Source organism: Heptranchias perlo, unplaced genomic scaffold, assembly GCF_035084215.1.
Source record: "Heptranchias perlo isolate sHepPer1 unplaced genomic scaffold, sHepPer1.hap1 HAP1_SCAFFOLD_53, whole genome shotgun sequence".
Lineage (NCBI taxonomy): Eukaryota > Metazoa > Chordata > Chondrichthyes > Hexanchiformes > Hexanchidae > Heptranchias > Heptranchias perlo.
The window spans coordinates 1,917,622-2,061,800 of record NW_027139548.1 but is presented as its reverse complement, the minus strand read 5'-3'; the positions used below and the strand labels follow the sequence as shown (position 1 = coordinate 2,061,800).

Here is a 144,179-nt window from a genome sequence, read left to right as displayed (position 1 = left end):
AGCGAAAGTTCTTTGCAGCTGAGGGGAGAGGAGCAGCTCCCTGAGCGGCAATTAATTCTCATCATTTTTATTCATTCAAGGAATGTGGGCATCGCTGGATAGGCCAGCATTTATTGCCCATTCCTAATTGCCCTTGAAAAGGTGATGATGAGGCGCCTTCTTGAACCGCTGCATTCCGTGTGGTGAAGGTTCTCCCACAGTCCTGTTAGGTTGGGAGTTCCCGGGTTTTGACACAGCGACGATGAAGGAACGGTGATATATTTCAAAGTCTGGATGGTATGTGACTTGGAAGGGAACGTGCAGGTGGTGTTGTCCTCATGTGCCTGCTGCCCTTGTCCTTCTAGGTGGTAGAGGTTGAGGGTTTGGGAGGTGCTGTCGACGAAGCCTTGGCGAGTTGATGCATTGCACCCTATAGATGGTACACACTGCAGCCACGGTGCGCCATTGGTGATGGAAGTGAATGTAGTTTTGTCCTGGATGATGTAGAGCTTCTTGAGTGTTGTTGGAGCAGTTTTCATCCAGGCAAGTGGAGAGTATTCCATCACACTCCTGACTTGTGCATTGTCGATGGTGGAAAGGCTTTGGAGGGTCAGGAGTTGAATAATTCACTGCAGAATACCTAGCCTCTGACATGCCCTGATAGCCACAGTATTTATTTAGCTGGTCCAGTTAAGTGTCTGGTCAATATTGCCCCCAGGATGTTGATCGTTGGGGATACGGCGATGGCAATGCCGTGAATATCAATGGGAGGTAGTGAGACTCTCTCTTGTTGGAGATGGTCATTTCTTGACACTTGTCTCGGGCGAATTGTTACCTGCCACTTATGTGCCCAAGCTTGGATGTTGTCCAGGTCTTGCTGCATGGGGGCACGGACTGCTTCATTATCTGAGGGTTGTGAATGGAACTGAACACTGTGCAATCTTCAGCGAACATGCCCATTTCTGACCCTATGATGGAGAGAACGTCTTTGATGAAGCAGCTTCAGGCCTATCTCGGTCGAGGACACTGCCCTGAGGAACTCCTGCAGCAATGTCCTGGGGCTGAGATGATTGACTTCCAACAACCACAATCATCTTCCTTTTGTTAGGTGCGACTCCTGCCACGAGAGTGAATTACCCCTGATTCCCATTGACTTCAATTTTACTTGGTCTCCTTGATGCCACAGTCGGTCAAATGCTGCATTGATGGCAATGGCAATCACTCTCACCTCACCTCTGCAATTCAGCATATTTGACCATGTTTGGACCAAGGCTGTAATGAGGTCTGGAGCCGAGTGGTCATGGCGGAATCCAAACTAAACGTCGGTGAGCAGGTTATTGGTTAGTAAGTGCCGCTTGATTGCACTGTCGACGACACCGTCCATCACTTTGCTGATGATTGAGACGAGACTGAAGGGGCGTTAATTGGCCGGACTCGATTTGTGTCCTGTTGGGTGGAGGTGGCTGCAGATCGAGGAGTTATAAACTGAAAGTGGACAGGTACAACGGTGCAAGTAAAATGATTACCAGGGGGAATGATGACCAGGGGCAACAGGCAACACATCCTTTACTGATCTATTATTGTTGGAGGGACCGGGGGATCAGCCTCGTCCTCCCTCCTATTGGGACGAAAGTTGATCGCCCGGTCCCCACGATCTACCGATCAGAGCATCGCCTCACCGGCAGCGCGGACTGCGAGGATTCCCGCTGATATTCCCTACTTTCTCCCTGTGGAGAAGTGACTCTGAAATGAGGACATTCTCGGAATTTCTCACATAATCATTTACAGTGAGATAGTGAATAGCTGTGAAACAACAGGTTATATTGACTTACCGGGAAAACCAAAGGCTGCGAGAACAGGGAAGTAAATCTCCTTCATGTGATGAATTGTTGGCTTTTCCATTTTTTAGAAGAATGTGTGAATTCTCTCACACTTTACGGTCCCGATTGGAGTGTAACTGAGATTTGTAAATACTCCCCTTTTATAGAACAATCGGTGTCCCGGTGAGAAAATCAGGTTACACAATAATTGGCGTTAGTTACAGTCACTTAACAAACAAGGCGCGATTTTCCTCTTCAGTGGGCAGGGGTTGCCAATGGGGAAATTGTACAGCTCAGTCCACGAAACTCCGTCCATTCACATCAATGAACGGAAAGTAATCGCTGAGGGAATGTGCTCTGTGCACGCCTCGTGAACCGGGAAGGGAACATCCATCCTGGACACGGCGTTAGGTTCTTGATGCCTCATGAATTCAGTAAAGACTTCACACATCCTTTACATAATTAAAATGTGTTTTATACTTTGATGGTCACTGGTGATGACTCGGCTCTGACATTTGGTGTCTCGACTCAAACATTACTGGTGGTGACCCTACTCTGACACTACTCTAACTTCTGGTGCAGCAATTTTATTTTAAATTCACAAGCTTTCGGAGGCTTCCTCCTTCGATCACCTGACGAAGGAGGAAGCCTCCGAAAGCTTGTGAATTTAAAATAAAATTGCTGGACTATAACTTGGTGTTGTAAAATTGTTTACAACTTCTGGTGGTGATCCATTTCTAACATGACTGGTGGTGATTCTGCTATAACATTACTGGTGGCGATTCTACTGTAACATTATTGTTGGTGATCCTACTGTAACATTACTGCTGGAGACCCTACTGTAACATTAATGGTGTTGACTCGACGCTAACATTCATGGTGGTGACACTACGCTAACATTATCGGCGGTGATTCTACTCTAACGTTACAGGCGTGACCCTGCACTAACATTAATGGTGGAGGCCCTACTCTAACATCCATTAACTCTCCCAATCCTTTATTGGTGTCCATCCACTCACTTTCCAATCCGATGAGGATTCTCGTCCATTGACTTACACAATCCATTGATGGTATCCGTCCATTCACTTTCCCAATCCATTAAAGGTATGCGTCCATTCACTTTCCCAATCCATTAATTGTTCCTGTCCATTCTTGTGTTGAAGCGGCCCATACACGGCAACAGACGCACAGAATCTTCTGTGCTGTGATTTCATTTATTTTCCAAAGTCTTGGAGGTCCTGTTCTAGGAAAGCTGGATTTGATACCCTGACAGATGTATATCGAGGAACCAGGCAAGTCCTTGGTTTCCTCCTTTAACCGCTCACGAAGGAATTGTCTGGGGTTTTCCATCCCAGTTATCTGAAGGGGTGAATGTTGCCTGATTCGGTTCCCGATCTGTCTTACATTCAACCCAGTTCGGATCAAAACGAATTTAATTTATTCACCCTCGATTAGGTTGTCCTAAAACTGTTTCTTCCAAACAGTCGAGGAAGAAACCAAGTCAAAGTCATGCACTAAATATTGTTTAACAGTTATAACCTGGTGATGCTACAGCTCACGACTACATGCATGATAAACAGCGGAAGCAATATGCAAAAGACAGACCTAAGCGATTCCACAACCAACGGATCAGATCAAAGCTCCGCAGGCCTGCCACATCCAATCGTGAATGGTGGTGGACAATTAAACAACCAACGGGAGGAGGTGGCTCTGCAAACATCCCCATCCACAATGATGGCCAGCACGTGAGTGCAAATGAAAGGCTGAAGCGTTTGCAACCATTTTCATCCAGAAGTGCCGAATGGATGATCAATCTCGGCCTCCTCCCGATATGCCCACCATCACAGAAGCCAGTCTTCAACTAATTCGATTCACTCCACGTGATATCAAGAAAGGACTGAGTGCACTGGAGACAGCAAAGGTTGTGGGCCCCGACAACATCCCGGCTGTAGTGCTGAAGTATTGTGCTCCAGAACAAGCTCTGCCTCCAGCCAAACTGTTCCATTACAGCTGCAACACTGGCATTTACCCGACAATGTGGAAAATTGCCCAGGTATGCCCTGTCCAGAAAAAGCAGGCCAAATCCAATCCGGCCAATTACCGCCCCATCAGTCTCGTCCCAATCATCAGCAAAGTAACATTCGCGTCAGACAAGTGCCAGGCAATGACCATCTCCAAAAACAAAGAGTCCAATCACCTCCCATTGACATTCAACTATATTACCATCGACGAAGCCCCCACAATCAACATCCTGGTGGTCTCCATTGACCAGAAACTTAACTGGACCAACCACATAAATACTGTGTCTGCAAGAGCATGTCAGAGGCCAGCTATTTAGCGGCGACTGACTCACCAGCTGACTCCCCAAAGACTTTCCATCATCTACAAGGCACAATTCAGGAGTGTGATTGAATATTCTCCACTTGCCTGGAATAGTGCAGTTCCAACAACACTCAAGAAGCTCGACACAATACATAACAAAGCAACCCGCTTTATTGGCACCCCATCCACCATCCTCAACATTCACTCCCTTCACCACAGGCGCATTGTGGCTTCAGTGTGTACCATCCACAGGATGCAATGCAGCAACTCGCCAAGGCTTCTTCCACAGCATCGCCCAAACCCGCAACCTCTACCACGTGGAAGGACAAGTGCAGCAGGCACATTGGAACAACACCACCTGCACGTTCCCCTCCAAGTCATACGCTATCTGTACTTGGGAAAATATTGCCGTTCCTTCATCGTTGCTTGCTCAAAAGCCTGGAACTCCTTTCCGACCAGCAATGTGGGAGAACCTTCACCACACGGACTGCAGCGGTTCAAGAAGGCGGCTCACTTCCATCTCCTCAATGCAATTCGGGATGGGTCATAACATAGGAACATAGGAAAATAGGAATAGGAGTAGGCCATTCAGCCCCTCGTGCCTGCTCCACCATTTGATAAGATCATGGCTGATCTGTGATCTAACTCCTTGCACCTGCCTTTGGCAATTATCCCTTAATACCTTTGGTTGCCAAAAAGCGATCTATCTCAGATTTAAATTTATCAATTGAGCTAGTATCAATTGTCCAGGCTTGGGCTGATAAGTGTCACTTAACATTCGCCCCAGACAAGTGTCATGCAATGAAAATCTCCAAATCGAGAGAGTCCAAACACATCCCCTTGACAGAGAACGGCATTACCATTGCCGAATCCCCCACTATCAAAATCCTGGTGGTCAACAATGACCAGAAATGTAACTGTGCCAGCCACATAAATATTTGTCAACAAGAGCAGCTCAGAGGCTGGGTATTCTGCGGCGAGCGACTCACCTCCTGACTCCGCAGAGCCTTTCCACCATCTGCAAAGGCACCAGTCAGGAGTTAGATGGAACTCTCTCCACTTGACTGGGTGAGTGCAGCTCCAACAACACTCAAGAAGATCGACAGTATCCAGGACAAAGCAGACGGATGTTTGGCACCCCATCCAACACCCTAATCATTCACTCCCTTCAGCACCGCCGCACTGTGGCTGCAGTGTGTACCATCCACAGGATGCACTGCAGAAACTTGCCAAGGCTTCTTCCACAGAACAGCCAAAAACCTGCGAGCTCTACCACCGAGAAGGACAAGAGCATCAGGCTAATGGGAACAACACCACCTGTCACTCCAAGTCGCACACCATCCCGACTTGGAAATATATCGCCGTTCCTTCATCGTCGCTGGTTAAAAATCCTTGAATTCCCTTCCTCACAGCACTGTGGGAGATCCTTCACCACACGCGGTTCCAGAAGGTGGCTCACCGCCACCTTCTCAGGGGCAATTAGGCATGGGCAATAAATTCTGGCCTCACCAGCGACGCCCACATCCCATGAACGAAAAGATAGAAATAAATCACAATTAATGGTAACATTTGGGCACTCGAACGCTTAATAGACCGATTGGGTAATTCCGAGTCATGGAGCCGTTCGCATACCAGCATCTCATAATCAACCCACACTCTTTTGATAACACAAGCATCGAGTTACACCACAGATATTCTCGTAAGAGAGACGATTTCAGGGATTTATGCTAATTGCACATGGCTACACCACAGATATTCTACTAAGAGAGATGATTTCACGTTGTTATAATAAAGCTCCGTCTTGTTATCTGGGAAGCAGAGGGAAGATTTTTACGAATACTAAGTGTATTTTCCGGGTGGACTGGAATCAAACATCGGTAGTAAAACAATAACTGAACAATGGGAGGTTTTCATGTAGGAGATGGCTCGGATACAGAGTAGACACATTCCCACGAGGGGGAAAGGAAGGACAACCAAAGTTATAGCTCTCTGGATGATTAAAGATATAGAGATTACAAAGTAACAGAAAATGTACCCTTATGACAAATTTTAGGTACATAATGCAGGAGAAAACGAGCCTAAATATAAGAGTTCAGAGGACATTTATAAAAGGGAGGAAGAGGGGCAAAGAGATTGCATGAGAATAGATTTGTGGCAAACATAAAAGGGAACACCAAAGTCTTTTATAAATATATAAATACTAAAGGGGTAGTCAAAGGAAGGGTGTGACCAATTGGGTACAAAAGAAGAGATCTTCTTGTGAAGGCAGAGTGAATGACTGAGGTCCGAAATGAATAATTCACATTGGTCTTGACTGGAGAAGAGGATGCTGCCATTGCAGCAGTAAGGGAGGATGTAGTAGCGTGATTGGATTGGATAAAAATAGATAAATAGGAGGTACTTAAAAGAGTGGCAGTTCTTAAAGTATAAAAGTCACGCGGTCCAGATGGGATGCATCTTGGTTTACTGAGGGAACTAAAGATGGAAAATGCAGAGGCTCTGGCCACAATCCTCCAATTCTCCTAGATATGGGACTTGTACCAGAGGACTGGGGGGTTGCAAATATCACAAATCTGTTCAAAAAAGTTCTGAGTGATGAACCTGGCAAGTACAGTCCAGTTGGTCATTACATTGTTGGTGGGGTAACTTTTAGAGACAATAATCAAGGACAAAATCAATTGGCACTTGGAAAAATATGGGATAATAAATGAAAGCACGGATATGTTGAAGGAAAATCATATTTGACTAACCTGATTGAGTTCTTTGATGAAGTAATGGAGAGTGTTAATGAGGGTAGTGCGATTGATGTTGTGCACATGGACTTTCAAAAGGCATTTGATAAAGTACCACATAGTAAACTTCTCAGCAAAATTATAGCCCAGTGGATTAAATGGACAGTCGCAGCGTGGATCCAAAATACAATCAGAGACAAAAAGTGTAGGGTAGTGGTGAACGGTTATTTTTTCAGACTGGAGGGAAGTAAACAGTGGTGTTCCCAAGTGGACAATATTAGGACGACTGCTCTTTTTGATCTTTATTAATGACCTAGATTTGGGTCTGCAAAGTACAATTTCAAATTTTACTTTAATAATAGTGGCACAAGGTACAAAAGCAAGGAAGTAATGCAAAACCTTTATAAACGACTGGTTAGGACTCAGCTGGAGTATTGTGTCCAATTCTGTGCACCGCAGTTTAGGAACGATGTCAAGGTCTTTGAGGCTGCCCAGAAGAGATTAACTAGAATGTTCCCAGGGATGAGTGTTATGTGGAGAGAGTGGAGAAGCAGGAGTTGCTCTCTGTAGAACAGAGAAGATTCAGTGGAGATTTGATCGATGCGTTCAAAATCATGAACGGTTTTGACAGAGTAAATAAAGATGAGGCCCGTTTAATTCGACGGGTTACACCGGGAGATCTAAGGGTGAGGACCTTTTCACTGGACGGGTCACACCGGGAGATCACAGGGTGAGGCCCCTTTAACTGGACGGGTCACACCGGGAGATCACAGTTCGAGGCTCCTTTAACAAGACACGTCACTTCGTGAGATGGCACTGGGCACAAGTGAACAATCCAAAGTTTCTCCTGTGCTACAATTGAGCAGCAGTAGATGGGGATTGGGCTGGAATGGACAGCGGGCTACAGTTATCATTTGGCCGAGCGGTTAAATAGAGCGGATTCCACCGTGTGAACATTTGAACAGATCCCGGAACACTGAGGGCACAGCAGGGTCGAGTGGTTCATTTGTTGTCACTGCGAGATCTCTTGTGACATAACGCACAGGTAGGCCGAGGCCTGGAGCGCAGTTATTGATATTCATGGTGCCCCCAAGTGGAAACTTGGGGCTGGTGTTCCTACTTGGCAGTAATCCCCCTGGAGCTGCGTTGACGGAGCTTGGGACCTGCCCCACCGCACCTGACACTTGCCCAGGTGGTAACTTTCAGAAAGGAATTGGATGTATACTTGTAAAGGAGAATTTCCAGACCTGTGGGGAATGAGCGGGGGGAGTGGACTAATTGGAGAGCTCTTTCAAAGAGCCGGCACAGGCTCGATGGGCCGAATGGCCTCCTTCTCTGCTTCATGATTTTATGATTCCATGTGGGGTTTCCTCACTCGGTTAATTTAAATATGTGAGGTGGCGAGAGAGTTGGTGAAATGAAGGCTTGACATGGCAGAAGCACACGTTAGGTTCTCAGCAGCACTGGCAACTCCATTTCCTGTGTACCTAAGTGTCATCTTCCAGTGATTATAAATACTTCAGTATATTTCACTCCTTGTCCAACACTGTGAGGTCTCCCCTGATGTTTCAGCTTTCTGCTTTTAAAAATACTTCTATATATTTTACTCTGTGTCCAACATTGTGAGGTCTCCCCTGCTGACAGCTTTCTGTGTTTATAAACACTTCAGTGTATTTCACTCCATGTCCAACAAGGTGAGGTCTCCCCTCGCGTGTCGGCTTTCAGGTCTTTAAACACTTCAGTGTATTTCACTGCGTGTCTAACACTGTGATGTGTCCCCTAATGTGTCAGCTTTCAGTGTCTTTAAACACTTCAGTGTATTTCACTCCGTTTCCAACACTGTGACGTCTCCGCTGATGTGTCAGCTTTCTGTGTTTATAAACAATTCAGTATGTTTTACTCCGTATCCAACACTGTGAGGTCTCCCATGGTGTATTTTTAAAAATTCATTCATGGGATGTGGGCTTCGCTGGCAAGGCCAACATTTATTGTCGATTCGTAATGGCCGCTGCGGTCCGTGTGATGAAGGTTCTCCCACAGTGCTGTTAGGTAGGGAGTTCCAGGATTTTGACCCTGCGACGATATATTTCCATGTCAGGATAGTGTGTGACTTGAAGAGGAACGTGCAGGTGGTGTTGTTCCCAAGTGCCTGATGTCCTTGTCCTTCTAGGTGGTGGAGATCGCGGGTTAGGGAGGTGCTGTCGAAGAAGCCTTGTCCAGTTGCTGCAGTGCGTCTTGTAGATGGTACACATTGCAGCCACGGTGCGCTGATGGTGGAGGGAGAGAATGTTTAAGTTAGTGGATGGGGCGCCAATCAAGCAGGATTCTTTTCCTGAATGGTGTCGAGCTTCTTGAGTGTTGTTGGAGCTGCACTTATCCAGGCAAATGGAGAGTATTGCATCACAATCCTGAATTGTGCCTTATAGATGGTGGAAAGGCTTCGGGGAGTCAGATGGTGAATCACACGGCGCAGAATACACAGTCTCTAACCTGCTCTTGTAGCCACAGTATTATGCATCTGGTCAATGGTGACTCTCAAGATGATGATGGTGGGGGATTCGGCGATGGTAATGCCGTTGAATGTGAAGGGGGGTTGGTTAGACTCTCTCTTGTTAGAGATGGTCATTTTCTGGCACTTGTTTTGCGCGAATGTTACTTGCCACTTATCGGCCCAAGCCTGGATCTTGTCCAGGTCTTGCTGCATATGGGCACGGACTGCTTCATTAACTGAAGGGTTGCGAATGGAACTGAACACTGTGCAATCATTGGCGAACATCCCCATTTCTGACGTTATGATGGAGGGAAGGTCATCGATGAATCAACTGAAGACGGTTGGGCCTCGGACACTGCCCTGAGAAACTACTGCAGCAATGTTCTGGGGTTGAGATTATTGGTCTCCAACAAGCTCTACCATCTTTCTTTGTGCTAGGTATGACTCCAGCTAATTTAGAGTTTTCCCCCTGATTCTCATTGACTTCAATTTTACCAGGGCTCCTTCGTGCCACACTCGGTCAAATGTTGCCTTGATGTGAAGGGCAGTCACTCTCACCTCACCTCAGCTCTTTTATGCAGGTTTGGACTAAGGCTGTAATGCGTCCTGGAGCCGAGTGGTCCTGGCGGAACACAAACTGAACGTCAGTGAGCAGGTTCTTGGTGAGTAAGTGCCACTTGATCGCACTGTCGACGACGCCTTCCATCACTTTGCACATGATTGAGAGTAGACTGATGGGGCGGTAATTGTCTGGATTTGATTTTGTCCTGCTTTTTGTCTGTGACGGCCGCGAAAGAGCTATCGAGCCTAATCCCAATTTCCAGCACTTGGTCCATTACCCTGTCGGTTATGGCACTTCAAGTGCATATCCAAGTACTTTTTAAATGAGTTCAGGTTTTCTACCTCGACCACCCTTTTAGGCAGTGAGTTCCACATCCCGACCACCCACTGGGTGATAAAATTTCTCCTTAGCTCCCATCTAATCCTTTTACCAATTACGTTGAATCTATGCCCTCTCATCCCTGGCAACCCTGCTAAAGGAAATACCTCCTCCTTATCCACTCTATCTCGGCCCTTCATAATTTTACACACCTCACTTAAATCACCCCTCAGCCTCCACTGATGCAAAGTGAACAACCCCAGCCTATCCAATCATTCCTCATAGCTAAAACTCTTCAGTCCTGGCAACATCCTGGGAAATCCCCTCTGTACGCTCTCTAGTAGATCTTTCCTGTTGTGTGGTGACCAGAACTGTAAGCAGTACTGAAGCTGTGACCTAACTACTGCTTTATACAGTGCTAGCACAACCTCCCTGCTGTTATATTCTATGCCTCGGCTAATAAAATAACGTATTCAGTATGCCTTCTTAACCACTTCACCTAACTGTCCTGCTACCTTCAGTGATCTGTAGGCATGCGCTCCAAGGCCCCTCTGTTCCTCTGCACCTCTCAGTGTTCTCCCGTTTATTGTGTACTCTGTTGCCTTGATTGCCCTGCCCAAATGCATGACCTCACACTTCTCCAGATAAAATTCTATTTGCCACTTTTCTGCCCACCTGACTAGTCCTTTGATATCTTCCTGCAGCCTACAGCTTTCCTCCTCACTAGAATCATAGAAACGTTACAGCATGGAAGGAGGCCATTCAACCCATCGAGTCAGCGCCGGCTCTATGCAAGTGTAATCCAGTTTGTCACACTCGCCCGCTCTATCCCCATAGCCCTGCATTTTATTTTCCTTTCATGTACTTACCCAGTTCCCTCTTGAAGGCCCTCATTGAATCTGCCTCCACCACCCCCGCGGGCAATGAATTCCAGATCCTAACCACTCACTGTGTAAAAAGTTATTCCTCATGTCACCTTTGGTTCTTTTGCCAATCACCTTAAATTTATCTCATCTGGTCGTTGACCCTTCCGTCATTGGGAAGAGTTTCAGTCTCCCAAGACTGTCTACACCCTTCATGATTTCGAATACCTCTATCAAATCTCGTCGCAAGGAGAACAACCCGAGGTTCTCCAGTCTATCCCCATGACAAAAGTCCCACTTCCCTTGAAACATTCTAGTCAATCTCTTCTGCCTTAATATCATTTCATCTCTTAGGCCTTCACGTCTTTCATAAAGTGTCGTGCCCAGAACTGGACACAATATTCCAGTTGTGGCAGACCCAGTGTTTAATAAAGGTTCATCATGACTTCCATACTTTTGCCCTATATGCCTCTATTTATAAAGCCCAAGATCCCGTATGCTTTTTATCCTCTTTCTCAACCTGCCCTGCCACCTTCAACAATTTGTCTACATATACACCTCGATCTCGATGTTCCGATACCCCTTTTTAGAGTTGTGCCCTCTAGTTTATACTGCCTCTCCTCGTTCTTCCTACTGAAATGCATCACTTCGCATTTTTCTGCATTAAATTTCACCAACCACGTGTCTGCCTATGCCAACAGCCTGTTTATGTCCTCTTGAAATCTATCACTGTCCTCCTCACTGTTTATACCCTTCCAAGTTTTGTGTCATCTGCACATTTTGAGTTTATGCCATGTACTCGCAAAGTCCAACTCATTTATTTTTATCAAGATAAGCTGTGGTCCCAGCACCGACCCCTGGTGAACACCACAGTACACTTCCCTCCGATCCGAAAAACAACCGTTCACCACTACTCTGTTTCCTGTCACTTCGCCAATACTGTATCCATGTTGCTACTGCCCCCTTTATTCGATGGGCCGCAATCTTGATGCTAAGCTTACCATGCGACACTTTATCAAAATCCTTTTGGAAGTCCATATACACCACATCAACTGCATTGCCCTCCTCTACCTCTCTTGTAAATCATCAAAAAACTCTGTCACGTTAGCTAAACACGATTTTTTTTTACAATCCGTGCTGGCTTTCCCTAATCAATCCACCTCGTCCAAGTGACTGTTAATTCTGCACCGGATTATCGTTTCTAAAAGTTTCCCTTGCCACTGAGATTGAACTGACTGGCCTACATTTGCTGGGTGCATCCTTGTGCACTTTTTTGAAGATGGGCGTAGCATTTGCAATTCTCCGATCCTCTGACACCATTCCCATATCTATGGATGTTTGGGAGATTATGGCCTGCAGCTCCGCAATTTCCACCCTTATTTCCATCAGCAATCTAGGATGCATCCCATCCGGACCGGGTGAATTATCCACTTTAAGTACAATCAGCCATTCAAATAACACTTCTTTATCATTTTAAGCCAACCTGTATGTCAACTCTATCTTCCTTTACTGAGAGTCTGGCACTATCAACCACATGGGCAACTTTTGTGTCATCTGCAAATTTCTTAATCATACCCCTTACATTTCAGTCTAAATCTTTAATACATAACACAAAAAGCAAGGGTCCTGGTACAGAGCCCCGTGGAACCCCACTGGAAACAGCCTTCTGGTCACAAAAAACACCCGTCGATCATTGGCCTTTGCTTCCTGCCACTGAACTTATTTTGGATCCAACTGGCCACTTTCGCTTGCATCCCATGGGCTTGCACTTTTTTGACCATTCTGCCTTGTGCCTCAGGGATGAGTTCCTGCAAGATGAATTGAAGGAGTTAAGAGATAAATTAAAAAGCAGGACCTCAAAGGTAGTGATCTCAGGATTACTACCAGTGTCACGTGCTAGTGAACATCGGAACAGGAGAACAGATCGGATGAATGCGTGGCTGTGGGAATGGTGCAGGAGGGAGGGATTTAGATTCCTGCAACATTGGGACTGGTTCTGGGGAAGGTGGGACCTGTATAAGCGGGACGGGTTACACCCGAGCAGGACCGGGACCAATGTCCTCGCGGGGGTATTTGCTCGTGTTGTTGGGGAAGGTTTAAACTAGAGTGGCAGGGGGTTGGGCAACTGAGCGGGTGTCAGAAGCGAGTCAAGTTGAGAGCAACAAGAGAGGGGAAGACCCAGTGGAAATTACAATACAAATTGTAGAAACAGTTGTTCAAGAACAAGTGAAAGGGAAAAGCGTAGAGCAGGAGAAAGAAAGTATACTTTAGACACGACAGATAATGTGAAAACTAGAAGGCGGAAAGCGATTAATCCAGCATCAAAGCTGCAGGTCAGGCTAGGGTGTGTGGTTCAACTAAGAGTTCTATATACAAATGCACGGAGTATAAGGAATAAATTAAATGAACTGCAGGTTCAAATTCAAATTGGAGGGTGTGACATGATAGCTATTACTGAGACATGGCTGCAGGATGGTCAGGATTGGGAACAATATATACCGCGTTATAAGGTCTACAGGAGAGATAGGGAAAATGGAAGAGGGGGATGAGTAACCTTAGTGATAAAGGAGGATATACCGAGAGATAAGCAGCCAGCAGAGACATTATAGGTTGACTTGAGAAATAGGAAAGGATCTCAGACGAAAGTGGGTATTGTGCATAGGACCTCTGGCAGCAGCTCTGAAGAGCTAGATTGTATAAATGCAGAGATTAGGCAAGCGTGTAACAAAAGCAGCGTGGTGTTAATGGGGGACTTTAACCTTCACATCGATTGGTAAAAGCAGACTCGCAACTCTCAGAAAGGTAGTGATTTTCTTGAGTGTGTCCGGGAAAGTTTTCCACAGCAGGCTATCCTACAGGCAACAAGGGGGCAAGCCATACTAGATTTCGTAATGAGTAATGAACCAGATTTAGTTAACGGCTGAACTGTGCATGAATATCAAACCAATAGCGATCATAAAATGATCGAGTTCAAGGCAGTGTTTGAATGGGAAAAAATTGAATCAGCTGCTAAGATCCTAGACTTTGGTGAGGCCGACTTCAAAGAGACTGTCCACAGTGAACTGGGCAAATCTGTTAATTTGTAAAACGACTGATGATCAGTGGGGAATGTTTAAAGAAACATTCAACGAGATACAGAACCGGTTTATGCCCTTGAGGGGCAAGAACTCGACTTGTCAAAAAAAAACAGCCATGGACAACTAAAGACAGTACAAGACATAAGGAAAGGGCATAGAAAAAGGCAAAAAATGGCACAGGTCCTGGTGAATGGCAAGATACAAAGATTTTAAAAGGGTCACAAAACAGATAGTAAGAGCAAAAAAAGAGAGTATGAAAAGAAACTTGCAAGGGATATCAAAACCAATACGAAGGTTATCTAGGATTGCAACGGGATCTTGATAAATTGGGCCAGTGGGCCGATGAATGGCAGATGGAGTTTAATTTAGATAAATGTGAGGTGATGCATTTTGGTAGATCGAATCGGGCCAGGACCTACTCCGTTAATGGTAGGGCGTTGGGGAGAGTTATAGAACAAAGAGATCTGGGAGTACAGATTCATAGCTCCTTGAAAGTGGAGTCACAGGTGGATAGGGTGGTGAAGAAGGCATTCAGCATGCTTGCTTTCATTGGTCAGAACATTGAATGCAGGAGTTGGGATGTCTTGTTGAAGTTGTACAGGGCATTGGTGAGGCCACACTTGGAGTACTGTGTACAGTTCTGGTCACCCTATTATAGAAAGGATATTATTAAACTAGAAAGAGTGCAGAAAAGATTTACTAGGATGCTACCGGGACTTGATGGTTTGACTTACAGGGAGAGGTTAGACAGACTGGGACTTTATTCCCTGGAGAGTAGGAGGTTAAGGGGTGATCTTATAGAAGTCTATAAAATAATGAGGGGCATAGATAAGGTCGATAGTCAAAATCTTTTCCCAAAGGTAGGGGAGTCTATAACGAGGGGGCACAGATTTAAGGTGAGAGGGGAGAGATACAAAAGGATCCAGAGGGGCAATTTTTTCACTCAAAGGGTGGTGAGTGTCTGGAACGAGCTGCCAGAGGCAGTAGTAGAGGCGGGTACAATTTTGTCTTTTAAAAAGCATTTGGACAGTTACATGGGGAAGATGGGTATCGAGGGATATGGGCCAAGTGCAGGCAATTGGGACTAGCTTAGTGGTATAAACTGGGCGACATGGACATGTTGGGCCGAAGGGCCGGTTCCATGTTGTAACTTCTATGATTCTATGATTCTATGAAGAACTTTTATAGTTATATTGGAAAAAGAGGATGGTCAGGAGCAGTGTTGGCCCCTTAAAAACTGAAATGGTGAAATGGCGAACATGTTGAATAATTACTTTGCGTCAGCATTTACTGTAGATAAAGAGGATAGCATACCGGAAATCCCAAGGAAACTAATATTGAATCGGGGAAAGGGACTCAATATAATTAACATGAGTAAAACAATATTAATGAAGAAAATAATAGCACTAAACAGTAACAAATCCCTAAGACAAGATAATTTCCATCCCAGGATTTTAAAGGAACCGTCTCTCGAGATTGGAAAATTGCACGTGTCACTCCGCTTTTTAAGAAAGGAGAGAGAGGGAATTCAGTGAATAACAGTTCAGTTAGCCTAACATCTGTTGTGGGGAAAATGCTGGCATCTATAATTAAGGATGGGATGACTGAACACCTCCAGAATTTTCAGTTAATCAGAGAGAGCCAGGTCGTGCTTGATAAATCTGATTGAATTTTTTGAAGAGATGACTAAAGTAGTGGACAAGGGAATGTCAATGGATATTATTTATATGGACTTCCAGAAGGCATTTGATAAAGTCTCACATAAGAGACTGTTATCGAAGATACAAGCCTGTGGAATCGAGGGAATAGCACAGACTTGGTTAGGAAGTTGGCTCAGCGAAAGGTGACAGTGAGTAGGGATAATGGGTAGGTACTCAAATTGGCAGGATGTGACTAGTGGAGTCCCGCAGGGATCTGTATTGGGGCCTCAATTATTCACAATATTTATTAACGACTTAGATGAAGGCATAGCAAATCTAATAACTGAGTTTGCTGATGAAACAAAGATTGGCGGTATTGTAAGCAGTGTAGATGAAAACATAAAATTAAAAAAAGGATATTGATAGATTAGGTGAATGGGCAAAACTGTGGCAAATGGAATTCAATGTACACAAATGTGAGGTCATCCACTTTGGACCAAAATAAAAAGATAGAACAGAGTACTTTGTAAATGGTAAAAAGTTAAAAACAGTGGGTGCCCAAAGGGACTTCGGGGTTCAGGTACATAGATCATTGAAGTGTCATGAACAGGTGCAGAAAATAATTAATAAGGCTAATGGAATGCTGGTCTTTATATCTAGAGGACTGGAGTGCAAGGGGGCAGAAGTTATGGACTCGGCAAAGGTCCCGGCAGATTGGAAAACTGCTAATGTAACACCCTTATTTAAAAAGGGTAGTAGGCAGAAGGCTGGAAATTAAAGACCAGTTAGCCTAACATCTGTGGTGGGTAAAATTTTGTAATCTATTATTAAGGAGACAGTAGCGGATCATTTGGATAAACATAATTTAATAGGACATAGTCAGCATGGCTTTACGAAGGGGAAGTCATGTCTGACAAATTTGCTTGAGTTCTTTGAGGACATAACGTACAGCGTGGATAAAGGGGAACCAGTGGACGGAGTGTATTTAGACTTCCAGAAGGCATTCGACAAGGTGCCACATAAAAGATAATTGCTCAAGATAAATAATCACTGGATTGGGGGTAATATTCTGGCATGGGTGGAGGATTGGTTATCTGACAGGAAGCAGAAAGTTGGGATAAATGGTTCATTCTCGGACTGGCAACCAGTAGCCAGTGGTGTTCCGCACGGGTCGGTGCTGGGTCCCCAAATCTTTACAATCTATATTAACGATTTGAAAGAGGGGACCGAGTGCAACATATCAACGTTTGCAGATGATACAAAGATGGGAGGGAAAGTGGAGAGTGAGGAGGAAATAAAAAACCTACAGGCGGATATAGACAGGCTGGGTCAGTGGGCGGAGATTTGGCAGATGCAATACAATATTGGAAAATATGAGGTTATCCAATTTAGCAGGAACAATCAGAGAGCAGGTTATTATCTTAATGGCGAGAAACTGGAAAGTACTGCAGTACAAAGGGATCTGGGGGTCCTAGTGCAAGAAGATCAAAAAGTTAGTATGCAGGTGCAGCAGGTGATCAAGACGGCCAACGGAATGTTGGCTTTTATTGCTAGGGGATAGAATATAAAAACAGGGAGGTATTGCTGCAGTTGTATCAGGTATTGGTGAGACCGGACCTGGAATACTGCACACAGTTTTGGTCTCCATACTTAAGAAAAGACATACTTGTTCTCGAGTCAGTGCAAAGAAGGTTCACTCGGTTAATCCCGGGGATGAGGGGGCGGACATAAGAGGAGAGGTTGAGTCGATTGTGACTCTACTCGTTGGAGTTCAGAAGAATGAGAGGCGATCTTATTGAAATATATAAGATTGTGAAGGGGCTTGATCGGGTGGATGCGGTAAGGATGTTCCCAAGAATGGGTGAAACTAGAACTCGGGGGCATAATCTTAGAATAAGGGGCTGCTCATTCAAAACTGAGATGAGGAGAAACTTCTTCACTCAGAGGGGCCGATTGGCCTACTCCTGCTCCTATTTCTTATGTTCTTATATTACTATGCTGCAGCTATGCAAAACCCTGGTTCGACCGCACCTGGAGTACCGTGAGCAGTTCTGGGCAACGCACCTTCGGAAAGACACATTGGCCTTTGAGGGAATGCAGCGTAGGTTCACTAGAATGATACCTGTTCTTCAAGGGTTAATTTACGAGGAGAGATTATACAAATTGGGGTTGTATTCTCTGGAGTTTAGAAGGTTAATGGTTAATATGATCGAAGTTTATAAGATATTAAGTCGAACAAATAAGGTGGATAGAGAGAAACTATTTCCGCTGGTTGGGGATTCATAGACTCAGGGGCACTGTCTAAAAATTGATACTCGCTCAATTGCTAATTTTAAATCTGATAGATAGCTTTTTGCCAACCATAATTATTAAGAGACATGGGCCAAAGGCAGGCAGATGGAGTTCGATCACAGATCAACCATGATCTTAAAAAATGTTGGAGCGGCTCGAGCAGCTGATTGTCCCACTCCTGTTCCTGTGTTCCTCTGTTCCAATAATTCGAGTCGTTACTTTTTATATAACGATTCGTGATGTCCCTCCTACCAGGTTAAAATTCGAGTAGTTATATTAAAAATAAAGATTAGTGATGGGCCCTCCTACCTGTTGGTAATTCGAGTAGTTACTTTTTTTCGAAAGATTAGTGATCGACCCTCCTACCAGCTAATAATTCGAGTAGTTACATTTTATATAAAGCTTAGCAATGGGCCCTCGTACCTGTTTATAATTTAAGTGGTTACTTTTTTATGTATGGATTAGAGATGTGCAATCCAAACTTGACATTTTGAGCAGTTTCTTATATATAGATTAGTGATGGACCCTCCTACCTGTTGGTAATTTGAGTACTAACGTTTTGTTTTCAGAATGTTTCCCTTTTTTCCCATTTTTCTCTTCGGAATAAATATTTTTCTGTAATGATTAGTGATGGGCCCTCCTACCCGTAAGTAATTGAAATAGTTACTGTTTATATAAAGATTAGTGATGGTCCGTCTTACCTGAAATTCATTCAAACACTTGCATTTTGTCTAAAGATTCGTGATGGACCCTCTTACTTGGAGGTAATTCAAACGCTTACATTTTATATAAGGATTAGTGATGGACCCTCCTAAGTGGAAGTAATTCGAACACTTACATTTTGTATAGATATTAGTGATGGGCCCTCCAAACCGTAGGTAACTCGAATGCTTAATTTTATATAAATATTCGTGATGGACTCTCCCACCTGTTTGTAATTTGAATCGATACTTTATATCTAAAGATTAATGATAGAGCCTCCCACCAATTTATAATTCGAGTAGTTACTTTTTATGTAAAGCTTAGCAATGGACCATCCGACCAGTTGATTATTTCAGAGGTAACTTTTTATACAAAGATCAGTGATGGGCCCTTCTACCTTTTGCTAATTTAAGAATTACTTTTGATATAAAGATTAGTGATGGGCCCTCCTACCTTCTGCTAAATTAAGAATTACTTTTTTTATATAACGATTAGTGATGGGCCCTCCTAAACTTTGCTAATTTAATTATTACTTTTACTTTTTAATATAAAGATTAATGATGGGCCCTTCTACCTGTTACAAATTTAAATAGTTAATTACATAAGACCTGTGACCAGGATCCTCTTATCTGTGAAGGAGATCGCTTCTATCCGGTGGTCGGTTTGCAACTAACACCTTTCTGAGGTCAATTTATCTCTAAAGGCAACGACCACTCCTTGTTTTATGAGTTGAGTGATTTTGATAGATAAACGCCTCATTAACATGAACTTATTTCACCAAAAACAGAAGCTCCTGCTCGATTCTCCCAGCTAATTGACATCCTTTTCCAACTGACTGAAACTGACATTGTGGTGTAAATCAGGAATTAATTATTTTAATTAATCGGGGTGAACATTTTTGTCGGATCTTTCTCCGATCCTGTGACTGGATCGCGTTCGGGCGGGCCTCATGTCACCAGAGGCTGATTGTCCAGGTGCTCGGCAGAGAGCGATGATCCACCAGTGCGAATGTATTAACCCTTTACTAGCTGAGCTACGTGTTCAGTGTGAACTGCTGGTCCCGCCTTTGATTAGTTCAATCAAAAAAACACTGGGCACAAAATGGTTGATTGAGTGTTACAGTAAAAATCCGCAAGAAGTTACAAGGACAGATTGCAATCCCTGTCTTTCTGAACTGCAATTTCTAAAGTAGGAAGAGGCGAAAATGGGGCAGGATGGGGAAAAACCCCAAAGACCGTGTTCCTGCTTTCTTTCCCACAGCCGCTCTTAAAATGTGTCCGTGTGGAGACTGGTGGGGACCAGGAGTGGGTTTATCCCTGAAATGTCCGTTGTAAAATGGACTCCCCCTGAGATCGCACACTCACAGAATAGTCGCATCCCCGGCGCTGGGGAACACATCAGACCGCGGGAAATAGGCTTCAGAGAGGGAGGTGAACGTGAGGAATTAAAGAATACAACATGGAACTGAAGCTGAGAATCTACATGAACTTACCTTCACCCCACCATGATTTGCTGCCTCTTTATTTCCGTGTAGATTTTGAAGGTTATATCCTTGTTATTTCATCACAACCAATCACAACCGTTCCTTTTCTTCAATTTGGCAAGTCACAAATTAGGAATTTGATCTGATCCTTGTTGTGAGATTCAGAGCGATATTTGACCTGCTCCTTGTTGTGAGATTCAGAGCGATATTTGATCTGACCCTTGTTGTGAGATTCAGAGCGATATTTGATCTGATCCTTGTTGTGAGATTCAGAGCGATATTTGATCTCATCCTTGTTGTGAGATTCAGAGCGATGTTTGATCTGACCCTTGTTGTGAGATTCAGAGCGATATTTGATCTGATCATTGTTGTGAGATTCAGAGCGATATTTGATCTGATCATTGTTATTTGAGATTCAGAGCGATATTTGACCTGACTCTTGTTGTGAGATTCAGAGCGATATTTGATCTGATCATTGTTATTTGAGATTCAGAGCGATATTTGATCTGACCCTTGTTGTGATATTCAGAGCGATATTTGATCTGACTCTTGTTGTGAGATTCAGAGCGATATTTGATCTGATCATTGTTGTGAGATTCAGAGCGATATTTGATCTGATCCTTATTGTGAGATTCAGAGCGATATTTGATCTGACCCTTGTTGTGAGATTCAGAACGATATTTGATCTGACCCTAGTTGTGAGATTCAGAGCGATATTTGATCTGATCCTTGTTGTGAGATTCAGAGCGATATTTGATCTGATCATTGTTATTTGAGATTCAGAGCGATATTTGATCTGACCCTTGTTATTTGAGATTCAGAGCGATATTTGATCTGATCCTTGTTGTGAGATTCAGAGCGATATTTGATCTGACCCTTGTTATTTCAGATTCAGAGCGATAATTGATCTGATCCTTGTTATTTGAGATTCAGAGCGATATTTGATCTGATCCTTGTTCTGAGATTCAGAGCGATATTTGATCTGACCCTTGTTATTTGAGATTCAGAGCGATATTTGATCTGACCATTGTTATTTGAGATTCAGAGCGATATTTCCTTTTTCTCTCTTATTTCCCCTTTTTTTTGTGACCAGGATTAAGGATTTACTCGCTCCGCAGACAGAGCCTCATGCGGCGGCGCCAAACTTCCCCCAGTATTTATTTTGAAGTGAACTCTCCTGCCACAGACCTTCCCTTTTGTTCTTTACTCTCCTCCCCAATCTTTCCCTGGCACTGGACTTGCTGAAAATCTTGAACTCTTTTCACATCTTCTTGTTCTGACGAAAGGTCTTCGATCTGAAACGTTAACCACAGACACTGCCTGAATTGCTGAGCTTCTCCAGCATTTTCTGGTTATATTTCAGATTTCCAGCATCCACAATATTTTGTATGGATGGGGGGCATGGGGAGCACGGTGATATATATTGGCATGAGTTGGCACGGGGCACAGGTTGGCATGGGTTGGCACGGGGCATAGGTAGTCCCGGGGCATATGTTGGTACGGGGGTCGTCAGTAATGGGGGGAGGGATCTGGCGTCAAACAAGCGGCGGGGGTGGGGGTCTGGATCGGGGAATTTCGCGGGTTTCCGCGATCGTTGTGGGGGCCGGGGACGAAATGGTGGATCAGTGTCGGGGTCCGCGATTGGGGTCGGGGGTCCGCGAACGTTGCAGGCGGGGGGAGATTGGGTTCGGGGGTCCGCGATCGGCGATCGGCTTGTTGGGTTGAATAGAAAACTCTCAGCTTAAATCATCGCTCGATGAAAACAAGCAAGAAGAAGAAGGTCTGTGGCGGGAGAGCTCTGGTAGGAAAGAGCAGGTCTGTGGCGGGAGAGCTCTGGTAGGAAAGAGAAGAACAGGGTACTTTCTAAATGGCAAAAAAGTTTAAAACAGTAGCTGTTCAAAGGGACTTCGGGGTTCAGGTACATCGATCATTAATTGTCATGAACATGTGCAGAAAATAGTTGATAAGGCTAATGGAATGCTGCCCTTTATAACTAGAGGACTGGAGTACAAGCGGGCAGAAGTTATGCTGCAGCTATACAAAACCCTGGTTAGACCGCATCTGGAGCACTGTGAGCAGTTCTGGGCACCGCACTTTCGTAAGGACATATTGGCCTTGGAGGGAGTGCTGTGTAGGTTTACTAGAATGATCCCCGGACTTCAAGGGTTAAGTTACGAGGAGAGATTACACAAATTGGGGTTGTATTCTCTGGAGTTTCGAAGGTTAAGGGGTAATCTGATCGAAGTTTATAAGATATTGAGGGGAACAGATAGGCTGGATAGAGAGAAACTATTTCTGCTGGTTGGGGATTCTAGTAATAGGGTGCGCAGTCTAAAAATTAAAGCTTTCAGGAGTGAGATTAGAAAACACTTCTACACACAAAGGGTGGTCGAAGTTTGGAACTCTCTTCCGCAAACGTCAATTGATACTAGCTCAATTGCCAAATTTAAATCTGAGATAGATAGCTTTTGGCAAGCAAAGATATTAAGGGATATGGGCCAAAGGCAGGTATATGGAGTTAGATCACGGAACAGCCATGATCTTATCAAATGACGGAGTGGGCTCGAGGGGCTGAATGGCCAACTTATGTTCCTATGTCTGTGACGGGAGTGTTAGAGCAGGAAAGAGAAGGTCTGTGGCGGGAGAGTTTGGGGCCGACGCTTGAACCTGTGTCTCCGGCCCGAGTAAATCCTTAATCCGGGTAAAAAAAAACAGAACAGAAATGAGAGAGTGAAATGAAATATTGCAATACATCCCTCGGAATTACCACCACAATCTGTCCTCAAACATTGTCTCTTTTCGGGCACTTCCATCCTGTGGAGGGGATTTTGATTACTGTCTGATAACCAAGCTGAAAAAGAGGAAAATTCAATCTTTATACCGACTATGGAACAGGAATGAGCTTTTCTGTATTTAACAATGTGACGGGTGTATCTAATGCAGATTTACAGTGATAAATGTAACTATGGAATGTCAGTAATCTTTCCCCCAGTGGCTGAGGCGATTGATGCTCAGGGATAGTTTAATTCACCGGTTAAATGGTTAATGTCCTCACCGACAGAAACAGCTCAGCTCACTGACAAGACACCGACTCTTGTGCCCTGTATTGAAAATGCAATCATCAGGAAATCGCTTGGAATTATAGTGAACAATGTCCCAGATGGAAATGTAACAATTTCATGTGTCTGTTTTACTGAACTTCCCTGGAACAAGAAGAGCGAAAGTAAAATTTTGAATAAACTTTGTTCACAGCAGAAGCAGCAGCGAATTGTCAAATCGGTTCGATGTGATTTCGTCAGAGAGGCCGCTCCCTGTCCTGAAACAACTGAGGAATGTTTTAGTTGAAATCCATCCTGAGGTGCGGCAGCTGCTTTCACACAGACAGGGAGCTCTGAATCTCATAAAACAAGGCTCAGGTCAAATTCCAACCTTGGGACTTGCCAAAATAAACAAGGAAATTCTGCCTGACTGGTTGTAACGAAATAAAATGAAATAACCTGCAAAATCCACAGGGTAATAAAGAAACTGACAATCATTGCCGAATCGAGACAAGGTTGATGTAGTTTCGAAGCTTCAGTTCCGTGTTTTATTCTTTCATTCCTCCCGTTCATCTTTCTCTCTGTAGCCTATTTCCCGCTGTTTGATCTGTTCTCCAGCGCCGGGGACGCGACTATTCTGTGAGTGTGCGATCTCAGGGGGGAGTCCATTCTACAGCGGACATTTCAGGGATAAACCCAATACTGGTCCCCACCAGTCTCCCCACGGACACATTTTAAGAGCGGCAGAGGGACAGAAAGCAGGAACATGGAGCTTTGGGATTTACCCAGTTCTGGTCCAGTGACGCCTCCTCCCGACTTTAGATTTTGCAGTTCAAACAGACAGGCATTGGAACCCTGTCCTTATAACTCCGTACGGTACTGATGTCGCCCTGCACTGTCGGACGGGCAATGCTGAGGGAGCGCTGCACGATGCGTGATGCCGTCTTTCAAATGAGAGTCTTCCCTCTCAGGTCGAAGTTTGTTATTCCGCTGCCCCGGTGTACGGGCCAATATTTGTGCATCAATCAACATCACTGAAACAAGTTATCCGGTCATTATCATATTGGTGTTCGTGGGATCTTGCTGCACACAAATCAACTGCCGCGTTTCCAACATGACAACTGTGGCCACACTTCAAAATACGTCATTGGCCGTAAAGCCTCTTGGGACATCCTGAGTTGATGAAAGGCGCTGTGTGAATGTTCGTCTTTCTTTTCTTTTCTCGTCCATGTTTGACGCTATGCTCTCTTGTTCTGGACTGTGTTGTTGCTTTCCTCGTCCTTTTCGTTTAGGGTCTTGAATCTTTCATGAGACCCGCCCGAGCCTTCAACTCCATTCTTTAAGTAAAAGTTTATGGAAAAGCATAATTTCTGCGACAAGAAACTGAGACACTAAGTGCCACCAAAGCGCAAAGAGCGCAGAGAGTGAACGAATGACTGATTGAGAGAGTGAGGGAAGGTGCAAGGTCTGACCGATCACAAAGGCACACTGGAAGGGGGACAAGACACCAGGAGCAGGTGCGACCTGTCCAACAGAGCTGACAGCTGAAACCCAATGAAGCCACAATAGCTGTTGTCATCCCCGAGCATCCGATTTGAATTCATTGGTGCCTGAAAATTCGGTGCCAAATTTATCCAAATTCCTGGAACAAAGTGCCTACTTGTCAAGAGCACAATTCCTCAATGTGTACATTTGCATAAGAATTATATCTGGAAATCGGATCACAGATTTACATTTTAAATACTCGTGAAAGGGCAATGATGATATTAGCATGGGGTTCTTACAGGCGGGCGGTACTGATGTCAACCCTGTGCGGACTCGCTGTGACTTTTCTTGGTGGATATTTTTCCCGGAGAGGAAATCTGTTGGTGAACTATTGGAAACCAGTTAAACTAAAACCAGGTTATGATGAGCGAAATGCATCTCTCGATCTGTCAGAAATGAACTCCAGTTGCTAGAAGATAATTAGCCGTGACCCGGAATCCGTTGAAAAAGCTCTTATCAATTCGATTACAATCGCAAACAAACACAAAGTCTTCACTGAAATCGATTACTAAACAATGACCCGAGACTGCGATTCTTTTGTTCAAAACCGCAAATACAACACTTTCTCCTCAAGCACCGAGGAACGCGATTTCCCTCTGGCCTATTCTATGGTGATCTATGATAAGATCGAGATGTTTGAGAGGCTCCGAAGAAGCAGTTACGCTCCTCAGAATGTGTACTGCGTCCATGTGGACAGGAAGTCCCCAAAGCAGTTTCACTCGGCCGTCCAGGCCATCGCCTCTTCTTTCAGTAATGTCTTCGTTGTCAGTAAATTAGAGACGGTGACGTACGCCTCATGGTCCAGGGTTCAGGCTGATCTGAATATATGGAAGAGCTGCTGAGGCGCTCAGTCCCGTGTAGATATCTCATCAATGTGTGTGGACAAGACTTTCCAACGAAAACCAACCGAGAGATGGTCAACAGTCTCATGGCCATGAACGGCTCAAATGTGATAGATTCGGACACTCCACCGGGAAATAAACAGGTAAATGCGCCAGCTTCATGCCTGCCCAGCCGCCAAAGGGGTGCAGTGGAAGCGGTTATATGCAATCAAAAGGAACTGAATGGATATTTGAAGGAGTGGATGATTGGAACGTGCTCATCATCAGACTGCAGTGACACCACATGTCACCTGAAGCACAAGGGGTGTTACATTACCTGGTCTCACATCTCCCGCTTCACTGTATTGCAGAGTCAAGTGCTGACTTGAACCTCGAGTTCGGCGGCCTCATGCCCCACATCGTATGTTTGAAATCACTCAGTTTGGGCACGAGAATCGAAGGATAACTTCAAAGGAACAGAACAACATAGGAAGATGTAGAACAATAGAAGAATAACTTCCTATTTACCATATTGGGCCTTCTTTCCAGGCAACTGGCATATGATCATTTGCTGTTTAATACATTGTTTTCAAAGCCTTGACACACTTTTCGTTCAGATGCGATTGTTGATTGGCTTATTTTATTTCACCTGTCTAAATTCCATACTTGTGGGTGACCAGAGCAATTCTAAATAACCAATCTGACCTAATCTGCTGACATTTCCCGTATCATTTCCCTTAAATCGGCCATTAGTAGCTGTGCAGTGAGCCTCCACCTTATCATTTCTGCTAGATTTCCTCTTTTGAGCTTCTCTATGCATCAGAATTTTATAGGCAAAATTTAAACAAGCAAAAATACATTAGCTAAAGTCTAAATTTATTATTAATCGATACTGCTGTTAGTTGTGGTGCAGTCGAAAAAAATAGAATGACGTTGGAAAATGAGAAACGATTGGTCTTTTCTTGTCTGTCCGAGACGATGGAAGTTTCATTATGATATCCGTGGAACTGTGGTCTTAACAGATCGAGAGAAGAGCCCCCCTCCCATACGGAGCCCCATGTTTGTGGGGGCCGCATACATTATGGTCACCAGAGAATTTGTGAATAATTTATTTGTGAACTCGGAAATCCAGGCGTTTTTCAAGTGGTCGGAGGACACCTACAGCCCCGATGAACGCATCTGGGCGACCCTGCAGAGAATGCCCGAGGTACCCGGCTCCATTCCAGACACTCCCAGGCACCGTAGGGGTGACCCACCAATCCTTACTCGAGCAGTGAAGTGGTCTTTTGAGGCTGGTGATGTTGAGAAAGGTGCCTTATATCCGCCTTGTACAGGAAGGTACCGCCATCAAATCTGTGTTTATGCTTCTGCAGATCTGCACTGGATCTTCCAACAGAAACCCTTGTTCGCCAACAAGTTTGATCCTGAAGTGAACAACACAGCTGTGCAATGTATGGAGGAATATGTCCGACATCGAGCGATTCACGGAACAGGAAGTTATCAGTGAATGGGGAGATATCGGCCCCAGGCAGAAGGCAGGGCTTTAACAGCGAATCGATAAGTATTTCTGATGAAGCAATGTGCTGAATAATAATGGGGGTATCTGTCACACATAAACAAAAATAAATAACAGATGAGCTGTCGTTTGCTCAAAGAGGATCATTGTAATCAATATGACCATGACAGCGAATGCATAATTAATTCGAACTGGAGCATAGTGAGAAATAGGACTGTAATAATGGCTGCATCAATCGTTCAAACTGAGACATTGCCATGAATAGGACTGTAATATGGGGCTGCGTGGATGTAGCTTTGCCTGTGTGTTGAAGCAGCTGTGGAGGTGAATCACTTGTTGCAGTGAAAGTCTGCACTATAGAGATTAATTAATTGAAAAATCACAGACTTTTACTGCCCAGAAGGAAGACATTCGGCCCATCGTACCTCTGAAGGACATTTCCCCATTATTGGAAACAGTTTCTCTCTACCCGCCCTATCCATTCCCTTTAACCTTTCGAACACCTCGATTTGATCTCCCCTCAAACTTCTATACTGAAGGGAATAAAAGCCAAATTATGCAACCGACCGCCTGAACAATTTCCAACCTAAGTCCAAAGGATGCCTCCAATTCCATGCACTCTAATTTTTGCCAATTAATTTTGTTCGGAACCTTATCAAATGTTTTCTGCATCTCCACATTCACAACTTCAATGGATATCATTTTGTCTATCTTATAAGTGAGCTCCTCAAACAATTCAATTATATTAGTCCGACCTGGGTTACCTTTAAAAAAGTCATGCTGGTTCTCTCTGTTCAGTTCATATCTGCTCAAGTGCTCCGTTTTTAGTTTCCCTCATCTCATTGGTATTTTGTCCTCTTCCTCTACTGCGAAAATTGATGCAATGTGTTCGTTGAATAAATCCGCTATTGCCTTGTAAGCTTTTACCGAATCACGTGTGTCTGCTTTTAATGGACCCACCTCTTTTTCAGCTACTTTCTTGCTCCTAATAATTTTTTACGACCAGCCGTTAGATTACTTGCATGTTAGATTACTTTCGTATTTCCTTTCTGCGGCTCTTAATATTTTCTTTGTGCCCCTTGGTTTTTTTCTATATTTTTCCCAGTCCCCTAAATTACCGCTTTTTGACATTTGTGTAAATTACTTCCCTTAGCGTTATATTGAGTCTTACCTCACGTGTTGACTATGGTTGCTTGACAGTACACTTGGAATTTTTGCTCTCCAGGGACATGTTTTTGTTATGATCAGCTATGTCCTGGCCACAATATTATGGACGGACTGAATCCAACAAATTACCGCCCCACCAGTCACCTCACAAAGTGATTAGCAAAGTGATGGATGGACTCATCAATAGCGCCATCAAGCAACATTCACTCAGCAATAACTTCCTCACCCACACTCAGTTCGGGTGGTGTTTCAATCCTCGTCCGACTTTACACAATTACAAGAGTTAAATGCCAAAGTGATAGCGGTTACCCCTCTAGGCAAAACGTAGGCATTTGCCTCGGTTTGGTACCAAGTCGCCCTCGCATCCTGAGGTCACTGCGGGTCAAAGGGTAAACCTCCCGGAGCTGGAAACGTTGGATTTCGGTGATGATGACGGGCTCTGCATTATGTTGAAAAGTCTCGACCTCTAGCTTTTTGTTCACAACCGTGTCACAAACAAGAATTACATTTGAATACGATGTACAACAGTAGAATTTTAGCGTTTGAGTTTGCATTTGGAAGTTTTATTCTGTGAAATGGCGCTGCTTCCAGGAAGTTATTTTGTTTAAAAAGCAATCCTTTCTTACCTGATCCAACTTGGACACAACAACTTTTCAATAACATCGAATTACTGCACAAATAAACGGCGATGCGTCCATTCCGGTAAAATAAAAGATAATAATAGAGCTTTCTATATTCCAGGTCCTTACCTTGTGCTGTGGATCTTGATACCAGTTCAAGTTCCAGGGTAAGTTAGTGTTGTGAATTGTGCACATCAATGAACTCACCTTGGGTAAACATCATTTACTCATCACAGGCATAAACACGATTGATGTGAATAATCCCTCACTGCCCTGTTCTCCAGAGCAGACCTCGATCTGAATCACACACAGTCGCATTTAATCCGAATTGTTCTGATGAATTATTGATCTTTTAACAAAGGTCATTAATTCGCTGTGTGGTAACAGTCATTACATTTCCCCCAGCTCTTCCATCTCTGGTTCAGAAGACCACGGAGAGAACCTGCGTTCTGTTGACGATATCAGTTCCGTGTACTCATTTTGATTTTATTGATCACCATAATATTTTTTTATTATCGGAACGTAAAAGATAGCAAGGGGCATAGATAGCTGTATGTTTATTTGGATCAAAAAGCAAAGGGAAGGGCACAGTGAAATTCCACTGATTGCTGTGAGTTTATTGGGACCAAACAGCAGCGGGAAGGAAACAGTGAACTCTCACAGATTGATGAGAGTTTCTTTGCATCAAACAGCAAAGGGAAGGACACAGTGAACGCTCATAGATTGTTGTGAGTTTATTGGGATCAAACAGCAGAAGGAAGGACACAGTGAACTCTCATAGATTGCTGTGAGTTTATTGGGATCAAAGAGCAGACGGAAGGACACAGTGAACTCACTGAGTTGAAATTTTAAATGTTTGGAATTATCTTCCCTTTCGAACATTGGCTGTTTGTTTATCCCGATTCTAACTCCGTATAAATTAACTGCATTCTGATCCCGGCTCTAATAACCTCAGTATCAGGCCTTTTGTTACGCCAATCTATTCCTTATTGCCCTGAATTTATACAATTGCAACAGAGGAATGATTGTAATATCCGTCAGACAGTCTCCAGTTAATGAGTCACAGTTTCGGCCTTTTGGTCAGAATGTTCACACAAATTGGTATCTGGCTCCAGGATTCACTTCCAGGAAATGAAACAACAAATGTTTGTGGCAAACAAGTGGTATTTCTGCTTCATTGGCCTTTTTGAATTCAAGTTGTTGTCCTGTAAACTCACCTTTTCATTTAATCTTTAGATTCTAGTAGTTGTCCTGTAAATTCATCTTTTCAATTAATCTTTAAATTCTATCTGTTGTCCTGTAAATTCACCTTTTCATTTAATCTTTAGATTCTAACTGTTGTCCTGCAAATTCAGCTTTTCATTTAAACTTTAGATTCAAGTTCTACTGCAAATTAACCTTTTAATCCAAACGTTAAATTCTGGTTGTTGTGCTGTGAATTCACCTTTTCATTTAATCTTTCAATTCTAGTCCTTGTCCTGTAAATTCACTTGTTCAATTAATCCTTAAATTCTTGATGTTGTCCTGTAAATATACCTTTTCACTGGATCTTTCAATTCTGAATGTTCTCCTGTATATTCAACTTTTCATTCAATCTTTAAATTCTAGTTGTTGGCCTGTCATTCAACTTTTCGTTTACTTTTTAAACTCTAGATGTTGTCCTGTAAATTCTCCTTTTCATTTAATCATTAATCTTTAGATGTTGTCCTGTAAATTCACCTTTTGATTAAATCATTAATCTTTAGATGTTGTCCTGTAAATTCACCTTTTGATTTAATCATTAATTTTTAGATGTTGTCCTGTAAATTCACCTTTTGATTTAATCATTAATCTTTAGATGTTGTCCTGTAAATTCATCTTTTCATTTAATCATTAATCTTCAGATGTTGTCCTGTAAATTCACCTTTTCATTTAATCTTTAAATTCCAGTTGTTGTCCTGTAAATTCTCCTTTTCATTTAATCTTTAAATTCTAGTTGTTGTCCTGTAAATTCACCTTTTTGCCTGGCCAGTTTTAACATCATCTGTTTGATCTCCAGCAGAAATAATCATGAATCGCTGATAGAATGTGAAATGCAGAGAATGAAAGCCGAATGAACAGGGGTCAGGTTTAGGGTTCGGGTAATATTTCCAGCATTTTGAAACTGGTAAAGAAGCTTTGTTTGGGCCAGTGTGGTTCTTTTGACTCATCCCTGACTCCCTTAAGCAGCTGCTGTTCAATGAATGATTATGCAGCTGAGTGATATTTATATTCTTAGGCGGTAGACTTTAGCTGCCTGGCGTTTAATGATGCTTTAATGTGTAAATTGAGTGGCAGTTTAATCATACAATCATAGAAAGAGACTGCAGAGAAGGAAGCCATTCTGCCCATCGCGTCTGTGCCGGCCGCAAAAGAGTGATCCAGCTTCATCCCACTCTCCAGCACTTGCTCTGTCCCCCTGTCGGTTCCGGCACGTCAAGTGCACATCCAAGGACTTTTTTAATGAGTTGAGAGTTTCTGCCTCTCCCATCCTTTCAGGCAGTGAGTTCCAGACTCCCACCACGCTCTGAGTGAAAAGATTCTCCTCAACTCCCGTCAAATCCTTCTACCATTTATTTTAAATCTTTGCCCACTGGTCACTGACCCGTCTACTATGGGAAAAAGGTCCTTCCGATCCACTCTATCCAGACCCATCATTATTTTATATCCCTCAAATAAATCTCCCATTAGCCTCATTTGTTCCAAATAAAACAACCCAGCCTATCCAATCTTTTCCCATAGCTAAAATTCTCCAGCCCTGGCAACATCCTCGTCAATCTCCTCTGTACCCTCTCTATTGCAAACACATATTTCCTGTATTGTGGTGACCAGAACTGTACGCAGGACTCATTTGCCTAAGCATTATTTAATACAGTTCTAGCGTAACCTCCCTCATCTTATATTCTACGCCTCGTCTAATAAAGGAAAGTTTCCCCTATGCCTTTTAAATCACTTTATCGACGTATCCTGCTACCTTCAGGGATCTGTGGACATGCACTCTAAGCTCCCTTTGCACCTCTATACCTCATCAGTATCCCTCCATTTATTGTGTACTCCCTTGCCTTGTTTACCCTCCCCAATTACATTCCCTCACACTGCTCTGGGTGAATTCCATTTGCCGCTTTTCTGCCCACCTGACCAGTCCATTGATATCTTCCTGCAGTCTACAGCTTCCCTCTTCACTATCACCCACACGGCCATTTTTTGAAGCTAAAGAATCACAGCGACCCTGAATTGCTGTGATAGGGAATTACATTCCGTTAACTTCACGCTCACAGCTTACAGTCCCCTCTCTTTATCCTTACAGCTGCCCTGTCAACACACGTCACGTCACAAAATTGCCTCATCTCCAACGCCACTTCTCAGGCCATTCCATCATAAACATACGACACTCCAACCGTCAACAACCTGCAACGAGCCTCTTCCAACCTCAATCTGTCCCTTCTCCTCAATCTGATCCCTACTCCTCAATCGAGCCCCTTCTCCCCAATCTGACACCTTCACCTCAATCTGACACATTCTCCCCAATCTGACACCTTCTCCCCACTCTGATCACTTCTCAGGAATCTGATCTATTTTCCTCAAGCTGACCCGTTCTTCCCAATCTGTCCCCTTCTCCTCAATCTGATACCTTCACCTAAATCAGACCGCTTCTCCACAATCTGACCCCTTCTCCGCAATCTGATCTCGTTTCTTCAATCTGTCCAATCCTTCACAATCTGCCCCCTTCTCCTCAATCTGATCCCTTCCCCTCAATCTGACACCTTCTCCTCAATCTGGCCCCTTCTCCTCTATCTGAACCCTTCTCCTCTATCTGCCCACTTCTCCCCAATCTGCCCACTTCTCCCCAATCTGAACTCTTCTCCTCAATCTGGCACCTTCTCCTCTATCTGACGCCTTCTCCCCAATCTGACCACTTCTCCGCAATCTGATCTCTTTTCCTCAATCTGACCCGTTCTTCCCAATCTGTCCCCGTCTCCTCAATCTGATCCCTTCACCTCAATCTGACCACTTCTCCTCAATCTGGCACCTTCTCCTCTATCTGATCCCTTCTCCCCAATCTGACCACTTCTCCGCAGTCTGATCTCTTTTCCTCAATCTGACCCGTTCTTCACAATCTGTCACCTTAGAGTCATAGAGTCATAGAGTTATACAGCACGGATAGAGGCCCTTCGGCCCATCGTGTCCGCGCCGGCCATCAGCCCTGTCTACTCTAATCCCATATTCCAGCATTTATAGAGTCATCGAGCCTTCTTCTCTATCTGACCCCTTATCCACAATCTGATCTCTACCTGACCCAGATCAGGTTGCTCCGCACTTCTCTTATTGTTTCTGGCTGAGAGCCATTTGCCTCTTCAGGCTGGCGGTAGGTAGGAGTGGGGCGTGTTGTCAGGTTTAGCAAGCTGGCGAGGTTACTCGCTTTCTTCCATCTTTGAACATCCAAGGCGGCGTTTCTGAGGTCCAGACCTGACCAATACTGGGGAAGTTGCAGGGCATATAAAAGAGTAGCCAGAGTGTCTATTCACACCATCGTTTCAGCCAATGAGTTGGAGGCATGCGGGATTTCCGGCAGGACTCACGGCAAAGTGTGTATTTTACAGCAAACAATATCTATTTACTGAGCAAACAAAGCCTGTTTAAATAGTGCACGACAGCAAACAGTCTACAGAGTCTATTTTAAAAGAATCACTACAAACTTTAGCAAACAGAACTCATGACCGAAAGTAGAATCTCCCGATAAAAGCAACGTCATTTCTCCATCAAATTAGCAGCGAGTGGAGTTTAGTTACATAATACAAATGGATTATTTCTCCATCAAAATGCATTGAGTGGGTAATAGTTACAAATTAGTGGCCGTAAATAGAAGATGGTCACAAATAAATGCAATAAAATAATCAGGAGAAACTACTTCACCCAGAGAGTGGTGAGAATGTGGAATTCGCCAGCATATGGGATGGTTGGGGCGATTATCAGAGATGCATTCAAGAGGAAGCTGTGTAAAAACACGAGGGAGAAAGGAAGAGAACGATATGCCGATAGAGTTTGATGAAGAGCGGTGGGAGAAGGCTGGTGTGGAGCATGAACACCAACACAGACCTGTTAGACCGAATGGCCGGTTGCTGTGCTGTATATTCTATGTTAAAATAAACTGGAACAGGTGCTGATGGAGTTTTTTTCCGGATTTGCATCTGTTAGTCATGTATTAAGATTTCAATTCTGTGCTTCCAGCCACAGTAATGGGACAAGAATCGCAGACACCTCAAGAAGGGCAGAGAATGTGTGTGCTCCAATTCCCGCAATGAATGGAAAGCAGGATCAGATTGGTAACGGCAATAAGGGCACTGATCATATTCATCATCAGATACCCCGCCAACTTCGAAAGAACAAGCAATAGTTTATTGAGATGTCCGTAATTGGTGATACCAGGAACCATGGAGCAGTTAGCTTAACATCGGTGGTGGGAAAGATAACAGGATTTTTACTCAAGGATGAAAGAGAAAAACATCCAGAAACCGAAAATAAAAATAACGAGTAGTCAGCACGGATTTCAAAAGGGGCGGTCACGATAGAACAACGGTGTTAAATTATTTGAAAAATTAACAGAAATAATAGGGAAGGCTATAACATTGGACTTAATACACTTGGATTTTCAAAAGGTCTTCGATAAGATACCATATCTCTCGCGATTTTCATTTCCACTTGGCAAAACGCAATGCTCCACACGAGCCTCCTTCCACCTGACTTCATCTCACTCTATCAGCAAATCCTTCTGTTCCATTTCCCCTCATTTGTTTATCCAGCTTCCTCTTCGTGACATCTATTCTAATCGCTTCAACTACTTCTTGTCACTGCGAGTTCCACATTCTCACCACTCTCTGGGGAAAGTGGTTTCTCCTGAATTCCTTATTTTATTTATTGTTGAGCATCTGATATTTATGGCCCCTAGTTTTGGACTGCCCCACAAGTTGGGAACGTTTTCCCTCCATCTAACCTATCAATCCCTTTCATTATCTTAAAGACCTCTATCAGTTGACCTCTCAGCCTTCTCTTCTCGAGCGAAAAGAGCCCCGGCCCGCTCAGCATCTCATAATAATTGCATCCTCTCAGTTCTGGTATCATCCATCTGAATCTTATCAGCACCTTATTCAATGCCTCGATAACTATTTTATAGGGTAGATACCAGAACCGTATGGAATATTCCAAATGTAGTCTAAACAAGGTTCTGCACAAGTTGAACATAACCTCTCTGCTTTTAAATTCTATCCCGCAAGAAATGAGCCCCAGTGCTTGGTCTGCCTTTTTTATGGCCTTGTTATCTTGTGTCGCTAGTTTTGGTGATTTATATATCGGTACCCCGAGATCCCTTTGCTTCTCCAACCCATTTAGAATCTAATTAATTAAGCAATATGCGACCTCCTTATTCTTCCTGCCAAAATGCACCACCTCACATGGAGTCAGCATCAGAGAGTTGGCAACTTGAACGCCGCCGTTGTCCACCAACAGGAAATCGGCATGAGCGCAAATTTCAGTTGTCGGTAATGTTAGAGTAAGGGAACGACCAGTAAAGATAGAGTCGGGTCACGAACAATAATATTGGAATAAGGTCACCATCAGTAATGTTGGAGTAAGATCACCATCAATAATGTTAGAGCAGGGTGACCACCAGAAATGTTAATGTTGGGTAACCATTGGTAATGTTAGAGATGGGTCACCACCAGTAATGTTAGGTTCAGTTCACCATCGGCGGTAGTGCTCAAGAATTGTGCTCCAGAACTAGCCGCGCCTCTCGCCAAACTGTTCCAGTACAGCTTCAGCACTGGCATCTACCCGAAAATGCGGACAATAGCCCAGGTATGTACTGTCCACAAAAAGCAGGACAAATCCAATGCGCCCAATTACTTCCTCATCAGTCCTCTCTCAATCAACGGGAAAGTAATGGAAGGTGTCGTCGACAGTGCTATCAATGGGCACTTCCTCACCAATAACCTGCTCACCGATGCTCAGTTTGGGTTCCACCAGGATCACTCGGCTTCAGACCTCATTACAGCCTTGGTCCAAACATGGACAAAAGAGCTGAATTTCCGAGGTTAGGTGAGAGTGACTGCCCTTGACATCAAGGCAGCATTTGACCGAATGTGACCTCAAAGAGCCCTAGTAAAATTGAAGTCAAAAGGAATCAGGGGATAACTCTCCAATGGCCGGAGTTGCACTGAGCATAAAGGAAGGCGGTAGTGGTTGTTGGAGGCCAATCATCTCAGCCCCGGGACATTGCTGCAGGTGTTCCTCAGGGCAGTGTACTAGGCGCAACCATCTTCAGCTGCTTCAGCAATTACATTCCCTCCATCATGAGGTCAGAAATGGGTATGTTCGCTGATGATTGCACGGTGTTCAGTTCCATTCGCAACCCCTCAGATAATGACCCGTCCGTGCAGGCATGCAACAAGACATAGACAACATCTAGGCTTGGGCTGATAAGTGGCAAGTAATATTCGCGCCATACAAGTGCTAGACAAATGACCTTATCCAACAAGAGAGAGTCTAACCATCTCCCCTTGACATTGAACGGCATTACCATCGCCGAATCCCCCATCATCGACATCCTGGTGTCAACATTGAACAGAAAATTAACTGGACCAGCAATATAAACACATTCAGGACAAGAGCAGGTCAGACGCTGGGTGTTCTTTGGCGAGTGACTCACCTCCTAATCCCCCAAATCATTTCCACCATCTACAAGGTACAAGTCAGAAGTGTGATTGAATACTCTCCACTTGCCTGGATGGGCGCAGCTCCAACAACACTCAAGAAGCTCGACACCATCCAGCCCGCTTGATTGGCACCCCATCCACCACCCTATACATTCACTCCCTTCACCACCGGCGCACTGTGGCTGCAGTGTGTACCATCCACAGGATGCACTGCAGCAACTCATCAAGGATACTTCGACAGCCCCTCACTAGCCCACGACCTCGACCACCTAGAAGGACAAAACTACCTGCACGTTCCCCTCCAAGTCACACACCAACACGACTTGGAAATATAACGCCGTTCCTTCATCGTCGCTGGGTCAAAATCCTTGAACTCCTTTCCAAACAGCACTGTGGGTGAACCTTCACCACACCGACTGCAGTGCTTCAAAAAGGTGGCTCACCACGACCTTATCAACGGGAGTCAGGGATGGGCAAAAAAATCTGACCTTGCCAGCGACGCCCACATCTAATAAACGAATAAAAAAATATATATTAGAATATGGTCACCACCAATAATGTTAGAGTTGGGTAACCACCAGTAATTTTAGAGTAGGATCACCACCAGTAATGTTAGAGTAGGATCACCACCAGTAATGTTAGAGTAGAGTCACCACGAATAATGATGGAGCAGATTCACCATAAGTAATGTTAGAGTAGAATCACCACCAGTAATTTTAGAGTAGGATCACCACCAGTAATGTTAGAGTAGAGTCACCACGAATAATGATGGAGCAGATTCACCATAAGTAATGTTAGAGTCGAATCACCACCAGTAATGTTAGAGTCGAGTCCCCATCAATAATGTGATCGAAGATTGACCACCATTAATGTTTGATTTGGGTCACCACCAGTAATGTCAGAGTAGGATCACCGTCAGTAATGTTAGATTAGATTCACCATTGGTAATGTTAGAGTAGTGTCACAACTAGTAATGTTACGGTTGGGTCACCACAATAATGTTAGAATAGGATCACCATCATTAATATTAGAGTAGAATCAACACAAGTAATGTTGGATAGGTTCATCAGCAGTAATGGTACAGAAGGGTCACCACCAGTAATGTTGGAGTAGAATCACCACAAATAAAGTAAGTTGTTGACCCTCCTCTAATATTACTTATGGTGACTGTACTCTAACATTTCTCGTGGTGACTCTACTCTAAGATTACTGGCAGTGGTCCCACTCTCACATTAATGGTGGTGACCCAACGGTACCATGACTGGTTGTAACCCGACTCTAACATTACTCATGTTGACTGCACTCCAACATTACTGGTGGTGACTCGACTGGAACATTACTGGCGGTGATCTTACTCTATTAGAGAAGGGTCAACACGGGTAATGTTCGGGTAGTGTCGCCACCAGTAATGTTAGAGTAGAGTCACCACAAGTAGTATGAGAGGAGGGTCAACAACATTAATGTGAGAGAAGGGTCATCACTGGTGATATTAGAGTAGAGTCACCACCAGTAATGTTATAGTCGAATCAACACCAGTAATGTTAGTGTAGAGTCACCACCAGTAATGTTAGAGTAGAGTCACCGTCAGTAATGTTAGAGTAGAGTCACCGTCAGTAATGTTAGAGTAGAGTCACCACCAGTATTGTCCGAGAAGGATCACCACAAATAATGTTGGAGTAGTGTCAACACCAGTAATGTTAGAGTAGAGTCACCACAAGTATTATTAGAGAAGGGTCACCACCATTACTGGTAGATTAGAGTTACCACAGTAATGTTAGAGTAGGGTTACCACCAGTAATCTAAGAGTAGAGACACCATCAGTAATGTTACAGTAGGGTCACCAGCAGTAATGTTGGAGTAGGGTCACCATAATTAATATTAGAGTAGAATCAACACAAGTAATGTTGGATAGGATCATCAGCAGTAATGGTAGAGAAGGGTCACCACCAGTAATGTTGGAGTAGAATCACCACAAATAAAGTAAGTGTAGAATCACCATCAATAATGTTAGTGTTGATCTACAACCAGAACTGTTCGAGGAGGGTCACCACCAGTAATGTTACAGTTGCGACGCCAACAGTAATGTTAGACTAAAATCACCATCTGCGATCTGAGAGTCGGGTCACCACCAGTAATGCTGGAGCAGGGTCACCAACAGAAAAGTTAGAGTAGTGTCGCCATCAGTAATGTTAGAGTAGGGTCACCATCAGTAATGTCAGAGTATGGTCAACACCAGTAATGTTAGAGTAGGATCACCACCAATGATGTTAGAGTCGGTTGACTACGAGTGATGTTTGAGTAGAATCACCACCATTAAAGTTAGAGTGGAGTCACCAGCAGTAATGTCAGAGAAGGGTCACCGGCAGTAATGTTAGAGCAGGGTCACCACCTGGAATGATAGAGTGGGGTCACCACCAGTAATGAGAGAGCAGAATCACAACCAGAAACATTTGGTAGATTCACCACCAGTATTGTTACAGTAGTGTCACCACCATTAATGTTAGAGTGGAGTCATCACCAGTAATGTTAGAGTATGGTCTCCAACAGTAATGTTCGAGAAGGGTTATTATCAGTAATGTTAGAGTAGGATCATCCATCACTGATGTTAGAGATGCGTCACCACCAGTAATGTTAAAATAGAGTCACCACCAGTAATGTGAGAGTAAGATCACCATCAGTAATGTTAGATTAGGGTCACCTTCAGTAATGTTAGAATAGAGTCACCATCAGTAATGTTAGAGTAGAGTCACCACAAATAATATGAGATGAGGATCAAGAACATTAATGTTAGAGAAGGTTCACCACCTGTAATGTTAGAGCAGAGTCATCACAAGTCGTATTAGAGGAGGGTCACCAACATTAATGTCAGAGGAGGGTCAACACCAGTGATGTTAGAGTAGAATCACCACCAGTAATGATAGAGGAGACTCACCACCAGTATTGTTAGAGCAGGGTCACCGCTTGTAATGTTAGAGAAGTTTTACGATCAGTAATGTTAGAGTTGGGTCACCAACAGTAATGTTGGAGTAGAGTAACCATCAGTAACGTTAGATTAGTGTCACCACCAGTAATGTTTGAGTAGGATCACCATCAGCAATGTTAGATTAGGGTCACCATCAGTAATGTTAGATTAGGGTCACCATCAGTAATGTTAGAATATGGTCACCATCATTAATGTTAGAGTAGAATCACCACCAGTAATATTAGAGCGGGGTCACCAGAAGTAACGTCAGAAGAGGGTCAACATCATGAATGTTAGAGCAGGGTCACCACAAGTAAGGTTGGAGTAGGGTCACCACAAGTAAGGTTGGAGTCGGGTCACCACCAGTAATGTTAGAGATGGGTCAACACCAATAATATTAAAGTGGGGTCACCACCAGTAATGTTAGAATAGGTTCACCATCATTAATGTTAGAGTCGGGTCACCACCAGTAATGTTAGAGTAGCATCACCATCATTAATGATAGATTCGTGTCACCATCAGTAATGATAGAGTAGAGTCACCACCAGCAATGTAAGAGTAAAATCATCACCAGTAATGTTAGAGTCGATTCAAAACCAGCAATGTAAGAGTAAAATCACCACCAGGAATGTTAGACTAAAATCACTACCACACATTTTTCATAACTGTCACCGTCAGTAATGTTGGACTGGGTCACCACCAGTAATATCAGAGTAGATTCTCCACCATTCATGTTCGTGTTGGGTCACCACCAGTCACGTTAGAATCGTGTCATCACCAGTAGTGTTGGAGACGAATCATCACCGGTCACCATCACATTACAAAACAATTTTAATTTTATTATAGAAGAGGGAAGTTTTTCGCCGAATTATTATAAGGACCCACAGGGATCTCAGAACGAGCACATTCCCATTGGGGTTTCATTCACTTCATTAATTTTTTGGAGGGAAATTCAAGGATGGAAGTACATTATTTCCCGATTGGCACTCCCGGGTGCGCTTAAAAATAAGATCTCCCCTTATTTGTTAAGTGACTGTAACTAACGTCAAGTTTATGTAACCCGTTTTTTCTCACCGGGGCACTGATTGATCTATAAAGGGGGAGCAGTGATGGATCTCGGATATTCGTCAGTCTGAACTAAAAAGCTGGACGGAATTCACCTGCTCTTCCAAAAATGGGACGGGCAGCAATTCTCCTGATAAAAGATATTTACTACCCTATTCTGGCATTCGTTGGTGTTCCGGGTAAGACATTGTATCCTAATGTTTAATAGCTGTTGACGATGTGACCGCTTTGCTGCCTGTTTGATCATGTTACAGATTCCCGATAATAACCTCATTGTAAAATCACAGAGTCGATAGGAAAAAGTGATAAATATCAGTTCATAGCCAACGAGTCCGGGCTGCAGGCAAGACGCTATTCTGGTCGATAAATCGGAGACAATGGGTGCTCGTATTTTCTCGCTTGACTGCAGGAGGGCGGGTTACGCCCTTCTATTGCACAGTAGGCAGCTCACGAAAGATTGTGTTGCCTGACTGCATTGCACCGATTGAATTGCTAACAGGCACGATGGTCCGAATGGCCTTCTTATAAGCTGTATCCGTATGTGGCTCTGTGATTCTATGATCACTCTGCTTAATATGGGTAATTACTTGGATTAAGACATTTCCCTCTAACAGGTGACTTTGAAAGATAATGTGTGTAGCATTTGTTCAAACCACAGCTAACGCGGTCCAGCGAATTGCATCTTGCTGCAAAGAACCTTTGCGGGTTTCTCCAGTTGCCACTCTGCTATCCTGCAGGGCCGTCTGGGATATTCCGGGGTTGATTTTGGATTTTACCATCTGAGGTTAATCATCGCCTTGGCGGAATGCGTGGGCAAATCAGTAGCACCAATTCAGGGGATAACTGATAAATTTGAGTGGGTGGAATCCGTGGTGAAACCTTCATGGCGGTTTGAGCTCAGCGCTCAACGCTGCACCGAAATATATATCTGGATGGATAACAGAGAATCTGGTTACTTATTGACTTGCAAAAATCAACAAGGTCACTCGCTTCCCTCCCCCAATCCTCATTCTCCAGGTGCTCCCCGTTTCCAGGCAGTCCTTGGAAATCTCGGACCAGCTATTTTTCTCCCTTTAATTTTTCTGCGTAATGTATTCCTTCTTTTTAACATTCTCGCTAATGCTCTCCCTTAAAAAGGAGCCCGTGTACATCACCGTAAGGAGCATCACTGCTGAACATTTCAAATATATACAGTGAGATTCCACCTGAGTGTCCCCAGTAACTTTCCTCTTCTCCCTCTTTCTTACAGCAAATGTAGTGACAATTGTGATTCTCTCCAGAGGAAATTGCGGCCTTTCCAAATGTGTCTCTGTCTACATGGTGGCCATGGCAACAGCAGATCTACTGGTCATCATCTTCAATGTAATCGTCAATCAGATATTCTATTATCACTTTCCATATTCTTTCCTGTCCTACACTATGGTTTGTAAGTTCATTCTGTACAATAATTGTGCCGTAGTTGATATGTCGGTATGGTTTACAGTTTCGTTTTCATTTGACCGATTTGTGTCGATTTGCTTTCAAGAGTTTAAAAGGAAGTATTGGACCAAGAGAACGGCAATCGTGGTTACAGTAACAATCACTGTCCTGGCTTATTTAAAGGGCATTCCTATGTTGTTTTCATATGGACCTGAACGAATAATTAACAATGTGCAGTGGGGATGCTGGCCAAAGATGGAAGTTTTTACATTACCTGCATGGGAAGCATACAGCTGGATTCAGACTCTGTCAGCCCTATTGATTCCCTTTGCTTTCATAGCACTGTTTAATTCTTTGACCGTAAGAAGAATTTTAGTGGCCAATAGAGTCCGCAGAGAACTCCGCGGTCACAGCACTAACAATCAGAGTGACCCAGAGGTGGAGAACCGAAGGAGATCCATCATTTTGCTCTCCACCATATCGGGCAGTTTTATACTGTTGTGGATAACAGCTGCCGTGAGTTTTTCTGTCACCAGGCTTTCGAGCACCGTTTATTTCCAAGGTGATTATTCAAACCCTGGATATATCGCCACTGAAAGCGGATATCTGCTCGAGTTTTTGAGTTGCTGCACAAATACGTGTATTTATGCAGTTACCCAGAGGAATTTCAGAGAAGAACTGAAAACTCTACTGAAATCTCCCTGGTCACTGATTCGCAGATTGGTTAAAAATTAGATAAAATTAAATCAAACCAAAGATTCTTCTCATAACTAAATCGAAATTTCAAATCATTCTCTGTATTAGAAAGTCCTTCTTTCTGTTAATCTGAAAAATGGGAGATGTTGGGCAATGATCTGAAATAAAATTAAATTATGGAAAATAAAACCTGTTGAAGGTAACTGCAGTATTACTTCTGGGGTTCACCGGGGCAACAGGAGCATCAGCAGGGATCCTGTTGCGGAATTGGAGCAGGTTCCTGAAAGTTCATTAACAATTTGCTGCGAGAGTGAAGGAATGCTCATTCTCAGCTCCTGTCTGTTACCATGACGTTTAACTTCCTGATGGAAGCGCACGAGAAGAAAGAGCCATTATTGCAATTGAGTGTGAAAGGGGAACATTCGTGTCAAGCAGCGGGCACGGAGTGAGCAATTTGAGAGTTTGGTAATTATGGAAGTTCGGTGCGGTGTGGGAAAGAGATGCTGCTTTGCCTTTTTCTCCTGACTTTTTTTCCGCAGAGCGGCGGCGGAACTGAGCAGCAGCAGCATACCGAGATTGGGGATAAAAGCAGCCGCAGACCGAGGCCCGAGAGCGGGGATAAAAGCAGCAGCAGACCGAGTTCCGAGAGCGGATCGAAAAGCAGCAGCATACCGAGGCCCGAGAGCGGGAATAAAAGCAGCAACAGACCGAGGCACGAGAGCGGGGATAAAAGCAGCAGCAGACCGAGGCCCGAGAGCGGGGATAAAAGCAGCATCAGACCGAGGCCCGAGAGCGGGGACAAAAGCAGCAGACCGAGGCCCGAGAGCGGGGATAAAAGCAGCAGCAGACCGAGGCCCGAGAGCGGGGAGAAAAGCAGCAGCAGACCGAGGCCCGAGAGCGGGGATAAAAGCAGCAGCAGACCGAGACCCGAGAGCGGGGATAAAAGCAGCAACAGACCGAGGCACGAGAGCGGGGATAAAAGCAGCAGCAGACCGAGGCCCGAGAGCGGGGATAAAAGCAGCATCAGACCGAGGCCCGAGAGCGGGGACAAAAGCAGCAGACCGAGGCCCGAGAGCGGGGATAAAAGCAGCAGCAGACCGAGGCCCGAGAGCGGGGAGAAAAGCAGCAGCAGACCGAGGCCCGAGAGCGGGGATAAAAGCAGCAGCAGACCGAGACCCGAGAGCGGGGATAAAAGCAGCAGCAGACCGAGGCCCGAGAGCGGGGATAAAAGCAGCAGCAGACCGAGGCCCGAGAGCGGGGATAAAAGCAGCAGCAGACCGAGGCCCGAGAGCGGGGATAAAAGCAGCAGCAGACCGAGGCCCGAGAGTGGGGAGAAAAGCAGCAGACCTGCAACAAGAGAAAACTGCAATGTGACGTCACTGGTGAGGCAGGTAATTGATTGGCAGCGACTGTGGGCTAAGTTTTAAGTTAACAAATAGCAGAGAACTAAATTTTGAAAACTCAACTTAATTTAATTGGTCTGATCAATTAAAATAGGTAAATAATTTGATTAACACTAACTTAATTAATTATATAAGTAAAACAATGGGAGAACAGGAGTGTGTTGCTGCAGCAATATGTGGGAGCTTGTGGACATTTTTGTCCAGGGCGACTGCATCTGCGGTAAGTGTCTGTGGCTCAAGGAACTTCGGCTGCGAGTTGAGGCGCTGGAGTCCGAGCAGTGGACATTGCGAGATATCAAGGAGGGAGGAAGCTACCCGGACCTTTCCCTCCAGGAGGCAGCCACACCACTTCGATTAAATACTTTAGAATTGACACGTGGTCAGGGACAGGAGGGTGTGACTGCGAGTGAGGCAGGTCCGGGGATCCAGGAGGTAGTATAGCAGGAGCGTCAGTCCCTGCGCTTGACCAATAGATTTGAGGTTCTTGGAACTCTTGTGGACAAGTGAGGAGACTGTGGGGAGGATAAACGAACTGACAATGGTACCGTGGTACGGAAAGCCGTTCAAGTGGGGGGAGTAAAAAGGAAGGTGGTTGTAGTAGGCGACATTATAGTTAGGGGGACGGACACTGTTCTCAGCAGCCAGGAGCTTGAGTCCCGAAACCTGTGTTACCGACCCGGTGCCAGGGTTAAGGACATCTCCTCCGGGCTGGAGAAAAATTGAAGTGGGAGGGGGAGGATCCAGTTGTCGTGGTCAACGGAGGTATCAACGACATAGGTAGGACGAAGAAAAAGGTCCTGCTCAGAGAGTTTGAGCAGCTCGGGACTAAATTAAAAAGCAGAACCAAAAAGATAATAATCTCTGGACTAGTACCTGAGCGACGAGCAAATTGGTATCGGTTCAATCGGATCAGGGAGATGAATGTGTGTCTCAAATATTGATGTGGGAGAAAGGTGTTTCGATTCGAGGGGGACTGGCACCAGTACTGGGGAAAGAGTGAGCTGTTCTGTTGGGACAGATGACACCTGAACCATGTTGGGGCCAGAGTTCTAGCGAATCGAATAACGAGGGAGGCAGATAGTGCTTTAAACTAAATAAGTGGGGAAGGTTCCCGCTGCAGAGAAATCAAGAATGCTAAATAGAAAAGACAAGGATGCAGTGCAGGAAAGTGATAGGAGTAAGGATAACCAAATTGTGTCAGGAAAGTACAGATCACACAAACACATACCTGTTATTTATATGGACTTCCAGAAGGCATTTGATAAGGTCCCGCGTAAGAGACTGTGAGCTAAGATAGACGCCCATGGAATCGATGGAAAAGTACGGACTTCGTTAGGAAGTTGGCTGACCGAAAGGCAACAGAGTAGGGGTAATGGGTAGGTACTCACATTGGCATGATGTGACCAGTGGAGTCCCGCAGGGATCTGTCTTGGGGCCTCAATTATTCACAAAATTTATTAAGGACTCGATGAAGACATAGAATGTCGCATATCTAAGTTTGCCGATGACACAAAGATTGGTGGTATTGTATGCTGTTTAGATGAAAACATAAAATTACAAAGGGATATTGATAGATTAGGTGAGTGGGCAAAACTGTGGCAAATGGAATTCAATGTAGACAAATGTGAGGTCATCCACTTTGGATCAAAAAAGGTTAGAACAGGGTACTTTCTAAATGGTAAAAAGTTAAAAACAGTGCATGTCCAAAGGGACCGAGGGTTTCAGGTACAGAGATCATTGAAGTGCGATGAACACGTGCAGAAAATTATCAATAAGGCGAATGGAATGCTGGCCTTTATATCGAGAGGACTAGAGTACAAAGAGGCAGAAGTTATGCTGCAGCTATCCAAAACCCTGGTTCGACTGCACCTGGAGTACTGTGAGCAGTTCTGGGCACCGCACCTCCGGAAGGACATATTGTCCTTGGAGGGAGTGCAGCGTAGGTTTACTGGAATGATACCCGGACTTCAAGGGTTAGGTTAAAGGGAGAGATGACACAAATTGGGGTTGTATTCTCTGGAGTTTCGAAGGAAGAGGGTTGATCAAATCGACGTTTACAAGACATTAAGGGGAACGGATAGGGTGGATAGAGAGAAGCTATGTCCGCTGGTTGGGGATTCTAGGAGTAGGGGGCACAGTCTAAAAATTAGAGCCAGATCTTTCAGGAGAGAGATTAGAAAACATTTCTGCACACAAAGGGTGGTAGAAGGGGGGAACTCTCTTCCGCAAATGGCAAGTGATATTAGCTCAATTGCTGAATTTAAATCTGAGATAGATAGTATTTTAGCAATCAAAGGTATTAAGGGATATTTGCTAAAGGCGGGTATATGGAGTTAGATCGCAGATCAGCCATGATCTTTTCAAATGGTGGAGCAGGCACGAAGGGCTGAATGGCCTGCTGCTGTTCCTATGTTCCTATGTTCCTAAGATTGCACTGACAAATAGGGTCTGGGTAAGATTGGAGGGTGGCAAATGTAACCCCACTATTGAAAAGGGAGGGAGAGAGAAAACAGGGAACGACAGAAAGTTCAGTCCAACATCAGTCGGAGGGAAAATGCTGAAGTCTATTATAAAGGATATGATAACAGGACACTTAGAAAATATCAACGGGATTAGACAAAGTCAACGTGCATTTATGAAAGGGAAATCGTGTTTGCAAACCTACTGGAGTTTTTTGAGGTTGTAACTTGTAGAATAGATAAGGAAGAACCAGTGGGTGTGGTTTATTTGGATTTCCAGAATGCCTTTGATAAATTCCCACATAAGAGGTTCGTGTGCAAAATTGAAGCATATGGGATTGGTGGTAATGTCCTGCATGGATTGAAAATTGGTTAACAGACAGAAAACAGAGAGTTGGAATAAATGGGTATTTTCGGTGTGGCAGGCATTGACTAGTGGGGTACCACAGCAATCAGTGCTGGGCCCCAGCTGTTCACAATATATATCAATAATTTGGATGAGGGAACCAAATGTATTATTTCTAAGTTTGCTGACGACAAAAAACTAAGTGGGATCGTGAATTGTGAGAAGGATGCAAAGATGCTTCAAGGCGATTTAGACAAGTTCAGTGAGTGGACAAATACACGGCAGATGCATTATAATGTGGATAAATGTGAAGTTATCCACTACGGACGGAAAAACAAAAAGGGAGAGCATTATTTAAATGATGATAGATGGGGAATGTTGATTTATAAAGGGGCTTAGCTATCCTTGTACACCAGTTACTGAAAGCAAACATGCAGGTGTAGCAAGCAGTTCGGAAGGCAAATGTTATGTTGGCCTTGGTTGCAAGAGGGTTTGAGTACAGGAGCAAGGATGTCTTACTGCAGTTGCACAGGGCCTTGTTGAGACCGCACCTGGTGTATTGTGTGAAGTTTTCGTCTCCTTACCGAGGAAAGGATATACTTGCCATTGAGGGAGTGCAGCGAAGGTTCACCCGACTGATTCTTGGGATGGCAGGAATGTCGTATGAGGAAAGATTGGGTCGATTCGGCCTGTATTCACTCGAGTTTAGAAGAATGAGAGGGGATCTCATTGAAACATATTAAATTCTGATAGGTCTAGACCGACTTGATTCAGAGAGGATGTTTCCCCTGGCTGGGGGTGGGGTCCAGAACCATGGATCACAGTCTCAAGATACGGGTTAACTCATTTAGGAATGAGATGAGGAGAAATGTCTTCACTCACAGGGCGATGAACCTGTGGAATTATCTACCATAGAAGGCTGTGGAGGCCAAGTCACTGAATATATTTAAGATGGAGCTAGATATTTTTCTAGACACAAAAGGCATCAAGGGGTATGGGGAGAGAGCTGAAGTATGGCATTGAGATTGAGAGTCACCCATGATCATATTGAATGGTGGAGCAGGCTCGAAGGGCCGAATGGGCCGAATGGCCTGCTCCTGTTCCAATTTTCTATGTTTCTATGTTTCTCATTCAAGAGGAGAGATGAAAGCAGGTGGCAAGTGAGTCCGTTTATTGCCTTGAAGTGGGTGCACCCGGTGTGAGAACATTAAGTTGGACAGAAAGCTAGTAACAGACACGCTGATGTGGAAGGGGAGACAGAGTTTAGGAAGAGACGTCAGAGCTCCAGAGTTCCCAGCGAGCGATTGCGGACCAGCTACACCAGAGTATGAGCTGGACGATATGGTTTTACAATAAGGAGAAGGGGTTAGGCTGTCGGAAGAGAAAGATCTCATTTGACACTTCATGTGAATCAAATATTGTGGGAACCGGAAGGGATAGAGCTGTTGAGAAATGCTGACAGTCTCATTCCCATCAAGGCAGTGATCAGAGAATCAAAGAACCTTACAGCACAGAAGGAGGCCGTTCGGCCCGGCGTGCCTGTGCTGGCTCTAGGAAGAGATGTCCAATTCAATCCCACGCCCCAGCTTTTTCGCATAACGCTGCAAATTAGTCCTCTTCAATGCATGTCCAATTCCCTCTTGAAAGTTCCTGTAGAATCTGTTTCCACCACTCTTTCAGGGAGTGTGTTCCAGATCTCAACAACCCTCCGTCTGATAAAATGTCCACTCACTTACGCTCTGGTTCTGTGGCCAATTATTTTAAATCTATGACCTTTGTTTACCGACCCACTTGTCAGAGGAAAGTTTCTCCCCATTTGCTCTACCAAAACCCCTCATTATTTTGAATACGTCCACGAGGGGTCCTTGGATTCTCAGGTTTATAAAAATCTGTTGTTTTATCTGCTGAGCTATTCGGGCTCTTACGTTGGCTGTGCACACAGCGACCTTCACTGGCTGACATGCAAGGTTACATGCCCCGCCCGCCATATTTAGCATTTCCGACTGCAGTGATCCCGCCTGGACAGCGCATTTCTCTCGCATACCCAGACTGACTGCCTCTCACAGGGTTCACTTCACAAATAATCACCCTCCCACCAATTACAAGCTCTTTAACAGTAGCGTTAGATGTGACAAGTGATGATCCCCATTGATCTGTACTGGAGCCTTATCTTTTCACTGTAACAATTAATAATTTGGATGAAGCAATAGAGAGTTGTATGTCCCAGTTTCAAGGTGACACACATTTAGGAAGGAGAGTAAGTCGTGCAAATAGGAGCAGAAAGTTACAAGGGGACGTAAGCAGATTAAGTGAATGGGCAAAACTATTACAAATGGAGTGAATTGCGGGCAGTGTGAAGCCATCCACTTTGGAACCAAGAAAGGTAAATCGGCGTATGTTCTAAATGTTGTAAAAGTGGGAGCATTGGAACAGGAGGAGGCCTTCCTGCCAGACGAGCCTGCTCTACCATTCAATTAGATCATTGGCTGACCTGTACCTCACATCCATCTACGAGCTTTAAGTAACCCTTAATATAATTACCGAACAAAAATCTATCAATTGCAGTTTTAAAAATTTTCAATTGACCCCGAACCGGAACAGCTTTTTAGGGGACAGAGTTCCAGATTTCCGCTATCCATTATGTGCAGAAGTGCTTCCTGACATCACCCCTGAACAGTCTAGCTTAAATGCAAGGTTATGCCCCCTTGTTCTGGACTATCGAATCAGAGGAAAGAGGTTTTTTTGTCCCTATCAAATGATGTAATCATCTTAAACACCTCAAACAATCTGTCCTTAATCTTCTATTCCCGGGTAAATACAAGCCTAGTCTATGCAACATATCCTCATAATTTAACCCTGGTATCATTCTGATGAATCTGTTCTGCACCTCCTCCAAGGCCAATATATCATTTGTGAGGTGCGGAGAACAGAACTGAAAATAGTACTACAGATACGAGAAGCTAAGAAATGTGAGCGAGCAAAGAGATTCATTGGTACCAATCTCATGAGCACTGCATGACATGGGTTGTACTAATGGATTTCACAGTATCCTAACAGCATAACTTTCTTGCTTTCGTACTCTATGCTTCTATTTATAAAGCCAAGGATCCCATATCCTTTTTAACATCCTTCTCAACTTGCTCTGCAACCTTCAAAAATGTGCTTTTGTTTACCCAGAGGTCTCCCTGCTCATGGACCCCCTTTAAATTTGCACCATTTAATTGATATTGACTCTCCTCATTCTTCCTACCATAGAATCATAGAATCATAGAAGTTACAACATGGAAACAGGCCCTTCGGCCCAACATGTCCATGTCGCCCAGTTTATACCACGAAGCTAGTCCCAATTGCCTGCACTTGGCCCATATCCCTCGATACCCATCTTACCCATGTAACTGTCCAAATGCTTTTTAAAAGACAAAATTGTACCCGCCTCTACTACTGCCTCTGGCAGCTCGTTCCAGACACACACCACCCTTTGAGTGAAAAAAATTGCCCCTCTGGACCCTTTTGTATCTCTCCCCTCTCACCTTAAATCTATGCCCCCTCGTTATAGACTCCCCTACCTTTGGGAAAAGATTTTGACTATCGACCGTATCTATGCCCCTCATTATTTTATAGACTTCTATAAGATCACCCCTTAACCTCCTACTCTCCAGGGAAAAAAGTCACAGTCTGTCTAACCTCTCCCTGTAAGTCAAACCATCAAGTCCCGGTAGCATCCTACTAAATATTTTCTGCACTCTTTCCAGTTTAATAATATCCTTTCTATAATAGGCTAACCAGAACTGTACACAGTACTCCAAGTGTGGCCTCACCAATGCCCTGTACAACTTCAACAAGACATCCCAACTCCTGCATTCAATGTTCTGACCAATGAAACCAAGCATGCCGAATGCCTTCTTCACCACCCTATCCACCTGTGACTCCACTTTCAAGGAGCTATGAATCTGTACTCCTAGATCTCTTTTTTCAAAAACTCTCCCCAACGCCCTACCATTAACGGAGTAGGTCCTGGCCCGATTCGATCTACCAAAATGCATCACCTCACATTTATCTAAATTAAACTCCATCTGCCATTCATCGGCCCACTGGCCCAATTTATCAAGATCCCGTTGCAATCCTAGATAACCTTCTTCATTGTCCACAATGCCACCAATCTTGGTGTCATCTGCAAACATACTAACCATGCCTCCTAAATTCTCATCCAAATCATTAATATAAATAACAAATAACAGCGGACCCAGCACCGATCCCTGAGGCACACCGCTGGACACAGGCATCCAGTTTGAAAAACAACCCTCTACAACCACCCTCTGTCTTCTGTCGTCAAGCCAATTTTGTATCCAATTGGCTACCTCACCTTGGATCCCATGAGATTTAACCTTATGTAACAAAATACCATGCGGTACCTTGTCAAATGCTTTGCTGAAGTCCATGTAGACCACGTCTACTGCACAGCCCTCATCTATCTTCTTGGTTACCCCTTCAAAAAACTCAATCAAATTCGTGAGACATGATTTTCCTCTCACAAAACCATGCTGACTGTTCCTAATTAGTCCCTGCCTCTCCAAATGCCTGTTGATCCTGTCCCTCAGAATACCTTCTAACAACTTACCCACTACAGATGTCAGGCTCACTGGTCTGTAGTTCCCAGGCTTTTCCCTGCCGCCCTTCTCAAACAAAGGCACAACATTTGCTACCCTCCAATCTTCAGGCACCTCACCTGTAACCGTGGATGATTCAAATATCTCTGCTCGGGGACCCGCAATTTCCTCCCTAACCTCCCATAACGTCCTGGGATACATTTCATCAGGTCCCGGAGATTTATCTACCTTGATGCGCGTTAAGACTTCCAGCACCTCCCTCTCTGTAATATGTACACTCCTCAAGACAGCACTATTTATTTCCCCAAGTTCCCTAACATCCATGCCTTTCTCAACCGTAAATACCGATGTGAAATATTCATTCAGGATCTCACCCATCTCTTGTGGTTCCGCACATAGATGACCTTGTTGATCCTTAAGAGGCCCTACTCTCTCCCGAGTTACCCTTTTGCCCTTTATGTATTTGTAGAAGCTCTTTAGATTCACCTTTGCCTGATCTGCCATAGCAATCTCATATCCCCTTTTTGCCCTCCTGATTTCTCTCTTAACTCTACTCCGGCAATCTCTATACTCTTCAAGGGATCAACTTGATCCCAGCTGCCAATGCATGCCATATGCCTCCTTCTTCTTTTTGACTAGTGCCTCAATCTCCCGAGTCATCCAAGGTTCCCTACTTCTACCAGCCTTGCCCTTCACTTTATAAGGAATGTGCTTACCCTGAACCCTGGTTAACACACTTTTGAAAGCCTCCCACTAACAGACGTCCCTTTGCCTGCCAACAGACTCTCCCAATCAACTTCTGAAAGTTCCTGTCTAATACCATCAAAATTGGCCTTTCCCCAATTTAGAATTTTAACTTTTGGGCGAGACCTATCCTTCTCCATAGCTATCTTAAAACTAATGGAATTATGATCACTGGTCCCAAAGTGATCCCTCACTAACACTTCTGCCACCTGCCCTTCCTTATTTCCCAAGAGGAGGTCAAGTTTTGCCCCCTCTCTAGTCGGGCCATCCACACACTGAGTGAGAAATTCCTCCTGAATACACTCAACAAATTTCTCTCCATCCAAGCCCCTAATGCTATGGCTGTCCCCGTCAATGTTGGGAAAGTTAAAGTCCCCTACTATTACCACCCTATTTTTCTTGCAGCTGTCTGTAATCTCCTTACATATTTGCTCCTCAATTTCCCGTTGACTATTTGGGGGTCTGCAGTACAATCCTATCAAAGTGATCTTTCCCTTCTTATTCTTCAGTTCTACCCATATAGACTCCGATAATGTATCACTTCACACTTCTCTGCGTTAATTTTATCTGATTTGAGTATACCCATTTCACGAGTCTCTCCATGTCAAACTGAAGTATGTTACTATCCTTCACATTGTTTACTCCATTTCTGAGTTTCGTGTCACAGGCAAACTTTGAAATTATAACCTCTATTCCCAAGTCCAGGTTATTAACATCTAACACTGATAGCATTCGTCCTACTACTGACCCTTTGGGAACACCAGTTTATACTTCCCTCCAGTCTAATAAACAACCGTTCACCACAACTCTCTACTTTCTGTCCCTTAGCCAATTTTGTATCCTTGCTGCCACTGCCCCTTTAATCCCATGTGGTTTAATTTTGCTAACCAATCTATTATGTGGTACTTTATCAAACCCAATTTGAGATTCGAGATACATAATATCAACCACACTACCATCACCAACCTTCTCCAGTACTTCATTAAAGAACTCAATCAAGTTAGTCAAACGTGTGTTTCCTTTAACAAGTAAATGCTGACTTTCATTTATTATCCCATACTTTTCCAGGGGTATGGGGAATAGCGCGAGGCGGGGTGGGAGGTGGCGTGCTGGAGGGTGGCACCAATTGGACAGCTCTTTCAAAGAGCTGGCACGGGCACGATAAACTGAGTGGTCCCGTTCTGTGCAGTATCATTCTATGTTTCCATCTTACCCGTCCTCTCCAATCTGAACCGTTTTGGTGAATCTGACTTCTTCTTCTCAACCTGACCTCTTCTGCACAATTTGATCCCTTCTCCTCAATATGATTCCTTCTCTTAAATGTGACCCTTTTTCTCAAGCTGACCACTTCTCCTCAATCTGCCCCTTCTTCTCAATTTGACCACTTCTCCCCAATCTGACCCTTCTCCCCTATCTTATCTCTTCTCCTCAATCTGACCCCACCTCCTCAATCTGACCCCTTCCCCCAATCTTATCCCTTCTCCCCAATCTGCCCCCTTCATCCCAATCTCATGCCTTCTCTCGAATCTGACCATTCTCCCCAATCATAACACTTCTCCCCAATCTTATCTCGTTTCCTAAATTTGACCCTTCTCCTCAATCTGACCCTTCTCCCAATCTTATCCCTTCTCCCAATCTGACCTCTTCTGCTCAATCATAGTGTCATAGTATCATAGAATGTACAGCACAGGAAGAGGCCATTAAGCCTATCGTGCCTGCATCTTTGAAAGAGTTATCCAATTAGTCCCATTCTTCTGATCGTTCTCATAGCCCTGTATTTTTTCCCTTCACGTATTTATCTGATACCCTTTTGAAAATTACTATTGAATCTGCTTTCACTACCCTTTCAAACAGTGCATTCCTGACCATTACAACTCGCTGTGTAAAAAATATTTCTTCATGTCGCCTCTGGCTCTTTTTCCGATCACTTTAAATTGCTGATCTTTGGTTACTGACACTTCTGCCACTTGAAACAGTTTCTACTTATCTACTGTATCAAAACCGTTAATAATTTGGAACACCACTATCAAATCTCTCCATAACCTTCTCCGTTCCAAATACAACAATCACAACCTCTCCAATCTTCACACGTAACTGAAGTCCCTCATCCCTGGTTCTATTCTGGTGAATCTCTTCTGCACCCTCAATAAGGCCTGTAACATCTTGGCTGACGTATGGTGCCCAGAATTAAACGCAATACTCCAGCTGAGAACGAACCATTGTTTCTTAAATGTTCAACATAACTTCCTTGCTTTTGCACTCTATGCCACGATTCATAAAGCCCAGGATTCCACCTGCTTTTGTAAAAGCCTTCTCAACTTGTCCTGCCACTTAAAAGATGTGAATGTGTACCCCCAGGTCCCCGATATTCCTGCAACCCTTTCAAATAGTACAAATGTAAGGAGTCGCACAACACCAGGTTATAGTCCAACAGCTTTATTTGAAATCACAAGCTTTCGGAGCTTTGCTTCTTCGTCAATTGTGAAGGGTTGGAAAAGGCACAGCACATATAGTCAGAGAACAATGCCTGGTGCTAACAGATAATCTTTCTAACTGCCCTTTATCACAATTCGGCAGAGAGATAATCACAGCAATCGAAGGAGCGAATGGTGTTCAGACAGGTTAGTCAAGGAAACATTACATTCAAGAATACTGATTACACAAGTGGTCAAATCACAAAGACAGACACAGAGAGAGAGAGAGACACCAGAAAGAGATAGAGAGAGAGAATGACCAGTTGTATTAAAAACAGATAACTTTTTTCCGCACCCATGAGGACGGCCTCAACCGGGATCTATGGGTTCATTTCACGCCACATGTCACCCCACCTATGAAAAAAAGTTATCTGTTTTTAATACAACTGGTCATTCTCTCTCTCTCTTCCTTTCCGGTATCTCTCTCTCTCTCTCTTTGTGATCTGACCCCTTGTGTATTTAGTATTCTTGGATGTAATGGGTCCCTGACTAACCTGTCTGAACACCATCCACTCCTTTGATTGCTGTGATTATCTCTCTGCCGAGCTGTGATAAGGGGCAGTTCGAACGATTATCTGTAATCACCTTGCATTGTTCTCTGACTATATATGCTGTGCCTTTATCCAACCCCTCACTCACCTGACAAAGGAGTAAAGCTCCGAAAGCGTGTGATTTCAAATAAAGCTGTTGGACTATAACCTGGTGTTCTGCGACACCTTACATTTGTCCACCCAAGTCCATTGCCGACATCTCCACTTCAAATTGTACGATTTAGTTTATATTGCCTCTTCTCATTCTTCCGACCAAAATGAATCACTTCATAATTCTCTGCATTTCATTCCATCTGCTATATGTCTGCCCATTTCACCAGTCTGTCTGCCCTCCTGACGTCTTTTACTATTCTCCACATTGTTTACTACTTTTCGAGTATTGTGTCATCAGCAAACTTAGAAATTATAACTTCCATACCCAAGGTCATTGAAATATATCAAAAAGAGCAGTGGTCCTAATACTGACCCCTCGGGAACACCACTGTGTGCTCCCCTCCACTCTGAAAAACAACCGTTCACCTTTCGCTCTGCTTTCTGTCCCTTAGCCAGTTTTGAATCAATGCCCCCACTGTCCCCTTATTCGAATGGGCTTTAATTTTATTAACAAGTCTATTATGTGATACTTTATTAAAATACCTTCAGACAGTCAAAATACAGAACAGCAACTGCAGTATCCTCATCAACCCTTTCCATCACTTCATTAAAGAAGTGAATCAAGTTAGTCAAACACGATTTTCTTTCTCCTCAATCTGCCCCTTTCCCCCAGTCTGACCCCTTTTCCACATGTCCACCGTTTGCTTGTGGATGGGTTGGGAGAAGGTGCTGGGCTGAAGTGCAGACGCTGAAGGAGTTCCTAATCGGCCTTCTCCTTATATTGTACACACATCTTACCAGTTGCCTCATCTTATCCGTACTACCTGATACTTATTCATATTAAAAGATTCCTTTCCAATAATAATATCTGTCAATTAATACATTGAAAATCTTATAAGTACGTGCACTTACTGTGTACAAAACCTCAATTCCTGCTTTCAAGATTCTTTCACAAATTTGTGACGATTATTACTCCAATTTTAAATTACTTGCCAAAATTAAATCTGAGAATGCCTCTGTAAACCTATCACGCTGTAATTACACTCTCTCGCCAGCGATGGCGCTGTGTTTATTGATAACTTTGTTGAAGCAATGGAGAGTTGAATATCCAAGTTTGAAGAAGACACTAAGTGTGGAGGGTCAGTAAGTATTGCAAATAGGAGCGGAAAATTACAAAGAGACATAGACAGATTAAGTGAGGGCACAAAACTATGGCAAATGGAGGTCATTGTGGGCGTGTGACGTCATCCACTTAGGAATCAAGAAAGATAATTCGGAGCATTTTCGAAATGGTGAGAAGCCAAGAGATGTAGAGGAGCACAGAGATGTGGGAATCCAAGTTCACAATCATTAAAACCAATAGATCGGTGCAAATAGCAGTCAAAACGTCTGTTGAAATGTTGCACGTTAACTCAAGGGAGTTGGAACACAAAGTAGCGGAAGTTGTGCTTCAGTTATATAGAGCCTTGGTCAAACACATCGGGAGTACTGCGTTCCGTTCTGGGCAACGAATCTCAGGAAGTATTTATTGGCCTTGGAATGGGTGCAGCACAAATCCACCAGAATGATACTTGGATTTAGCAGGTTAAATTATGACGAAAGGTTGTATAAACATGGCTTGTATTTCCTTGACTATAAAAGATTGAGCGGTGAACTGATCGATGTGTTTAAAGTATTGAAATGATTTTATCGGGCAGGTCGCAAAAGAATGTTTCCTCTGATGGGTGAATCAAGAACAAGAGGAATGATCTACAAATTACTTCTCGGCCGTTCAGTATCGATCTCACGAAGCACATTTTCACACAAAGGGTAGTAGAAATCTGGAACCCGATCCCTCAAGAGACTTTGAATGCTGGGGGACATTTGGAGCTTTCAAGAACGAGAAAAATAAAGTTTCGAAACGTATTGATCCATTTTTTGATGCAGAAGGAAGGATCAGTGAGAAATGTTCCCATTTATGGTGCTGAATGGAGAGTGGGAATTGAGTATCTTGATTTAAAAGTAACCCCTGATCAGGAACTTAAACCCTCGGCTCTTCAGGTTAAAAGTCCGATGTTTTACCAACAGAGCCATCCGTTTACCAAATGAACCACCCGGGCTCTTAAATTGGTTGTTCACAAAGCGCCCTTCACTGGCTGACTTGGAACATTCCACTGCCACATTCTGTATTTCCTCCTGCAGCAATTCCGCCCGTGCAGCGCATATCTCTCGCACACCCAGACTGACTGCCACCCACTGGCTTCACTTCATAAATAATCTCCCTGCCATTAATTACACAATCTTTTAACACTGGTGTCAGTTGTGACAAGTGATGTTCCCCAGGGATCTGTGCTGGAGCCTCCACTTTTCTCCATATTTATGAATGATTTGTATGGAGAAATAGAGAGTTGTATATCGAACTTTGAAGAAGACACTAAGAGGCATAGTAAGTAGTGCAAATGGGAGCAGAAAGTTACAAAGGGCCATAGATAGATTAAGTCAGGTCTCAAAATGATGGCAAGTGGAGGCGATTGTGGGCAAGTGCGAAGTCATCCACTTCGGAAAGAAGAAAGATAAATCGGAACATATTCTAAATGGTACGGAGCTCGGAGCTGTAGAGGAGCAAAATGAATTGAGAGTCCAAGTTCACAAGCATTAAAATTTGGTGAGAGTAAAAAAAACAATCAAAACGGCTAAGGGCATGTTGCACTTTATCTCAAGGGGTTTGTGACACAAAGCGGAATAATATTTTTGCAAAGTTGCTAAATGCATTGATCAATCTTTGTGAGGCAGAAGGAAGGATCAGTGAAAAACGCTTCAATTTAATGCTGTTAATGAAGATTGGGAATTGAGAACCTTCAATGAAAAGCAAATCCCGAAAAAGGGACTTGACCGCTCGACTCTCAAATTAAAAGGCTGATGCTTTACCAACTGAACGATCAGGGGTCTTGCTAATTTTGTTCACAAAGCGACCTTCACTGGCTGGCATAGAACATGACAATCTCCACATTTTGCAATTGATTCTGTATTAATCCCACAAGTACAGATCATTTCTCTCACACATCCAGACTGACTGACTCCCACAGGCTTCACTTCACAAATACTCTCCCTCTCACTATCGAGACGCTCTTTAACAATGGATTCAAATGTGACAAGTGATATTCACCACGCATCTGTAATGGGGCCTCAACTTTTCACCATATTTAATATTGATTTGGATGAAGCAATAGATAGTGTATATGCAAGTTTGAACATGACGCTAAGGTAGGACGGGCAGTGTTTAGTGCAAATGGGAGTGGGAAGCTACATCGGCACATCGGTAGATTAAAGAGTGGGAAAAACAATGGCAAATAGCGTTCGTTATGCGGTGGACGCAAAGAGGCTTCAATGGGATACAGGAACATAGGAACATAGGATCAGGAGTAGGCCATTCAGCCCCTCGTGCCTGCTCCACCATTTGATAAGATCATGGCTGATCTGTGATCTAACTCCATAAACACGCCTTTGGCCCATATCCCTTAATACCTTTGGTTGCCAAAAAGCTATCTATCTCAGATTTAAATTTAGCAATTGAGCTAATATAAACTGCCATTTGCGGAAGACATTTCCAAACTTCCACCACCCTTTGTGTGTAGAAATGTTTTCTAATCTCGCTCCTGAAAGGTCTGGCTCTAATTTTTAGACTGTGCCCCCTACTCCGAGAATCCCCAACCAGCGGAAATAATTTATCTTTGTCCACCCTATCCGTCCCCCTTAATTTCTTATAAATTTCGATCAGATCACCCCTTAACCTTCGAAACTCTGGAGAATACAACCCCAATTTGTGTAATCTCTCCTCGGAACTTAACCCTTGAAGTCCGGGTATTATTCTAGTAAACCTACGCTGCACTACCTCCAAGGCCAATATGTCCTTCCGAAGGCTCGGTGCCCATATAGACAGGCTAAATGAATGGGCAAGAACATGGTAGATTAAATATAAGCTGGATAAATGTGAAGTTATCCACTTTGGTAGGAAAAACAGATAAGCAAAGCTTTTTTTTAAATGCTGAGAGATTGGGAAATATTGATGTTCAAAGGGACCTAGATGTCTTTGTGCATGAGTCACTGAAAGCTAACATGCAGATGCAGCAAGCAATTAGGAAGGCAAATGGTACGTTGAGCTTTATTACAAGAGGATTTGAGTGCAGGTGTAAAGATGTCTTACTGCAATTACATTGAGCCTTGGTGTAACTGCAGTTGGAGTAATTTGTACAATTTTGCTCTCCTTACCTAAGAAAGCATATACTTGCCATAGAGGGAGTGCAACGCAGGTTCACCAGTCTGATTCCTGGGATGGCGGGATTGTCGTATGAGTAGACGAGGCCACTATTCTCTTGAGTTCAGAAGGATGAGAGGTGATCTATTTGAAACATATCAAATTCTAGCAGGACTCGACAGGGTAGATGTAGGGACGATGTATCCCCTGGTTGTGGAGTCTAGAAAAAGGGGTCACAGTCTCAGAAAAAGGGGTAGGCCAATTAGGACTGAGATGAGGAGACATTTCTTAATTCAGAGGGTGGTGAATCTTTGGAATTCTCTACCCCAAAGGACTGTGGATGTTCCGTCATTGATACATTCAAGACAGATATCGGTCGATTTCTAGATATTAAATGGATCAAGGGATATGGGGATAGTGAAGGAAAATGGCGTTGAGTTAGAAGATCAGCCATGATCATGATGAACAGCGGAGCAGGCTCGAGGGGCCGGAAGGCCTACTTCTGCTCTTATTTCTTATGTTCTTATGTTGTGGATAAATGTGAACCAAGACAGATGAATCCGAGTATTTTCTAAATTGTGAGAAGTTTGGAACTGTGGAGGAGCAAAGAGATTGAAGAGCCCAAGTTCACAAATCATCAAAATCTAATAGATAGGAACAAATAGCTCTCAAACAGTCCAATGGAATATTGCCATTTATCCGAAGGGGACTGGAATACAAAGGGGCGGAAGTTATGCTTCAGTCGTATTGAGCCTTGGTCAGACCCATCGGGAATACTGCGTTCAGTTCTGGGCGCCAGATCTCCGGAAGGATATACTGGCTTTGATGGGGGTGCCGTGCAGATTCACCAGAATGATTCCGGGGCTTAGCGGGTTAAATTATGAGGACTGTTTGCATAGTCCAAACGAGTATTCCCGCGAGTAGAGAAGATTGAGGAGTGACCTGATCGAGGTGTTTAAAATGTAAAAATGATTTGATGGGGCAGATACTGAGAAACACTGGTGAGGGAATCAAGAACTGGGGAAGTAATCTTATAAATTACAAGGCCATTCATTAACGAAATAATAGAATCATAGATTCAGAGAATGAAACAGCACATCAGGAGGCCATTGTCTCCCGCCATCGAAGCTGTAATATCAAACTCCCAGTGAACTTTAAATATTTAACAATTCTGCTCGAGCCGTTTACTCGAGAATAGCGATTCTTGGGCTCAGTGTTCATTACACTTTTCCTTTTCCTTTTTTCTTTTGCACAGAAAGAGACTGTTAGAGAAAGTGATGTCTTCGATATCTTCGATTTTATGAAAATAAGTATTTTTCTCAAACTTGACCGACCTCATCGTGGTCTCCAAACAATTGATATTTCCGAATCCATCGATGACTCCCAATCTATTGATAATTCCCCAAACCATTATCTTTGCAACACAATTGAGAGTTTGTAATCGATTGATGTTTCTCGATTTATTAACCATTCCCAATCCTTTCCCTGCTCCCAATCCTTTGATGTGTTCTATTCATTGATGTTTCATTTAAAGTGAGAGATCCCGAGCCCATGTCCAATGATTTTACTGCAGCCCCTGTGCCTGGGGCTGCTCACGGTCACTTGATGAGCGGTTGGATATTTCGGTGCTTTAAGCTCAATGCCGGAGTAATTCACGCGTTGGGTGCTGCGTCTGTATTCAGTGTCTGTACTACCGGCCTCGCTGTACTACAGGAGTGAATATCTGAAAAAGACGGGCTCGGCCTGATTTGTGCTTGCATCCACACCGGAAACTGGGACTGGAAATGGCTGGGGTTCCGGTTATTTATAATTTTAAATTTATTGATTGGGAAAGTCTCCTGACCATCTGTAATAAATGTAAACAAGGGAATGTTGGATTGAGACTGAAACAGACAGATAAAATGTGGCACCTTCTGTTCTATCGATTTTAAATCTCTGAATATTTTGATGCAGATTCAGTATATAGTCGACCAGTAGATGTGAAAGTAATTATGAAACTCATTGTTGGTCAAAGTTACCACGAATGAGGTTGGAACCCACGTGTATTGGATTTTAACCCAACGCCTTAACCACTCGTTGATTCAGGTCGAGGAAAATCTGCTTTGGAAGTGACCCATGGGGCTCAGTATCATTTCCACTGTTCTTCTTTCTATTGCAGAGAGTGGGAAAGAGACAGAGAGACAGGGGAAGAGGGACACACTCATACAGATTAAGAAACAGCCATAAAGAGAAAGAGCAGCAGAGAGAGAGTGAAAGATATAGGCTGAGAAGGAGGCATAAAAGGTACTGAGAGAGACCGATAGCCAGAGATAGAAAGATAAAGAAAAAGAGAGAGACAGAAAATAGAAGAAACTAACAGAATTGGAAAAAAAACTAAGCAGGAACTAATTGTGTGTACCTTTCTCCATCTCTCGGTGGAAATGTAGTTTATAGTATTTTAAACATATTCACCAGGACACGGCAAACACTATTTTAAGGAAACAATTGTTAAACTTCGATTTCAAACGAATAAATATTTCCCCACCAGTAAGTTCCTGAGCAGACAAGTGAGCTGCTTCTCCGGGTGATAAATTGAATGGTCACTTTGCTCTGACAGGCCAGCTGTGTTCTGCACTGTCAGGTTCGGTTGGGAATGACCCAGTTGCAGTGAAATAGGTAACAGCCGCCACTAGTAATGTTCGAGTGTGCTCACCACCAGTAACGTTAGAATAGAAACAACATCATTAATGTTAGTGTAGGATCACCATCACTATGTTAGAGTAGGATTTACCGTCAATAATGTGAGAGTAGGGTCACCAACAGTAATGTTAGAGTCGGGTCACCACCTGTAATGTTAGAGTAGGGTCTCCGCCAGTAATATTAGAGTAGGATCTCAACCATTAATGTTACTGTAGGATCGCCACCATTAGGGTAGGGTCAACATCATCGCGGAGAGGAAGTATAAAGGTGTTCAGCATCTTCAAAAGCAGATAAATCGCCAGGCCCAGATGAAATGTATCCCATGTTGTTAAGAGAAGCAACGGAGGAAGTAGCGGAGGCTCCAACCATCCCCTCTGGCTGCAAATGTGTTGCTGGAGGACTGTAGGACTGCTAAAGTTATACTGTTGTTTAAAAGGGGAGAAAGTGCCAGTCCGAGAAATTACAGGACAGTCAGCCTAACCTCGGTGGTGGGAAAATTATTGGAAACAATTCTGAGGAGAGTATTAATCATCATTTAGAATTTATCAAGCAGAGTCAGCGTGGATTTGTTAAGGGAAGGTCGTGTCTGACTAATACAATTGAACTTGAGGCGGTAACAAGGAGGGTCGATCAGGGTAGCGCATTCGATGTAGCCTACGTGGATTTTAGCAATGCTTTTGAAAAGGTCCCAAATGGCAGACTGGTCAGCAAAGTAAAAGCCCATGGGAAAGTGGCAGATAAGAACACAACATAACAACATAAGAAATAGGAGCAGGAGTAGGACAATTGGCCCCTTGAGCCTGCTCCGCCATTCAATAAGATCATGGCTGATCTGATCCTAACCTCAAATCTAAATTCATGTCCAATTTCCTGCCCGTTCCCCGTGACCCCTAATTCCCTTTACTGCCAGGAAACTGTCTATTTCTGTTTTAAATTTATTTAATGATGTAGCTTCCACAGCTTCCTGGGGCAGCAAATTCCACAGACCTACTACCCTCTGAGTGAAGAAATTTCTCCTCATCTCAGTTTTGAAAGAGCAGCCCATTATTCTAAGATTATGCCCCCTAGTTCTAGTTTCACCCATCCTTGGGAACATCCTTACCGCATCCACGCGATCAAGCCCCGTCACAATCTTATACGTTTCAATAAGATCGCCTCTCATTCTTCTGAACTCCAATGAGTAGAGTCCCAATCTACTCAACCTCCCCTCATATGTCCACCCCCTCATCCCCGGGATTAACCGAGTGAACCTTCTTTGTACTGCCTCGAGAGCAAGTATGTCTTTTCTTAAGTATGGACACCAAAACTGTATGCCGTATTCCAGGTGCGGCCTCACCAATACCTTATATAACTGCAGCAATACCTCCCTGTTTTTATATTCTATCCCCGAGCAAAAAAAGTCAACATTCCGTTGGCCTTCTTGATCACCTGCTGCACCTGCATACGAACTGTTTGATTTTCTTGCACTAGGACCCCCAGATCCCTTTGTATTGCAGTACTTTCCAGTTTCTCTCCATTAAGATAATAACTTGCTCTCTGATTTTTCCTGCCAAAGTGCATAACCTCACATTTTCCAATATTGTATTGCATCTGACAAATCTCCGCCCACTCACCCAGCCTGTCCATATCCCCTTTTAGGTTTTTTATGTCCTCCTCACTCTCTACTTTCCCTCCCATCTTTGTATCATCTGCAAACTTTGATATGTTACATTCGGTCCCCTCCTCCAAATCGTTAATATAGATTGTAAAGAGTTGGGGACCCAGCACCGACCCCTGCAGAACACCACTGGCTTTTGGTTGCCAGTCCGAGAAGGAACCATTTATCCCAACTCTCTGCTTCCTGTTCGATAACCAATCCTCCACCCACGCCCGAATATTACCCCCAATCCAGTGATTCTTTATCTTGAGCAATAATCTTTTATGTGGCACCTTGTCGAATGCCTTCTGGAAGTCTAAATACACTACGTCCACTGGTTCCCCTTTATCCACCCTGTACGTTATGTCCTCAAGGACCTCAAGCAAATTTGTCACGCATGACTTCCCCTTCATAAAGCCATGCTGACTTTGTCCTATTAAATTATGTTTATCCAAATATTCCGCTACTGTCTCCTTAATAATAGACTCCAAAATTTTACCCACCACTGATGTTAGCCTAATTGGTCTATAATTTCCAGCCTTCTGCCTACCACTCTTTTTAAATAAGGGTGTTACCTCAGCAGTTTTCCAATCTGCCGGGACCTTTGCCAAGTCCAGAGAATTTTGGAAAATTATTACCAAGCATCCACAATCCCCACTGCCACTTCCCTCAAGACCCTAAGGTGTAAGCCATCAGGTCCAGGGGATTGATCGCCTTGAGTCCCATTAATTTACTGAGTACAAATTCCTTTGTGATTTTATTCGTATTTAGCCCCTCCCCCTCGAGCCCCCTGTTTGTTCAGTATTGGGATATTCTTAGTGTCCTCTACCGTAAAGACTGAAACAAAATATTTGTTCAGCATTTTTGCCATCTCCATGTTTCCCACCATTAATATCCCGGTCTCATCCTCTAAGCGACCTATGTTTTCCTCAGCCACCCTTTTTCTTTTTACATAACTTTTGAAACTCTTGCTATCTGTTTTTATATTTTTTGCTAATTTATTTTCATAATCTATCATCCCTTTTTTAATCAATCCATTCGTTACTTATTGGATTCAGAATTGGTTCAGTGTCAGGAAGCGAAGTGTAATAGTCAACGGGTGCTTTTGTGACTGGAAATATGTTTCCAGTGGCGTTCCACAGGAAGATATCAATGACTTAGATTTAAATGTAGGGGGCATGATTAAGAAGTTTGCAGATTATACAAAAATTGGTCGTGCGGATGATAGTGAGGAAGAAAGCTGCAGACTGCAGGAGGAGATCAATCGACTTGTCAGGTTGGCAGAAATGTGGTCAATGGAATTCAATACTAATAAGTGTGAGGTAATGCATTTGGGGATGGCAAACAAGGCAAGGGAATTCGCAGTAAATGGTGGGATACTGAGAAGTGCAGAGGAACAGATGGACCTTGGAGTGAATCTCCACTGATCCCTGAAGATAGCAGGACAGCTAGACAAGAAGGTTAAGAAGGCGTACGGGATGCTTTGCTTTATTAGCCGAGGCATGGAATATAAGTGCAGGGAAGTTCTGCTAGAACTGTATAAAACACGAGTCAGACCACAGCTAAAGCACTGCGTACAGCCCTGGTCCCAACATTGCAGGAAATATGTGATTGCACTGGAAAAGGTGCAGATGAGATTTACAAGGATGTTGCCAAGACTGGAGAATTTTAGCTTTGGGAGAAGATTGAATAGGCTTGCGTCGTTTACTTTGGAGTTGAGGGGGTTGAGAGGAGATTTAAGATATAATTGAGGATTTGGACAGCGAGGGGCCCAGATAGAGTGAACAGGCAGGACCTGTTTTCTTTACAGAGTTCAAAAACTCGGGCTCACAGCTTTGAAGTAATTGGTGGAAAGATTAGAATGGAGTTGTGGAGAAATATTTTCACCCAGAGGGTGGTGGGGGTCTGGAACCCACTGCCTGAAATGGTGGAAGAGGCAGAAAATCTCATCACTTTAAAAAAGTAACTGAATGTGCACTTGAAGTGCTGTAATCTGCAAGGCTACAGACCATGAGCTGAAAAGTCGGAATAGGCTGGGTGGCCATTCGTCCCATCGTGCCCGTCGGCACGGGCACGATGGGACGAATGGCCGACTTCTGTGCAATAAATTTCTCAGGATCCTTTATCTCTGTGTATTGAATGATTTCATATTACAGCCTGGGCTTCAGAACCCTGCAATATTAACCCAGGAGTGTGGAATCGTGTAATACTACTGGCTGGAGTATTGAATAGTTTAACATTACAGCCTGGAATATTGAAACGTGTAATATTACAGCCTACAGTATTGAATGATGATTTTTTTTTTATTCGTTCATGGGGTGTGGGCGTCGCTGGCGAGGCCGGCATTTATTGCCCATCCCTAATTGCCCTTGAGAAGGTGGTGGTGAGTGCCTTCTTGAACCGCTGCAGTCCGTGTGGTGAAGGTTCTCCCACAGTGCGGTTAGGAAGGGAGTTCCAGGATTTTGACCCAGCGACGATGAAGGAACGGCGATATATTTCCAAGTCGGGATGGTGCGTGACTTGGAGGGGAACGTGCAGGTGGTGTTGTTCCCAAGTACCTGCTGCTCTTGTCCTTCTAGGTGGTTGAGGTCGCGGGTTTGGGAGGTGCTGTCGAAGAAGCCTTGGCGAGTTGCAGCAGTGCATCCTCTGGATGGTACACACTGCAGCCACTGTGCGCCGGTGTTGAAGGGAGTTAATGTTTAGGGTCCTGGATGGTGTGGTGCTTCTTGAGTGTTGTTGGAGCTGCACACATCCAGGCAAGTGGAGAGCATTCCATCACACTCCTGACTTGTGCTTTGTAGATGGTGGAAAGGCTTTGGAGAATCAGGAGTTGAGTCACTCGCCGCAGAATACCCAGCCTCTGACCTGCTCCTGCAGTCACAGTATTTATATGGCTGGTCCAGTTAAGTTTCTGGTCAATGGTGACCCCCAGGATGTTGATGGTGGTGGATTCGGCGATGGTAATGCCGTTGAATGTCAAGGGGATGTGGTTGGACTCTGTCTTTTTGGAGATGGTCATTGCCTGACACTTGTCTGACGCGAATGTTACTTGCCACTTATGAGCCCAAGCCTGGATGTTGTCCAGGTCTTGCTGCATGCGGGCTCGGACTGTTTCATTAACTGAGGGGTTGCGAATGGAACTGAACACTGCAATCATCAATGAACATCCCCATTTATGACCTTATGATGGAAGGAATGTCATTAATGAAGCAGCTGACGATGGTTGGGCCTAGGACACTGTCTTCAGGAATTCCTGCAGCAATGTCCTGGGGCTGAAGTGATTGGCTTCCAACAACCACTACCGTCTTCCTTTGTGCTCGGTATGACTCCAGCCACTGGAGAGTTTTCCCCCTGATTATCATTGACTTCAATTTTACTTGGGCTCCTTGGTGCCACACTTGGTCAAATGCTGAGCTTTACTCTCACCTCACCTCTGGAATTCAGCTCTTTTGTCCATGTTTGGACCAAGGCTGTAATGAGGTCTGGAGCCGAGTGGTCCTGGCGGAACCCAAACTGAGCATCGGTGAGCAGGTTATTGGTGAGTAAGTGCCGCTTGATAGCACTGTCGACGACACCTTCCATCACTTTGCTGATGATTGAGAGTCGCTCAATCCATATGGCCTCGATTGATGATGCATTTAGCTTATCATCCCTTCTCACAACTGTAATTGATTCTTGAACCAATAATACTACCCACCCTTCTTTTTTATCACCCACTTTACCCTGCCTGCAAACTCTATATCCAGGGATATTGAGCTTCCAATTATCCACCTCTTTAAGCCAGGTTTCCGTTATAGCAATTAAATCATGCTGCCATCGGTCCAACTGTGCCCATTTGCTCATCTTCTTTGTTTGTAATACTTCTTGCATTGATGTATATACCCTTTATCCCCGTCAGATTCCTGTGCTGAACACGATTTAACCTTAGATTTGTTTGCCTTTCTGCGTCGCTTACTGCATCACTAACTGCTTTTCAATTCCCGTTTCCGGGTCTGAATTTGTCCTATCTGTACCTGTACTTTGGTTTCCATCCCCCTGCCATACCACTGTAAACCCTCCCCAACAGAACTAGGAAATGCCACGCGATGATATTGTTCCCGGATCTGCTTGGGTGCAACCCGTCCAACTTGTACAGGTCCCGCCTTTCCCAGAATCGGTCCAAATGCCCATGGAATTGAAACCCCTCCCTCTTGCAGCATCTCTCAAGCCACACATTCATCTGGTCTATTCTCCTATTTCTGCTCTCGCTTCCACGAGGCATTGGGAGTAATCCTGAGATTACTGCGTAAGAGGTCCCGCTTTTTAATTTATTTCCTAACTCCCCATATTCTGCTTGCAGGATCTCATCCCTTTATTTACCGATGTCGTTGGTACCAAAATTGACCACGACCTCTGGCTGTTCACCCTCTCCCTTTAGAATGTCCTGCAGCCTCTCCGTGACGTCCTTCACCGTCGCACCAGGGAGGCACTTTCCAAAGTGGAATATTTGTTTGAGATGGAGATGTTCCCAGGGGACCCCTGCTCTACCTGCCTATTCCTTTTATTCTGTTTGGCGTTCACCCATTTTATTGCTGCCTGTATAATCATTACCTGCGGTATGACCACCTCACTGAACGTGTTGTCCCCCACGATAATCTCAACATCGCGGATGCTCCACAGTGAATCAACTCTCAGCTCCAGCTCCGAAATGCGGTGGCCAGTAGTTGCATCTGGACACACTTCCTGTACACATGATCGCCAGGGACACCGGTAGTGTCCATGACTTCCCATATAGCGCAGGAGAAGCATCTCACGGGTGCGAGCTCTGCTGCCATGACCTGTCTTAAATTAAGCTCGTTAGTTACTCCCTTTAAGGAGTTTACTGCTTTAAATTACTCTTAATTTACAGAATGTTAGCCACACTAAGACATTGATTCACTTTAAAACCTTACTTGCCATAAGACCTGCAGACCTTACCTTTCTTTTTACTTTCGTTGCTGCACTGCAGAATCGTAGAAATACTCACCTGAACCTACCAACCACACTGTGTCAGTGATACACAGTATCATAGTATGATAGTAAGATACAGTACAGGAGGAGGCCATGTCGTACCTATGTCGTACCTATGTCGGCTCTTTGAAAGAGCTACCCAATTAGTCCTTTTCCCCTGCTCTTTCGACATAGCCCTGTAATTATTTCATTCAAATAGAATCATAGAATCATAGAATGCTTACAGCACGGAAGGGTGCCATTTGGCCCATCGAGTCCATGCTCTCTATCTGCAAAAACAAACCAGCTAGTCCCACTCCGCCGCCCTATTCCTGTAGCACAGCTATTTTTTTTCCCTTTAAAGACTTATCCAGATCCTCACTACTCGCTGTGTAAAAAACGTTTTTTTTTCTCATGACACCTTTGGATCTTTTGGCAATCACCTTACATCTATGTCCTCTCGTTCTTTCCCCTTTCGCCAATGGGAACAGTTTCTCTCTATCTCCTCTGTCTGGACTCTTCATGATTTTGAACACCTCCATCAAATCTCCTGACAACCTTCTCCGCTCTAAGGAGAACAATCCCAACTTCTCCAATCTATCCACGTAACTCAAGTCCCTCATCCCTGGAATCATTCTCGTAAATCTCTTGTGCACCCTCTCCAACACCTTCACATTCTTCCGAAAGTGCAGTGCTCAGAACTGGACACAATAATCCATCGTTTTCTAAAGGCTCATCATTACCGCCTTGCTTTGTATTCCGTGCATCTGTTAATAAAGCCCAGGATGCCGTATGCTTTCTTAACAGTTTTCTCATACTGACCTGACACCTTCAACGATTTGTGCCCATATACCCCCAGATCTCTCTGCTCCTCTCCCCGTTTTAGAGATGTGACCATTAGTTTATATTGCCTCTTCCCGTTCTTCCCACCGAAATGTCGCACTTCGTATTTTTCTGCGTTTATTTTCATTTGCTACGTGTCCACCCATACAACCAGCCTGTCTATATCGTCCTGAAGTCTATCACTATCCTCCCCATTGTTGACTACACTTCCGAGTCTTTTGTCATCTGCAAATTTCGAAATTGTGCCCTGCACATGCAAGTCCAAGTCACTAATATATGTCAAGAAAAGCAGTGGTCCTCGTACCGGCCCCTGGGGAACACCAATGTATACTTCCTTCAAGTCCGAAAAGTAAACGTTCACCACTACTCTCCGTTTCCTGTTGTTTAGCTAATTTCGTATCCTTGCTGCCACGGCCCCTTTTATTCCATGGGCTTCAAATTTGCTGACAAGCCTATAATGTGGCACTTTATCAAACGCCTGTTGAAAGCACATACACACCACATCAACTGCTTTCCCCTCGTCGACCATCTCTGTTGCCTCATCAACAAACTCAATCAAGTTAGTTAAACATGATTTGCTTTGAACAAATCTGTGCTGCCTCTCCTTGAGTAACCCATAATTGTCCAAGTGAGTGTTAATTTTGTCTCGGATTAATGTTTCTGAAAGTGTCCCCTCGAGCGAGGTTGAACTGACTGTCTTGTAGTCGCTGGGTTTATCCTTACAGCCTTTTTTGAACAAGGGTGTAACATTTGCAATTCTCCAGTCCTCCAGCACCACCCTCGTATCTGAGGATGATTGATAGATTATGGCTAGTAGGTCCGCAATTTCCACACTTACTTCCCTCGGAAACCTAGAAGGCATCCATCTGGACCGGGTGACTGATCTACTTTAAGTACAGCCAGCCTTTCTAGTACGTCCTCTTCAACAATTTTTACCCCATCCAGGATCTGAACTGCCTGCTCTTTTACTGTTACTGCGGCAGCATCTTCTTCTCAAGACAGATGGAAAGTATTCATTTCGTACCTCAGCCATGCCCTCTGCCTCCAAGCGGAGATTTCCTTTTCGGTTCCAAATCAGTCGCAATCCGTGTCCTACTACCCGTTTACTTTTTACATGCCTGTCGAAGAATTTGGATTGATTTTTGTATTAGCCGCCAGTCTATTCTCATACTCTCTCTTTGCCTCTCTTATTTCCTTTTTCACTGGGTTGTGAACCTTTGGAATTCTCTACCCCAGAGGGCTGTGGATGCTTAGTCATTGATTATATTCAAGGCTGAGATCGATAGATTTTTGGACTCGAGGGGAATCAAGGGATATGGGGATCGGGCGGGAAAGTGGAGTCGAGGTCGAAGGTCAGCCATGATCTGATTGAATGACGGAGTCGGTTTGAGGGGCCGAGTGGCCTACTCCTGCTCCGATTTCTTATGTTCTGATCAGGTCTAAACTAAGCTTTAAAAGCACGTTTAGTATTAATCACTGGTGATAAATATGAAACATTTGGTGATGAATATGGAACAATTGGTGATAAACATGGATCGTTTGGTGATAATTATTTTTGGCATTTGGTGATAAATATGGAGCATTTGCTGATAAATATGTAATATTTTTCGATAAATATGTACCATTTGCTGATAAATATGGACCATTTGCTGATAAATATGGACCATTTGCTGATAAATATGGAGTATTTGCTGATAAATATGGACCATTTGCTGATAACTATGGAGCATTTGCTGATAAATATGGACCATTTGCTGATAAATATGGACCATTTGCTGATAAATATGGACCATTTGCTGATAAATATGGAGCATTTGCTGATAAATATGTACCATTTGTTGATAAATATGGAGCATTTGGTGATAAATATGTAACATTTGCTGATAAATATGGACCATTTGATGATAAATATTTAACATTTGCTGATAAATATGGACCATTTGCTGATAAATATGGACCATTTGCTGATAAATATGGACCATTTATTGATAAATATGGACCATTTGCTGATAAATATGGACCATTTGCTGATAAATATGTAACATTTGGTGATAAATATGGACCATTTGCTGATAAATATGTAACATTTGATGATAAATATGGACCATTTGCTGATAAATATGGACCATTTGCTGATAAATATGGACCATTTGCTGATAAATATGGACCATTTGGTGATAAATATGGACCATTTGCTGATAAATATGGAACATTTGGTGATAAATATGGACCATTTGCTGATAAATATGTAACATTTTTCGATAAATATGGACCATTTGCTGATAAATATGTAACATTTGATGATAAATATGGAACATTTGCTGATAAATATGTAACATTTTTCGATAAATATGTAACATTTTTCGATAAATATGGACCATTTGCTGATAAATATGGACCATTTGCTGATAAATATGGACCATTTGCTGATAAATATGGACCATTTGCTGATAAATATGGAGCATTTGCTGATAAATATGTAACATTTTTCGATAAATATGGACCATTTGCTGATAAATATGTAACATTTGATGATAAATATGGAACATTTGCTGATAAATATGTAACATTTTTCGATAAATATGGACCATTTGCTGATAAATATGGACCATTTGCTGATAAATATGGACCATTTGCTGATAAATATGGACCATTTGCTGATAAATATGGAGCATTTGCTGATAAATATGTACCATTTGTTGATAAATATGGACCATTTGGTGATAAATATGTAACATTTGCTGATAAATATGGACCATTTGATGATAAATATTTAACATTTGCTGATAAATATGGACCATTTGCTGATAAATATGGACCATTTGCTGATAAATATGGACCATTTGCTGATAAATATGTAACATTTGGTGATAAATATGGACCATTTGCTGATAAATATGTAACATTTGATGATAAATATGGACCATTTGCTGATAAATATGTAACATTTGATGATAAATATGGAACATTTGCTGATAAATATGTAACATTTTTCGATAAATATGTAACATTTTTCGATAAATATGGACCATTTGCTGATAAATATGGACCATTTGCTGATAAATATGGACCATTTGCTGATAAATATGGACCATTTGCTGATAAATATGGACCATTTGGTGATAAATATGTAACATTTTTCGATAAATATGGACCATTTGCTGATAAATATTCTGCTGCATTTCCTGCCACGTAATTTAAATATCTGATGAATTGAACCGATCCACAAACAAAGATGGTTTAACATAACTACATTTGTATTAGGAGTGGGATTCCATCCCACGCGGGTAGACATAGTTGGATTTTCAGGCCTAGAAGCACGCAAATAACCCGATGTCGGGAACTGGACCCCTCAACATCAAATTCCACACGATTCTGGTGCCAGTGTCAGACACTGAACACACAGTCCAGGCTGACGCTCCCAGTGCTGGACTGTCAGAGTTGCCTTCTTTTGCTGTTTGTCGGACAAAACTGTGAGTAAATTGACTGCCGCGTTTCCAACATTACAACAATGACCAAACTTCACAAATGCTTCATGGGCTGTAAATTGCTTTGGGCGTTCACATCTTGAGGTTGTGAAAAGCATTATATAAATGCAAAGACTATCTTTACGTCCCTTTGTCTGCCCAGTATCTAGTTAAGGGATCCCATGACACGGTGATCGGAACAGGTCCATCTCGCTCCACGCACTGGCTCTTGGAATAAAGCACATGTTCGCGGAGGGAAAGTGAGAGAGAGAGAGAGAAATTGTGTGCGCGCCTGATTCTATCCATTTCCCTGTCTGTTTCCTTTCACATCTGTTTTTTTTAAATAACTCTATGAATCAGGACAAGTTCCAATGTATTCCAGCGGGAAATATAAAACTAATTGTAAAATGGCCGAATTTTAGCAAATAAATGCCATTTTTCCACCAGTGACCCGCGAGTTGCTGTTCTGGGTGATAAAGTGGAAGAGAGGCGGGCAGTCGGAGCGACCCACGCCCCTCACGGATCCCACGTATACTGCACCTGTCGATGGCGGTTTTAACCCACGAGTTGGTCCTCCGACCTGCTTCATGTACCGGGTGGCCCACGATGAGGAGCGTTCGGCTGAAGTGTAGTCAAGAATGTAGGAACAGTCGCTTTAAATAACAGAACAGGGGCGGCAAAACTCTCACACTCCAGATATCTGTGATACACGGTTTCCTCCAGGCCGCAGAACTGACCGACGGGCCTGTGTATCAGTGAACTCGCGCCAACAGCCACTGCTCTGGGCACCGCTCTCCACCCCAGGTCCCCACTGGCGCATGGGAAGATTCCAGGATACAAAGCATGTCCTGTCCACAAAAAGCAGGACAAATCCAATCCGGCCAATTAACACCCCATCAGTCGACCCTAAATCATCATCTAAGTGAGGGAACGTGTCGTCGACAGTGCAAACTAGCGGCACTTACTCACCAATAACCTGCTCACCGATGCGCAGTTTGGGTTCCGCCAGGACCACTCGGCTCCAGACCTCATTACAGCCTTGGTCCGAACATGGACAAAAGAGCTGAATTCCAGAGGTGAGGTTAGAGTGACTGCCCTTGAAATCAAGGCAGCATTTGACCGAGTGTGGCACCACGGAGCCCAAGTAAATTTGAAGTCAATGGGAAACAGAGGGAAAACTCCCCAGTGGCTGGAGTCATACCTAGCACAAAGGAAGATGGTGGTGGTTGTTTGGAGGCCAATCAACACAGCCCCAGGGCATTGATGCAGACGTTCCTCAGGGAAGTGTCCGAGGCTCAACCATCTTCAGCTGCTTCAACAATGACCTTCCCTCCATCACAAGGTCGGAAATGGGGAAGTTCGCTGATGATTGCACAGTGTTCAGTTCCATTCACAACCCCGCAAATAATGAAGCAGTTCGAGCCCGCATGCAGCAGGACCTGGACAACATCCGGGCTTGGGCTGATAAGTGGCAAGTAATATTGGCTCCAGACAACTGCCAGGCAATGACCATCTCCAACAAGAGAGAGTCTAACCATTCCCCTTGAAATTCAACGTCATTACCATCGCCGAATCCCCCACCATCAACATTCTGGGGGCTCACCAGCGATATAAATACTGTGGCTACAAGAGCAGGTCAGAGGCTGGGTATTCTGCAGCGACTGACTCACCTCCTGACTCCCCAAAGGCTTTTCACCATCTACAAGGCACAAGTCAGGAGTGTGATGGAACACTCTCCACTTGCCTGGATGAGAGCAGCTCCGACAACACTCAAGAAGCTCAACACCATCCAGGACGAAGCAGCCCTCTTGATTGGCACCCCATCCACCACCCGAAACATTCACTCCCTTCACCACCGACTCAGAGTGGCTGCAGTGTGTACTGCAGCAACTCGCCAAGGCTTCTTCGACAGCACTTCCCAAATCCTCGACATCTACCACCTAGCAGGACAAGAGCAGCAGGTACATGTGAACAACAGCACCTGCACGTTCCCCTCCAAGGCAAACACCATCCCGACTTGGAAATATATCGCCGTTCCTTCATCGTCGCTGGGTCAAATCCTGGAACTCCCTTCGCAACAGCACTGTGGGAGGACCTTCACCACACGGACTGCAGCGGTTCAAGAAGGCGGCTCACCACCACCTTCTCAAGGGCAAATAGGGATGGGCAATAAATACTGGCCTCGTCAGCGACGCCCACATCCCATGAACGAATTTAAAAAAGACAAGGAGGCGGATATTCTGCCACCCCCTGTTCAATATCGATTCTAAGGGTCAATGTACGAGGAGCAGAAGAGTGATCGATGTTTAGCCTGACAGGGGACTTTTGAAAAAGTGCAGAGCCAGGGTGGTTGTACAAGGTTTCTGGAATCGAGGGCAATGGAACATTTTTCGCCTTGGAGGTGATTTCTGTGGTGGAATTCCCTCGCCTCTGAGTTCGAAGGTCGCGATTTTATGCCCCAATCCAGGGACGGAACAAAAATCCAGGCTGACTCTCTCAATGCTGCGCTCTCAGAGATGCTGTTTTTCGGATGTAAAGTTGTACCTAGCCCAATGGCACTATTGCAAATATAGTAGGGGAGTTGTGGTGAGGTGCGGTGTCCAAGAGGTAGGCCGTCGATCTTGTCTATCGGAAGAGGGCGGGTTTGACCCCTGCGCCTGCTTTAAGCTTCCAATCTTTAATGAAACGATTTCACGAAGCAGCTTAACGGCCACGTTTCTTTATTTCTCGCCGTCTCAGCTGGAATGTCAAACTCCCCCTGTAAACTTAGAGCCTTTAACAATTCTACGTGAGGCGTTTTCCCAGAGATTACAATTCCTTCATTTTGTGGTTTTGAAACAGGACAGAGGCAAATGTTTCCTTCTTTGGCACAAATCTATTTCGATCTGTTTCCTTCTCTGACCCTGTGATCCTCAAAATGTGATAGTGGTATTAGAGACAAAGGGAGAGAGTGTGTAAAGCTCACTCGGGACCCCGTGTCTCTTGGCACCCAACCGATAGAAAGACCTCCTGCATCAAAGCAACAGAAAATGGGGACAAAGGAACCCGGACATTAAAACAGACAAAGCGACTGAGACAGATAGAGATAGATGACGGCAGAGATAGTGACGGACAGAATGAGAGAGGAAGAGTCAGAAATAAAAGCAGCGATCGGTTTACCGTACTATTGACAATTCGCCCATCAATTGACTTTCGCAATCCATTGACATATCCCAGTCCATTTACTTTCCCATTCCATTGATATGTCCCAATCCAACGACTTTCCTATTGCACTGAACATTCATACAGACTTTCATAAGTTACCACATAGAAGACTCGTGACTAAAATCAGAGCATGTGGAGTCAGGGTACAATAGCAGAATGAATGGCAAACTGGGTACAAAACAGACAACAGAGTGTGGGTATTACTTCAACTGGCGGAAGGTGGAAAGTGGTGTTACACAAGGATCCGTGCTGGGAACACAATTACTACCCATTTACACAAATTATTTGGACATGATAATCGGAAGCACATTATTAACATTTGGGGCTGAAACCAAGTTGGAGGATAGTTTGGGGGATAGTTAATGCTCAGGAAGACTGCAACAAAATACAAGAAGACTTTAACAAACTTACAGAATGGAAATGTAAATGGCCAATGAATTTAGACAGTAATAAGCGTGAGGTGTTGTGTTTTGGGAGGATGACTGAGGAGACCACCTACTCCTACAGAGTAGTTAGTTAAACTTGAACAGATCCTTAGTTAGACCACACTTAGTGTAATGTACACAATTGTGGTCTCCATATTGCAAAAAGGATAGAGAGACGCTGGATATGGTGCAAAAATTATTTACGAGGAAGATACCAGGGCTGAGAGGTTATAACCAGCAGGAACGGCTAAAGAGGCTGGGGCTCTTTTCTCTAGAAAAGAAACGTTTGAGGGGGGACCTAATAGAGGTCATTAGAATTAAGAAGGGGTTTGAGCGGGTAGACAAAGAGAAAATGTTTCTGATTGTGGGGGTATTCAAAACTTGGTGCCATTAATATAAGATAGTCACCAATAAATCCACTAGGGATTTGAGGAGAAACTTCTTTGGAAGTTCGAATGTGGAACTTGCTGCCGCATGGAGTAATTGAGGCGAATAGCATGGATACATTTAAGGAGACGTTAGATAAGTACCTACTATCAGACAGAGCCACGTTCCTTGTAGGGAAGATGAATTCAGATATTAATATTGAAAGATGTTTGACCTCTGGGGTAATGTCCGGGGTCACCAAAGGTTCGTGAAGACACTGCAGTGGCCAAGCGGTACGTCCTCAGCATTGTGTAATTTAGAGCGTGGGTTCGACATCTCAATGCGCCTCTGTTAGCTTTGAATATTTAAGGCGATGTTTACAGTGCACCCCTCCAAGGTACTTCTTGAGATGCAGTTCCCAAACAGAATGAGGTGTTCCTGATGGGATCTGACCAAAGCTCTATACAACTGAAGCATAACTTGTTCCCCATTGTATTCCAGACCGTTTGAGATAAAGGCCAACATTGCATTCGCATTTTTTATTGGGCCACGAGCAAATTACTCAACAAACATTAAATCGAATGTGATCCTACAGGCCACTCACGACGTTTGTTTGTAACGACGTGTAGTGACGTAGAGTGTGTCAGTCAGTGAGATTTCCATGGTGAGATTTCACCAACAGGCCAAGTCTGCTTTTAATTATATACAGGGTTATGATCGCAACTGAGAGATTCTGAATTAAATTATCAACTAAAGCACTGAAACTGTTGAATTGTAGCTGACCTTAGCACCAACAGTTCAATTAACCTTATCGTGTTAACAATCCTCTGACAAACATACAGAGGCCCCAAGAATATCCAGGACCAGAGTGTGTGCGAAACAGTACGGTGACTGCATTAGGTAACGTAATAAATGACAAGTTGTCTCACGTTGCCGAGAACAGTAGAACCAGAGGACATAGGCTGCACTTGAAGGGGTTAAATTCTAAACTAATCTGCGGAAACATTATTTGAGTGAACGAGTTGTCGATCGATGGAACCGGCTCCTTTCCCAATCTATAAAATTAAAATTAGAGGATATGGAAATTTAGAGGAGCACAGTAACTGCTTAATTAGAAATAGAGGCGGAGTAATTTAGGGCAACACGAGCTGCTTAATTGGAAATACAATAAATGGGAATTCAGGGGGATAGAGCAACGGCTCAGTTAGAAATAGAGAACAGGGGGATTTAGGGGAATTAGAAATGGACAACAAGTGAATTCAAAGGAACACAGCAACGATTTAATTGGTAATAGATATCAGAGGAATATAAGTGACTAGGGCAAATGTTTAATTTGAAATCGAGTAAAGAGGAATAAGGGGGAACACAGTAAATGTTCAATTAGAAATAGAATAAAGTGGAATATAGGGGGAACACAGGAACTGTTCAATTAGAAATAGAGAAACTCAAGGGAAAAGAACAACAGTTTGATCAGAAACAGGGGGCGGGGAATCACCACATTTTGTGATTGAATTTGACACGGTAATGCAATGGTTTACTTGATCATGACTTTGCTTTCTATTTTACCTGTTGATTTTGGATGATGTGTTTGAATGCACATCGACTTCTCATGATTGTGATTGAGTGCAGATACGTCGCTGACTGATGGAATTAAATCCTCTGCCTGCTGCTGGACTCGTGCCTTAAATGCTGTTTCCGGTAAAATGGAAATGTGCCTATTATACGGTACTGCCCATAACCCACCACCATTTCCCCACGAGATCGATTCCAGTCGGATAGGCACAGCCTCGGATCCACGGGGACCTGCAACCATGTGGAGTTTGGACTTTGGAGAATCTCAGGATCAACTGGAATGTTAAAGATTGACTGGTAAAAGGGGCACTGAATCATAATGATTAAATGAAGGCCATTCACAATTAAAGTACTAAGGCTATTGTTAACGAAAGGTTCACAGTAATGTTCTTGAACATTGAAGTGAGGTGTCATAAGTTTATTAAGCACACAGTGCATACAATAGTCCTTAAACATACACTTAAAAGGTTGTACTTACAACCACACCTGATGCAGGTTATTTGGGATTCAACCTTTTTACAGTTCTGAGCTCAGTATCTTAGACTTTTACCAATCCGAAAACTCATTACAAACAGACAGTTTTTATACATTTTCTCACTCCCGGTACCTGGAAAAATACACAATTATAGATCACATAATTATATGGAAGTTAAAATGCAACTCCACATAAGGAGAATGGAATTGACTTATCCTTTATCAATAACGATAGTTTTCTTTACAAACCGAGCTCTTTTTCTATTGGGCTAACAAGTATAATTCCCTTACTTCGTTATATCATCGATAGTTTCTCCCTTGGTCCATACACATGCAATTCTACCGCTATTAATAAGTCCATTCTTGTTTCTGTATCACTCGCTCCAATTCAATTGGTTATGTGTGCCCAGATGTTTTCGTTTGAAGAACTAACCAGTTTCCGACACTGTTATCAAATTATTAAAGTTCTCTGAAATTATGAATCAATATGTAATGATCCCTCTTTAATGAAGTTTCTTATTATTTCATCCTGAAACTGACCATTGCTGCAGGGTCAGCCCTGGCCCAACAGCCCAGTGAGACTTTAAATTGACGTATGCTTCCCTGCTTCAAATGCAAAGGCGAAAAATTAACATTACTATAATATAAGGAGAAACCAATACAGTATCACATTGGCACACTTCAGGACAGTGTGAATTTCAATTTCCTTGCAGTGCTCCCTGGGTTGGAGTTACCGTATTTAAGGCCAACACTGAACAATATCTCATCATCATTATGTATCTGTCTCGAACTATTCAATTGCACAGATCTCTACCCATTGGTTTCACATACTGTCCAGTGCCACATTAACCATTTCATGTAGTGGTGGTGTCAGCGTGATTGACCATGTCTTGGACCCGTTCTTCAGTGCAGCTTCATCACAGAATTACATAGAATTATATGGAATATAAAGCACAAAACAGGTCATTGAGCTCAACTGGCAAACACCGGTCTTTATGCCTCACACGGTCCTCCTTCTAGCCCTCTTCATCTAACCCTATCAGCATAACCATATATTCTTTCCTCCCTCATGTGTTTATCTAGCTTCTCCTTCCATGCATCTCTATATATCTGATGCTGGTTGCTTCACAAGCAACACGTCACTTCAGTAAACACAGCGATATCCCAAGATCAGGCAGCACGAGATATCCGATAGAAGCCATTCCTGCCCTTTCAGGCTCTCTCTCAACAGATCGGGGCGTCTGGAGGGGTTTGATTAGAATCCCTCACTGCACGGACCCAATGTTTTGGGCAGTGGCCAAGCTATCAAATACATTCTTCCCATTTTTCAGTATAAGCAAGAACACCGCCATCTCCAAGAGAAACATATCAATTAAACATCTTAACAACACGTTCCTGACTTTCACTAGATTGTGTATTGATACCAGATTGATATCTTGTGGCGAGTCGTATCCAGGTGATTTAAGATAAGAATGGACGAGACAGGATAGATAGAAGCAGAAAGCTTCCATTAGTTGAGGGATCAAGAACCAACGGCCATAGATTATCGAATAAATGTAAGAGATTTAGAACTGAGGGTGGGAGAAACCTCTTTACATGGAGAGTTGTGAAGATGCGGAAATTACAGAGGCAGAAATCATGCCCATATTCAAGATGAAATTGTTCGGGTGTGTGAATAAAAATAGACTGAAGGGATTTTGAGATTGGGCGGATCAAGTGATTGGAACTATTTTCTAGAGTGGAGGGAAAACGCCGGCAATGACTGAGTTGGGTCAAATGGTCTGTTACATTATTCCAACATTTTGATGATCAACTGATATTTTAATAAATATCTGTTAACAGAGATGCCTAACGTCACATTGACGAGTCAATTTCATGCTGTCTCCATTATTTGTCACTTGTCAGGAGACAGTGGTCCCGTTCTATTGGGCCAGGAGACAATGGGGAGCGGTGTCTGAAGGGGAGAACAGGGCCTGTAACATTCACACCAAGATTACAGAATAATTACAAATAACTATGGTTGTAACACCCTTCATTGCTTCAGTACTAAAGAAAACATTAATTATTAATTAAACTGGCGTGTCCTATTCCAGCACCAAGAGTGTAAGACAGTTAACGCTGCCGCCCACATGTTCAACCCAACTGCTGAAGCTCAATCATGACTGTTCTCTTTGAATTTTGAGCTGTTTTATCAGGAAACTATTGTGTTCACCCTAGGAAAGCAGCAGGCATCAAACTCAGGGTATAAAATAGAAGAAGTGTTTTCTGATACTGGTTCATTTCACAACAAAGAAAGACGGCCAATCTAAAATGTAACACGGACTGTAATTGAGCTCAAGTTCGGACAGGAAGCTTTGGTTTGACTTTTCATTTATTTCATCAACATCAGAATAAATGTCCAAGGAGATTTCACCACCTTCTTTAGCTCTTCCCTGAATTTCGTTTGGGTAGCTGCATAAATACACGTGTTTGTGCAGGAACTCAAATACATGAGCATATTTCCGATTTCAGTGGCGATATAAGCAGGAGCTAAATAATCCGGTCGGTGATACACGACCAGACGGATAGCTAAAGAATTCACGCCAGCTGTCAGCCACAACAGTATAAAACTACCAGATACAGTGAACAGTAAAATAATAGATTTCCTTCGGTTCGCCACCTCTGGGTCGCTCTTATTCTCACTGCTGTGACTCCGGAGGCCCCTGCGGGCTCTGCTGGCCACTAAAATGCGTCTGACTGTCAAACAATTAAACAGAAATATTAAAGCAAAAGGAATCCACAGAATTAAAATACTTTCTAACCATGTGTACATTACACCTGCAGGCGATGAAAAAAAGTCCAATACGGGGCGGAAACCCCACTGAACATTGTTAATTATTTGTGTATGTTCAAATGCAAACCAATGGGGGATGTTTTCTAAACAGATCAGGACAGAGAGCGTTGTTATAACCGCAGCCGCAGTTCTCACTGTGCAATACTTTGTTTTAAACTTCTGACAACATATAGATACAAATCGGTCAAATGTGAACGAGACTGTGAACTACACCGACATATCCAGGTTGGTACAATTAATGCAGATCATGAACTTACGAATGACAGTGTAGGACAGGAATTGAAGTGGAAAGATTTGGTTGAATATTTGATGCTCTATTACATTGAAGATGATGACCAGTAGATCTGCTGTAGCCATGGCCACCATATAGATAGAGATGCATTTGGAAAGACCGCAATTTCCTCTGGAAAGAATCAGGATTGTCATTAGGTTCGCTGTAAGAAAGAGGGACAAGAGGTAAGTAACGGGGATACTCAGATAAATCACACAGCATATTGTGGGGAAATGTTCTGATGATTTCCAACTTAGGGTAATGCACACGGGTTCTTTTTTAAATATAGGCGAGCGATGACGACACTTTATTTAAAAGAAAGAAAATACTAAACACTCAATATCGAGGGACTGACAATCCGCCGTCTTTTCAGCTTACTTCAGTCAGACGTTGTCAAGGCAGCGGGGGGAGGGTCACTCGGAGTCAGTCTGGGGAATGGTGACGGAGAGCGTCCCCACTGCAACCGACACCCAGGCACTGAAGAATCAACAGGGAGATTTGGACATTTGGCGATAGTGTAAAACAGGCGACATCGGATCATCCGTCCGTCATACATCTGTCCCGAATTACATTTCCATCGCTGTCGCCACTAACACTAGATTGAGGTTCCACTCACACTATAACTGTACGGTCCAGGCTAAACTGGAGCACCTCGCAGGGACGGTGCAGGTGCAAAGAAAAGTGCCTAAAGGGAAACATTGGATGGTATTGGAAGTTGTAAATTTTCGGCAGTCATAGAATCATAGAATCATAGAAGTTACAACATGGAAACAGGCCCTTCGGCCCAACATGTCCATGTCGCCCAGTTTATACCACTAAGCTAGTCCCAATTGCCTGCACTTGGCCCATATCCCTCTATACCCATCTTACCCATGTAACTGTCCAAATGCTTTTTAAAAGACAAAATTGTACCCGCCTCTACTACTGCCTCTGGCAGCTCGTTCCAGACACTCACCACCCTTTGAGTGAAAAAAATGCCCCTCTGGATCCTTTTGTATCTCTCCCCTCTCACCTTAAATCTGTGCCCCCTCGTTATAGACTCCCCTACCTTTGGGAAAAGATTTTGACTATCGACCTTATCTATGCCCCTCATTATTTTATAGACTTCTATAAGATCACCCCTTTACCTCCTACTCTCCAGGGAATAAAGTCCCAGTCTGTCTAACCTCTCCCTGTAAGTCAAACCATCAAGTCCCGGTAGCATCCTAGTAAATCTTTTCTGCACTCTTTCTAGTTTAATAATATCCTTTCTATAATAGGGTGATCAGAACTGTACACAGTACTCCAAGTGTGGCCTCACCAATGCCCTGTACAACTTCAACAAGACATCCCAACTCCTGCATTCAATGTTCTGACCAATGAAACCAAGCATGCTGAATGCCTTCTTCACCACCCTATCCACCTGTGACTCCACTTTCAAGGAGCTATGAATCTGTACTCCTAGATCTCTTTGTTCTATAACTCTCCCCAACGCCCTACCATTAACGGAGTAGGTCCTGGCCCGATTCGATCTACCAAAATGCATCACCTCACATTTATCTAAATTAAACTCCATCTGCCATTCATCGGCCCACTGGCCCAATTTATCAAGATCCCGTTGCAATCCTAGATAACCTTCTTCACTGTCCACAATGCCACCAATCTTGGTGTCATCTGCAAACTTACTAACCATGCCTCCTAAATTCTCATCCAAATCATTAATATAAATAACAAATAACAGCGGACCCAGCACCGATCCCTGAGGCACACCGCTGGACACAGGCATCCAGTTTGAAAAACAACCCTCGACAACCACCCTCTGTCTTCTGTCGTCAAGCCAATTTTGTATCCAATTGGCTACCTCACCTTGGATCCCATGAGATTTAACCTTATGTAACAACCTACCATGCGGTACCTTGTCAAATGCTTTGCTGAAGTCCATGTAGACCACGTCTACTGCACAGCCCTCATCTATCTTCTTGGTTACCCCTTCAAAAAACTCAATCAAATTCGTGAGACATGATTTTCCTCTCACAAAACCATGCTGACTGTTCCTAATTAGTCCCTGCCTCTCCAAATGCCTGTAGATTCTGTCCCTCAGAATACCCTCTAACAACTTACCCACTACAGATGTCAGGCTCACTAGTCTGTAGTTCCCAGGCTTTTCCCTGCCGCCCTTCTTAAACAAAGGCACAACATTTGCTACCCTCCAATCTTCAGGCACCTCACCTGTAGCGGTGGATGATTCAAATATCTCTGCTAGGGGACCCGCAATTTCCTCCCTAACCTCCCATAACGTCCTGGGATACATTTCATCAGGTCCCGGAGATTTATCTACCTTGATGCGCGTTAAGACTTCCAGCACCTCCCTCTCTGTAATATGTACACTCCTCAAGACATCACTATTTATTTCCCCAAGTTCCCTAACATCCATGCCTTTCTCAACCGTAAATACCGATGTGAAATATTCATTCAGGATCTCACCCATCTCTTGTGGTTCCGCACATAGATGACCTTGTTGATCCTTAAGAGGCCCTACTCTCTCCCTTGTTACCCTTTTGCCCTTTATGTATTTGTAGAAGCTCTTTGGATTCACCTTTGCCTGATCTGCCAAAGCAATCTCATATCCCCTTTTTGCCCTCCAGTAAACGGATTTCCTGACACACGTCCAAACACATATTTCAATACAGTGTTGAGCGCTAAAACCATCCCGCCATGAGGCTGATACCCATGTGATGAACCGACCCGATTTCATAATTTACTGCTGCGGCCCCATGGGACAAAATATCGAAATTTAAATTTATTTCCTTCAGTTTTTCTGTCGAGCGGGGTCTCGGGAGCTGCATCAGATGTCAGCAGTTTTAAATATAATTTCACAGCAATTACTGGAAAGTTTCGAATTCAAGAAAAGCATTCATCCGAGACAAAAGCTTCAATTTAGGTCGGAACTCTTGGATTTTTCTATTTATAATCGCCCCGAGGGATGTGGGCATTGCTGCCGAGACCAGCATTTATTGCCCATCCCTAGTTCCACTAGAAAAGGTGATCGAGAGGCGCCTTCTTGAACCGCTGCATTCCGTGTGGTTAAGGTTCTCCCACAATGCTGTGAGGAAGGGAGTTCCAAGATTTTAACCCAGCGACTATGAAGGAACGGCGATATATTTCCAAGTCGGGATGGTGTGTGACTTGTAGAGGAACATGCAGGTGATGTTGTTCCCATGTGCCTGCTGCCTTTGTCCTTCCAGGTGGTAGAGGTCACGGGTTTGGGAGGTGCTGTCGAAGAAGCCTTGGCGAGTTGCTGCAGTGCATCCTGTGGATGGTACACACTGCAGCCACTGTGCGCTGATGGTGAAGGGAGTGATATTTCGGGTGGTGGATGGAGTACCAATCAAGCGGGCTGCTTTGTCCAGGATGGTGTCGAGCTTCCCGAGTGTTGTTGGAGCTGCACTCATCCAGGCAAGTGGAGAGTATTCGACAAAACTCATGACTTGTGCCTTGTAGATGTTGCAAAGGCTTTGGGGAGTCATGGAGTGAATCACAGACCACAGAATACCCAGCCTCTGACTTGCCCTTAAAGCGACAGTATTTATATGGCTTGTTCCTGTTAAGTTTCTGGACAATGGTGACCCCCAGGATGTTGATGGTGGGGGATTTGGCGATGGTAATGCCGTAATGCAGTCAAGGGGAGGTGGTTAGACTCTCCCTTGTTGGAGATGGTGATTGCCTCGCACTTGTCTGGGGCGAATGCTACTTACCACTTATCAGCCCAAACCTGGATGTTATCCAGGTCTGGCTGCATACGGGCACGGACTGATATTTTACCTGAGGGATTGAGAATGGAACTGAACACTGTGCAATCATCAGCGAACATCCCAATTTCTGACTTATGATGGAGAGAAGTTCATTGATGAACCAGCTGAAGATAGTTGGGCCAAGGACACTGCCCTGAGGAACTCCTACAGCAAAGTCCTGAGGCTGACATGATTGGCCTCCAATAACCACTACCATCTACAATTGTGCTTGGTATGACTCCAGCCACTAGAGAGTTTTCCCCCTGATTCCCATTGACTTCAATTTTACTCGGGCTCCTTGGTGCCTTGATGTCAATGGCAGTCTCTCTCACCTCACCTCTGGAATTCAGCGCTTTCGTCCATGATTGGACCAAGGCTGTTATGATGTCTGGAGCCGAGTTGCCATGGCAGAACACAAACTGAATGTCGGTGAGCAGGTTATTGGTGAGTAAGTGCCGATTGAAAGCACTGTCGATGAGACCTTATATCACTTTGCTGATGATTGAGACTAGACTGATGGGGCGTTAATTGGCTGTACTGGATTTGTCTCCTGTTGGGTGGAGGTGGCTGCAGACCTAGGAGTTATCAACTGAAAGGAGACAAGGAACAACGGTACAAATAAAATGATGACCCGGGGCAATAGGTAGCACATCCTTTAGTGATCCATTTCTGTTGGAGGGACCGGGGAATCAGCCTCGCGCTACCTCGTATCGGGAAGAATGTTGATCGCCCGGTCCCCACGATTTACCGATCAGAGCAGCGCCTCACAGGCAGCGCGGACTGCGAGGATTCCCGCTGATATTCACTCATTTATCCCGGTGGATAAGCGACTCTGAAATCAGGACATTCTCGGAATTTCTTACATAATCATTTACAGTGAGATAGTGAACAGTTGTGAAACAACAGGTTATATTGACTTACCGGGAAAACCAAAGGCTGCGAGAACAGGGAAGTAAATCTCCTTTATGTGAAGAATTGTTGGCTTTTCCATTTTTTAGAAGAATGTGTGAATTCGCTCACACTTTACGGTCCCGACTGGAGTGTATCTGAGATCTGTAAAGACTCCCCTTTTATAGAACAATCGGTGTCCCGGTGAAAAAATCAGGTTACACAATAATTAGCGTTAGTTACAGTCACTTAACAAACAAGGCGCGATTTTCCTCTTCAGTGGGCAGGGGGCGCCAATGGGGAAATTGCACAGCTCAGTCCACGAAACTCCGTCCATTCACATCAATGAACGGAAAGTAATCCCTGAGGGAATATGCTCTGTGCACGCCCCGTGAACCGGGTTGGGAACATCCATCCTGGACACTGCTTCAGGTTCTTGATGCCTCATGAATTCAGTAAATACTTCACACATCCATTCCAGAATTAAAAAGTGTTTTGTACTGTGATGATCACTGATGATGACTCGGCTCTAACATTAGGTGACCCGACTCTCGCATTACTATTTGAGACCCTGCTCTAACATTACTGGTCGAGACCCTGCTCTAACAATACTGGTGGTGATCCGACTCGAACATTAATGGTGATGTCCCTACTCTAACATTATTGGCGGTGACCCTGCTCTCACATGACTGGTGGTGAACCTCGTATAACATTACAGGTATTGACTCTACTCTAACATTACTGGTGGTGACCCTACTCCAATATTACAGATGGTGATCCGACTCTAACATTACAGGTGGTTACCCTGTACGAACATTAATGTTGGAGGCCCGACTATAACATTGCTGTTGGAGACCTTAATGTAACGTTACTGGTGGTGATCCTACTCTAATATTGCTGGCGGTGACCCTATTATTACGTTACAGGGCTGACCCAACTCTAACATTACTGGTGGAGACCCAACTCTAAAATTCTGGTGGTTAACCTGCTCTAACATTGTTGGTGGTGATCCTACTCTAACAATACTGGTGGTGACGGTAGTCTAACATTATTGGTGGAGACCCTACTCTAATATTACTGGTGGAGAGCCTACTCTAGCATCCATTCACTCTCCCAATCCATTAATGGTGTCCATCGATTCACTTTTCCAATCCATTTATGGTTCCCGTCCACTCAATTCCTAATCTATTGATGGTATCCGTCCATTCATTCTCCCAATCCATTAACGGTATGCGTCCATTCACTTTCCCAATCCATTAATTGTTCCTGTCCATTCTTGTGTTCAAGTGGCCCATACACGGCAACAGACGCACAGAATCTCCTGTGCTGTGAATTCATGTATTTTCCAACGTCGTGGATGTCCTGTTCTAGAAAAGCTGGATTTGATATACTGACAAATAAATGCCCAGGAATCAGGTGAATCCTTGGTTTCCACCTTTAACCCCTCACTAAGGAATTGTCTGTGCTTTTCCCTCCGAGTTATCTGGAGGGGTGAATGTTACCTGATTCGGTTCCTGAACTGTCTTACATTTAACACAGTTCGGATCAAAACGAATTTAATTTACTCACCCTCGATTAGGTTATCCTAAAACTCATTCTTGCCAAACAGTCAAGGAAGAAGCCAAGTCAAAGTCATGCACTTAATATTGTTAAACAGTTATAACCTGGTGAAGCTCCAGCTCTGGATTACAGGCATGTTGAACAGCGGAAGCAAAATGCGAAAGACAGTGTTAAGCGATTCCACAACCTGCGGATCAGATCAAAGCTCTGCAGTCCTGCCACATCTGGTCGTGAATGGTGGTGGACAGTTAAACAACTATGGGAAGAGGAGGCACTGTAAACATCCCCACCCTCAATGATGGCGGAGTCCAGCACGCGAGTACAAAAGACAAGGCTGAAGTGTTTGCAACCATCTTCAGCCAGAAGTGCCGAGTGGATGATCCATCTCGGCCTCCTCCTGATATCCACACCATCACAGAAGCCAGTCTTCAGCCAATTCGATCCACTTCACGTGATATCAAGAAACGGCTGAGTGCACTGGACACAGCAAAGGCTTTGGGACCCGACAACATACCTGCTGCAGTGCTGTAGCCTTGTGGTCCAGAACAAGCCTCGCCTCCAGCCAAACTGTTCCAGTACAGCTGCAATACTGGCATCTGTCCGACAAGGTGGAAAATTGCCCAGGTATGTCCTGTCCACAAAAGGCAGGACAAATCCAATCCGGCCATTTACCGCCCCATCAGTCTACTCTCAATCATCAGCAAAGTAACATTCGCGTCAGGCAAGTGCCAGGCAATAACCATCTCCAACAAGAGAGAGTCTAACCACCTCCCCTTGACATTCAACTTCATTACCATCGTAGAATATCCAGTGTCTGATCTGCTCTTGTAGCCAAAGTATTTATGTGGCTGGTCCAGTTCAGCTTCTGGCCAATGGTGACCCCCAGGATGATGATGGTGCGGGATTAGGCGATGCTAATGCCATTGGATGTCAACGGGAGGTGGTTGGACTCTCTCTTATTGGATACGGTCATCTTCTAGCACTTGTTTGACGCGAATGTTACTTGCCACTTATCAGCCCAAGCCTGGATCTTTTCCAGGTCTTGCTGCATATGGGCTCGGACTGCTTCATTAACTGAAGTGTTGCGAATGGAACTGTACACTGTGCAATCATCAGCGAACATCCCCATTTCTGACGTTATGATGGAGGGAAGGTCATCCATGAAGCAGCTGAAGACGGTTGGGCCGAGGACACTGCCTTGAGAAACTACTGCAGCGATGTTCTGGGGCTGAGATGATTGATCCCCAACAAGCTCTACGATCTTCCTTTGTGCTAGGTATGACTCCAGCCAATGGATAGTTTTCCCACTGTTTCCCATTAACTTCAATTTTACTCGGGCCCCTTGATGCCACACTGGGTCAAATGTTGCCTTGATGTGAAGGGCAGTCACTCTCACCTCACCTCTGGAATTCATCTCTTTAATTCAGTTTTGGGCCAAGGCTGCAATGAGGCCTGGAGCCGAGTGGGCCTGGCGGAACCCAAACTGAACGTCAGTGAGCAGGTTATTGGTGATTCAGTGCCGCTTGATGGCACTGTCGACGACCCCTTCCATCACTTTGCATATGATTGAGAGTAGACTGATGGGGCGGTAATTGGCTGGATTGGATTTTTTTCCTTCTTTATGTCTGTGCCGGCCGAGAAAGAGCTTTCGAGCCTAATCCCAATTTCCAGCACTTGGTCCATAACCATGTCGGTTATGGCATTTCAAGTGCATATCCAAGTACTTTTTAAATGAGTTCAGGTTTTCTACCTCGACCACCATTTTAGGCAGTGAGTTCCACATCCCGACCTCCCACTGGATGATAAAAATTCTCCGTAGCTCCCATCTAATCCTTCTACCAATTATGTTAAATCTATGTCCTCTCATCCCTGGCAACCCTGCTAAAGGAAATAGCTCCTCCTTATCCACTCTATCTAGGCCCCTCATAATTTTACACACCTCACTTAAATCTCCCATCAGCCTCCATTGTTCCAAAGAGAACAACCCCAGCCTATCCAATCATTCCTCAGAGCTAAAATTCTTCAGTCCTTGCAACATCCTATTAAATCTCCTCTGTACCGTCTCTAGTACATCTTTCCTGTTATGTGGTGACCAGAACTGCATGCAATACTGAAGCTGTGGCCTAACCACTGCTTGATACACTTCCAGCATAACCTCCCTGCTATTATATTCTATGCCTCGGCTAATAAAGTAACGTATTCAGTATGCCTTCTTAACCACTTAATCAAACTGTCCTGCTACCTTTAGTGATCTGTCGGCATTCACTCCAGGGCCCCTCTGTTCTTCTGCCCCTCTCCGTGTTCTCCCTTTTATTGTGTACTCCGTTGCAATGTTTGCCCTGCCCAAATGCATTACCTCACACTTCTCCAGATAAAATTCTATTTGCCACTTTTCCGCACACCTGACTAGTCCACTGATATCTTCCTGCAGCCAACAGCTTTCCTCCTCACTAGATTCATAGAATCATAGAAAAGTTACAGCATGGAAGGAAGCCATTCGGCCCTTCGAGTCTTCGCCAGCTCTATGCAAGTGCAATCCAGCTTGTCCAACTCGCCCGCTCTGTCCCCATAGCCCTGCATTTTATTTTCCTTTCATGTACTTACCCAGTTACCTCTTGAAGGCGATCATTGAATCTGCCTCCACCACGCCCTCGGGCAGTGCATTCCAGATCCTAACCACTCACTGTGTAAAAAAGTTATTCATCATGTCACCTTTGGTTATTTTGTCAATGAACTTAAATCTATCTCATCTGGTCCTTGACCCTTCCGTCATTGTGAAGAGTTTCACTCTCCCTACTCTCCCTTCTTGATTCCGAATACCTCTATCAAATCTCGTCGCAAGAAGTACAACCCGAGGTTCTTCAGTCTATCCCCATAACAAAAGTCCCTCTTCCCTGGAAACATTCTCGTCAATCTCTTCTGCCTTCACATCTTTCCATCTCGAAGGCCTTCACATCTTTCCTAAAGTGCGGTGCCCAGAACTGGACACAATAGTCCAGTTGTGGCCGACCCAGTGTTTCAGAAAGGTTCATCATGACATCCATACTTTTGCACTCTATGCCTCTATTTATAAAGCCCAAGATTCCGTACGCTTTTTAACCTCTTTCTCAACCTGCCCTGCCACCTTCAACGATTATTCTATATCTACCCCCAGATCTCTCTGTTCCTATACCCCTTTTCGAGTTGTGCCCTCTAGTTTATATTGACTCTCCTCGTTCTTCCTGCTGAAATGCATCAGTTCGCATTTTTCTGCATTAAATTTCATCAACCACGTGTCTGTCCATGCCAGCAGCCTGTCTATATCCTCTGAAATGTCTATCACTATCCTCCTCACTGTTTATACCCTTCCAAGTTTTAAGTCATCTGCACATTTTGAGATTATGCCATGTACTCTCAAAGTCCAAGTCATTTATCTATATCAAGAAAAGCAGTGGTCCCAGCACAGACCCCTGGTGAACACCGCAGTACACTTCCCTCCAGTCCGAAAAACAGCCGTTCACCACTACTCTCTGTTTCTTGTCACTTAGCCAATACGGTATCCATGTTGCTATTGCCCCCTTTATTCGATGGGCCGCAATCTTGATGCTAAGCTTACCATGCAACACTTTATCAAAAGCCTTTTGGAAGACCATATATACTACATCAGCTGCATTGCCCTCATCTCCCCTCTCTTGGAACTCATCAAAAAACTTTGTCAGGTTAGTTAAACACGATTTGTCTTTTACAATCCGTGCTGGCTTTCCCTAATCAATCCACCTCGCACAAGTGACTGTTAATTCTGCCCCGGATTATTGTTTCTAAAAGTTTCCCCGCCACTGAGATTAAACTGACTGTCCTACATTTGCTGGGTTCATCCTGACACACTTTTTTTGAATTAGGGCGTAGCATTTGCAATTCTACGATCCTCTGACACCACCCCCGTATCTATGGATGTTTGGAAGATTATGGCCAGCAGCTCCGCAATTTCCACCCTTACTTCCATCAGCAAGCTAGGATGCATCCCATCCGGACCGGGTGATATATCCACTTTAAGTACAATCAGCCTTTTAAGTAACACTTCTTTATCATTTTCAGCCATCCTGTATCTCAACTCTATCTTCCTTTACTGAGAGTCTGGCACTATCAACCACATGGGCAATTTTTGTATCATCTGCAAACTTTTTAATCATGCCCCTTACATTTAAGTCTAAATCTTTAATATATTCCACAAAAAGCAAGGGTCCTGGTACTGAGCCCCGTGGAAACCCACTGGAAACAGCCTTCCGGTCACAAAAACACCCGTCGACCATTCGCTTTTGCTTCCTGCCACTGATCCAATTTCGGATCCAACTTGCCACTTTCCCTTGCATCCCATGGGCTTGTACTTTTTTTGACCATTCTGCCTTGGGCCTCAGGGATGAGCTGCTGCAAGGTGAATTGAAGGAGTTAAGAGATAAATTAAAAAGCAGAAGCTCAAAGGTAGTGATCTCAGGATTACTACCAGTGTCACGTGCGAGTGAACATCGGAACAGGAGAATAGATCGGATGAATGCGTGGCTTCAGGGATGGTGTAGGAGGGAGGGATTTAGATTCCTGCGACATTGGGACTGGTTCTGTGGAAGATGGGAATATATAAGCGGGACCGGGACCATTGTCCTCGCGAGGGTATTTGCTCGTGTTGTTGGGGAAGGTTCAAACTCGAGTGGCAGGGGGTTGGGCAACTGAGCGGGGTGTCAGAAGGGAGTCAAGTTAAGAGCAGCAAGAGTGGGGAAGGCCCAGGGAAAATTTACAATAAAATTGTAGAAACAGTTGTTCAAGAACAAGTGAAAGGGAAAAGCGTAGAGCAGCATAAAGAAAGTATACTTTAGACACTACAGATAATGTGAAAATTATTAGGTGTAAAGCGATTAATCCAGCATCAAAGCTGAAGGTCAGGCTAGGGTGGGTGGTTCAACTAAGAGTTCTACACACAAATGCACGGAGTATAAGGAATAAATTTAATGAACTACAGGTTCAAATTCAAATTGGAGGGTATGACATGATCGATTTTACTGAGACATGGCTACAGGATGGTCAGGATTGGTAACAATATATACCGGGTTATAAGGTCTACAGGAGAGATAGGGAAAATTGAAGAGGGGGAGGAGTAGCCTTAGTGATAAAAGAGGACATACCGAGAGGTAAGCAGCCAACAGAGACATTATGGGTTGAATTGAGAAATAGCCAAGGATCTCAGACTACAGTGGGTGTTGTGCATAGGACCTCTGGCAGCAGCTCTGAAGTGCTAGATTGTATAAATGCAGAGATTAGGCAAGTGTGTAACAAAGGCAGAGTGGTGTTAATGGGGGGCTTTAATCTTCACATAGATTGGGAAAAGCAGACTCGCAACTGTCAGAAAGTTAGTGATTTTCTTGAGTGTTTTTGGGATAGTTTTCCACAGCAGTATGTCCTACAAGCAACAAGGGGGCAAGCCATAATAGATTTAGTAATGAGTAATGAGTAATGAACCAGATTTAGTTAACAGCTTAACTGTGCGCGAACATTAATCCAATAGCGATCATCACATGATCGAGTTCAAGGCAGTGTTTGAAAGTGAATCAGCTGCGAAGATCCGAGACTTGGGTAAGGCCGACTTCAAAGAGACTGTCCACAATAAACTGGGCAAATCTGTTAATGGGTAAAACGACTGATGATCAGTGGGGAATGTTTAAAGAAACATTTGACGTGATACAGAACTGGTTTATGCCCCTGGGGGCAAGAACTCGACTTGTCAAAAAAAACAGCCATTGACAACTAAAGAGGTAAGGACATTATAAGACATAAGGAAAGGGCATTAAAAAAATGCAAAAAATGGCACAGATCCTGGCGAATGGGCAAGATACAAAGATCAACAAAGGGTCACAAAACAGATGGTAAGGGCTACAAAAAGAGAGTATGAAAATAAACTTGCAAGGGATATCAAAACAATTACGAAGAACTTTTATAGTTATATTCGGAAAAAGCGGGTGGTCGGGAGCAGTGTTGGACCCTTAAAAACTGAAATGGTGAAATGGTGGACATGTTGAATAATTACTTTGCGTCAGCATTTACAGTCGAAAAAGAGGATAGCATACCGGAAATCCCAAGAAAACTAATATTGAATCGGGGAAAGGGACTCAATAAAATTAGCATGAGTAAAACAAGATAAATGAAGAAAATAATAGCACTAAACAGTAACAAATACCTCGATGTTTTCCATCCCAGGGTTTTAAAGAAAGTAGGTGAGTACATTGCAGATGCCCTAACTATAATCCTTTAAAGTTATCTAGATTTAGGATACGTCCCTCCAGATTGGAAAACTGCACATGTCACTCCGCTTTTTAAGAAAGGAGAGAGAGGGAAACCCGGGAATAATACATCAGTTAGCCTGACATCTGTTGTGGGGAAAATGCTGGAGTCTATAATTAAGGATAGAGTGACTGAACACCTTGAGAATTTTCAGTTAATCAGAGAGAGCCAGGTCGTGGCTCACAAATCTGATTGAATTTCTTGAAGAGGTTGCTAAAGTAGTGGACAAGGGAATGTCAATGGATATTATTTATATGGACTTCCAGAAGGCATTTGATAAAGTCTCACATAAGAGACTGTTAGCTTTGCTGGAAGACTATGGAATCGAGAGAATAGCACGGACTTGGTTAGGACGTTGGCTGAGCGAAAAGCGACAGAAAGTTGCGATAATAGGTAGGTACTCACATTGGCAGGATTTCACAAGTGGTGTTCGGCAGGGATCTGTCCAGGGGCCTCAATTATTCAAAATATTTATTAACGACTTAGATGAAGGCATAGAAAGTCTCATAACTAAGTTTGCCGATGACACAATGGTTGGTGGTATTGTAAGCTGTGTAGATGAAAACATAAAAATACAAAGCGATATTGATAGATTAGGTGAATGGGCAAAACTGTGGCAAATATAATTCAATGTACACAAATGTGAGGTCATCCACTTTGGACCAAAAAAGGATAGAACAGGGTACTTTGAAAATGGTAAAAGGTTAAAAACAGTGTATATCCAAAGGGACTTAGGGGTTCAGGTGCATAGATCATTGAAGTGTCATGAAAAGGTGCAGAAATTAATCAATAAGGCTAATGGAATGTTGGCCTTTATATCCAGAGGACAAGAGTCCAAGGGGGCAGAAGTTATGCTGCAGCTATACAAAACCCTGGTTAGACCGCACCTGGAGTACTGTGAGCAGTTCTGAACACCGCACCTTCGGAAGGACATATTGGCCTTTGAGAGAATGCGGCGTCGGTTTACTAGAATGACACCCGGACTTCAAGGGTTAAGTTACGAGGAGAGATTATGCAAATTGGGGTTCTATTCTCTGGAGTTTGGAAGGTGAAACGGTGATCTGATCGAAGTTTATAAGACTTTAAGGGGAATAGATAGGATGGATAGAGAGAAACTATTTCCGCTGGTTGGGGATTCTCGGACTCGGGGGCACTGTCTAAAAATTGATGCGAGCTCAATTGCTGATTTTAAATCTAATAGATAGCTTTTTGCCAACCAAAGTTATAATGGGACATGGGCCAAAGGCAGGTATATGGAGTTAGATCACAGATCAGCCATGATCTTCTGAAATGGCGGAGCGGCTCGAGGAGCTGAATGGCCCACTCCTGTTCCGATGTTCCTCTGTTCCTATAATTCGAGTCTGTCCTTTCGTATAACGATTCGTGACTTCCCTCCTATCAGATTAAAATTCGAGCAGTTATTTTTAAAATAAACATCAATGATGGGCCCTCCTACCTGTTGGTAATTCGAGTCGTTACTTTTTATAGAAAGATTAACAATGGACCCTCGGACCTGTTTATAATTTAAGTAGTAACTTTTTATGTATGGATTAGAGATGTGCAATCAAAACTTGATATTTTGTGCAGTTTCTTATATATAGATCAGTGATGGACCCTCCTACCTGTTGGTTATTCGAATAGATACTTTTAATATATAGATTAGTGATGGGCCCTCCTACCTGTTGGTTATTCGAATAGATACTTTTTATATAAAGATTAGTGATGGGCCCTCCTACCTGTTGGTTATTCGAATAGATACTTTTTATATAAAGATTAGTGATGGGCCCTCCTACCTGTTGGTTATTCGAATAGATACTTTTTATATATAGATTAGCGATGGACCCTCCTACCTGTTGGTTATTCGAATAGATACTTTTAATATATAGATTAGTGATGGGCCCTCCTACCTGTTGCTTATTCGAATAGATACTTTTAATATATAGATTAGTGATGTGCCCTCCTACCTGTTGGTTATTCGAATAGATACTTTTTATATAAAGATTAGTGATGGGCCCTCCTACCTGTTGGTTATTCGAATAGATACTTTTTATATAAAGATTAGTGATGGGCCCTCCTACCTGTTGGTTATTCGAATAGATACTTTTTATATATAGATTAGCGATGGACCCTCCTACCTGTTGGTTATTCGAATAGATACTTTTAATATATAGATTAGTGATGGGCCCTCCTACCTGTTGCTTATTCGAATAGATACTTTTAATATATAGATTAGTGATGTGCCCTCCTACCTGTTGGTTATTCGAATAGATACTTTTATATATAGATTAGTGATGGGCCCTCCTACCTGTTGGTTATTCGAATAGATGCTTTTTATATAAAGATTAGTGATGGGCCCTCCTACCTGTTGGTTATTCGAATAGATACTTTTAATATAAAGATTAGTGATGGACCCTCCTCCCTGATGGTTATTCGAATAGATACTTTTAATATAAAGATTAGTGATGGACCCTCCTACCTGTTGGTTATTCGAATAGATACTTTTAATATAAAGATTAGTGATGGACCCTCCGACCTGTTGGTTATTCGAATAGATACTTTTAATATAAAGATTAGTGATGGGCCCTCCTACCTGTTGGTTATTCGAATAGATACTTTTTATATAAAGATTAGTGATGGGCCCTCCTACCTGTTGGTTATTCGAATAGATACTTTTAATATAAAGATTAGTGATGGGCCCTCCTACCTGTTGGTTATTCGAATAGATACTTTTAATATAAAGATTAGTGATGGGCCCTCCTACCTGTTGGTTATTCCAATAGATACTATTAATATATAGATTGGTGATGGGCCCTCCTACCTGTTGGTTATTCGAATAGATACTTTTATACATAGATTAGTGATGGGCCCTCCTACCTGTTGGTTATTCGAATAGATACGTTTTATATAAAGATTAGTGATGGGCCCTCCTACCTGTTGGTTATTCGAATAGATACTATTAATATATAGATTAGTGATGGGCCCTCCTACCTGTTGGTTATTCGAATAGATACTTTTAATATAAAGATTAGTGATGGGCCCTCCTACCTGTTGGTTATTCGAATAGATACTTTTAATATAAAGATTAGTGATGGGCCCTCCTACCTGTTGGTTATTCGAATAGATACTTTTAATATAAAGATTAGTGATGGGCCCTCCTACCTGTTGGTTATTCCAATAGATACTATTAATATATAGATTAGTGATGGGCCCTCCTACCTGTTGGTTATTCGAATAGATACTTTTATACATAGATTAGTGATGGGCCCTCCTACCTGTTGGTTATTCGAATAGATACGTTTTATATAAAGATTAGTGATGGGCCCTCCTACCTGTTGGTTATTCGAATAGATACTATTAATATATAGATTAGTGATGGGCCCTCCTACCTGTTGGTTATTCGAATAGATACTTTTAATATAAAGATTAGTGATGGGCCCTCCTACCTGTTGGTTATTCGAATAGATCCTTTTAATATAAAGATTAGTGATGGGCCCTCCTACCTGTTGGTTATTCCAATAGATACTTTTAATATAAAGATTAGTGATGGACCTTCCTACCTGTTGGTTATTCGAATAGATACTTTTAATATATAGATTAGAGATGGACCCTCCTACCTGTTGGTTATTCGAATAGATACTTTTTATATAAAGATTAGTGATGGGCCCTCCTACCTGCTGGTAATTGGAGTACTTCCTTTTTTATTTCAAGAATGTTTTCCTTTCTTTCCCATTTTTCTCATCGGAGTAAATATGTTTTTTTATAATGAATGGTGATGGGCCCTCCTACCTGTAGGTAAGTAAAATAGTTACTGTTTATATATAGATTAGTGATGGACCCTCTTACCTGTAATTCATTAAAACACTTACATTTTATATGAAGATTTGTGATGGACCCTCCGACGTGGATGTAATTCGAACACTTGCATTTTGTATAAATATTAGTGATGGGCCCTCCTAACCGTAGGTAACTCGAATGCTTAATTTTATATAAATATTAGTGATGGACTCTCCCACCTGTTTGTAATTTGAATAGATACTTTATAAATAAAGATTAATGATGGAGCCTCCCAACAATTTGTAATTACATAAATTTAAAACAGAAATAGACAGTTTCCTAGAATTAAAGGGAATTCGGGATGACGGGGAGCGGGCAGGAAATTGGACATGAGTTTAGATTTGAGGTTAGGATCAGATCAGCCGTGATCTTATTGAATGGCGGAGCAGGCTCGATTGGCCTATTCCTGCTCCTATTCCTTATGTTCTTATGTTCTTATAATTCGAGTACTTACTTTTTATTTAAAGCTTAGTAATGGACCCTCCGACCTGTTGGTTATTTCAGAGGTTACTTTTTATATAAAGGTCAGTGATAGGCCCTCCTACCTTTTGCTAATATAATAATTACTTTTTTATATAAAGATTAATGATGGGCCCTTCTACCTGTTAGAAATTTAAATAGTTAATTACACAAGACCAGTGACCAGGATCCTTTTATCTGTGAAGGAGATCGCTTCAATCCTGTGGTCGGTTTGAAACTAACACATTTCTGAGGTCAATTTATCTCAAAAGGCAACAACCCCTCCTTGTTTTATTCGTTGAGTGAGTTTGATAGATAAACGCCTCATTAACATGCACTTATTTCACCAAAAACAGAAGCTCCTGCTCTATTCTCCCAGCTAATTCACATCCTTTTCCAACTGACCGAAACTGACATTGTGGTGTGAATCAGTAATTAATTATTTTAATTAATCGGTGTAAACATTTTTGTCGATCTTTCTCCGATCCTGTGACTGGATCGCGCTCGGGCGGGCCTCATGTCACCAGAGGCTGATTGTCCAGGTGCTCGGCAGAGAGCGATGATCCACCAGTGCGAATGTATTAACCCTTTACTAAGCTGAGCTACGTGTTCAGTGTGAATTGCTGGTCCCGCCTTTGATTAGTTCAATAAGAAAAACACTGGGCAAAGAAAGGTTGAATGAGTGTTACAGTAAAAATCCGCAAGAAAGTACAAGGACAGGTTCCAATCCCTGTCTGTCTGAACTGCAATTTTTAAAGAAGGAAGGAGGCGCAACTTGGGCAGGATGGGGTAAATCCCCAAAGTCCGTGTTCCTGCTTTCTGTCCGACAGCCGCTCTTAAATTGTGCCCGTGTGGAGACTGGTGGGGACCAGGAGTGGGTTTAGCCCTGAAATGTCCGGTGTAAAATTGACTCCCCCCTGAGATCGCACACTCACAGAATAATCGCATCCTCGGCGCTGGAGAACACATCAGACCGCGGGAAATAGGCTTCAGAGAGAAAGGTGAACGGGAGGAATAAAAGAATAAAACATGGAACAGAAGCTGAGAATCTACATGAACTTACCTTAAACCTGCAATGATTTTCTGCCTCTTTATTTCCGTGCAGATTTTGAAGGTTATATCCTTGTTATTTCATCACAACTAATCAGATAAACTTTCCTTTTTTTCAATTTGGCAAGTCACAAATTGGGAATTTGATCTGATCCTTGTTGTGAGATTAAGAGCGATATTTGATCTGATCCTTGTTGTGAGATTCAGAGCGATATTTGATCTGACCCTTGTTGTGATATTCAGAGCGATATTTGATCTGATCCTTGTTGTGAGATTCAGAGCGATATTTGATCTGACCCTTGTTATTTGAGATTCAGAGCGATATTTGATCTAACCCTTGTTATATGAGATTCAGAGCGATATTTGATCTGATCCTTGTTATATGAGATTCAGAGCGATATTCCCTTTTTCTCTCTAATTTCCCCTTTGTTTTTTGACCAGAATTAGGGATTTGCTCGGGCCGGAGACAGATCCTCATGCGACGGCCCCAAACTTCACCAATATTTATTTTGAAGTGAACTCTCCTGCCACAGACCTTCCCTTTTGTTCTTTACTCTTCTCCCCAATCTTTCCCTGGCACTGGACTTGCTGAAAATCTTGAACTCTTTTCATATCTTCTAGTTCTGACGAAATATCTTCGACCTGAAACGTTAACCACAGACGCTGACTGACTTGCTGAGCTTCTCCAGTATTTTCTGGTTTTATTTCAGATTTCCATCATCCACAGTATTTTGCTTTTGAGCACGTGTACAGATAACCCTTCAGGTAAGTCTTTGTTTGTACGGATGGGGGGCATGGGGAGCACGGTGACATAGGTTGGCATGGGTTGGCACGGGGCATAGTTTGGCATGTGTTGGCACGGGGCATAGGTTGGTACGAGGGTCGTCAGTAATGGGTGGACCGATCTGGCGTCAGATCGGCGAGGGGTGTGGGTGTCTGGATCGGGGAATATCGCGGGTGTCCGCGATCGTTGATGGGGTTGGGGGGGCGGAATTTTGGGTCAGTGCCGGGTTCCGTGATTGGGGTCGGGGGTCCGCGATCGTTGCAGGCGGATGGACATTGGGTTTGGGGGTCCGCGATCGGCGATCGGCGCTCGGCTTGTTCGGTTGAATAGAAAACTCTCAGCTTAAATCAGCGATGGATGGAAACAAGCAAGAAGGAGAAGGTCTGTGGCGGGAGAGTTTTGGTCGGAAAGAGAAGGTCTGTGGCGGTAGAGTTCAAGCAGGAAAGAGAAGAACAGGGCACTTTCTAAATGGCAAAAAGTTAAGAACAGTGGACGTTCAAAGGGATTTAGGGGTTCAGGTGCACAGAACATTGATTGTCATGAACATGTGCAGAAAATAGTTAACAAGGCTAATGGAATGCTGACCTTTATATCTAGAGGACTGGAGTACAAGGGGGCAGAAATTATGGTGCAGCTATACAAAACCCTGGTTAGACCGCATCTGGAGTACTGTGAGCAGTTCTGGGCACCGAACCTTCGAAAGGACATATTGGCCTTGGAGGGAGTGCTGTGCAGGTTTACTGGAATGATACCCGGACTTCAAGGGTTAAGATACGAGGAGAGATTACACAAATTGGAGTTGTATTCTCCAGAGTTTCGAAGGTTAAGGGATGATCGGATCGAAGTTTATAAGATATTGAGGGGAACAGATCGGCTGGATAGTGAGAAACCATTTCTGCTGGTTAGGGATTCGAGGGGGCGCAGTCCAAAAATTAGAGCCAGACCTTTCTGGAGTGAGATTAGAAAACACTTCCACACACAAAGGGTGGTAAAAGTTAGGGACTCTCTTCCGCAAACGGCAATTGATACCAGCTCAATTACTAATTTTAAATCTGAGATAGATAGCTTTTTGGCAACCAAAGATATAAAGGGATATGGGCCAAAGGCAGGTATATGGAGTGAGATCAGGGAACAGCCATGATCTTATCAAATGGCGGAGTGGGCTCGAGGGGCTGAATGGCTTCGTCCTGTTCCAATGTTCCTATGTATGAGGCGGGTGAGTTCCAGCAGGAAAGAGAAGGTCTGTGGCGGGAGAGTTCACTCGAAGACAAATATTGGGGAAGTTTGGGGCCGACGCTTGAACCTCTGTCTCCGGCCCGAGTAAATACTTAATCTGGGTCAAAAAACAAAGGAGAAATGAGAGAGTGAAATGAAATATCGCAATACATCCCTCGGAATTACCATCACAATCTGTCCTCAAACATTGTCTCTTTTCGGACACTCCCATCCCGTGATTACTCTGTGATAGCCAAGCTGAAAAAGAGGAAAATTCAATCTTTATACCGACTCTAGTGCAGGAATGAGCTTTTCTGCATTTAACAATGTGACGGGTGTATCTAATGAAGATTTACAGTGATAAATGTAACTTTGGAATGTCAGTGATCTTTCCCCCAGTGGCTGAGGCGATTGATGCTCAGGGATAGTTTAATTCACCGGTTAAATGGTTAATGTCCTCACCGACAGAAACAGCTCAGCTCACTGACAAGACACCGGCTCTTGGGCCCTGTGTTGAAAGTGCAAACATCAGGAAATCGCTTGGACTTTTAGCGAACAATGTCCCAGATGGAAATGTAACAATTTATTTCGAACCATGTGTCTGTTTTACTGAACTTCCCTGGAACAAGAAGAGAGAAAGTAAAATTGAGAATAAACTTTGTTCACAGTAGAAGCAGCAGCGAATTGTCAAATCGGTTCGATATGATTTCGTCAGAGAGGCCGCTCCCTGTCCTGAAACAACTGAGGAATGTTTTAGTTGAAATCCATCCTGAGGTGCGGCAGCTGCTTTCACACAGAGAGTGAGCTCTGAATCTCATAAAACAAGGCTCAGGTCAAACTCCAAACTTGGGACTTGCCAAAATAAACAAGGACATTCTGCCTGACTGGTTGTAAGGAAATAAAATGAAATAACCTGCAAAATCCACAGGGTAATAAAGAAACTGACAATCATTGCCGAACCGAGACAAGGTTCATGCAATTTCTAAGCTTCAGTTCCGTGTTTTATTGTTTCATTCTTCCCGTTCTCCTTTCTCTCTAAAGCCTATTTCCCGCGGTCTGATGTGTTCTCCAGCGCCGAGGATGCGACAATTCTGTAAGTGTGCGATCTCAGGGGGGAGCCCATTTTACACCGGACATTTCAGGGATGAACCCACTCCTGATCCCCACCAGTCTCCCCACGGACACATTTTAAGAGCGGCTCCAGCACAGAAAGCAGGAACACGGACTTTGGGGATTTAGCCAGTCCTGATCCAGTGACGCCTCCTCCCGACTTCAGAATTTGCAGTTCAGACAGACAGGGATTGGAACCCTGTCCTGTAACTCCGTACGCTACTGATGTCGCCCTGGACTCTCGGAGGGGCAGTACTGAGGGAGCGCTGTCCGATGCGTGATGCCGTGTTTCAAATGAGAGTCTACCCTCTCAGGTCGAAGTTTGTTATTCCACTGCCCCGGTGTACCGGCCAATATTTGTGCCTCAATCAACATCACTGAAACAGGTTATCCGGTCATTATCACATTGGTGTTCGTGGGATCTTGCTGTACACAAAAGCAACTGCCGCGTTTCCAACATTACAACTGTGATGACACTGGCCGTAAAGCCTCTTGGGACATCCTGAGGTTATGAAAGGCGCTGTGTGAATGTTCGTCTTTCTTTTTTTTTCTCGTCCATGTTTGACGCTATGCTCTCTTGTTCTGGACTCTGTTATCGCTTTCCTCGTCCTTTCCGTTTAAGGTCTTGAATCTTTCATGAGACCCGCCCGAGCCTTCTCCCTTCTTTCAGTAAAAGTTTACGGAAAAGCCGAAGTTACGAAAAAGGCAATAGAGAATGTGGAAATTGTACACCGACTGACAGCGGTTACACGAGGGAGAAACCGATTACAGGGACTTTTGTGAAGTGAAAACTGAATCTCTGCGACAAGAAATTGAGACGCTAAATGCCTCCAAACGGTACACCGACTGACAGCGGTTACACGAGGGAGAAACCTATTACAGGGACTTTTGTGAAGCGAAGATTGAATCTCTGCGACAAGAAATTGAGACGCTAAGTGCCACAAAGCGCAAAGAGCGGAGAGAGTGAGCGAGTGACTGATTGAGAGAGTGAGGGAAGGTGCAAGGTCTGACCGATCACAAAGGCACACTGGAAGTGGGACAAGACACCAGGAGCAGGTGCGACCTGTCCAACAGAGCTGACAGCTGAAACCCAATGAAGCCACAATAGCTGTTGTCATCCCCGAGCATCCGATTTGAATTCATTGGTGCCTGAAAATTCGGTGCCAAATTTATCCAAATTCCGGGAACAAAGTGCCGACTTGTCAAGAGCACAATTCCTCAAAGTTTATATTTGCATAAGAAATATATCTGGAAATCGGATCACAGATTTACATTTTAAATACTCGTGAAAGGGCAATGATGATATTGGCATGGGGTTCTTACAGGCGGGCGGTACTGATGTCAACCCTGTGCGGACTCGCTGTGACTTTTCTTGGTGGATATTTTTCCCGGAGAGGAAATCTGTTGGTAAACTATTGGAAACCAGTTAAACTAAAACCAGGTTATGTTGAGCGAAATGCATCTCTCAATAAGTCAGAAATGAACTCGAGTTGCTGGAAGATAATTAGCGGTGACCCGGAATCCGTTGAAAAAGCTCTAATCAATTCGATTACAATCGCAAACAAACACAAAGTCTTCACTGAAATCGATTACTTAACAATGACCCGAGACTGCGATTCTTTTGTTAGAAACCGCAAATACAACACTTTCTCCTCAAGCACCGAGGAACGCGATTTCCCTCTGGCCTATTCTATGGTGATCTATGAAAAGATCGAGATGTTTGAGAGGCTCTTAAGAAGCATTTACGCTCCTCAGAATGTGTACTGCGTCCACGTGGACAGGAAGTCTCCAAAACAGTTTCACTCGGCCGTCCAGGCCATCGTCTCTTGTTTCAGTAATGTCTTCGTTGCCAGTAAATTAGAGACGGTGACGTACGCGTCATGGTCCAGGGTTCAGGCTGATCTGAATTGCATGGAAGAGCTGCTGAGGAGCTCAGTCCCGTGGAGATATCTCATCAATGTGTGTGGACAAGACTTTCCAACGAAAACCAACCGAGAGATGGTCAACAGTCTCATTGCCATGAACGGCTCAAATGTGATAGATTCGGACCGTCCACCGGGATACAAACAGGTAAATGCGCCAGCTTCATGTCTGCTCAGCCGCCAAAGGGGGCAGTGGAAGCGGTTGTATGTAATCAAAAGGAACTGAATGGATATTTGAAGGAGTGGATGATTGGAACTTGCTCATCATCAAATTGCAGTTACACCACACGTCACCTGAATCACAAGGGGTGTGACATTACCCCCTGCCGGTGGTCTCACATCTCCCGCTTCACTTCATTGGAGAGTCAAGCGCTGACTTGAACCTCGAGTTAGGCTGCCTCATGCCCCACGTCTTATGTTTGAAATCACTCGGTTTGGGCACGAGAATAGAAGGATAACTTCAGAGGAACATAGCAACATAGGAACATGTAGAATAATAGAAGGATAACTTCCTATTTACCGTATTGGGCCCTCTTCCCAGGGAACTGGCAGATGATCATTTGCTGTTAAATACATTGTTTTCAAAGCCTTGACACACTTTTCTTTCAGATGCGATTGTTGATTGGCTTATTTTATTTCACGTGTCTAAATTCCATACTTGTGGGTGACCAGAGCAATTCTAAATAACCAATCTGACCTAATCTGCTGACATTTCCCGTATCATTTCCCTTCAATCGGCCATTAGTAGCTGTGCAGTGAGCCTCCACCTTATCATTTCTGCTAGATTTCCTCTTTTGAGCTGCTCTATGTATCAGAATTTTATATGCAAAATTTATACAAGCAAAAAAACATTATCTAAAGTCTAAATTTATCATTAATCGATACCGCTGTTAGTTATGTTACGGTAGAAATAAAATAGGATGACGTTGGAAAATGAGAAATGATTGCTCTTTTCTTGACTTTCAGAGACGATGGAAGTTTCATTATGATATCCGTGGAACTGTGGTCTTAACAGATCGAGAGAAGAGCCCCCCTCCCATACGGAGCCCCATGTTTGTGGGGGCCGCATACATTATGGTCACCAGAGAATTTGTGAGTAATTTATTTGTGAACTCGGAAATCCAGGCGTTTTTCAAGTGGTCGGAGGACACCTACAGCCCCGATGAACACATCTGGGCGACCCTGCAGAGAATGCCCGAGGTACCCGGCTCCATTCCAGACACTCCCAGGCACCGTAGGGGTGACCCACCAATCCTTACTCGAGCAGTGAAGTGGTCTTTTGAGGCTGGTGATGTTGAGAAAGGTGCCTTATATCCGCCTTGTACAGGAAGGTACCGCCATCAAGTCTGTGTTTATGCTTCTGCAGATCTGCACTGGATCGTCCAACAGAAACCCTTGTTCGCCAACAAGTTTGACCCTGAAGTGGACAACACAGCTGTACAATGTATGGAGGAATATGTCCGACATCGACCGATTCACGGAACAGGAAGTTAACAGTGAATGGGGAGATATAGGTCCCAGGCAGAAGACAGGGCTGTAACAGCGAATCGATAAGTATTTCTGATGAAGCAATGTGCTGAATAATAATGGGGGGATCTGTTACGCATAAACAAAAATAAATAACAGGGGATCTATCGTTAGCTCAAAGAGAATCATTGTAATCAATATAACCATGACAGCGGATGTATCATTAATTCCAACGAGAGCATAGTAACTAATTGGACTGTAATAGTGGTTGCATCAATCGTTCAAACTGGAACATTGTAAATAATGGGATTTTTCTCGTGGTTGCATCAATGGCTCAAATTGAAAAATTTTAACAAATGGGACTGTAATCGTGGCTGCAACCATCGTTCAAACTGGAACATTGTAACTAATAGGACGACAATAGTGACTGCATCAATCGTTCAAACTGGAACATTGAAACCAAAAGGACTACAACAGTGACTGCATCAATCGTTCAAACTGGAACTTTGTAACTAATAGGACTACAATAGTGACTGCATCAATCGTTCAAACTGGAACATTGTAACGAATAGGACAAAAAACAGTGACTGCATCAATCGTTCAAACTGGAACATTGTAACGAATAGGACTACAATAGTGACTGCATCAATCGTTCAAACTGGAACATTGTAACTAATGGGACTGTCATCGTGTCTGCATCAATCGTTCAAACTGGAACTTTGCCATGAATCGGACTGCGTGGATGTCGCTTTGCCTGTGTGTAAATGAGGATCAGGCAGAGTTGTTGTGGATTGAAGCAGCTGTGGAGGTGAATCACGTGTTACAGTGAAAGTCTGCAGCCGACAGGTTAATTATTTGCAACATCACAGACTTTTACTGCCCAGAAGGAAGACATTCGGCCCATCGTACCTCTGAAGGATATTTGCCCGTACAAGGAAATAATTTCTCTCCACCCACCCTATCTACTCCCTTGAACCTTTTGAAATACAAGACAAATTATGAAACCTACCTCCCTAACAATTTCTAATCCAAGTGCAAAGGCTGCCTCCAATTCCATGCGCTCTAATTGTTGCCAATTATTTTTGTGAGGAACCTTATCAAATGTTTTCTGCAACTCCACATCGATAAATTCCATAGATACCATTTTGTCTACTTTATAAGTGAGCTCCTCAAACAATTCAATTAGATCAGTCAGACCTGTGTTACCTTTAAAAAAAGCCATGCTAGTTCTCTCTGTTCAGTTCATATTTGCTCAAATGCTCTCTCACTCTATCCTTAATGACAGATTATATTAACTCCCCCTCAACCGATGTTAAACTGACAGGCATATAATTACCTGGTTTCACTATCTCACCCATCTTAATTTTCCCGTCTGATGGCACAATTCCCAAATGAAGAGAGCTTTGAAAGATTACAACTAACGTAGCTGCAATTCCCACCCCTACTTCTTCTAAATCCCCTTTGTGGAAACCATCAGCTTCTGGAGATTTATCTATCCTGAGTCCCATCATTTTCTCCATTTATCATTATGAATAAAGTAGTTTCCTCCCTTTGATTTATTTTTAGTTTCCCTCATATCACTGGTATTTTGTCCTCTTCCTCTACTGCGAAAATGGATGCAATGTGTTTGTTGAATAAATCCGCTATTCCCTTGTAAGCTTTTACCGAATCACATCAGTCTGCCTTTAATGGACCCATCTCTTTTTCAGCTACTTTCTTGCTCCTAATATATTTTTACTACTAGCCGTTAGATTACTTGCATGTTTTGTTTCGTATTCCCTTTCTGCAGCTCTTAATATTTTCTTTGTGCCCCTTGGTTGTTTTCTATATTTTCCCAGTCCCCTGAATTACCGCTTTTTTTGCATTTGTGTGAGTCACTTCCTTTAGCTTTATATTGAGTCTTACCTCACGTGTTGACGATGGTTGCTTGACAGTCCAAGTGGAATTTTTGCTCTTTAGATAAATGTTTTTGTTATGTTCAGCTATGTCCCAGCCACAAAATTATGGACGGACTGAATCCAACAAATTACCTCCCCACCAGCCACCTCACAATCATTAGCAAAGTGATGGATGGACTCATCAATAGCGCCATCAAGCAACATTCACTCAGCAATAACCTCCTCACCCACACTCAGTTCGGGTGGTGTTTCAATCCTCGTCTGACTTTACACAATTACAAGAGTTCATTGCCAAAGTGATAGCGGTTACCCCTCTTGGCAACACGGAGGCATTTGCCTCTGTTTGGCACCAAGTCGTCCTCGCATCCTGAGGTCACTGCGGGTCAAAGCGTAAACCTCCCGGAGCTGGAAACATTGGATTTCGGTGATGATGACGGATTCTGTATTTTGTTGAAAAGTCTCGACCTCTAACTTTTTGATCATAACCGTGTCACAAACAAGAAATACATTTGAATACGACGTACAACAGTAGAATTTTAGCGTTTGACTTTGCATTTGGAAGTTTTATTCTGTGAAATGGCGCTGCTTCCAGGAAGTTATTTTGTTTTAAAAAAACAATCCTTTCTTACCTGATCCAACTTGGACACAACAACTTTTCAATAACCTCGAATTACTGCACAAATAAACGGCGATGAGTCCATTCCGGTAAAACGAAAGATAATAATAGAGCTTACTATATTCCAGGTCCTTACCTTGTGCTGTGGATCTTGATACCAGTTCAAGTTCCAGGGTAAGTTAGTGTTGTGAGTTCTGCACATCAATGAACACACCTTGGGTAAACATCATTTCCTCATCACAGGCATAAACACGATTGATGAGTACAATCCCTCACTGTCCTGTTCTCCAGAGCAGAGCTCGATCTGAATCAAACACAGTCGCATTTATTCTGAATTGTTCTGATGAATTATTGATCTTTTAACAAAGGTCATTAATTCGCTGTGTGGGAACAGTCATTACATTTCCCCCAGCTCTTCCATCTCTGGTTCAGAAGACCACGGAGAGAACCTGCGTTCTGTTGACGATATCAGTTCCGTGTACTCATTTTGATTTTATTGATCACCATAATATTTCTTTATTATCGGAACGTAAAAGATAGCAAGGGGCATAGATAGTTGTATGTTTATTGGGTTCAAAAAGCAAAGGGAAGGGCACAGTGAACTCTCACCGCATGCTGTGAGTTTATTGGGACCAAACAGCAGCGGGAAGGACACAGTGAACTCTCACAGATTGATGAGAGTTTATTTGCATCAAACAGCAGAGGGAAGGACACAGTGAACTCTCAGTGGTTAATGTTAGTTTATTTGGATCATTCTGCAAAGGGAAGGTGACAGTGAACTCTCATAGATTGCTGTGAGTTTATTGGGATCAAAGAGCAGACGGAAAGACGCAGTGAACTTATTGAGTTGAAACGTTAAATGTTTGGAATTATCTTCCCTTTCGAACATTGGCTGTTTGTTTATCCCGATTCTAACTCCGTATAAATTAACTGTATTCTGATCCCGGCTCTATTAACCTCAGTATCAGGTCTTTTGTGACGCCAATCTATTCCTTATTGCCCTGAATTTATACAATTGCAACAGGGCAATGATTGTAGTATCCGTCAGACAGTCTCCAGTTAATGAGTCACAGTTTCGGCCTTTTGATCAGGATGTTCACACAAATTGGTATCTGGCTCCAGGATTCACTTCCAAGAAATGAAACAACAAATGTTTGTGGCAAACAAGTGACATTTCTGCTTCATTGGCCTTTTTGAATTTGAGTTGTTGTGCTGTAAACTCACCTTTTCATTTAATCTTTAGATTCTAGTAGTTGTCCTGTAAATTCACCTTTTCATTCAATCTTTAGATTCTATCCGTTGTCCTGCAAATTCACCTTTTCATTTAATCTTTAGATTCTATCTGTTGTCCTGCAAATTCACCTTTTCATTTAATCTTTAGATTCTAATTGTTGTCCTGCTAATTCAGCTTTTCATTTAATCTTTAGATTCAAGTTCTACTGCAAATTCATCTTTGAATCTAAACTTTAAATTCTGGTTGTTGTGCTGTGAATTCACCTTTTCAGTTAATCTTTCAATTGTCCTGTAAATTCACTTGTTCAATTATTCCTTAAAATATCTTGATGTTGTCCTGTAAATATACCATTTCATTGGACCTTTCAATTCTAACTGTTGTTCTGTATATTCAACTTTTCATTCAATCTTTAAATACTATTTGTTCGCCTGTCATTCAAATTTTCATTTAATTTTTAAACTCTAGATGTTATCCTGTAAATTCACCTTTTCATTTAATCATTAATCGTTAGATGTTATCCTGTAAATTCTCCTTTTCATTTAATCATTAATCTTTAGATGTTATCCTGTAAATTCACCTTTTCATTTAATCATTAATCTTTAGATTGTTGTCCTGTAAATTCTGCTTTAATTTAATCATTAATCTTTAGATGTTATCCTGTAAATTCTCCTTTTCATTTAATCATTAATCTTTAGATGTTGTCCTGTAAATTCACCTTTTCACTTAGTCTTTAAATTCTAGATGTTATCCTGTAAATTCACATTTTCATTTCATCATTAATCTTCAGATGTTGTCCTGGAAAATTACCTTTTCGTTTAATCTTTAAATTCTAGTTGTTGTCCTGTAAATTCACCTTTTTGATGGCCAGTTTTAACATCATCTGTTTAATCTCCAGCAGAAATAATAATGAATCGCTGATGGAATGAGAAATGCAGAGAATGAAAGCCGAATAAACATGGGTTAGGTTTCGGGTTAGGGTGATATTTCCAGCATTTTGAAACTGATAAAGAAGCTTTGTTTGGGCCAATGTGTTTCTTTTGACTCATCCCTGACTTCCTTAAGCAGCTGCTGTTCAATGAATGATTATGCAGCTGAGTGATATTTATATTTTTAGGCGGTAGACTTCAGCTGCCTGGCGTTTAATGATGCTTTAATGTGTAAATTGAGTGGCAGTTTAATCATATAATCATAGAAAGTGACTGCAGAGAAGGAATCCATTCTGCCCATCGTGTCTGTGCCGGCCGCAAAAGAGCGATCTTGCTTCATCCCACTCTCCAGAACTTGCTCTGTCCCCCCATCAAGTGCACATCCAAGGACTTTTTTAATGCGTTGAGGGTTTCTGCCTCTCCCATCCTTTCAGGCAGTGAGTTCCAGACCCTCACCACGCTCTGGGTGAAAAGATTCTTCTCAACTCCCGTCTAATCCTTCTACCATTTATTTTAAATCGTTGCCCTCTGGTCACTGACCCGTCTACTATGGGAAATAGGTCCTTCCGATCCACTCTATCCAGACCCATCATTATTTTACATACCTCAATTAAATATTCCATCAGCCTCATTTGTTCCAACGAAAACAACCCAGCCTATCCAATCTTTTCCCATAGCTAAAATTCTCCTGCCCTGGCAACATCCTCGTCAATCTCCTCTGTACCCTCTCTATTGCAAACACATATTTCCTGTATTGTGGTGACCAGAACTGTACGCAGGACTCATTGGGTTAAGCATTATTTTATACAGTTCTAGCATAACCTCCCTCATCTGATATTCTCCGCCTCGGCTAATAAAGGAAAGTTTCCCGTCTGCCTTTTAAATCACTTTCTCTGCGTATCCTGCTACCTTCAGGGATCTGTGGACATGCACTCCAAGCTCCCTTTGTTCCTCCACACCTCATCAGTATCCTCCCATTTATTGTGTTCTCCCTTGCCTTGTTTACCCTCCCCAATTACATTCACTCACACTTCTCTGGGCTGAATTCCATTTGCCACTTTTCTACCCACCTGACCAGTCCATTGATATCTTCCTGCAGTCCACAGCTTTCCTCCTCACTATCACCCACACGGCCAATTTTTGAAGCTAAAGCGTCACAGCGACCCTGACTTGCTGTGATAGGGAATTACATTCCGTTCACTTAAACATACGACACTCCAACCGCAAACAACCTGCAACGAGCCTCCTCCAACCTCAATCTGTCCCTTCTCCTCAATCTGACCCCGACTCCTCAATCCAGTCCCTTCTCCCCAATCTGACACATTCTCCCCAATCTGACACCTTCTCCCCACTCTGATCACTTCTCCGCAATCTGATCTATTTCCCTCAACCTGACCCGTTCGTCCCAATCTGTCCACTTCTCCTCAGTCTGATACCTTCAACTCAATCTGACCACTTCTCCACAATCTGACCCCTTCTCCACAATCTGACCCATTCTCCTCTATCTGGCCCCTTCTCCCCAATCTGACCACTTCTCCGCAATCTGATCTCTTTTCCTCAATCTGACCCGTTCTTCCCAATCTGTCCCCTTCTTCACTATCTGACCCCTTCACCTCAATCTGACCTCTACCCGACACAGATCAGGATGCTCAGCACTTCTCTTATTGTTACTGGCTGAGAGCCGTTTGCCTCTTCAGGCTGACGGTAGGTCTGAGTGGGGGTTGTTGTCAGGTTTGGCAGGCTGGCGAGGTTAATCGCCTTCTTCCATCTTTGAACATCCAAGGCGGCGTTTCTGAGGTCCAGACCTGACAAATACTGAGGAAGTAGCAGGGCATATCAAAGAGTAGCCAGTGTGTCTATTCACACCATCGTTTCAGCCAATGAGTTGGAGGCATGCGGGATTTCCGGCTGGACTCACAGCAAAGTGTGTATTTAAGAGCAAACAATATCTATTTACTGAGCAAACAGAGCCTGTTTAAACAGTGGACTACAGCAAACAGTCTACAGTGTCTATTTTTTTAAAAATCACTAAAAACTACAGCAAACAGAACTCATGACCGAAAGTAGAATCCCCCGATAAAAGCAAGGTCATTTCTCCAGCAAATTAGCAGTGAGTGGAGGATCGTTACATAATACAAATGGATTATTTCTCCAGCAAAATGCATTGAGTGGGTAATAGTTACAAATTAGTGGCCGTAAATATAAGATATTCACAAATAAATGCAATAAAATAATCAGGAGAAACTACTTCACCCAGAGAGTGGTGAGAATGTGGAATTCGCCAGCATATGGGATGGTTGGGGCGATTATCAGAGATGCATTCAAGAGGAAGCTGTGTAAACACACGAGGGAGAAAGGAAGAGAACGATATGCCGATAGGGTTTGATGAAGAGCGGTGGGAGAAGGCTGGTGTGGAGCATAAACACCAACACAGACCTGTTAGACCGAATGGCCGGTTGCTGTGCTGTATATTCTATGTTAAAATAAACTGGAGCAGGTGCTGATGGAGTTTTTTTCCGGATTTGCAACTATTAGTCATGGATTAAGATTTCAATTCTGTGCTTACAGCCATAGTAATGGGACAAGAATCGCAGACACCTCAAGAAGGGCAGAGAATGTGTGTGCTCCAATTCCGCAATGAATCGAAAGCAGGATCGGATTGGCAACGGCAATAAGGGCACTGATCATATTCATCATCAGATACACCTCCAACTTCGAAAGAATAAGCAATAGTTTATTGAGATGTCCGTAATTGGTGATACCAGGAACCATAGAGCAGTTAGCTTAACATCGGTGGTGGGAAAGATAATAGGATTTTTACTCAAGGATGAAAGAGAAAAACATCCAGAAACCGAAAATAAAAATAACGAGTAGTCAGCACGGATTTCAAAAGGGGCGGTCACGATAGAACAACGGTGTTAAATTATTTGAAAAAGTAACAGAAAGAATAGGGAAGGGTAATACATTGGAGTTAATACACTTGGATTTTCAAAAGGTCTTCGATAAGGTACCATATCTCTCGCGATTTTTATTTCCAGTTGGCACAACGCAATGCTTCACACGAGCATCCTTCCACCTGACTTCATCTCACTCTGTCACCAAATCCTTCTGTTCCTTTTCCCCTCATTTGTTTATCCAGCTTCCTATGAAAGACAACTATTCTATTCGCCTCAACTACTTCTTGTCACTGCGAGTTCCACATTCTCACCACTCTCTGGGTAAAGTGGTTTCTCCTGAATTCTTTATTTTATTTATTGGTGACCATCTGATATTTATGGCCCCTAGTTTTGGACTGCCCCACAAGTTGGGAACGTTTTCCCTCTGTCTAATCTATCAATCCCTTTCATTATCTTAAAGACCTCTATCAGTTCACCTCTCAGCCTTCTCTTCTCGAGCGAAAAGAGCCCCGGCCCGCTCAGCCACTCTTGATAAGTTCATCCTCTCAGTTCTGGAATCATACTTCTGAATCTTATCAGGACCTTATTCAATGCCTCAATAGCCATTGTATAGGATAGATACCAGAACCGAATGGAATATTCCAAATGTAGTCTAAACAAGGTTCTGCACAAGTTGAACATCACGTCTCTGCTTTTCAATTCTATCCCGCAAGAAATGAGCCCCAGTGCTTGGTCTGCCTTTTTTATGGCCTTGTTATCTTGCGTCGCTACTTTTGGTGATTTATATATCTGTACTCCGAGATCCCTTTGCTTATCCAACCCATTTAGAATCTAATTAATCAAGCAGTATGCGACCTCTTTATTCTTCCTGCCAAAATGCACCACCTCACATGGAATCAGCATCAGAGAGCTGGCAACTTGAACGCCGCCGTTGTCTACCAACCGGAAATCGGCGATCGAGAAGCGGCTTGAGCGCAAATTTCAGTTGTCGGTAATGTTAGAGTAAGGGAACGACCAGTAAAGATAGAGTAGGATCACGAACAATAATTTTGGAATAAGGTCACCATCTATAATGTTGGAGTAATATCACCATCAATAATGATAGAGCAGGGTGACCACCAGAAATGTGAGAGTAACGTCACCACTAGTAATGTTAGAGTAGGGTCACCACCAGTAATGTTAGACTAGCATCACCACCAGTAATGTTAGATTGGAATCACCATCGGTAATGTTAGAGTAGGGTCACCACCATTAATGCTAATGTTGGGTTACCATTGGTAATGTTAGAGATGGGTCACTACCAGTAATGTTAGGTTCAGTTCACCATCGGCGGTAGTGCTCAAGACTTGTGCTCCAGCACTGGCATCTACCGGAAAATGCAGACAATAGCCCAGGTATGTACTGTCCACAAAAAGCAGGAGAAATCCAATTCGCCCAATTACTTCCTCATCAGTCTACTCTCAATCATTGGCAAAGTAATGGAACGTGTCGTCGACAGTGCTATCAATCTGCACTTACTCACAAATAACCTGCTCATCGATACTCAGGTTGGATTCTGCCAGGACCACTCTGCTCCAGTTCTCATTACAGCCTTGGTCCAAACATGGACAAAAGAGCTGAATTCCAGAGGTGAGGTGAGAGTGACTGCCCTTGACATCAAGGCAGCTTTTGACTGAATGTGACATCAAGGAGCCCGAGTTAAATTGAAGTCAATGGGAATCAGGGGATAACTCTCCAATGGCCGGAGTTGTACTTAGCATAAAGGAAGACGGTAGTGGTTCTTAGATGCCAATCATCTCAGCCCCAGGACATTGCTGCAGGAGTTCCTCAGGGCAATGTACTCGGCGCAACCATCTTCAGCTGCTTCAGCAATCACCTTCCCTCCATCATTAGGTCAGAATTGTGGATGTTCGCTGATGATTGCACGGTGTTCAGTTCCATTCGCAACCCCTCAGATAATGAAGCCGTCCGTGCACGCATGTAGCAAGACATAGACAACATCCAGGCTTGGGCTGATAAGTGGCAAGTAATATTCGCGCCATACAAGTGCTAGACAAATGACCTTATCCAACAAGAGAGAGTCTAACCATCTCCCCTTGACATTGAACGGCATTACCATCGCCGAATCCCCCATCATCGACATCCTGGTGTCAACATTGAACAGAAAATTAACTGGACCAGCAATATAAACACATTCAGTACAAGAGCAGGTCAGAGGCTGGGTGTTCTTTGGCGAGTGACTCACCTCCTCTCCCCTCAAATCCTTTCCACCATCTACAAGGTACAAGTCAGAAGTGTGATAGAATACTCTCCACTTGCCTGGATGGGCGCAGCTCCAACAACACTCAAGAAGCTCGATTCCACTCAGCCCGCTTGATTGGTACCCCATCCACCACCCTATACATTCACTCCCTTCACCACCAGCGCACTGTGGCTGCAGTGTGTCCCATCCACAGGATGCACTGCAGCAACTCATCAAGGATACTTCGAAAGCACCTCCCAAACCCACGACCTCGACCACCGAGAAGGACAAAACCTCCACGTTCCCCTCCAAGTGACACACCAACACGACTTGGAAATATAACGCCGTTCCTTCATCGTCGCTGGGTCAAAATCCTTGAACTCCTTTCCTAACAGCACTGTGGGTGAACCTTCACCACACCGACTGCAGAGCTTCAAAACGGTGGCTCACCAACACCTTCTCCACGGGAATCAGAGATGGGCAAAAAATTCTGGCCTTGCCAGCGACGCCCACATCTTATAAACGAATAAAAAAAAATTATATTAGAATAGGGTCACCACCAATAATGTTAGAGTTGGGTAACCACCAGTAATTTTAGAGTAGGATCACCACCATTAATGTTAGAGTAGAGTCCCCATCAATAATGTGATAGAAGATTGACCACCATTAATGTTTGAGTTGGGTCACCACCAGTAATGTCAGAGTAGGATCACCGTCAGTAATGTTAGATTAGATTCACCATCGGTAATGTTACGGTTGGGTCACCACAATAATGTTAGAATAGGATCACCATCATTAATATTAGAGTAGAATCAACACAAGTAATGTTGGATAGGGTCATCAGCAGTAATGGTGCAGAAGGGTCACCACCAGTAATGTTGGAGTAGAATCACCAGAAATAAAGTAAGTTGTTGACCCTCCTCTAATATAACTTATGGTGACTGTACTCTAACATTACTCGTGGTGACTCTACTCTAAGATTACTGGCAGTGGTCCCACTCTCACATTAATGGTGGTGACCCAACGGTACCATGACTGGTTGTAACCCGACTCCAACATTACTCATGGTGACTGCACTCCAACATTACTGGTGGTAACTCGACTGGAACATTACTGGCGGTGTTCCAACTCTATTAGAGAAGGGTCAACACGAGTAATGTTCGGGTAGGTTCACCACCAGTAATGTTAGAATAGAGTCACGACCAGTGAGGTTAGAGTCGAGTCACCACCAGTAATGTCAAAGAAGGGTCACCGGCAGTAATGTTAGAGCAGGGTCACCACCTGGAACGTTAGAGTCGAGTCACCACCAGTAATGTTAGAGCAGGGTCACCGCCTGGAATGTTAGAGTAGGGTCACCACCAGTAATGACAGAGCAGAATCACAACCAGAAACGTTTGGTAGATTCACCACCACTATTGTTACAGTAGTGTCACCACCATTAATGTTAGAGTGGAGTCATCACCAGTAATGTTAGAGTAAGGTCTCCAACTGTAATGTTCGAGAAGGGTTATTATCAGTAATGTTAGAGTAGGATCACCCATCAGTAATGTTAGAGATGCGTCACCACCAGTAATGTTAGAGTAGTGTCACCACCAGTAATGTGAGAGTAAGATCACCATCAGTAATGTTAGATTAGGGTCACCTTCAGTAATGTTAGAATAGAGTCACCATCAGTAATGTTAGAGTAGAGTCACCACAAATAATATTAGATGAGGGTCAAGAACATTAATGTTAGAGAAGGTTCACCACCAGTAATGTTAGAGCAGGGTCACCGCTTTTAATGTAAGAGAAGTTTCACGATCAGTCATGTTAGAGTCGGGTCACCAACAGTAATGTTGGAGTAGGGTAACCACCAGTAACGTTAGATTAGTGTCACCACCAGTAATGTTTGAGTAGGATCACCATCAGTAATGTTAGATTAGGGTCACCATCAGTAATGTTGGAAGAGGGTCAGCATTAGTCGTGTTGGAGCAGATTCATCAAAATTATATTAGAGTGGGGTCACCAGAAGTAATGTTAGAGTAGTGTCACTACCAGTAATGTTAGAGTAGGATCACCAACAGTAATTCAGTAATGTTAGAGTCGGGTCACCACCAGTAATGTTAGAGTAGGATCATCATCAGTAATGATAGATTCGTGTCAGCATCAGTAATGTTAGAGTAGGATCGCCATCATTAATGATAGATTAGGATCACAATCATTAATGTTAGAGCAGAGTCAACATTAGTAATTTTAGGGTCGGATCATTATCAGTAATGTTCGAGCAAGAGTAAAATCACCACCAGTAATGTTAGAGTAGATTCAAAACCAGCAATGTAAGAGTAAAATCACCACCAGTAATGTTGGACTAAAATCACTACCACTCATGTTTGATAAGTGTCACCGTCAGTAATGTTCGAGTCGGGTCACCACCCGTAATATCAGAGTAGATTATCCACCATTAATGTTAGTGTTGGGTCACCACCAGTAACGTTAGAATCGTGTCATCACCAGTAGTGTTAGATCCGAATCATCACCGGTCACCATCACATTACAAAACAATTTCAATTTTATAATAGAAGAGGGAAGATTTCGCCGAATTATTATAAGGACCCACAGGGATCTCAGAACTAGCACATTCCCTTTGGGGTTTCTTTCCCTTCATTAATTTTTTTGGAGGGAATTTCAAGGATGGAAGTACATTATTTCCCGATTGGCACTCCCGGGTGCCCTTAAACATAAGATCTCCCCTCATTTGTTAAGTGACTGTAACTAACGTCAATTTATGTAACCTGTTTTTTTCTCACCGAGGCACAGATTGATCTATAAAGGGGGAGCAGTTATGGATCTCGGATATTCGTCAGTCTGAACCAAAAAGCTGGACGGAATTCACCTGCTCTTCCAAAAATGGGACGGGCAGCAATTCTCCTGATAAAAGATATTTACGACCCTATTCTGGCATTCGTTGGTGTTCCGGGTAAGACATTTTATCCTAATGTTTAACAGCTGTTGACTATGTGACCACTTTGGTGCCTGTTTGATCATGTTACAGATTCCCGATAATAACCTCATTGTAAAATCATAGAGTCGATAGGAAAAAGTGATAAATATCAGTTCATAGCCAACGAGTCCGGGCTGCAGGCAAGACGCTATTCTGGTCGATAAATCGGAGACAATGGGTGCACGTATTTTCTCGCTTGACTGCCGGAGGGCGGGTTACGCCATTGTATTGCACAGTCGGCAGCTCACGAAAGATTGTGTTGCCTGACTGCATTGCACCGATTGAATTACTAACAGGTACGATGGGCCGAATGGCCTTCTTATAAGCTGTATCCGTATGTGGCTCTGTGACTCGATGATCACTCTGCTTAATGTGGGTAATTACTTGGATTAAGACATCTCCATTTAACAGGTGACTTTGAAAGATAATTTGTGTAACATTTGTTCAAACCACAGCTAACGCGGTCCAGGGAATTGCCTCTTGCTGCAAAGAACATTTGCGGGTTTCTCCAGTTGCCACTCTGCGATGCTGCAGCGCCGTCTGGGATATTCCGGGGTTGATTTTGGACTTTACCATCGAAGGTTAACCATCGCCTGGGCGGAATGCGTGGGCAAATCAGTAGCACCAATTCAGGGGATAACTGATAAATTTGAGTGGGTGGAATCCGTGGTGAAACCTTCATGGCGGTGTGAGCTCAGCGCACAACGCTGCTCCGAAATATATATCTGGATGGATGACAGGGAATCTGGTTACTTATTGACTTTCAAAAATCAACAAGGTCACTCGCTTCCCTCCCCCAATCCTCATTCTCCAGGTGCTCCCCGTTTCCAGACACTTCTTGGAAATCTCGGACCAACGATTTTTATCCCTCTAATTTTTTTGTGTAATGTTTTCTTTCTTTTTAACATTCTCGCTAATGCTCTCCGTTAAAAAGGAGCCCGTGTACATCACCGTAAGGACCAACATTGCTGAACATTTCAAATATATACAGTGAGATTCCACCTGAGTGTCCTCAGTAACTTTCCTCTTCTCCCTCTTTCTTACAGCAAATGTAGTGACAATTGTGATTCTCTCCCGAGGAAATTGCGGCCTTTCCAAATGTGTCTCTGTCTACATGGTGGCCATGGCAACAGCAGATCTACTGGTCATCATCTTCAACCTAATAGTCAATCAGATATTCAATTATCACTTTACGTATTCATTCCTGTCCTACACTGTGGTTTGTAAGTTCATTCTGTACAATAATTGTGCCGTAGTTGATATGTCGGTATGGTTTAGTTTCGTTTTCATTTGACCGATTTGTGTCGATTTGCTTTCAAGAGTTTAAAAGGAAGTATTGGACCAAGAGAACGGCAATCGTGGTTACAGTAACGATCACTGTCCTGGCATATTTAAAGGGCATTCTTATGTTGTTTTCATATGGACCTGAACGAATAATTAACAATGTGCAGTGGGGATGCTGGCCAAAGGTGGAAGTTTTTACATTACCTGCATGGGAAGCATACAGCTGGATTCAGACTCTGTCAGCCCCATTGATTCCCTTTGCTTTCATAGCACTGTTTAATTCTTTGACCGTAAGAATAATCTTAGTGGCCAATAGAGTCCGCAGAGAACTCCGCGGTCACAACACGAACAATCAGAGTGACCCAGAGATGGAGAACCGAAGGAGATCCATCATTTTACTCTTCACTATATCGGGCAGTTTTATACTGTTGTGGATAACAGCTGCCGTGAGTTTTTCTCTCACCAAGCTTTCGAGCACCGTTTATTTTCAAGGTGATTATTCAGACCCTGGATATATCGCCACTGAAAGCGGATATCTGCTCGAGTTTTTGAGTTGCTGCACAAATACGTGTATTTATGCAGTTACCCAGAGGAATTTCAGAGAAGAACTGAAAACTCTACTGAAATCTCCCTGGTCACTGATTCGCAGATTGGTTAAAAATTAGATAAATTTACATCAAACCAAAGATTCTTCTCATAACTAAATCGAAATTTCAAATCATTCTCTGTATTAGAAATTCCTTCTTTCTGTTAATCAGAAAAATTGGAGATGTTGGGCAATGATATGATATAAAATAAAATGAAGGAAAATGAAACCTGTTGACAGTAACTGCAGTATTACTTGTGGGGTTCACCGGGGCAACAGCAGCATCAGCAGGGATCCTGTAACGGAATTCGAGCAGGTTCCTGAAAGTTCATTAACAATTCGCTGCGAGAGTGAAGTAATGCTCATTCTCAGCTCCTGTCTGTTATCATGACGTTTAACTTCCTTATGGAAGCGCACGAGAACAAAGAGCCATTATTGCAATTGAGTGTGAAAGGGGAACATTCGTGTCAAGCAGCAGGCACGGAGTGAGCAATTTGAGAGTTTGGTCAGTGTGGGAGTTCGGTGAAGTGTGGGACGGAGGTGTTGCTTTGCCTTGCTTTCCAAATTTGTTCCGCAGAGCGGCGACGGACCTGAGCGTCAGCAGACCGAGATTGGGCATAAAATCAGCAGGAGACCGAGACCCGAGATCTGGGATAAAAAGCAGCAGCAGACCGAGACGCGAGAGCGGGGATAAAAGCAGCAGCAGACCGAGGCCCGAGAGCCGGGATAAAAGCAGCAGCACACCGAGGCCCGAGAGCGAGGATAAAAGCAGCAGCAGACCGAGGCCTGAGAGCGGGGATAAAAGCAGCAGCAGACCGAGGCCCGAGAGCGGGGATAAAAGCAGCAGCAGACCGAGGCCCGAGAGCGAGGATAAAAGCAGCAGCAGACCGAGGCCCGAGAGCGGGGATAAAAGCAGCAGCAGACCGAGGCCCGAGAGCGAGGATAAAAGCAGCAGCAGACCGAGGCCCGAGAGCGGGGATAAAAGCAGCAGCAGACCGAGGCCCGAGAGCGGGGATAAAAGCAGCAGCAGACCGAGGCCCGAGAGCGGGGATAAAAGCAGCAGCAGACCGAGGCCCGAGAGCGGGGATAAAAGCAGCAGCAGACCGAGGCCCGAGAGCGGGGATAAAAGCAGCAGCAGACCGAGGCCCGAGAGCGAGGATAAAAGCAGCAGCAGACCGAGGCCCGAGAGCGGGGATAAAAGCAGCAGCAGACCGAGGCCCGAGAGCGGGGACAAAAGCAGCAGCAGACCGAGGCCCGAGAGCGGGGATAAAAGCAGCAGCAGACCGAGGCCCGAGAGCGGGGATAAAAGCAGCAGCAGACCGAGGCCCGAGAGCCGGGATAAAAGCAGCAACAGACCGAGGCCCGAGAGCGGGGATAAAAGCAGCAGCAGACCGAGGCCCGAGAGCGGGGATAAAAGCAGCAGCAGACCGAGGCCCGAGAGCGAGGATAAAAGCAGCAGCAGACCGAGGCCCGAGAGCGGGGTTAAAAGCAGCTGCAGACCGAGGCCCGAGAGCGGGGACAAAAGCAGCAGCAGACCGAGGCCCGAGAGCGGGGATAAAAGCAGCAGCAGAGCGAGGCCCGAGAGCGGGGATAAAAGCAGCAGCAGACCGAGGCCCGAGAGCGGGGATAAAAGCAGCAGCAGACCGAGGCCCGAGAGCCGGGATAAAAGCAGCAACAGACCGAGGCCCGAGAGCGGGGATAAAAGCAGCAGCAGACCGAGGCCCGAGAGCGGGGATAAAAGCAGCAGCAGACCGAGGCCCGAGAGTGGGGATAAAAGCAGCAGACCGAGGCCCGAGAGCGGGGATAAAAGCAGCAGCAGACCGAGGCCCGAGAGCGGGGATAAAAGCAGCAGCAGACCGAGGCCCGAGAGCGGGGATAAAAGCAGCAGCAGACCGAGGCCCGAGAGCGGGGATAAAAGTAGCAGCAGACCGAGGCCCGAGAGCGGGGATAAAAGTAGCAGCAGACCGAGGCCCGAGAGCGGGGATAAAAGCAGCAGACCTGCAACAAGAGAAAACTGCAATGTGACGTCACTGGTGAGTCAGTTAAGTGATTGGTCGTGACTGTGGGCTCAGTTTTAAGTTAACATCTCGTATATAACTAAATTTTGAAAACTAAACTTAATTTAATTAATCTTATAAATTAAACGAGGTAAATCATTTGATTAACACGAAATTAATTAATTATATAAGTAAAACAATGGGAGAGCTGGAGATGTGTTGCTGCAGCAATATGTGGGAGCTTGTGGACAGTTTTGTCCAGGGCGACGACATCTGCGGTAAGTGACTTCGGCTGCGAGTTGAGGAGCTGGAGTACGAGCTGCGGACATCGCGAGATATCAGGAAGGGAGAAAGTTACCCGGACCCTTTCCTCCAGGAGGCAGTCACACAACTTAGATTGAATACATTATAATTGACTCGTGGTCAGGGATAGGAGGGTGTGACAGCGAGTGAGGCAGGTCCGGCGATCCATGTGGTAGTAAAGCAGGAGCCTCAGTCCCTGCGCTTGTCCAATATATTTGAGGTTCTTGCAAATCTTGTGGACAAGTGCGGGGCCTGTGGGGAGGATGAGCGAACTGACAACGACACATGGTAAGGAAAGCCGTTCAAGTGGGAGGAGTAAAAAGGAAGGTGGTTGTTGTCGGCGACAGTATATTTAGGGGGATAGGCACCGTTCTCAGCAGCCGGGAGCATGAGTCCCGAATGCTATCTAACCTACCCGGTACAAGGGTTAAGGACATCTCCTCCAGGCTGGAGAAGAACCTGGAGTGGGAGGGGGAGGATCCAGTTGTCGTGGCCCACGTCGGTTCCAAAGACACGGAGGTATATTGGCCTCATAATAATTGCAACTCTGTTGGAAGAAGTATTAATCAGGAAATAGTCGGGGCATGTAGTAAGGGAACAGGTATAATTATGGGGGATTTTAACTATCATATTAACTGGACAATTCAAATTGGGCAGGGCAGCTTTGACGAAGAGTTTATTGAGTGTATTAGAGATGGATTTCTTGAGCAGTATGTAACTGATCCAACAAGTGGGCAAGCAACGTTGGACCTGGTCCTGTGTAATGAGCCAGGATTAATTAATAATGTACAAGTTAAGGATCCCCTTGCAATGAGTGACCACAACATGGTTACATTCCATGTCCAATTAGAGGGTGAGAAGGTTGGTTCTCAAACAAGCGTACTGAGCTTGAATAAAGGTGACTATGATGCTATGAAAGCGGAATTGATTAAAGTGGACTGGGAAAATCGATTAAACGGTAAGACGGCACATGAGCAGTGGTCTTCATTTAAGGAATTTTTTTACAACTTTCAAAAACAATATATTCCACTGAGGAAAAAAGGGTGAAAAAGAAATGACAGCCATCCGTGGCTAAGTAAAGAAATTAAGGATAGTATCCGACTAAAAACAAGGACATATAAGGTAGCCAAACTTAATGGGAGGATAGAAGATTGGGAAGTCTTCAAAAGACAGCAAAAAGTAACGAAAGGATTGATTAAGAAAGGGAAGATAGATTATTAAAATAAATTGCAAAAAATATAAAAACAGATTGCAAGAGTTTCGACATTTATATAAAAAGAAAAAGGGTGGCGAAGGCAAACGTAAGTCCCTTAGAGGATGAGACGGGAAATTAATGGTGGGAAACATGGAGATGGCAAAAATGCTGAACAAATATTTTGTTTCAGACTTTATGGTAGAGGACACTAAGAATATCCCAACACTGAACAAACAGGGGGCTCGAGGGGGGGAGGAGCTAAATACGATGAAATCACGAAAGAATTGGTAGTAAGTAAAATAATGTGACTCAAGGCGGATAATTCCCATGGACCTGATGGCTTACATCCTTGGGTCTTGAGGGAAGTGGCAGTAGGGATTGTGGATGCTTTGGTAATAATTTTCCAAAATTCTCTGGACTCAGCAAAGGTCCCGGCAAATTGGAAAACTGCTAATGTAACACTCTTATTTAAAAAGGGTAGTAGGCAGAAGGCTGGAAATTATAGACCAGTTAGCCTAACATCTGTGGTGGGTAAAATTTTGGAGTCTATTATTAAAGAGACAGTAACGGAACATTTAGATCAACATAATTGAATAGGACAAAGTCAGCATGGCTTTATGAAGGTTAAGTCATGTCTGACAAATTTGCTTGAGTTCTTTGGGGACATAACGTACAGGGTGGAAAAAGGGGAACCAGTGGACGATGTGTATTTAGACTTCCAGAAGCCATTCGACAAGGTGCCACATAAAAGATTATTGCTCAAGATAAAGAATCACTGGATTGGGGGTAATATTCTGGCATGGGTGGAGGATTGGTTATCTAACAGGAAGCAGAGAGTTGGGATAAATGGTTCATTCTCGGACTGGCAACCTGCAGCCAGTGGTGTTCCGCAGGGGTCGGTGCTGGGTCCCCAAATCTTTACAATCGATATTAACGATTTGGAGGATGGGACCGAGTGTAACATATCAAAGTTTGCAGATGATACAAAGATGGGAAGGAAAGTAGAGAGTGAAGAGGACATAAAAACCTACAAGGGGCAATAGACAGGCTGGGTGAGTGGGCGGAGATTTGGCAGATGCAATACAATATTGGAAAATGTGGGGTTATGCACTTTGGCAGGAAAAATCAGAGACCAAGTTATTATCTTAATGGCGAGAAACTGGAAAGTACTGCAGTGCAAAGGGATCTGGGAGTCCTAGTGCAAGAAAATCAAAAAGTTATTATGCAGTGCAGCAGGTGATCAAGAAGGCCAACGGAATGTTGGCTTTTATTGCTAGGGGGATAGAATATAAAAACAGGGAGGTATTGCTGCAGTTATATAAGGCATTGCTGAGACCGCACTTGGAATACTGCGTACAGTTTTCGTGTCCATACTGAAGAAAAGACATACTTGCTCTCGAGGCAGTACAAAGAAGGTTCACTCGGTTAATCCCGGGGATGAGGGGGTCGACATAGGAGGAGAGGGTGAGTAGATTGTGACTCCACTCATTGGAGTTCAGATGAATGAGAGGCAATCTTATTGAAACATTTAAGATTGTGAAGGGGCTTGATCGGGTGGATGCGGTAAGGATGTTCCCAAGGATGGGTGAAACGAGAACTAGGGGGCATAATCTTAGAATAAGGGGCTGCTCTTTCAATACTGTTATGAGGAGAAACTTCTTCACTCAGAGGGTAGTAGGTCTGTGGAATTTGCTGCCCCAGGAAGCTGTGGAAGCTACATCATTAAATGAATTTAAAACAGAAATAGACAGTTTCCAAGAAGTAAAGGGAATTAGGGGTTACGGGGAGCGGGCAGGAAATTGGACATGAATTTAGATTTGAGGTTAGGATCAGATCAGCCATGACATTATTGAATGGCGGAGCAGGCTCGAGGGGCCGATTGGCCTACTCCTGCTCCTATTTCTTCTGTTCTTATGTTCTTATCTGCATGGAGACTGACCAAAGCAAATTGGCAATAATACTGTGGCGGATAAATTCCCAGAGTGTGTCAGGGATTGTTTCTTTGGCCAGTACGTTGTGGAGCCAAACAGGGAACAGGCTATCCTAGATTGGGTATTGTACAATGAGGAGGGGTTAATTAATTATCTTGTTGTGCGGGGTCCTTTCGGGAAGAGTGACCATAACATGATAAAACTCTTCATTAAGATTGCAAGTGAAGTAGTCAAATCCGAAACTCGGGTTCTAAATCTAAACAAAAGAAAATACGAAGGTATGAGGAGTGAGTTGGCTATAATAGATTGTGAAGGTTCATTAATAGGCATGAAGGTGTATAGGCAATGGCTAACATTTAATGAACGAATGCATGAATTGCAACAATTATACGTTCCGTTCTGGTGCAAAAACATAAAAGGCAAAGCGACACAACCATGCCCAAGAAATAAATTCAGGATAGTATTTGATCCAAAGAGGAGTCATATAAAGTTACCCGTAAAAATACCAAGCCTGAGGATTGGCAGCTGTTCAGAATTCAGCAAAAAAACTACCAAGAGATTAATGAAGAGGAGAAAAATAAAATATTAAAATAAACTTGAAAGGAACATATAAGTGGAATTTAAAAGCTTCTACAAGTAGGTAAAAAGAAAATGCTTAGTGAAGACACATATCTGTCCCTTACTGTCAGAAACGGTAGAATTTATAATGGGAAACAAGGAAATGGCAGTGCAATTAACCAAATACTTTGCTTCTGTATTCACGGAAGAGGACACAAATAACTTCCCAGAAATGCTTGGTAACCAAGGGACTAGTGAGAAGGAGGAGTTAAAGGAAATTAGTATTCGTAAAAAAATAGTGCTGGAGAAATTAATGGGACTGAAAATCGATAAATCCCGAGGGCCTGAAAATCTGCATCCTAGAGTACTGAAAGAGGTAACCATGGAAATAGTGGATGCATTAGTTGTCATCTTCCAAAATTCAATAGATTATGGAACGGTTCCTACAGATTGGAGGGTGGCAAATGTAACCCCACTATTGAAAAAAAGGAGGGAGAGAGATAACAGGGAACTACAGACCAGTTAACCTAACATGAGTTGAAGGGAAAATGCTCAAATCTATTATAACGAATATGATAACAGGACATTTAGAAAATATCAACGGGGTTTGACAAATTTAACGTGGATTTATGAAAGGGATATCTTGTTTGCAAACCTACTGGAGTTTTTTGAAGATGTAACTGGTAGAATATATAAGGGAGAACCAGTGGATGTGGTTTACTTGGATTTTCAGAATGCCTTTGATAAATTCCCACATAAGACGTTAGTATGCAAAATTAGAGCACATGGGATTGGTGGTAATATACTGGCACGGATTGAAAATTGGTTAACAGACTGGAAACAGACAGTAGGAATAAATGGGTCTTTTTCGGGGTGGCAGGCAGTGACTAGTGGGGTCCCGCAGGGATCAGTTTTTGGGCCCCATCTATTCACAATTTATATCAATAATTTGGATGAGGGAACCAAATGTATTAATTCCAAGTTTGCTGACGACACAAAGCTAGGTGGGATCGTGAATTGGGAGAAGGATGCGAAGATGCTTTAAGGCGAATTAGACAAGTTCAGTGAGTGGGCAAGTACATGGCAGATGCATTATATTGTGGATAAATGTGAAGTTATTCGTGTGGAAGGAAAAACAGAAAGGGAGAACACTATTTAAAGGGCGATAGTTTGGGGAATGTCGATGTACAAAAGGGCTTTGATATCCTTGTACACCAGTCACTGAAAGCAATCATGCAGGAGCAGCAAACAGTTAGGAAGGCAAATGGCGTGTTGGCCTTCTTTGCAAGAGGGTTTGAGTACAGGAGTAAGGATGTCTTACTGCAGTTACACAGGGCCTCGGTGTATTGTGTGCAGTTTTGTTCTCCTTACAGAGGAAAGGATATACTTGCCATAGAGGGAATTCAGCGAAGGTTCACCAGACTCATTCTTGGGATGGCAGGAATGTCGTTTGAGGAAAGATTGGGTCGACTCGGCCTTATTAACTCATGATTAAAAGACTGAGAGTGGATGTCACTGAAACATATTAAGTTCTGACAGGGCTAGAACGACTTGAGGCAGGGAGGATGTTTCCCCTGGCTGTGGGTGGGCATTCAGAACGATGGGTCACAGTCTCAGGATACGGGGTAAATCATTTAGGACTGAGATAAGGAGAAATTTCTTCACTCTCAGAGTGGTGAACCTATGGAATTCTCTGCCTTAGAAGGCTGAGGGGGCCAAGTCACTGAATATGTTTAAGAAGGAGCGAGGTAGATTTCTGGATACAGAAGGCATCAAGGGGTATGGGGAGAGATCTGGAGTATGGTATTGAGATAGAGAATCAGTCATGATCACATTGAATGGCGGAACAGGTTCGAAGGGCCGAATGGCCTACTCCTGCTCCTATTTTCTATGTTTCTATGTTTCTCCTCCAAGAGGAGAGATGAAAGCAGGAGGCAAGGAAGTCCGTTTATTAACTTGAAGTGGGGACACCTGGTGTGAGAATATTGATGTGGACAGAGAGCTAGTAACAGACACGCTGAGGTAGAAGGGGAGGCAGAGTTTTGAAAGAGACCTCAGAGCTACCGATTTCCCAGCGAGAGATGGCGGACCAGCGACACTAGAGTATGAGCTGGACGATATGGTTTTACAATAAGGAGAAGGGGTTAGGCTGTCGGAAGAGAAAAATCTCATTTGACACTTCATGTGAATCAAAGATTGTGGGAATCGGAAGGGATAGAGGTGTTGAGAAATGATGACAGTCACATACCCATCAGGGCAGTGATCATAGAATCATAGAATCTTACAGCTGTCTAATTCAATCCCACGCCCCAGCTTTTTCCCATAACGCTGCAAATTAGTCCGCTTCAAGTACATGTCCAATTCCCTCTTGAAAGTTCCTGTGGAATCTGCTTCCACCACTCCTTCAGGGAGTGCGTTCCAGATCTCAACAACCCTCCGTCTGAAAAAAATGTCTACCCACATACTCTAGAGTTCTGTGGCCAATTATTTTAAATCTTTGACCTTTGGTTACCAACCCATTTGTCAGAGGAAAGTTTCTTCCCATTTTCTCTACCAAAACCCCTCACAATTTTGAATATCTCAACTAGGACTCCACTCAACCTTCTCAGCTCTAAAGAGAACAATAATAGTTTCTCCAATCTATCCACATAACTGCAGTCCCTCATCCCTGCTATCATCCTGGTAAACCCCCTCTGTACCCTCTCCAAGGCGTTGACATCCTTCCTAAAGTTTAGTGCCCAGAAATGAACACAATACTCCAGCTGAGGCCTAACCTGTGCTTTTTAAAGGTTTAGCATGACTTCCTTGTTTTGTTATTCAATGCCTCTATTAACAAAGCCACCATCAAAGATTTGTGAATAGGCATTCCCAGGTCCCTCTGCTCTTCCACTCACTCAATTATTGCCATTTAGATTATACTGTCATTCCATGTTGTTACTGTCAACGTTTATCACTTCACACTTATCCGTGTTGAATTGCATCTACTATGTGTCTGCCCATTTCAGCAATCTGTCCATGTCCTCCTGATGTCTGCGACTATCCTATTCTCTATTCACTACGTTGCCAAGTTTTGTATCATCCGCAAACGTCCAAATTGCACTCCCTGCAACCAAGATCACGCCGTTTATATGTAACAAGAAAGAAAATGATCATCATAACGACCCATGGGGGAACCCAACTGCATATTTCACTCCAGTCAAAAAAGCATCCGTTCACCATTACTCTCTGCCTCCTCTCCATTAGTCAATTGCTTACCCAATTTGTCGTCATCCCGTTAATCCAATGTGCTTCTATTTTCCGAATTAATTTGTAATGGGTTATTTTATCAAATATCTTTTGAAAATCCATATATACAATATCTACTGCACGAAATTCATCAACCACTTCTGATACTTTATCAAAGGACTCCGTCAGGTTAGTCACACAAGATTGGCCTTTAACAAATCCCTGCTGGCTGTCCCTTTTTAACCCACGCTTCTCCAAGTGAGAATTAGTTGTGTCCTTGTCAATGGTCCCTGGTAGTTGGACTGTTTGGCCTGTCGTTAAAAGATTTATCCATCTCCCCCTTTTTGATTGGTGGTGTGACATTTTAATTCTTCAAGTCCTCTGGCACCACTCCCATAGCCAAGTGGATTGAAAGAATGTGGTCAAAGCTTCTCCTATCTCCAGCCTTGTTTCCCTCAGCAGCCGAGGAGGCATCCCATCTGGACTGGGGGACTTTTAACTTTGAGTGATGCCAACCTATTTAGCACCTCCTTTCTATCTATTGTTATCTCTACTCCCTCCTCCTCTACTGCGACATTAACCTCATCGTCTTCTTTTGGGAAGACAGATGAAAATTCCTCATTCAGTACATCAGTCACGCCATCTTCCTCCACAAGAACATTTCCTTCTTTGTCCTTAATCACAGGATCTAATTATCATAGTGTGATGCTGCACAGAAGGAGTCGATTGGGCCCATCGCGCCTGGATGAGCTCTTTGAAAGTGCTATCCAATTGGTCCTACTCACTTGTTCTTTCCTTATTGCCCTGCCATTTTTTTTACCTTTACGTTTTTATCCAAATCATTTTTGAAAGTTCTAATTGAAGCTACTTCCACCACCCTTTCAGGCAGTGCATTCCAGTTCATAACAACTCGCTGCGTTACAATAATATTTTGTCATGTCACCTGCGGCTCTTTTCCCAATCATCTAAATTCTGAGTCCTTCTGTTACCGACCCTTCTGTCATTGGAAAGAGTTTCTCCTCATTTACTCTATCAAACCCGTTCATGATATTGAACACCTCTATCAATCGACTCTTCACCTTCTCTGTTCTAAGGAGAACAATCCAAGCTGCTGCAATTTCTCCGCAAAACTGAAGTACCTCATTCCTGGTGCCATTCTCATAAACCTCTTCTGTACCCTTTCTAAATCCTTGGCATCCTTCCTAAAGTGTGGTGCCCAGAATTGGACACAATACTCCAAGCTGCGGCCGAACCAGTGTTCTTAAGGTTCAGCACAACTTCCTTGCTTCTGTACTCTATGCCTCTATTAATAAAACGCAAGATCCTATATGCTTCCTTAACAGCCTTCTCAATTTGTCCTGCCACCTTCAAAGATTTGACTACGTTCAACCCCAATTCGCTCTGTACCCACATTGCCTTTGAAATTGTAACATTTGGCTTATATTGCCTCTCCTCGTTCTTCCTACAAAGATGCATCACTTCACACTTCTCTGCGTTAAATTTCATCTGCCATGTGTCGGCCCATTTCACCAGTCTGCCCATGTCCTCCTGAAGTCTCACACTATCCTCCACATTATTTACTGCATTTCCGAGATTCGTCTCATCTAAAACTTTGAAATTATTACCCGCCGTACCCATATCCAGGTCATTAATGTATATCAGAAAGCGCAGTGGTCCTAATACTGAGCCCTGGGAAACACCTCTGTAAACTTCCCTCCAATCTGAAAATCAACCATTCACCACTACTCTTTGCTTGCTGCCTCGTAGCCAATTTTGCATCCACGCTACCACTGACACTTAAATCCCTTGGACTTAAATTGTGCTAACATGCCTACTGTCTGGCACTTTATCAAATGCCTTTTGCAAGTCCATATTCACAACATCAACCGCACTCCCCTCATCAACCCTCTTCACGCAGAAACCAAGACGAGAGAGTTCTAGATTTCCACTATCCTTTGTTTGAAAACGAGCTTCCTGATTTAAATCCAAAATGTTCTAAAATAATTGGTCAGATTGCGGAGAAGTGTTCGGATTGGGGAGGAGAAGTGAGGTTGATGAGAAGGGAGCAGATTGATGAGAAGGGGTCACCTTGAGGAGAAGGGGTCAGTTAGGGAGGCCAGGTCAGATTGAAAATGGGTCAGATTGAGGATAAGATATCGGGTTGGGGAGAAGAGTTCGGATTGAGGAGAAGGCACAGATTGAGAAGAAGGCTCAGATTGAGGAGAAGGGATCAGGTTGAGGAGAAGCGGTATGATTGAGGAGAAGGGAAAGACTGAGGAAAAGGAATCAGACTGAGGAGAAGTCATTAGACTGAGGAGAAGGCATCAGGTTGGGAAGAAGGGATCAGGTTGAGGAGAAGTCACAGATTGAGGAGAAGTCACAGATTGAGGAGAAGGCATCATTTGGGAGAAGGGGTCTGATTGTGGAGAAGACGCCCGATTGAGGCGGAGGGTGCAGTTGAGGAGAATGGTTCAGAATGGCGAGAAGGGATCAGATTCAGGAGAATGGGGTTAGAATTTGGAGGAGTCAGATTGAGGAGAAGATGGCAGATTGAGAATGGGTCTGATTGATGAGAAGGGGCCAGATTGAGGATAAGGTTCAAGTTGGGATGAAGGGATCAGATTGAGTTTGGAGGAGACGCAGAGAGTTAGATGGCGGTTGGTGTGCGGTATGTTTGCGATGAAATGGCCTGAGAAGAAGTGTTGGATCTGAAGCAATTTTGTGACGTCACCTGTGTTGACAGGGCAGCTGTGAACGTGAAGTGAAGGGACTGTTGAGCCTGGACAGATCAGTCCGGACAGGAGCAGCCTTTTAAGCTGAGGGTTCAAGCTTATGTTCGGATGTTGCTTTTATCAATTACAATCCCACAAAATTTACATCTTAAATCACCGCAATTAAGCGCCAATCAGTTAAAGTCTGCCTCCCAACTATACAAAAGTCACTGAGCTGTATTAGTATTCAGTGCAAAACTGCTGCCCAGCGGAGTCAGGGAGAAGGGAACTGAACGTCATTCACTCAAAAATAACTTTTTATTTACCAGTTTAAAAATGCTGGACAGTCTCTGCCGATGTCCGCTTCCCTCCCCTATTCTTCATCTTTCATTCTCTGCATTTCTCATTGCATCGGCGATTATTCATTATTTCTCAACAGAGCATGTTACCACTGGCCGTGTGGCAGTAAACCTTTGAATAGTAAAGGCAGATGATGAAGCGAGGGAACAGGAGTAGGCCATTCAGCTCCTGGAGCATATTCCACCATTCAATTTGATCGTGGCCCATCCGTACCTCAACTTCATTTACCCGCCTTTGTTCCAGGTACGTTACCCAAGAAAAAAACGATTGATCTCAATCCTCAAATTGAAATTGACCAACAACCTAATAGGGGAAGAGAGTTACAGATTTCCACTACCATTCGTGAGAAAACGTGCTTCCTGATTTTGTTAGTAAATGTCCCATCTCTGAGTGATCAGACTGAGGAGAAAGGGTCCGATTAAGGAGAAGGGTGAGATTGAGAAACATTGGTCAAATTACATAGAAGGTGTCAGATTTCGGAGAAGGGATCAGATTGTGCAGAACGGTTCAGATTGAGGAGAAGGGGTCTGATTGAGGAGAAGCATAGAGATTGAGGAGAAAGGGACAGATTTGGAATAGGGGCAGAATGAGGAGAAGGGGTCAGATTGGGGAGAAGAGAAATTGAGGAGAGGGGATCAATTTTGGTAGAGGGAAAGATTGAAGAGAGGGAATGAAAGTGGGGAGGAGGGGTCATAGTGAGGAGAAGCTGGCAGATTAAGAAAGGTTCTGATTGAGGAGATGTGGACATATTGAGAAGGAGTCCGATTGAGGGAAGAGGCCAGATTGAGGTGAAGGGTAAGATTGAGGAGAAGGGGCCAGATTGAGTGGAAGGTTCAGACTGGGGTGAAGGGTCAGGTTGAGTTTGGAGGAGACTCAGAGAGGTAGATGGCGCTTGGACTACGCTATGTTTGAGATGAAATGGCCTGAGAAGAGATGATGGATTTGAAGCAATTTTGTGACGTAACTTGTGTTGACAGGGCGGCTGTGCACTTGAAATGGATGTAATTCCCTATAACAGACAGTCAGCGTCGCTGTGTCGTTTGTGTTTCAAAGCTCGCAGAGCTCAGTCTGCAGACAAAAAGTGTAATGCGTGCAGGGTTCAAAGCCCTTTTCGGGTGTTGCTTTTGTCAATTGCAATCCCACTCAATTTACACCTTAAAGCACAGCCATTAAGGGCCAGTCAGTTAAAGCCTGCTGAGGATAAGGCAAAGGAGAATCCAAAGAGCTTCTAAAAATATAATAAAGGGCGAAAGAGTAACCAGGGAGAGAGAAGGGCCTCTTAAGGATCAACAAGGTCATCTATGGGCGGAACCACAAGAGATGGGTGAGATCCTAAATTAATATTTCACATCGATATTTACGGTTGAGAAAGGCATGGATGTTAGGGAACTTGGGGGAAATAAATAGTGATGTCTTGAGGAGTGTACATATTACAGTGAGGGAGGTGCTGGAAGTCTTAACGCGCATCAAGGTAGATAAATCTCCGGGACCTGATGAAATGTATCCCATGACGTTATGGGAGGTTAGGGAGGAAATTGCGGGTTCTCTAGCAGAGATATTTGAATCATCGACAGCTACAGGTGAGGTGCCTGAAGATTGGAGGTTAGCAAATATTGTGCCTTTGTTTAAGAAGGGCGGCAGGGAAAAGCTTGGGAACTACAGACCGGTGAGCCTGACATCTGTAGTGGGTAAGTTGTTGGAGGGTATTCTGACAGACAGGATCTACAGGCATTTGGAGAGGCAGGGAATGATTAGGAACAGTCAGCATGGTTTGTGAGTGGAAAATCATGTTTCACGAATTTGATTGAATTTTTTGAAGGGGTAACCAAGAAGATAGATGAGGGCTGTGCAGTAGACGTGGTCTACATGGACTTTAGCAAAGCCTTTCATAAGGTACCGCATGGTAGGTTGTTACATAAGGTTAAATCTCACGGGATCCAAGGTGAGGTAGCCAATTGGATACAAAATTGGATTGACGACAGAAGACAGAGGGTAGTTGTCGAGGGTTGTTTTTCAAACTGGAGGCCTGTGACCAGCGGTGTGCCTCAGGGATCGGTGCTGGGTCCGCTGATATTTGTTATTTATATTAATGATTTGGATGAGAATTTAGGAGGCATGGTTAGTAAGTTTGCAGATGACACCAAGATTGTTGGCATTGTGGGCAGTGAAGAAGGTTATCTAGGATTGCAACGGGATCTTGATAAATTGGGCCAGTGGGCCGATGAATGGCAGATGGAGTTTAATTTAGATAAATGTGAGGTGATGCATTTTGGTAGATCGAATCGGGCCAGGACCTACTACGTTAATGGTAGGGCGTTGGGGAGAGTTATTGAACAAAGAGATCTAGGAGTACAGGTTCATAGCTCCTTGAAAGTGGAGTCACAGGTGGATCGGGTGGTGAAGAAGGCATTCAGCATGCTTGGTTTCATTGGTCAGAATATTGAATACAGGACTTACGATGTCTTGTTGAAGTTGTACAAGACATTAGTTAGGCCACACTTGGAAAACTCTGTACAGTTCTGGTCACCCTATTATAGAAAGGATATTATTAAACTAGAAAGAGTGCAGAAAAGATTTACTAGGATGCTACCGGGACTTGATGGTTTGACTTAGAGGGAGAGGTTGGATCGAATGAGACTTTTTTCCCTGGAGAGTAGAAGGTTTAGGGGTGATCTTATAGAAGTCTATAAAATAATGAGGGGCATAGATAAGGTAGATAGTCATAATCTTTTCCCAAAGGTAGGGGAGTCTATAACGAGGGGGCATAGATTTGAGGTGAGAGGGGAGAGATACAAAAGGGTCCAGAGGGGCAATTTTTTCACTCAAAGGGTGGTGAGTGTCTGGAACGAGCTGCCAGAGGCAGTAGTAGAGGCGGGTACAATTTTGTCTTTTAAAAAGCATTTGGACAGTTACATGGGTAAGATGGGTATAGAGGGATATGGGCCAAGTGCAGGCAATTGGGACTAGCTTAGTGGTATAAACTGGGCGACATGGACATGTTGGGCCGAAGGGCCTGTTTCCATGTTGTAAACTTCTATGATTCTATGATTCTATGATAAACATAAATGGACTGAGCTGCATTATTATTCAGTGCAAAACTGTGCCCAGCGGTTTCAGGGAGGAGGGAACTGAACGATTGACAATGAGTCAGATTCACTCAAAGGCAACTTTAAATCCGGGAGGAGGTAACTGAACGTCCCTCACTCAAAAATCACTTTTTTCCCCAGTTTGAAGTGGTGGAAAATCTTTGCCCATGTCTGCTTCCTTCCCCGATTCCTTCATCATTCTTTCCCTGCATTTCTTATTGTATCATTGATTGTTGATTATTTCTCATGGAGATTAAAACAGAACAGATTAAAACTGGTCATCGGGCAGACAGTCTTTGAACAGAAAAGGCAGGTGATGAACCTGGGGAGTAGGAATAGGCCATTCAGCCCCTCGAGCCTATTCCACCATTCAATTAGATCGTGACTGATGTGTACACTCAACCTCATTTACCCGCTTTTTCTCCGTATCCCTTACCCAACAAAAACCTATCGACCTCAGTTCTGACATTTCAATTGAGCCACTGCCTATTAGGGAAGAGTTGCAGATTTCCACTACCTTTTGTGTGAAAAAGTGCTTCCTGATTTCTCTGAGTGGTCAGACTGACGAGAAGGTGTCAAAATGAGGATGAGGGGTCAGATTCGGGAGGCGGGAACAAGTTGATGAGAAGGGGACAGATTGAGGAGAACGGAACATATTGAAACGAAGGGTACACATGAGGCGAAAGGGTCAGAATGAGGAAAAAGGCAGAGAAGGAAGAGAAGGTAACACATTGAAGAGAAGGTGTCCGATTGAGAAGGAAGGGTCAGAATGAGAAGAAAGGATCAGATTGAAGTGAAAGGGCCAGATTGAGGATAAGGGTTCAGAATGAGGAGAAGAGGACAGATTGAGGAGAATGAGTCAGAATGAGTAGGGGACAAATTGAGGAGAAGGGCTACGACACTAACAATTCCAGCCAGTTATGCGTTTAATTACGATGTTTTAAGTTGTAAATTGAGTTGGATTTTAATTGCTAAAAATAACTCCCAAACTGGGACTTGAATCCTGGACCCTCAGATTAAAAATGTGACATTTTACCGACTGAGCTCGACGAGCAAAGAACACAATTGGGTCTGGAACATGAAAGACTCAGCAACCCTGACAGGCTGTGGCTCCCCTAACTCGACATTTACACACACCCTGTGAAGACAGGACTCCTCCAAGCTCAATCTGACCCCTTCTCCAAAATCTGATAATTTCTCCCCAATCTGACAACTTCTCCCAAATGTGACCCCGTCTCTCCAATCTGACCCCTTCTCCATAACTGACCCCTAAATCTAGGACATTTTGGATTGAAATCAGGAAGCACTTTTTCAAACAAACGCCAGTGGAAATCCGTAACTCTCTGTCCTAAAAGGCTGTGGATGATGGCGGTCAATTGGAATTTCAGGACAGAGATCGATAGATATTTGTTAGTTAAGGGTATTAAGGATATTGGAAAAAAGGCGGGTAAATGCAGTTGAACTAAAGATCAGCCACGATCTCACTGAATGTGGGAACAAGCTCGACACAAAATGGCCCACACCAGTTCCCCATTCTCATCACCTGCCTTTTCTATTCAAGTGTTGACTGTCCTACGGCCAGTTTTAACATACTCTGTTTTAATCTCCATGAGAAATAATCATGAAACTCCTGTAGAATAGGAAATGGTGAGAATGACAGATGAAGGAACAGGGGCAGGGAAGCGGACCTGGGCAAATTTTACCCGCATTTTTAAACTGCTAAAAACGTTTTCTTTGACGGCACAGCGACCCTTTCTGGTTGTGGTAGGGAATTACATTTCCATCACTTCATTCTCAAAGCCACCCTGTCAACACACGTCCCGTCACAGAATTGATTCAGCTTAACATTACTTCTCAGCCCATTTCCTTCCAAACACACTGCAACCCAACCGCCAACAATCTGCCCCAAGTGTCCTCCAACATCAGTGGACACCTTCTCCTCAATCTCACTCAACTCCTTAATCTGACACGTTCCCCTCAATATAAAGCCCTGAGAGTCATAGAATCAGAGAAAGGTAACAGCACGGAAGGAGACCATTCTCCCCATCGAGTCTGTGCCGGCTCTATGCAAGAGCAGTCCAGCTTGTCGCACTCCCCCGTCCCATCCCCATATCGCTGGATGTTTTTTTTCCTTTCAAGTATTATCCAGTTCCCTTTTCAAGGCCATGATTGCATCTGCCTGCATGACCCTCTTCCTAATCTGACATCTTCTCCTGATCCCCACCATCACAAAAGCCAGTCTTCAGACAATTCGATTCACTCCACGTGACATCAAGGAACGGCTGAATGCATTGGACACAGCAAATGCTATGGACCCTGACAACATCCCGCCTGTAGTGTTCAAGTCTTGTACTCCAGAACGAGCCGCGCCTCCAGCCAAGTTGGTCCAGAAGAGCTTTTATTTATTTATTTTTTTCATTCGTTCACGGGATGTGGGCGTCGCTGGCCAGGCCAGCATTTATTGCCCATCCCGAATTGCCCTCGAGAAGGTGGTGGTGAGCCGCGTTCTTGAACCGCTGCAGTCCGTGTGGTGACGGTTCTCCCACAGTGCTGTTCGGAAGGGAGTTCCAGGATTTTGACCCAGCGACAATGAAGGAACGGCGATATATTTCCAAGTCGGGATGGTGTGTGACTTGGAGGGGAACGTGCAGGTGGTGTTGTTCCCATGTGCCTGCTGCTCTTGCCCTTCTAGGTGGTAGAGGTCGTGGGTTTGGGAGGTGCTGTCGAAGAAGCCTTGGCGAGTTGCTGCAGTGCATCCTGTGGATGGTGCACACTGCAGCCACAGTGCGCCGGTGGTGAAGGGAGTGAATGTTTAGGATGGTGGATGGGGTGCCAATCAAGTGGGCTGCTTTATCTTGGATTGTGTCGAGCTTCTTGAGTGTTGTTGGAGCTGCACTCATCCAGGCAAGTGGAGAGTATTCCATCACACTCCTGACTTGTGCCTTGTAGATGGTGGAAAGGCTTTGGGGAGTCAGGAGGTGAGACACTCGCCGCAGAATACCCAGCCTCTGACCTGCTCTCGTAGCCACAGTACTTATATGGCTGGTCCAGTTAAGTTTCTGGTCAATGGTGACCCCCAGGATGTTGATGGTGGGGGATTCGGCGATGGTAATGCCGTTGAATGTCAAGGGGAGGTGGTTAGACTCTCTGTTGTTGGAGATGGTCATTGCCTGGCACTTATCTGGCGCGAATGTTACTTGCCACTTATCAGCCCAAGCCTGGATGTTGTCCAGGTCTTGCTGCATGCGGGCTCGGACAGCATCATTATTTGTGGGGTTGCGAATGGAACTGAACACTGTGCAATCATCAGCGAACATCCCCATTTCTGACCTTATGATGGAGGGATGGTCATTGATGAAGCGGCTGAAGATGGTTGGGCCGAGGACAATGCCCTGAGGAACTCCTGCAGCAATGTCCTGGGGCTGAGATGATTAGCCTCCAACAACCACTACCATCTTCCTTTGTGCTAGGTATGACTCCAGCCACTGGAGAGTTTTCCCCCTGATTCCCATTGACTTCAATTTTACTAGGGCTCCTTGGTGCCACACTCGGTCAAATGCTGCCTTGATGTCAAGGGCAGTCACTCTCACCTCACCTCTGGAATTCAGCTCTTTTGTCCATGTTTGGACCAAGGCTGTAATGACGTCTGGAGCCGATTGGTCCTGGCGGAACCCAAACTGAGCATCGGTGAGCAGGTTATTGGTGAGTAAGTGCCGCTTGATAGCACTGTCGACGACACATTCCATCACTTTGCTGATGATTGAGAGTAGACTGATGTGGCGGTAATTGGCCGGATTGGATTTGTCCTGCTTTTTGTGGACAGGACATACCTGGGCAATTTTCCACATTGTCGGGTAGATGCCCGTGTTGTAGCTGTACTGGAACAGCTTGGCTAGAGGCGCAGATAGTTCTGGAGCACAAGTCTTCAGCACTGCAGCTGGGATGTTGTCGGGGCCCATAGCCTTTGCTGTATCCAGTGCACTCAGCCGTTTCTTGATATCACGTGGAGTGAATCGATTTGGCCGAAGACTGGCTTCCGTGATGGTGGGGATATCGGGAGGAGGCTGAGATGGATTATCCACTCGGCACTTCTGGCTGAAGATGGTTGCAAACGCTTCAGCCTTGTCTTTTGCACTCACGTGCTGGACTCCGCCATCATTGAGAATGGGGATGTTTGCAGAGCCTCCTCCTCCCGTTAGTTGTTTAATTGTCCACCACCATTCACGACTGGATGTGGCAGGACTGCAGAGCTTTGATCTGATCCGTTGGTTGTGGAATCGCTTAGCTCTGTCTATAGCATGTTGCTTCCGCTGTTTAGCATGCATGTAGTCCTGAGTTGTAGTTTCACCAGTTTGGCACCTCATTTTTAGGTACGCCTGGTGCTGCTCCTGGCATGCTCTTCTACACTCCTAATTGAACCAGGGTTGATCTCCTGGCTTGTTAGTAATGGTGGAGTGAGGAATATGCCGGGCCATGAGGTTGCAGATTGTGCTGGAATACAATTCTGCTGCTGCTGGCCCACAGCGCCACATGGATGCCCAGTTTTGAGCTGCTAGATCTGTTCTGAATCTATGCCATTTAGCACGGTGGTCGTGCCACACAACACGTTGGACGGTGTCCTCAGTGCGAAGACGGGACTTCATCTCCACCAGGACTGTGGGGTGGTCACACCTACCAATACTTTCATGGACAGATGCATTTGCTGCAGGTAGATTGGTGAGGACGAGGTCAACTCAGTTTTTCCCTCGTGTTGGTTCGCTCACCACCTGCCGCAGGCGCAGTCTAGCAGCTGTGTCATTCAGGACTCGGCCAGCTCGGTCAGTCGTGGTGCTACCGAGCCACTCTTGGTGACGGACATTGAAGTCCCCCACCCACAGTACATTTTATGCCCTTGCTACCCTCAGTGCTTCCTCCAAGTGGTGCTCAACATGGAGGAGGACTGATTCATCAGCTGAGGGAGGACGGTAGGTGGTAATCAGCAGGAGGTTTCCTTGCCCATGTTTGACCTGATGCCATGAGATTTCATGAGGTCCAGAGTCATTGTTGAGGACTCCCAGGGCCACTCCCTCCTGACTGTATATCACTGTACCGCAACCTCTGGTGGGTCTGTCCTGCCGGTGGGAGAAGACATACCCAGGGATGGTGAAGGAAGAGTCTGGGACATTGGCTGAAAGATATGATTCTGTGAGTATGGCTATGTCAGGCTGTTGCTTGACTAGTCTGTGGGACAGCTCTCCCAATTTCGGCACAAGTCCCCAGATGTTATTAAGGAGGACCTTGCAGGGTCGACTGGGCTTGCTGTTTTGCCGTTATCGTGTCCGGTGCTTAGTGGTCCGATGCCGGGTGGTCCGTCCGGTTTTACTCTTATTATGACTTTTCGTAACGAGATTTTACAACTGAGTGGCTTGCTCGGCCATTTCAGAGGGCAATTAAGAATCAACCACATTGCTGTGGGTCTGGAGTCACATTTCGGCCAGACCGGGTAAGGACGGCAGGTTTCCTTCCCTAAAGGACATTAGTGAACCAGATGAGTTTTTACGACAATCCGGTAGTTTCATGGCCATCATTAATGATACTCGTATTTTAATTCCAGATTTTTATTTAATTAATTGAATTTAATGAATTAATTGAATGTAAATTCGCCAGCTGCCGTGGCGGGATTTGAAGTCATGACTCTGGATTTTAGTACAGGCCTCTGGATTACTGGTCCAGTAACATAACCACTATGCTACCGTACCCATGACAGTGGCATCTACCCGATAATGTGGAAAATTACCCAGGTATATTCTGTCCACAAAAAGCAGGACAAATCCAATCCGGCCAATTAATGCACCATCAGTCCACTCTCAATCATCAGCAAAGTGATGGAAGTTTTCGTCGGCAGTGCTATCAAGCGGCACTGACTCACCAATAAACTGCTCACCGATGCTCAGTTTGGGTTCCGCCATGACCACACGGCTCGAGACCTCATTGCAGCCTTGGTTCAAACTTGGACCAAAGAGCTGAATTCCAGAGGTGAGATGAGAGTGACTGCTCTTGACATCAAGGCAGCATTTGACCGATTGTGACACCAAGTAAAATTGAAGTCCATGGCAATCAGGTGGAACAACCTCGAATGGCTGTGGTCATACCTAACACAAAGGAAGATTGTAGTGGTTGTTGGAGGCCAATCACCTCAGCCGCAGGACATTGCTGCAGGAGTTCCTCAGGGCACCGTCCTCGGCCCAACCATCTGCAGCTGCTCCATCAATGAACGTGCCTCCATCATAATGTAAGAAATGGGGATGTTCGCTGATGATTGCACAATGTTCAGTTCCATTCACAACCCCTCAGGTAATGAAGGGGCCCGAATGCAGCAAGACCTGGACAACACCCAGGATTGGGCTAATAAGTGGCAAGTAACATTCGGGCCTGACAAGTGCCAGGCAATGGCCATCTCCAACAAGAGAGAATCCAACAATCTCCCCTTGCATTCAACGGCATTACCATCGCCGAATCCCCCACCATCAACATGGAATGTTTACCACTGACCAGAAAATTAACTGGACCAGCTGCATAAATACTGTGGCTAAAAGAGCAGCTCAGAGGCTGGGTATTCTGCGGCGAGTAACTCACCTCCACACTCGCCATATCCTTTCCAAGGCACCTGTCAAGAGTGTGATGGAATATTCACCACTTGCCTGGATGAGTGTGAGAATACCTACGAGGTGCCCCTCTAATGAAATGCATATTTAGTAAGCTTTCAGTCGCTCAATAAGATGCCTCCATAACAAAATGGCAGTATGGTAAACCAAGGGTTAATATAAGTGGCCCATTTTGCTAGCTAGAATTAGAACAATGAGCTTTTCAAATGAGTTTATCCTTGATCATTCGTTTATGTTATTAATTTCCTGTATGAAAATGTATGCTTTATTATGAATCAAGCAAAGCGATATGATAAGCTGAATTCTGGGGTAAGCAGGTGCAGGGAGTGTTGTTTTGCAGCTACCTAATGAATGGATCCTTATTTCGGACAAGGTCGAAAAACATCCCAGGCCTGAGATAAGTGAGACTCCCTTTCCTGTGACCTACGTATGAACAGGTATCACCTGTGAGTGGTCGGTCATTATGTCAGTTAGTATGGCTTGCCCAGACTCAGCTTATGATTGGTTTTAACCCCTTGCTACTCATGTCCCTCCCCACTCTGAAAATGTATAATTGTGTGAACTTTGACTGTGTAAATTGCCTGTTCTATGAGATTGACCAGACTCTGTCAAGAGTTGAAATCAATTCTATAGAT

At 43.9% G+C, this 144,179-nt stretch overlaps 3 protein-coding genes and 1 pseudogene across 3 annotated transcripts; all 4 read left to right on the top strand.

The window, feature by feature from the left end:
• Positions 1–25,307: 25,307 nt before the first annotated feature.
• LOC137315014 (beta-1,3-galactosyl-O-glycosyl-glycoprotein beta-1,6-N-acetylglucosaminyltransferase 3-like) lies at positions 25,308–27,192 on the top strand (annotated as a pseudogene).
• A 14,867-nt stretch (positions 27,193–42,059) lies between these two features.
• Positions 42,060–42,896, top strand: LOC137315013 (probable G-protein coupled receptor 139). The gene has a single exon (XM_067979970.1). The coding sequence runs from the start codon at positions 42,060–42,062 to the stop codon at positions 42,894–42,896; it is 837 nt and encodes a 278-aa protein (XP_067836071.1).
• A 328-nt stretch (positions 42,897–43,224) lies between these two features.
• LOC137315002 (serine-rich 25 kDa antigen protein-like) lies at positions 43,225–79,532 on the top strand. Its single transcript, XM_067979959.1, has 2 exons — positions 43,225–44,248; positions 78,986–79,532. The coding sequence occupies exons 1-2, from the start codon at positions 43,358–43,360 to the stop codon at positions 78,995–78,997; spliced, it is 903 nt and encodes a 300-aa protein (XP_067836060.1). The 5' UTR covers positions 43,225–43,357; the 3' UTR covers positions 78,998–79,532.
• Positions 79,533–87,460: 7,928 nt separating this feature from the next.
• LOC137315012 (beta-1,3-galactosyl-O-glycosyl-glycoprotein beta-1,6-N-acetylglucosaminyltransferase 3-like) lies at positions 87,461–106,898 on the top strand. Its single transcript, XM_067979969.1, has 5 exons — positions 87,461–87,520; positions 101,084–101,138; positions 103,414–103,465; positions 104,808–105,552; positions 106,371–106,898. The coding sequence occupies exons 1-5, from the start codon at positions 87,461–87,463 to the stop codon at positions 106,896–106,898; spliced, it is 1,440 nt and encodes a 479-aa protein (XP_067836070.1).
• The last annotated feature ends 37,281 nt before the right edge of the window (positions 106,899–144,179 follow it).

Bases quoted from the DNA above. Each gene is read 5' to 3' on its own strand.
- LOC137315002 (XM_067979959.1), top strand. From the start codon at position 43,358: ATGCTGCTTTGCCTTTTTCTCCTGACTTTTTTTCCGCAGAGCGGCGGC.
- LOC137315012 (XM_067979969.1), top strand. From the start codon at position 87,461: ATGGGGAAATTGCACAGCTCAGTCCACGAAACTCCGTCCATTCACATC. The intron at 103,466-104,807 runs GTAAGTGTGCGA...GGGTTCTTACAG, and splicing joins GCCGAGGATGCGACAATTCT to GCGGGCGGTACTGATGTCAA. The intron at 105,553-106,370 runs GTAAATGCGCCA...CTTGACTTTCAG, and splicing joins GTCCACCGGGATACAAACAG to AGACGATGGAAGTTTCATTA.
- LOC137315013 (XM_067979970.1), top strand. From the start codon at position 42,060: ATGGTGGCCATGGCAACAGCAGATCTACTGGTCATCATCTTCAATGTA.